The sequence below is a fragment of the Manacus vitellinus genome, unplaced genomic scaffold, assembly GCF_001715985.3.
Source record: "Manacus vitellinus isolate BGI_N305 unplaced genomic scaffold, ASM171598v3 scaffold_19_pilon, whole genome shotgun sequence".
Lineage (NCBI taxonomy): Eukaryota > Metazoa > Chordata > Aves > Passeriformes > Pipridae > Manacus > Manacus vitellinus.
In genome coordinates, this window is record NW_021939395.1 from 11,533,206 (window position 1) to 11,674,953 (window position 141,748).

Sequence of the window (141,748 nt, forward strand, 5' to 3'; positions counted from 1 at the left end):
AAGATCAGGAGACAAAGCCACAGACATGGACAGACAGTGAGTCCAGGGATGCAGCATGCACTGTCGTCCCTCAAGGCATCCCTGTGCAGAATCCTCCTGGCACAGGCACAAAAGATGACCCCTCTGCCTGTGTAGAAACCCATTGTCTGCCCACAGACTGTGTAGTGGTATCCCAAAAAGGAGGTGCTTTTGTTTGTTGGGTCTTTTTCCCCTTGCTTGACAGGAAAGCAGCCTGAAAATACTGTTGAGAAATGACAGTTTGTGAAGCAGCTCTGGAATCATCCTGCAGGGTGCTGGTGCTGTCCAGGCTGCAGCAGGCTGGCAGCCTGCTCTGATTCCAGGCAGATTTCCCACACTGACAGGCTGTAGGGCACAAAACAACCTTGTAATAGTGACTAATGAGAACTGCTGCCTGTCTCCATGAAGAAACGCTTGAGAAGGGAGGGGTTTCAGGGAAATAAGAGCCTTCTCCATTGCCCCTCCTTGCCTGGGAAAAATGCTTTCTGTGGCTTTGCAAACTGGGGAGTGCAGGAACCCAGAGCCAGGTTTATTCCCCTGTGCACATCCACTCGCCTCGTCTCTCTTACAGACAGCTGCAGCATGCACAGAAATTTGCTTTAATGCAGACTGAAAACTCGAGGATTTCCTGGCCCAATTCTGGCTTTTATGCTTATGAAGACAGGCACAAGCTTCCTCACATGCAGCAGAGCATCAGGAGCTGAAGCTGTGGCAGTCCCGCCCGTGCCTCTGACTTTGTTTATGTCAATAAGAGCAGGAATGTTGCACATCTCTGTAGGCACAACCAAAGGAAAAAATTAGTGTCTCTAGTCTCTCTGGCTCAGTTTGAGCGGTTCTGGGATTGTGTTCTGAATCTTTTTTAGCAATCTTGAAAGGAGGGAGAGAAATCTGTAATTAAATCAATACATATGTAAACGAGCATCTGCCACAGAACCAGTTCTACTTCTTTGTGTTAAACATGTATTTCTGTTGACTCGTTATTTGTGACATATTCTTTGTTTATAAGGGTATCATTAAACTGGATTTTGGCTTGATTTAAGCAATTAAATGAGTCAAATCATTCTACGCATTTGCAGGATTTTTTAAGCTGTTATGTTGGCTCTTGATGTGTGTTTTGAGGCTGCCTGGTGGCCGACAGCTGCTTTGATGATTTATGATTATTCAGAAGTAGTTTTGGGTAAATCGTTCAGGTAATAAACAACCAGTATTCAGGTTTTCACTGACCAAATGTTATTGGATGTGAAACTATGAGCCCTTCTCTCGAACCTGCACTTGGATCTGAGTTTTTTTTCTGGGCTTTTCTAAGAGCCCTTCTGAAGCAATGGCTTCAGTCACTTCAGTCTAACTCCTTGGTGGCTCTAAAATCAAGTATTTCTATTTTAGCCATCTAGTATACAGGAAAATACTGGGAGCCTGAAGTCCTTATGGTATGAAAGAAGATACTGTTATTGCCCATGTAGGAAACTTCTTACATTTCCTGAATGCTCAGTGCTGCCATGTAAATGAATATCCATGGATAATGATGACCCATTATTCTTTGTTTCTTTTCAGGGCCTGGTTCAGAGCTTGGACCTCTCTAAATCTCTCTTCAAAAAATTAAACATATTTCCTAGCTGATCTCTTTGGAAAAATAACAGTAGTGGTGATTGTGCTGTCTGTCATCACTCATTCTGCAGTGACCTTGCAGGGTGTGCTGGGCTTGTGTGTTGGAGTTGGGTATTGCTGGTGGGTGCCAGGGTCAGAGGATGAGCATCTCTTCCTCCTGAGAATACTTGTTTCTTCCTAAATTAGGAAGTCCAGCTGTGTCAGTGTGGCTCAGTCAGGACGGACACTTGATCTCACCTGTGTGTTTTCTGCAGCAGGTTATCATGTGCACAGTCAGTCCCCAGTGTCATTGGATCATGCAAATGCTGCATCTCTCATCCCTTTACAGGGTATTTCTTTTTATCTCCTGCCTTGTGTTACTTCCACCACTGTGATGGAAGGAGAATGGGAACAGTCAAACCAGCAAATCCAAACCTCTGGCTGTTCCTGCACATTCCAGCACTCGGCAGTTCTCGGTGCTGTCAGTGGCACTTTGTGTGCCTGAGGGTGTGCAATGTGTTTGCACAGATGCCACTGTGTTTGCCTCTGGTTTGTGGGTGCACTCATCGTGCTGCTGGTGCTTGTGAGAGATACATGGTGCAGCTCCCGGGTGACAGATGCCATGTCATGATGCTGGTACAGTAATTCCAGGAGGCCCCATCAGGACAAGGCTCATCTGCTGTGGAGATGCCCAGAATGAAAAGATGCTCAGTGATCCTAAAGATTTTGATGTTTGTCACACTCTGCTGCTGCAGTCTTTGAACAGTACATTTGCTGTATAAACAGCAAAAGACCTAAAAATAAGAAATGTATTGAGACAAGGAATACAAATACTACCCTTTTTCCTGTTTATAAAAAGGAAGACATTTGGAAAAGCCACCTGCAATGCCCAGTGGAAGAGGGTTAATGCAAAGCTCATGTCTGCTCCAGTTCTCTTCATGTGCCTTAGTCCTCAAAATGTGACAGTAACAGAATGCAGGGAAACCAGATCCTCTTCCAAAGGGCCTGGCTCCAACAGCTACCGCTGCTTCCTGGGGAGCCACACTGTGTCCCAGAGCTGCTGTCAAACAGTGCCATCTGGGAAGCAAACTTCCCACTGGGTTTAGCTTGAAGAACTGCCACGTAACTGCATTGCATCAGTAAAGCTGGTGAATTCCCACTGCTAAGGAAATAGAAACTGTAGAGCAGCTCGGTGAGCATCAGACAAGGTGGAACAAGGGAAAACAAGTGTTTCTGTCACAATGTGTGACCAAACTGTGGTGCTGCCAGCTGAGGGATGCTGTGGTGGACAGCAGGAAGCACAGGTCTCTCCTAAACGCAGCCCTCTGGATGCAACCCCCAGTGCAGGAATTTGCAAACAAACTTTGATGGGCACAAGGTAGATCCTTAATTTCCTTGGTTGTCAGCTACTATTGGGGATGGGCACTGGACCTTTGATCTTAATGTAGGATGGTTTTTATGCCTTGAGACTCCTGAGCTCCAGCTGGGCTGGGCTGGAATCATAATCCAGCCCTTGACCTGTGTGATGGTGTGTGCTGAGCATCATGCAACCTCATCCTGCATCCTCTAACACTGTGTTTGTGCAGACCAAAACCACTGGGCAATGTGCTACCAATCCAGGTGAGACCTTCTGCCACCAGCACACCCTGCAGGGACACAGCAATTCAGGACTCACATCTGCTGAGTGCTTCCTTGGCCACAATTTTGTCCCAGAGCTGCTGAGTGCTGGGGTTTGGTGTTCACCAAGGCTGTACACTGGGCTGATGTACGAAACGCTCAAGGGCTCCTCATTAGTTTTGTATGTTCATATCCCCAGGACAGCTATGTAATTTCAAGAGCATTTCATTTCCCATGCAGAGCTCTGGCCTTTTTCCTACCTGAGGCATAATTTTATGAATGACTCGCTGGCACTTCACCACCCAGCAGAAGCCACCATGCAGCAAAGTGTTGTAGTGGTGGCTGTTAGGGAAGAAATTTCCTCCTTCTGGATGGAGGAGAAAGTTGACCCATCCTGTGAACGTGTTATCCACAGGCTGGGAGGAGGACATGGGAGCAGAGGTTTCAAATGCCCTGCGATCCTCCAGGGAATGTTGCTGCTCCTGTGCTGTGCAGGGAGGGGAAGGCATGGCCCCACTGTGCAAAGGGGTTGTAAATTGTGCTTCTTCACAAGTCTGGAGAGGGTTTTGGTAAATCTACTTAGAGGAAGGGGGGATTACCCACCCTCTCCTCTGCTGGATGCCATGTGTGATAGTGCTTTTGGCCATGACCAAAGAGAGCCTGGAGAACCTGGTCTGGATTTTGGCAGGGACAGTGCTTGGCAGCTCCAGAAATGAGCTAAAAGGACATAGTTTGTCTAAGAGATGCCCACCCATTGTCTGCTGTTAATCAGATCTGTCCTTTCCATATGGTTCTTTCTGGGCACGATGAACCTCAAACTCCATGTTCCTGGGAGATACCTATCCATCCTTGCCATGCAGGGGAGAAAACTTGCTTTACATCTTCTCCCTTTGATCTCAGATATGTGAAACATGGTGATATGAGAGCTCTGGGTTTGTACCAAAATAATTCCAGGATTATTTGAAGACCGAGACTAATTCTTAGAGACCTGAATCATATGCTTCTACCCTTTAAGACAAGCTTAGTGGGTTTTCTGACTGTTGGTGACCAAGAGGTCATTTCTACCACCAAGCTCTCCTGAGGCTGTTTTCAACAGCAGCCAGTGCCCGGAAAATGAACCTGGTAAACATTAGAAGGAGATTGTGTAATTGCCTGGTTTTGTGGTTCGTGATAGTTTTGCATGGGTGGGCTCTGTGGTGTGAACCTACTTTCAGTTTTATTGATCTTCTTGCCCTGCAAAGCTAAAAAAACCCCATCTGAGCCTTCTTTTCAAAGAGCCTGAAGACCACCCCAGAGGCTGCACACTCTGCTATTTTGAAGGGAATTGGGGGAAATTTTCCTTCCTGCATCAAATCTAGGCTGTCACTTAGAGACTGTCTCTGCATCATGTGTCACTGCCATGGAGCTTCACGGACTGGGGGCTGGTTAGTAGGGACAGGAGATGGGTGCCTGTGGCAGCACTGACACTCACCATTTCACTGTGTAATTATTATCTATAGTGATTCAGCTCAGTTCTTTAAGAATTAGGGTGAATTCCTGGGTCAGGGAGTCAGGAGGGGCAGTGATGTTCCTCAGGAGCTGCATTGCCTGGTAGGAGGTGAATGGGGCTGTTGGAGGGCTGGAACCTTGTGGTGGGTTGAACTTGACTGCCAGATGCCCACTCAGCTGTTCTCTCAACAAAACAGGGGAAGAAGGTAAGATGAAAAAGCTTTGAGATAAGGGATCACTCAGCAATTACCACCTTGAGAGACAATTCACTCTGAAAAAGTTATATTGCTCTGCAGATTAGAGCTGGCATAATGATTTTTTTTTCTATATCCACTCAATCTGTTTTGGGCATCTCTAGGTCTTCACCCTTCCTAGCAACAGAGATGCCTCATTTCACCAGTGATGAAATTGAGACCAGCTGACTTTCTAAGGTATCATAAGCAGTTGGACACAGGCAGCAAGAGAAAACAAGTATCCTACCTTCCAGATCTCTCCATCTATATGCCCAGGTGGCAAAGGCCCACGTGATCCACATCCTGACTAGCTCATGGCCTGTAATGGGGTGTAAGGAGGCTGATGCTGAGGGAACACACTGGAATGTGCTCTGGGTTTGCTTTCCCTTCTCTCAAACCACTGAGCCCAGTTTCTGTAACTGTTTCCCCAACTGACTTGTCATGGGGATGACAACACTCACTGTTTCTGTGGGTAGCTTTTCTTGTGGCTCAGCAAAATGGTGATAGTTTCTTGACTGTTGTGCGTTCATCTTCCACACCCTGAATACTGGGGGGAAATAGTCCTTTTTTTCTGTCCTTAGAGTTAGTGTCAGTAGGGTGTTTTCCCTGAACAGGTTGTTTGGGGTTTCCCTTTCACTGTGTTTTGCAGCAACTGGCCATTCCAGCTTGCAAGCCTCCCTGATTGCATCACATGCATGTAATACTTCACTTCAGGTGTGCAGGGGGGTTTTAGACCAAAGATTTTCCACTGTAAAGTAAAAGTTGCTTTTCTGCTAAAAGGGAATTACAACCTCTGGCATTTGGTCACTCATTCAAGTGAGTGAGGAGAAATGTGTCCAGCAGACTGGGCATACGAGGAGCTGCTCTGGAAAGAAAAAGTGTGCCCTGAACAGCATCTGTGTGTCCCCAGGCCAGCTCTCATCAACCTAAGTAATGGTGTGATGGGTTCCAACAGGATGTGGAGATGGGCTGGATGGTACTCTGGATGAGCCTGGGCACCAGCAAAGAAGCTGAAATCCCATGCTCTGCAATTTGATGTGCTAATGTGTCCCTCAGTCCCGTAATTTGCACTCACCCATGAGGCACATAGCTCTGTGCCTGGTTTATTATACATGAGATACGTTTGGACAAATCTTCTCCATGAGAAACTTGTTTCTCTGGTGTGACTGGATCCTGGGGGAGCTGCATCTGGAAAATCATCCTAATTTTTGTTTTTCAGCCCCATCATCCCTTAAAACTGAGTGCTTGAACAAGCCATGTTTTCTGTAGCTTTACAGCATTTTCTCCACACCTTATGGGAAACCTCTGGGAAGGATGAAGCAGCTGACACACTCAGTGTGCTTCCCAGGGGGTTCCAGCCCAGCACAGCCTGAGCATGGTGGGAGAGGGGCCAGGGCTGGGTGTGGGGCTCCCAGCAGGGCAGCGACTCTGCCAGAGCTGCCTGCGTGCCTCCCTGGCCCCTGTGGTAAAGGTGAGATGAGCTGACGTCTCTCAGCCTCTGTAAACAGGCTGCAAGCTCCGAGAAGCACCGTGTGTCTGCTGGTAAGAGTGACTTGTACCCAGAAACTGCAACAGAGTCACTCCCAGCATCAGCAGGAACAGGAACCAGGGCTGCTGCATCTTCTGATATCGCGTTCCTGGAAGGATGGGACATGTCCTGCCTCTGTGTCGGGCTGCGATTCACCCAGGCTGGAGCAACTTCTTGGAAATGCCACTCCTCCAGGCTAAAAGGGGCAGAGGGGAATGCTGAACCAGCATATCCAATGCCATACCATCACCAGGTACTAAGAATGGACATTTCTATTGACCTCAGGCTCATCTTTAAGCTTGCAGCACCCTTTACAGACAGGACAATTAGTACAGACAGCTCAGAGGGTGTTTGCAGACCTACATCTCTTTGGGCAGTGACCAAAAAAAGTTCAAAGTGGGGCTGTGTTGGTAAAAAGGAAAAAACTCCCTTGGGAAAATAAAGTATTGGTAGGACAGCTCATTTACACAATTACCATGGCTTTAATTTTCTCATTGTTTTGAAAGAGAAACATCTTAAAGGCCTCATGTCAGTCCTTCTGGTCACACTATCCAACTGCAGCACTGCCATGGGGAGTCTCCATCCTCCATCTGGTGAATACCTGGAGTGCTACAGATGCTGACCTCAGGCCTGGAGATACAAGCTTGACATTTACCATCCTGCTGCCATCATTTTCCTCTGCAGAAGCCCCTGAGCTGCTGAGACCTTTGGTGTGGAGGTGGGATTTTGGGGCTGAGGCTGTGGTGCTTTCTCAGCAGTGTGGTACCTTGGCCCAGTGGCCACTCCAACCTTGGAGCTCCTGCACCCCCGTGCTCTGGGACACTGCTGTGGAGGAAATCAAAAGAGAAAATGAATTTCTGGTGTTTCATACACCCACTTATCACACATAGCTGCCTCTGCACTGCTTAGGCATGAACTGAGACTGGGATGCCAGTGATGTCCTTGTCCTTATGGCTGGGAGTCTTTCCAGATCTCTGTAGCCAAAACTTTGCTTTGCAGTGCTGGAAATCAGTGGCCTCAGTGGCCAGAATTTAATCCGGGAAATACCTTCCCACACTGGCAGGATGGTTTCCAGAGCACCAGGGAAGTTGTTCTATTTCCACTTGTAAATGTCTTGTTTCCTTTTTATTTCACTTAATGAGGCAACACTGAGCTGATCGTGCTGCTCAGGTTTCTGTGCTCAGCCCACAGACAGGAGTTCCTACAAAAGGGGTGACATCCCTTCCTGCCTGGGGGTTGTCTCTGCCCCAGTGGCCATCAGCAAAAACTGCTGAGCGAGGTCAGAGCTCAGCCCAGACCCAGGCTTTGTACCCCCTCTGGTCATGGTTTGGGGACTGCCAGGCTGGCTTGGAGCTGTCACCTGCTCTTCCCCACTGCCACATGCCAAGCCAGACCTGGGCTCTGCACCAGCCCTGCTCCCATGGGGTGTGGGGAAAGCAGTGGTGGACCTTGACAGGACACTTGCCAGCCATGAGGTGCTGCTTCCTTGAAAAGGAAACCTGCCTCTAAGATCTGCTCAGAGGGAGAAGTTCCTGAAACATCAGTGCTTCATGGAAGCCAGACTTACTTTCTTCTTTAAGCTGGTCTTGTCCATGGCCTGAGCACTGAGAACGTTGTTATGTCAAGAGCAGCTTTTGTAGCTCTACTTTGCTCTTCTCCCCACAAAGCCCTTTGCTCTGCAGCCTGAGCTGTGCCCACGTCTCTGGGGCACAGGGCAGGCAAGGCAGGACATGTGCTTGGCTGCAGGGCTCCTCTGGCATCGCCTGTGTCATCATGTCCCAGCATGGAGACCCTTCATTTTTAACAACTTTCCAGGTGTCTGTGTGAGGCGGGGATGGAAGGATGGACAGGGCAGGGAGAGGAGACCGAGGAGTCAGTAGATGGCAGAGTTGGTTTAGCGTTTGCTCTCCTGTGCCTCCCACAGGTTCACAGGGAATTTATGATGGATTTGTTATCAAGATGACACCCCAAAGCTGGGTCTGTTGTAGCGTGGCCTAGGAGCAAGCTGGGGCTGGGGTTGGGGCAAGCATTCCCACCACTGCGCTGCAGCAGCAGCAGGGCTGGCAGCATGCAGGGAGAGGGCTCCTCATGATACCAACATGCCCTGCTCAGAGCATCATGGCAAGGAGAAGGGGCTGTGGGATAGCACTGCAGTGTCTGTCACACACCATGGAAGGCGATGCTGATCTGTCTTTGCATCACTTCCCAAGAGATTCAAGATTGGTTTCACTGCCTCTGACTGTGTGTGCACTGCCCTGGTTGGGCTCCCAGAGTGAGCATGGCTGCATGTGCACCTAAGCACAGCTTCCTCCTGCCTTCTCCATGGGGAGAGTTATTCCCGGGTAGGGGCTGAGGATTTCCTCCCCAAAGCCCTCAGGTCAGAGAAGTGTTCCCTGTCTGCCCTTTGCCCCTTTGGCTGCTCACCCTGGCTGGCTCATCTCTTGCCACTGACAGCAGTGTCATTCTCTCTTGCTCCCCTTGGGACTGTGTGTGACCCCAGTGGGATCCTAGTGATCATGAGGGATGAGCACAGCCTCCCAGGGGATTCGGAGATCAGTGGGGAGAGGGGACAAATGACAGCAAAGGTTGAAAGAGCCACAGAGGTGATTCTCGTAGTGGTGAAGAAAGCCCTGTGATGAGAGCCTTATGGAGCAAGAGGTGCAAAAGGTTTTGGAAAAGATGAGTAATTTGCATTAATATTGCCTTGGCAGGGGGATTGTGGTGTAATGAAGGAGAGAAATGGGGAAGATTGAATTAGTGGCTGCCAAATCTGCCTTGGGAGATTGCCCATCTCTTGATAATTTCCAATCAGGATCCAGATGATTAACTGCAGGATGTGTCAGTGCCCAGTGGGATAACCAGGCATAGCCAGCCTGGGGCTCAGCCAGTGCAAGGGCTCACTGCAAGCCTCCAGCTACAGAGGGAGGGAAAGGAGGGAAAGGCTGAGCAGGACAGCAGCTGATCCAGGTTGTGTCTCACCCACATCCCACGACAGAACCCACACAAAATCCTTGGCATCCCATCCATCTCAGTGCTACACGTGGACTTTGGCCAAGAGCTGTGAAACCCTCCATAGGGCACAATGCCTTGATCCGTGGGCACTGTCCCACCCTGTGGGGCGGTGGGAGCCGAGGGCTGGGTGGCTCTGCTGTGGCAAGGTTGGGTTTGTCCTCGTGGAGCCCAGCGAGTGCTTGGAGCCAGCTGCAGATGCGGCTGCCGCGGACTCAGCTCCGTGCGGGGAGGAATGTCAGCATCCCCCGTCTCCTCCCAAGCCTTTTGTTTTGTTTGTGTGTCCCACACGGATGTGGAAGACGTGGTCCTGTCTGTCTTTTGATCCTGACGGGGCAGGTGGGGAGGAAGGGGCGATGCAAAGTCGACGCTGGGACCCTCCCCACCCACCCATCGCACCGCGCCGTGGGAGGCGGCCGCGGGCATCGGCAGCCCTGCAGCCTCCCGCGGGTTTTGCTTTTCCCCGCTCCTACCCTCTCCTTTCGCAACATGAAAGGGTAGAGCCTCGCCGGGGCGTTTCTCTGAGGCTTTGAAGGGCGCAGCCCCCGCACCCCGTGCCGGGGAGAGCAGCTTTCGGCTGTTGGCCGAGTGCGGGGGGACGCTCGGGATGCTCTGCTCCCTTCCGCCGTGACTCAGGCAGCAGGGGCTTGTTTGGCAGGGCCGGGGCCGTGGGGGCCTCCGCACAGGGCTCTATTTTTAGGAAGTCGGGAGAAGTAGGTGCAGCCTTCACAGCAAGAAGTTTCTAGTGCCATTTGTGGTTCCGCAGCTCCGGTAAAGCTCAGCATCAGCAGTTTGGAGGCCGGGTGCTCTCTGTGGCTCAGAACAGCAAGGCTGGCACTGCCACCCTGATGTGACACGAAAGGCACGTGCCCTTTGAGGCCCTCCATCCTCTGTGGGGTCACTGGGGCTTGTGTTTTTGCTGTTCCCTGCTCCTCATGGGGTGTGCCCGTGGGTCATACAGAAGGCAGGAAGGTGAGGGGGTAAGGAGGGAAGTGGGCACAGATGACAATGACCCTTGGAGCAGGGAGGCTCAGAGGGACAGCAGCACCCCAGTACCATCCCCTGTCCCTCTCCATTGCTCTTTGCTGCTCTAGAGGGTGGCAGAGAAGGGGCAGTTGACTGGAGGGGCAGATGTCCCCTCCTATCTGTGAGAAAAATGCAGTGGAGATGGCACTGTACACCCTGATCTGATCTACCTGCCGGGACCACTTGCGTTTACATCTGCTGGAATTTTGAACTTTTGGTGACCTCCACATGGGTGTCTCTGGCTGAGGGCCCTGGTGAGTGATGGGGCTGCAGCCTGCCCTTGCCACCTTAGTGGCTACAACCACCATCTTCTGCTCTGTTCTTCCACAGAAAGATGTGATTGTCCCAAGTGTTGACATCTTCATCTCTACCTGAGGCTGCTTCTTGCTGCTCTGGTCTCCAAGAACTTTCTTTTATTCACACCAAGGTAGAAAATTAACGGAAACTGCAGCGCAACTTTTCCTTCTCCGGATGCTGGTGATGTTCTCTGTTCTGGCTATGTCTGTCCCCCCTTCCTCTCTGATAACAGGATGATGATGAGAGCTCAGAGGATACAGGAGAGTGAAAAGTCTAAAGAAGTGACAAAGCAAATGGTGGAAAAGCTCATATTTCCCTTTTGCCCATGGCTCTGTGCTGAAGGGACTTAATTTAGGTTTCTCTCATAGATTCCCTTCTGCATCCCTCCCATGGCATCGCAGGCAAACTCCTTTTCTGACTCAGAATAAAATCTTCTTTTTCAATGTATTGTTCTTAGCACTGCACACCACTCAGATTTTGTTAATTGTAAAGAGCATGTGGGGTGAGCAGCACATTTCAAAAAGCTAGTCACAAAACCGCAGCAAGCACACCAAAAGAAAAAATCACTCTCTTACCAGCTTTCACCTTGTTGCCTTCAGAGATGCTCTCAGCCTTTGACAGATCACAGGGACAGGCAACCGGATATTTTCTCAGTAAACAAAACTCAGAGCGCCGAGTACAAGTGGAGACAATTTGCTGATCAGCGGAAATACCACAGCTAGGTCAGTAGGAATGCAAGAGATGGATCACATTTTCCCATTGTCGCACCCGGGGGTTATCTGGCTGGAGGAACTGTGCCAGTCTGGGTTCACGGGTGGATGGGCATGGTTGTGTTCAGAGGGTTTGGGGTGGGAAAAGAAAACCCAGTTGGTTTCTGAGTGGTGGGCTTGTCACCGAGTGAAGGTGTAACTTCATGTTCCCTGGGATTATCCCATGCAGGCAGATTCTTCCTTCTGGTACTGGGTCCTCTCTCCATTGCTCATTGTTCCCCTGGACCATGCCCCTCTTTCTCCAAAGCTGTGTTCCCCCTCTGATATGCTCCCCCACCTTCCTAGAGCAGGTAAACAGTCAGGGATGTGCAACCGTGATGCTGCCTGGCCCTGGCATTGAGGTAACACGGGCTTTGAGGGTTTTGAGTCTTTCCCCCCATCCCTACTATCCATGTGAGGAAGTGAGATGGCAACAGAGCATCTCCCCAAGGCCCAACACCCCCCACACACACACACACCCTGCAACAGTTTTTTCCTCCTGGGCTGCCTGGTTCTGAACAGCAACTGTGACAGAACAACCTGCTGGGGCTCTGCCTCCCACCGAGCTTGGTTGGCACCCCCTGGTCGCTCTGACACTGGCATAGCAGTCACAGCAGTCTGGCTTGAAGGAGCAGGTGGTGCAGGGTGGATGGCTCCCGAGGGCCTCTCCCCGCCAGCCAGGGCAGCAAGGGGCTGGATCACTGACGTGCAGCAATGGTTTCCAGAAGAGGAGCTGCCTCTGATGAACCTCTGCCAGGATCCCCACTGTCACATTTTCCACTTGATCTCTCCCATCAGGGTGCAGGTGACTACAGACTCAGTTTCCTGGTTTGCAGCACAAGCTGGCCAAGCCTCTGGTGATGTTTTGTGCTGGGTACCCAGAACCAGAGTCTTTCCCCATCCTCCTCACCGAACCCATCAGCCCCTCCGAGGATTCTGCCGGCTCCAGCCTCCCCAGCAAGGTGCCTGCAACGGGGCCAGTGACGTGCTTGGGCTTTCTGGCATTACCTACAGGTTCTTCTCCTTTCGGTGAAGCAGTGACAGGTGGCTATCCAGAAATGGCTTTGAAGAGGTTTTGTCTGCTGGGGACAGCCAGGGCTGAGGAGTAGCTGTGCAAAACCTCTCTGCAACACTCAGTGCTGTGGTTTCACATGTTATCGGCTGCCTCTGTCTCAGCACATTCAGGAATGGTATTAAGTGATGATTTCTCATGTCATTTTGTTTCTCATCTAGCAACTTCCCCCAGATGTGTTAAATTCAGAGGAAACTCTGAAGAGCCCTGGAAAGTGCTGGTGAGTGTGATGGGGCTAAGGCACGGGGTGAGGGCTTTGGGGAGCGAGGGCTTCTCCCCACCATGGCCTCATGGGCCTCAGCTGTCTGGGATGTTCTTGGGAATATCCAAATGTCTTTCTGCCCGTGGCAAGCTCACTATGGCAGGGGGTGTGTGCAAGAGCTTGATGTCAGACCAGACTCCTGTGAGGAAGCCAGGGCTGGTCTTTCCAAAGATTATGCCAATTTTAAGATAAAACGGAATAAAAGCTGGCACTTGGCAGTGGTCCCAGGCTGTGTGTGGGCTTGGTCCTTTGCACAGCAGGGCTGCAGGCCCAAGGGACCAGATCCAAAGCCTGGCAGTGCTAAGAAGACCCCCTTTGGGAACACAGCATAGTGCATCCCCAGCACTGTTTGGATCACCTTGCTTCTGCCAGGAGGATGTTCCTGGGGGGGGGTGGGAAGCCCTGGTGAGCTGAACACCAGGGCACCACTTGGATGGTCAGGGTGCATGGGCAGCCCTCAGGGTATGGGTCCCCAGGGCAGGGACTCCAGGAGCCAATCTGTCCTCCAGAAGGCAAAAGTGACCTGCTGAGGTCAAACTCTGATTCAGTTGCAGAGATGTTTGTGCTTTGTTACCAGCTTTTGCATTTGCAGTTCACAGTGCCCTAACCACACAGGGCAGGATGCAGGAGAGAGGGCAGAAAGCAAAAGCAACACTAGACTCAATCCTGCAACGCTCTGAGCAGCCTGAAAGGCACTGTGTGCCCTCCTCTCCTGGGACTGGTGGCGAGCAGCACCTGCTCAGCACCCACTGCCTCGGCAGGATCCAACCCTTTATTTGCTGTGTGCACATCTGATAAGAGCATTGCCTCCAGCATCCCTTCTACACTTTCAAAACAGCTCTACATGATGGCTCGATGATGCCTTCAAACCTCACAGTCCTCCTCCTCTGCACCCCAACAGCCCCCCAGATTTATTCTCTTTATATGGAGAAAAAGAGGTCTGTCCCCTGTTGAAAGCAGTGAGGACCCCTCTGTATTTACCCTAAATTATTTTAGTTACGTGGGGGGGCAGGACCTCACCTCCCTGCTGCCAGCTTGAGAGGGGTAAGGGCATAGAGGGGGCAAGCACTGCCCAAAGTTGGTGGTGATCCTGGAAGGTCAGCAGCTGACAGGAGTGCCTGTCATCTCCAGCAGCACTTTTCATGCCCCGATATGCAGATATAGGTAACATGGATAAGTAGATGCAGGGACTGAGATGGCTGGTGCCTTTGGGTGCAAGGTGAGCACCTCCCAAAGATACTAAGAAAGCTGCTTAAAACTTGTCTCTCCAAATTGATTTGGAGAGGGAGGTTCAAACTTTGGGCTTCAAAGTCCTACTATCTGTTGAGGATCATGAAAGCTGTGCCCACACTAGGGTCACTAGGGTGCCTGTAGAGATGATCCCTCCTCCCAGATCATCCAGCCTCCCCAGGCAGAGACTTCACCCCTGGGGAGCACAAGGGAAGGCAGAAACCAGCACAACCCACCTGCCTCAGCCAAGTGTCTTCACTGCCAAAAATCGTCCTTCTCTTGAAGGAAATGAACAGCAAAAAGCCTTTCTTCCCCTTTTGAGAAACAACCAACTTTCCAAGTGCTTCCTAGCCCCTGGCAGCCCACAGGGCTTCTCAGCAGCTCTCTACCTGTCTTCATTTCTTTGAAGACAACTTGCCACAAAACTTTCATCAGCAACAGGAAAAAAAACCACCAGGGAATAGTTTGGAGTGATTCAAGGGCAAGTGTGAATATACAGAATAAGAACCTCTCTCTGTTTCTTGTAGAACAGTAGGAAAAAGGCATGGAAGTGCAACAGAGAGAAGAAAGTCTAAGCAACCTTTTTTTTTTGTTGTTGTGGGAGATGGTAGTGAACAAACCTACCCACTACGAAGAGGTTTTTCCAGGAAGTGTAGGTTGCCGCAACCTGTATCCCTTGAGCGGCGGGCGCTCGCACAGCAGTTCTCATGCTACTTGCAAGCAGCTCATTTGAAGGAGCCCCAGCCAAGTGCAAGGAGGATGAATGAACCCTACAGCCCTGAGACACCCCGACCCATCAGCAGCACCTCGCCTGGCACCATGAAGATGTTCATGGGCTTCCTCACCGTATTTATTGTCGCACAGATGATCGGGACCGTGCTCTTCTGTTTATATCTTCACATGAAGATGGATAAGGTAAGTGGAGAAAGAAGGTTGCCTGTTTCTGCTGGATTGCTGGCACGGTTTGACTTCAGCTGTGGTGAGGCTGCTCACCAAAAGGATGAACACGGCAGAAGACGATGCTGACCACTGGAGGGATGCAGCAGTAGCATTTATCTCACCCGTGTTCTCATTTCTGCTTTAGTTTGACGTGAAGATGTACACTGGGGAAGGGATCTGTTCCATTTGTTAACAAAAAGAGAATGGATCACTCAAGAAGAGCCATTAAGAGCCACCCTGGCAGCCCATGGCCAGTCCGGGGACGGCAGAGTGTGGTTTAGGTGTTCAAGTGGCTGTTTTAGGCTTGGTGGTGGTTTTTCTGGTTTTGTAGCACTTGGCAAGCACTGTGACACTAATTGTGAAGATGAAAGGTCCAGAAATTAAAATTTTTTTAGAGTTTCATGTATGAATTTTACCAACGTCTCACTTCAGATGATATCTTTTGATTCAGGGAAGAAAAGACTGGACCTTAGTAGTTTGTCATTTTTTGAAGAGACGCGGTATCGGTGATCCTGTCTCATACTTGGGACAATATTTACCAAAAAGTTGGAGTCTGAAAAGCTATTTTTGAGGTTGCCATGATTGCAGCCACACTGCGTAATGCTTAAAATCACCAATCTAAAGCTACTTTCCTCCAAACCAGAAAAGACTACCAGCTAAAGAAATATGTGCCTAAAACCCAGACCAAGTTTTTCTTGCCAGATGCAGCAATAAGGTCGTCATTACTGATTTTTAAATGTATTATCTCAACTTAAATTGAAATTTAAGTGGGTGATTTCTGATCTTCAAGGATGGAGAACAATCCTGAGCTAGAGGATCTTAAAGGGGGTGGCAGGGAACTTTGCTGCACAGAGTTTGCAGCTTGGGGCAAAGGAGTGAGTAGAGGGTCCCCAGCAGAGTGAAATGTGACTGCATGGGGGTCACCACAGAGGATTAGAGGCAGCTGAAATGCAGTCACGGGTGGCAGGAGGATTTCAGCTGCCTTCAGAGCTTGTGGCAGGACTTCAAACCCAACCCTCCACATCCCAGTGCTGCTTGTGCTGAGCGCTCTGCCCAGCCATCTGTCTTCGTGTCCAGCTGCACTTTCTCTTTGCCATTTAGCTGACTGCTAGGTTTAAAAAGAAAAAAAAAAAAGAACAAAACCAGGTATAATTTCACAAATCAGTATTTTGATGCATTTATTTGTTAATTTATTGGTTTCTCATTTTTTTTCAATCTGAAACTCTTGGTGCAATTCAGCCCCAACCCACAAGTAGTTTTGTTTTCTTGGCAGCTCTTTTTAATCAATAAGTGAGTAAAAAAATGTAAAGCCCCCTGTGTGGGCAGGGAAACAAGGGGCTGAGCAAGCAGCCCAGCTGCTGGGGCTGCTGGGGAAGCAGCTGCAAACCCTGAGTCCCTGGGCTTTCCTGAGTTTTCTGTGCCTTTTGGAAAAGGCAGAGAGAGACATTTAAACTCATTATTAAGGTGATCCTGAACAATCATCCTCTCACCCAGCATTGCTGATCAGGATGAGCTCTGTGGGTGCAATTCCCAGAGGAGGTGCAGATGCTGTGTTGGGTGGCTGGTGGGAGCTCTCAGTACCCACAGTTTGTCTGCTCAGCTCATCCCAGTGCTGAACATCTGACCCTGAGCTTCCCAGGCTGTAATTTATCCCTGGCAGGAATACAGCATGGCTCTGCTGGAAGCTGCTGCAGGTTTCCCACTAACATTCCATTCACCCTCTCTTCTCTCCCCTGTTGGCAGATGGAAGAGATGTTGAGCTTAGATGAAGATTACATCTTCCTGAGGAAAGTACAGAAATGTCGGACACCAGAAGGTCAGAAGTCGACATTACTGGACTGTGAACAGATTTTAAAGGGTTTCCAGAATCTCCAGTACAAGGTACGTGCTGCTCTGCGAATAAAGAAAGGGTCTCTGTTTAGGAGTGGCTGTGCTGGCCAAAGCAGGCAGGAAGGGGACATTTCTTCCTTGTTGTCACTGCCTGATGACAGCAATGACCTCAGCTAAACCTTCAGGTTTGCATCAGTGCCTGACTGACTACCAAAATTGTGTCTGAGATGGGCCCTGCTCAGCAGCCCTGAAACCTCCTGCTGTAGGGGCAGGGATGTGCCTGGCAGCACTTAAAGCTCTCTGACATGTTTTTAAATGAAAAGATGTTTGTTTACTTCTTTCTTTTTTTTTTTTTTTTCAAATAGACTTTCGCCTTGACATAATTTTAATTGCATGAAAACTAAGATCATAAACAACCCCCCTGCTGCAAACAATGATGCTAGAGGAGGAAGGGCTCTGTCGTTTTTGACACCTTTGCTAGGAGATGTCAGGGCCAAATAGCACCAACTCGAGCAGTGACCATACAGAAGCTTTCAAAATCATTTATTTGTACATCTTCAAAAAAATATATATGTTTTTACTGTTGTTACAGGATGGAGCCATCGAGGAGCAGCCCAAGTATGACATGCAGAGAGGTGAGTTTCTTGCTGTCACCAGTGCACCCATAGCTTGGTCTGGAAAGGGATTTCCTTCACCCTGCAGCAGCTCAGGGTATGGCATGGAGGCAGGGGACAGATCAGGGTTTGATGCACCCCCATGGGGGTAGGGCTGTGCACAACATGGGGCTGGTGGAGGGGGGCACTGGGCATGGGTGTCTCACCAGGGCAGGCAGTTCTGGGTGGCACAATGGCTGAAGTTGATGAAACTGAACCCAAAACTAAATTCATGGCCTTTCTGCATTGCAGGTCATGAGCACCATGAACATCCCCATTTGACACACAAGAATGAGACATCTGTGGCAGGTGAGGTGTGGGCACATCCAGATCCTGTCCCAGCAGTGGGAAAGGTGGCACTGTCTCCTCCATGGGCTTTATGCCTCAGAGGCAACTGCATGTCTCTGCTGAGTAGAGGCCAGGTCCTGCTTTACTTGGAGCTGGGGTTGGAATCTGGAGACACTGTATCTGAGCTGGAATTGGACTGTAGAGAAACCTAAAAGTGGGAGGTGCTGCAGTCCCTGTAGAGGAGCTGTGCTGCCCCGGGGGGGACAGGGTGCCAAGGCATTAATAACACTGGCCTTTTGGAATTGCAGCAGAGAAGAGGCAGCCAATTGCAGTCCACCTGGCAGTTCGGCAGAGCAACAATGCAGGCTCAGGTAAGACAGACCCGCTCAGACTGACCTTGACCAGGGAGCCAGTGGGACATGGCAGTGTGCATCCCCAGTCCTGCCCCGTGGCTCTCTAGAGGCCAGGGACAAAGCAATTCCAGCATGAAAGTGTGCCCCCAAAGCACAGCAAACCTCCCAGTGCATGTCACCACGTGCTCCTGTGCCACACGGGGTTCACACATCCCGTGCCAACTGTCCTCAGTAGCTGTATATATGTGCCTTCCTAGAAATGCACCACAACAGCCTTATCTTTACAAGTGGTAAAATTTTTCTCATCATATTTAAGGAAAAAAACTTCCCACTTTTCTTTTGTTCTTCAAATTGAGTTTTTTTGACCTCCTGGCCACACCTAGCTGGGGTGGCTGCTGTAGGAGGGCTCTGCTGGCATATTGTATCTGCTGATTTAATCCTCTTCTCACCCGTAGTGGTTGTGGTAGCAATGTGGGCTGGCTGAGGACTTTACAGTCACAAAATAGATCCAAACTGATTTAGGCAAGCTGCACTTGTTCACAGCCATGGCCACGCTAGGTTTGCGAGATCTCCCTGAGTCCATTTGCACTTGTGTGTCCCTCTGTATTGACCATGGGGGCTCTCACTGCTCTGTCCCTCAGCATACCTTTAGCTAAGGGACATCCCTCAAGAGCAAGGATTACCAAAGTGAGTATGAGCTTGCAAGGCCAGTCTCTCCATCTGGCAAAGCTTTCACAATCTGAGCACTTCTGATTTAATTCTGGAGTAACTGACAGCAATCAGCAACTGCTCTTTCCATCTGTGACGCAGCATTTCACCCAGAGCATAGTTTATCTGTGGAAAGCTAAGATAAGATCAAAGAAGTGAGAAACTTGCTGCATTTTAAAACTCCTTGCTCAAGCACTTGTTGAGCCCATAAAGCAAGTTGAAATAGCCCAGAGAGCAGCAGTTGCCTGGTGCTCAGCTCCGTGTGGGCAAATGTCCCTGTGGGATGCTCAGTCTTGGACTATGGGCTATGTGGCTCCCCCAGGATCACCCAGGTCACCCTGCAGCAGGAACTGGGACTCTGGGCTGGGGCAGTTGAACCCATTATTTCCCTTGGAGCCAGGTTGCTCACCCTGGCTGCTCTTGCAGGTGTCTCTGTAGGCTGGGGAAGGCAGAGGTTCAAATTCCCTCCCGGAGGTCAGAGCTGACCTCAGTCCCCATGGTTTCCCAATCTCTTTATTGGCTTACCTGCACCAGCTCTGTGAGCTACCAGGATGACACCAGTAGTGCCCCAAAAGCCATGGCAGCAGCTGGTCTGTGTGAGCCGTGGTCCCGGTGGTGGGAAGCAGAACTCACTGTGCAAAGCCCTTCCAGCTCTGCACCCAGGCAGGGATCAGAATTGTGGGGTGTTCAGTTTTGTGCTTCCTTGGTAAAGTCTTGCCATCTCCAGAGGCCAGGTGGAGGAGGGACTTTGGAGGAAAGGCTGTGTGCCCTGGGATGGGAGGTTCTGAATAATGGAGTTGCAATATGCTTTGGCAGCGCTCTGAGGGCTTGGAGGTTGTATCCCTGAAATCCACGGAGATAGCAACCGTACAGGAGTTGACACAGGAGTGTGTTTGGTCTGTGGTGGTAACCATGTGCAATCCTCCTCCCTAAGCATTTCCACTTGGCCAGATGAAGGAAGCAAAATGCTCCTCCACTTGCATATCAATTCAAGGGTGTCAAGGCCAGTGACCAGCAACATGGGTTAAACCTGCCCTGGCCTTGGGGAAAGGGACCTGCTCCCATGGGCTGGGGTTGGTGTCCTGGGGTGGGAAGGACCCACCCCCACACCCCACAGACAAACAGAGGCTGTGATGCCAGATGTCTGGGGGGGGCCCCGCAAAACCTGGATGTCTCCTTCTCCCAGCTCACCTGCAACACTCTCTCCACAGTGCTACAGTGGCAGGAGACCATGTATGGCCCCACAAACACCTTGATATCCAACCACGAGGGGAAACTGAAGGTGAAGGAAGCAGGGCTCTACTACATCTACTCCCAAGTCAGCTTCTGCACCAAGGAACCATCCTCGGCACCCTTCACCCTCTTTGTTTACTTGCATCTCCCCAAGGAAGAGGACCGGCTCTTGCTGAAGGGACTACAGACACAGGGCACCCAGAGTGACTGCGAACTCCGGTCCATCCGGGTGGGAGGTGTCTTCAAGCTCCGGGAAGATGACATGATTTTTGTCAACGTGACAGACTCCACAAAACTGAACTACAACCATGGCAACAACTACTTTGGCATCTTCAAGCTGTAGTGAGGAACCCGAGCTGGGGTTCCAGCCCAACTTTGTTGAGCAACGTGCCTTTCCCTGTTTCCCTTTATTTATGTTCCTCTGCCTCTTTGTTTTTCTTGTTTCTTAATTTGTATATTTTGTTATTTATTAATGAGGGCCGGGGGGCCCTGAGAACACAAATGGAACAAAGTTTGAGGCTGTTGTTGTTTGCTTTTAGCTTTCTTCTGCCACTGCCAATGATTTGGTACATGCTGGCGCTGCGTGTCTGGGTCCACACACCCCACATTCCTGGCAGGGTCACTGTCCCCGTTATGTCACAAGAGCTTTGTTTAGCAAACTACCATCAACGTTTCTTTCCTAGCAACTGTAGGATGGCTTGGGGCACTTCAGCCAAGCTGTGTTCATGCATATCTCCCGTACCAATCTGCTTACCAAACATCAACGGAAAAACATAAAAAGGCTTAGGAACGTCTTCTCTAAAGGAATCAGTCAGCCCAGCACTGCCCTTACGTTCTAGCTGCTGGTGATGCATCGTTGCCACCCTGTCTGCTGTGTTTTGAGAACCCTCTATTTTCCATCCATGCCTACCTATGAAACTCAACCAGTCTTCCCAGTGTGTCACTGCCTTGGCCGGGTTCATACTTGGTGACAATTGCTCCACGTCAGAGGAGTGATTGGTGGCTGAGGTGGGACTGCTGATTTCAAGGCAGAGTGAGGGTAAGGCACCAGTGGTGCTCTGCTCTCGGTGACCTGAACCTGCTCACCAGACTGTCCTTCCTCCTGCCTCTGCAGGTAGAAAACCCTCTGCCTGTGGACTGTTTCACTCCTCTGTGGAAGGGGCATTGGGCAGTGCCTCAAAATTGGACTTGCATCTTCTCCTGAGACCCCTCCTACCCTAAGAGGAGGACCAGAAAAGCACAAGGGTGGCAGGACCAAGCCCTCTAAGGGGCATGTGCAGAGCATCTTCTGGCTGTCCTCACTGAGGATGTGCCAACAGTGGCACTTTTCCTGAGCTCCAGGAGAGCAGGACCCTGTCTTTGGCAGGGGGTGGGGTACCTGGTGAACGCTGCACACTGGGGTCTTCCAACCCTATTCTGCAGCTTGGCACGTGGGGAAGGTGAGCAGGGCACAAGGATGCTGATGCAGCATTTTATTAAAGTATTTGAAGATTACACAGGTGGCAAGCCCGGGGCATTGTGTTATACTGGTGACACTTGTCAGAGTCACAAAATTTGGAGAGACTCCTAGAAATCAACAGGAAGAGCTTCCAGATTTTGGCAGTCCTTAGGCTTTTCTTCACTCGAGGCTGCAGGTCTAGCCCTAATACAGTGCCTGAGTGCCACCAGTGATGGGATGGATGGGACAGTCTTTGCACAGCTCATTGCAGTGCTGGGTGCCCAGCACAGCCCCTACCATACAGCTCAGAGACAGTCTGGTTTCACTATAATTTAATATGTATTTTTTGACTGTTCTCCAAAACTGCCTAACTTCATCAGGGAGTGGACAACTCTTGTCTGACACCATGCATAAGGAATATTTATTTAACTGAAACGGTCTTACATTTGTAACCAGAGAGAGATTCCATGCTAGGGGACTATGTTGCAGCCTATTTCAATATCCATGGTTTCCCCTTCCCTAGTGTGGGGTTTTGTCCACTGATTACCCAGCTAATACAGTTTATGAATTAAGAGATAGGTGGCCTTGTGTGTTTCAAACGCTGCTCAGCCTTCCCTGTCCCAGGCTGGGATTTCCTGGGGTCCTGCTTGGAGCCTGGGGACTGAGAGTGCAGGGGGGTGGCACTGGAGGCACACTGGGGGGGCACACTGGGGACAGCCAGTCCCAAAAGCCTCCAGGGGCAGCCATCCCACCATGCTCCTTGGGGCATGTTGGGGTGCCAGGGCCAGGTATCACTGGGGACATTTTGGCTGGAGGAGGAAGAAGGGAGCCCCTGCCCTGGGAAGGCAGCAGGGCACTGGAGGTGCAGCACCAGGCATAGCTGTGGAGCAGAGTGGTGGGGAGTAGTTTAACAGGATTGAGGACACCTGACTGGAAGAGGATTATTCCTGCCTGTCCTAAGGTCATGGAGCCTGCACGGATGTCTCTGCTTTGGAGCAGAGGATGGATGCTGCACAAGCTGGGATCCTGTGGCTGCTGTGTGTGGAGCTGGGCAGCTGCTGCCTCCCCCAGCCTCCTGCAGTGTTGAGGGTCTGACCACATTCCTGCTGCTGCTGAAACACAGCCAGGTAGTGCTGGCATGGCTTGAGAGCCCCAAACCTCCACAGGGGAGGTGGAGTTGCTTGGTCACGGTGGGAGTGTGTGTGGGAGCCACAGGAGAATCCAAAGACAGTGCAAACTGGCGTGGTCTGAGACAGAAAAAGCTGGGAGTGAGCAGATGGGGAGGGGAGGGCCATGAGGAGCATGTGTGTGGCCAAAAACCTTCAGGAGCAGGAAAACTGTTCATCATGAGCCAGGAGAAACTGTGATCAGTGCACAGCCTTGGAGCCCCTGCAGCCCCCAGACTCAGTGGCTAGGGGCACCTGCTGGAGACTTTGGGCTGGGCTGTGATCCCCAGCCCAAATCACTGACAGGGGATCCAAGAGCTGCAAATCACATGGTTGGGGGACACAATTAAAGAGGGGACAAAAAGCAGGCATAAAACAAGTCCGTAAATTCTGCAGCAAGAGCAGCAGGTGCCACCTACCCTGCCCGTGGGCTGCCTGCCTGACCCTGGCCCCTGCCCATGCCGCTGCTTTTCCCAGGGCTTTTGTTTCTTGCTTCTGTTTCTTTGCTTGCCAAAAATAGCCTGTGGGATTCAGATGTGAGGTAGTGTGTGGGAGGGGAGGAGATTCGATTGCTGCCATCCAGCTGTGCCCTTCTCCCGGGTGGTTTGTTCTCCTCCACTGCCCTGCCTGGTGCTGTAGCGGGCACAGGTTTCCTCTCCCCATGGAAAGTTTGAAGGTTGTCGATACACTGACTGTTCCCTTGACGTCGGGCCTCTATGTCAGTCCTTGGGCTGTGGATTTTACGGTTTCCAAACTGCTTTTGAGTAAAGAAGGGGAAGAGAGGATGATGATTATGTGGGACACATCAGCAGGACCGGCACAGGGGGTGATAGATGAGCAGTGGCAGGAGTAAGCAGCAGCACAGTCATCTGCTGAGAGAGGTGCTTACATGGCTGAAGACACACTGAACTTGCTGGAAATACATATACATATACTGAGTTTTGTACTAGAAAGAAGATTTTGGGCTTTCTTTCTTCAAAAAAGATTTGTATGTGATTTTGCAAGCAGGGTCTCTCCAACTTGGGCCACTGAGCTCAGAGCTGACAGGCAGCAGGAACTGAAGGATGCCTGTCCAGGGCTCTTGGGTCTGGATGTGGTCCTGCTCTGCCTCTGCAACAATTCTCCCGAGTGCCACTTGGGTTCAAGTGGGCTATCTTGCAGAATCCTACAACAGTTTGAGTTGGACAGGATCTTAAGGATCATCTACTTCCAACCCCCTTGCATGGGCAGGGACACCTTTCACTAGACCATGTTACCCCAAGCTTCATCCAACCTGGCCTTGAACACTTCCAGGGATGGAGCATTCACAGCTTCTCTGGGCAACCTGTGCCTCACCATCCTCACAGTAAAGAATTTCTTCCTAATATCCCATCTAAACCTGCCCTCCATCAGTTTCAGACTTGGGTGTTTTTCCATGATGCACGCAAGGCCAGTATTTCTTTTTTTTCCATGTTCTATTTTCCACTCCAAGTGCTGTTTGGAGAGGAAGAGCAGGGTCCGGTCCTCTTGCTCTCAATCCTTGCGCTTTGGCTGCATGCTGAGAGTGTGGCATGTCTCTACCAAAGAGTTAAAAAAAAACCCAGTGTGCAGGAGAGTCTTGTCCAAGTGGTAGACCAAAGGAAATCCTGTCACCACACCTAATCCCCAGAAAAGAACACACTAAACTAAAAAAAAAAATAAATAATCTCAAACAGGCAGGAAGTCACTTATCTACAGCAGCTGGCTGGTGCAGCAGAGAGCAGCCTGTTCTCCATAAAGCATCCCTGTGAGCAGAGTGCATGCAGGGCCTGAGGGATGAAAGTGTATCTTCTTCCCCTGGGAGCAGGCGCCCTTCCCTGCTGCAGGTCTGGGTGATGGTGGGAATAAACAGCCCAAGTGCCAGCATCACCCTTTGCTCCTGTATCCCTACCAGCATCCAGTAAATCAGAGGCAGGACGATGCAGCCACGGGCATTTTGAGCAAATCAGCAATGCCCAGAGCAAGTCCTGGTTTTGCTTTTGCAATGGAAACAAAGGAAGCAGCACCGAGGGCTAAGAAGAGACTTTTATCCTTCTTTATTTGTTGAAAATGTCAATTAAAAAACTGTTCAAAATAAAAACATGTTAGAAAAGTTGAACTTGCATAAGTAGTTACAGTAAATAAACCTACATGACAAAGATAAACTGGAAGGCAGCTGACACAACATCCATCTAAAGACAGACTCACTGGAACCTATTTACAAAGCACTGTAAACAAAGTAAATATGGAAACATTGCTGTCCATCCGGCATGGCTTCTTTTCCTTTTTATTTTCTTGTCTTTTTTTGGCTTCTAGCTCTTGACAAAACGCTTGATCCAAAAAGTCCCAGTGTGCCCTCCATCACATTACATCTCACAAACATGCATATGTACACAGCACGGGTTTCAACTAAACCTGGGGGCAGTGAGGACACATTTCTACCCTCTCCTCGGAGTGTGAAGGGTCCTTGGTTTGCTTCCTTGCACTGGCTGCATGTTGCAAGCCCAGTTCCCAGCCCAGCTTTGGGCAGGCAGCAGGACCAGATAGTGCTGAGGTGTCTGGGCATGGCATCCCAGGGCAGCAGAATGTGCAGCAAAGGTCCTTTTCCTGGAAAACGATTAACAGGAACACTAGGGTTCAACTGCTGACCAAACCACTCAACTGTGTGCCTGGGTGGGGATGTGGGAAGCTGCCATCCAGCTGGGATGCTCTGGGCATGGCAAATGTAGCCAGACCTCTGTTTTGTCCTAGAAACAGCTTAAAGAGCGTTTCTTATTACACTCCTTATGATCTTCTTGAGTCTATTTCTCCCTAAACACCATTTGCTATGTCCTGGTTGAATTTTAATGGCAAGGAGGGAGTTGTAATTATTGCCTCTGTTATGTCCTTCATGACCAACGTAACGGTGTGACTGTAATGATCTGTGGTGCCTTTGCACACCCTGGGACCATGCTGCCCTGTGAGATAAATAAGACTTATCATTAACTTTAACAGAAGGTTATTTTTATAATGCTGTTAAGGAAGGAAGGAAAACATCAGTTCTAAACTAGGGTATAACACCAAATAAGATGAAGATAGCTGATACATATGCATGTTGCCTGTGTGCTGTGTTCGAGGAGCTGTGCAGGGATCTGGAAGGGTGTTGCACATCCTTTTCCCAGAAGCGTTCCAGCTCTTGTCAAAGCATAAATACCTTTCCTATTCCAAGAGAAAGTTCCTTTTCTCTAGCAGAAAGCCCCTTTGGGGTGATGGGGGGAGAAGTGGCCATTGGCTACATTCCCAGCCTTTGGGAAGGAGTGATGGAGAGACTAACATGGGCAGGAGGGAGCAGGAACCAGCACATTTGGGGTTGTTTTGTTGTTGTCAAGCAGTGTTTACATTTCATACAGAGAAAAGCACGTCCTGCAAGGGGAAGCGCAGCAAAACTATAATCTCCTAGGATACCTGGACACTCAATGTGAAAACAAAGCAGGGGGGTAGGAGTTTTAGGTCATGCATAAGAAACGGGATGGGGGGCAGAACAGCGGTTACCTGTTGTGCTAATCACGAGCTGTAAGGAGGCAGCACTGTGCAACACACCTTCCCATGCGCTCTGACAGGTGCTCCAGGTCTGACCTCCCCAGGGAGTTCAAATGTCTTCATGTTAATTGCACATTTTAATCAGTATCAAGGCCACACAGGAACCACAGTATTGCTGGGCTCTAGTTCGCTACAGTCAACTAATGGGGAAAAAGAAGGTGAATGGGAAAAGCTTCCCCAGTTGTGATTATCTGAAAAGAGGAGCATGGTGCTTTTTGGTTTCTGCTCAATGCCACCTCAATAATGTTTTCATTCAATAAATAGGTACCGGTGCTTTTGAAAAGAATGAAAACATTAAAAAGTGCCTAAGCTTCCTCTAGGAAACTGCTGCCCAAGCCTTTGTGAGTAGTAATCATCAGCAGAGTTTGTATTTGCTCCCAGTAGCAGGTACAATGAGGTATTAGTTGCTGCAGATGAATTGTGAATCATGGACCGCTTGCTTACTGGTTTACTTGTGATCGATTGTTTCTGCTTTATTTCCTTACTGGATGGAAGAAAAACTATTTTTTTTCTCTATGACTTTTTTTTTTTTTTTTTTTTGGTAACAAAATTCCCCAAACCAACAAAATAAGGAGCAAGAAGAGGCAAAGGATCCAGTTCCGCTTCCCAAAAAACACCTGAGGTCACACACCACTGCCAGCAGCTTCTCCCCGAATTCAGGCGATCAGGGACGACTTGCGCCCCGTGTCCTCCCTGCCACACTCGTCTGTCTGCTTCAGCAGCCTTCTAACCAGCTTCTCCAAGTCCTTCCTGGATTTTAGCTCTTCCTCCAAACACTGTTTCATCCTTTTGTTCTCCTGCAAGGTGAGAAATAAAGGAATAAAGACACAGTTAATGCCCAGGCACTTGATGCAATGAGGTACTTCCACGTGCCTGCTGCCTGGTGCCTCAGAGGTGATGAAATATCAGGGACATTTGGTAGGAGCTTCTGAGGATGAGAATATAAGTGGACTGGACCACAATTAACCCAAACAGATCCTTACTACCTCACAGACCTGCAAAAAAGTCTCCTGACTTTAATCAGGAAGAAACATCCTCCCTAGAAATGTAATTTCAGCCTGGGTTGAAGAACTCTCTTCTCCTGGGGTGGTTTCTCCCACCTCCAGGCTTGGTGCTGGAGGGTGGAGGACATATTTTCTCTGAGTCTATAAGAACTGGTATCCACCAGACCCCTATATGGACAGTCAAGTTGAAAGAGCTTTTAGAATAGGGGGAAAGTTTCATGTTACCACAAGAGCAGCTACTCCTTCCCTCCTGTGGTTTTTGGTGCTCAAGTAATTGCATGGAGAATGAGAGGAAACGGCCAGGGGAGATTTAGATTGGATATTAGGAAAAATTTCTTCACAGAAAGGGTTGTCAAGCACTGGAACAGGGAAGTGGTGGAGTCACCATTCCTGGAGTTGTTCACAGAATGTGTGGATGTGGCACTTGTGAACATGGTTTAGTGGTGAACGTGGTTCTGTGTTGACAGTTGCACTAAATGATCCTCGAGGTCTTTTAAAGCCTTGAAGACTCTATGATTCTGTGATTGAAGGAGCTAAATCAGAAGAAAACTAATGTTCATTCAGGGAGCTGCAGGGTGGGACCAGCATCGGCAGGATTTTTCCTGGGCACCGACCAGTCAAGGATGACCCAGCACAGCCTGACTGGCTTTTGCTCAACTCCCAGCACAAACAATCCCACTCAAATTACCTGCTTTAGCTCTTTGACTTCATCTTTCAGTGCATAAACTGTGTCAACAAGGCTCCTGAAAAAAAATTAAAAAAAAAAAAAAAGAAGAAGAGTTGGTGTGCAGGAAAACAGTGACAGCACAGGAGCTGTCATGACCCAGGCACTGACTGGGAAGGTGCTTCCAGCTTCTGCTTCACAAGCATCAGGTTGCTGCCTGTAAAGGGACTCTGGAAACACAGCCCAGGAGCATTGATAGGCCACTGGTCCAAAACTCAGGGCTCTCTTCTCAAACTTCAATACCTTGTTCTGCTGTCTTTAAGTTATTAACAATGGTCTGTGGCTTTGGCTTCCTTGTTTATGCTACAGCAATAAATAACAATGTCTTTAATCATGGAAATGCCTGAGAATCTTTTGTAAAGCAGCTTGATTCCTTGAGGTTATGCTGCAAAAAACCAAACATGAAAGGAATGCACCATCTGGGTTGGAAAGGGAGCAGATCAACACAGTCACCCAGATGCAGAAGCTCTGGAACAGGCTGGGAGCACTCACAGGCAGGGTGCCAGGCAGGCTCCCCCGGGGCAGCAGCAGCCCAGCATGTCAGTAGTTAAAAAAAAAAAGTCACTTGTTTGGTTCTGTCCTCCCTGACCCCATTAGTGACATCCGGATAAGCCATAAACTGGGGATCCAGACTCCCAGAGGGAGTATCCATAGGGATACAGCCAGGTCAGGGCAGTTGGGAAGGCAGCTCTGCCCTTAAAAGGGACAAAACAGCAACTGAAATTGCCCAGTGGTTCTTTGCCAGAACTAAGGCAGCAGTCAGTGACACCAGCCCTGCTCCTCTGTGGGGACACAGAAGGAGAGGGCATTGGTTTTCAGTGCCTTTCCGAAAAGTGACGTGGGGATCTGCAGGTGGAGGGCAACCACACTTACTTTTCCTCTGTGACTGTCTGGCCATTGCTTCGTGTTTCCTCTATGATGATTTTCTCTTCCTCAGGAAGAAGGACTTGGGGGATGGAGTCTTTACGGGAGCCTGTGTACAAGAATTGTTCATCAGGAAGAAAAAGGGGGAAATTTCCCTGGTGCCCACCCTGCTCTGGAGACAGGAGCCCTCCTTCTCCCTGCTCCGCTGTGAGCCTGGGGCAGCCTGGAGACATCAGCTCCCTGCCATGGCTAAGTGCAGGCTTGTACATCCCCGAGCTACAGCAGCAAGTGGAAAGTTTTCAAGAGTGCTCAATGCATCTAAAGTTACATCATGACTTATAAATGAAACCATTCGATTAGGGGCAAGAGCTCCCAGAAGAACTGTGGCCTCCCTTTTTTAAATGTACCATTATTTGACAGGTCAGTGATTTAATTTGACATCTCGGCAGCAATGATAAATAGTTATATTTCCAGAGTTGAAGATGTTAGGTTCTTATGAAGCTGCTTGTTCTTAAACATGCAGCTGATTGAGAGATAATATTCATGCTTCCTTTCTAAAGCTATAAGCAACCTGAGATTACCATCAGGTAATCACTGGTGAAATAGCAGTGTCTCATCTGCCCTCCTACCTGCTTCTTCTCTGTGTTTAGAAGAAAAACAATGGCAACTAAACCACCAGGCAGATAAAGCTCCCTTATCTCGAAGACTGAGCACCACACAGTTTCCTAGCATGAGACTCATTGCTGTATGATGCAACATCTGTTTTTTCCCAGAGGGGTTATCAGTGTTGTGGGCAGAGTATGAACTAAATAATCTGGTTGTGTGCCCACCTGAGCTGAGAGCTTGCTGGAAGCCTGCCCCAGTACAGTATGCCTCGATCACCTTCAGGATCTGAGCATCTTCCTCCAGCGCAGCAGTACCTGTAAAACAGTGCAAACAACAGCTCGCACAAAAACCAAGGTGCTCTGGCCTCATCTCTCCCAGCCTTTGCTCCCAAGCCCTTTAAGAGAAGATTGTGTTGTTTCCGTGGCTGACACTCTATCTGGGACTTTGTTCAATTCTCTTTTGAGGTCCTTTGCATTTTTGGGCCTGTGTGGCTTTGAGCACCATGACTAACTGGTATGAAAACACACTTCTGGCTGCTCATTTCATCAAAACCCAGGGGGTGATGCCTGACTTTGGGTGCAGGCAGTGCTGGGAGATGGGCAGGCAAAGCAGTCCTGGTATGGGGGCTCTGGTACATCAGCAACAGAGCAGGACTTGGAAACACAAAGACTTAATTTCCAGCTCCCTCTCAGTGCTGTTTTTCGAGGGAGAGCTGCACACTGCAGCTTGACCATGGCCTGGGGGCCCATGGCCCTTCATGTAAAGCCCCAGAGGAATGTCCCAAGTGGGCTTCAGGGAGCTGTCAGGACATCCCTCTTTGCAGGTGAACACCCTGGCAGGATTTGGGTTTTTTTTGTTCCCTGATTCCCCATGTAAACTATTCTAGGACTTGCTGGCGTGGCCAGGTTTGCCCCAGCTCTTAGACATATTTTGGCCACTCCTGATGTGCAGTTTTACTACAGTTTTTAACTACCTGGGAGAAGTTCTCTGGCTTCATACCCAGAACAAGACCACCCACAACCTGTGACCTTCTGGTAGCAATCACAAGGAGGGTGGTGGCATGTGTAGCAGTCATAACTGGGAGGGGAGGAGGGGATCTGTCAGAGGCTGAGGACCAGTGCACCTCCAGAAGCCTCCCCTGCTCAGCAGCATGTGGGCTCATCACAATGAGAGCACCCTGCCTGTAAAGAAAGGGTGTCCTCAAAGTCCCATGGAGATCACTGAAAACACAGAAACCTCCAGAGATAAAAGAAAAATAGAATCACAGAATGATTTGGGTTGGAAGGGACCTTAAAGATCATTCAGTCTGAACCCCTGCCATGGGCAGGGTCACCTTCCACTAGATCAGGTTGCTCCAAGCCCCGTCCAACCTGGCCTTAAACACTGCCAGGCATGGGGCAACCACAGCTTTTCTGGGCAACACTTACTTTTCCGAATAACAAACTCTTCATCAGATGGCTTTCTTTCAGTTTTCCTTTTTGGAAGAAACTTCTTCATTGTTTTTGGGCTTTTGCTGGAATCCTACAGAGAAACAGACACTTGTGTGTACCCAGACCCACAGGCAGCTCGGACAGCGGAGCAGCGCAGCCGGTGCAGTTATCTCTGTTACACACAACGTGTTAGAGAACTACAAAGCAGACAACGATAAAGTCGGGGAAAATGATGGGGTTTGCCTTTCCTGTGTGCCAGTTGTGACCCACTGCTTCCTGGAACAGCAGTGGGAATTGTACCTGCAGGGTTGGGCCAGGACAGGCTCCTCTAGCAAATTCAACCCGTGTCTAAAATCCTTTAGCCAAAGAATTCAAATACATACTAAGCACTTTTAGTCTGCTTACCAACTCTGTGGTCTGTGCTAGAAAACCCCAAAGTATTGTTTATTCCATTGACTTGATTTCTAATATAAGAGTAGGCAAATAACACTGTTTCTAAATGCCCACAATTTGTTTGAGATTATAAATCCCCCACACACATACACAGAGAACGCACAAACACACACAAAGTTAGTGTTTGCTATGACTCCACAAGTAAGAAACACAAGCTTTTATCTCCTTCACTTTCACAAGTCTTGCTGATTTGGAGAGAATTAGTGTATTAGTAGGTTACATGCAATAGGGTTTAAAGCAGGAGAAGAGGCATGCCAGGAAGTTTAAGTACCATAATACTAAATCCTTCTTGAGAGTTATCTCAAAATATATTTGCCAGTTGCTACTGACTCTCACAATAACTTACTGATACAGCCAGGCAAAATTAGGGTCATGCAAGCATAAGAAGCATGAACAGGAACGAGCATTCTTTGCCACGATAAGCCAAAGAGATGTATCTACCCTTACCTTTAAGATATAAGACATCCTCTACAATGAATATGCAAAGAAAGAGAAGATGAGTGTGAGAGACTGATGATTTTATTGACCAAGTCCATTAAATTCACAATTCTAAAACACATTTAAATGTTAGTCTTGCGATTAATGCGGCAAACCCTCCGTGTACTGGTTTTAGAGCACTATCAACATGCAAAGGAGCACGGTGTCATGCAAAACTGAAAAAAATTACATGTGAAACGCATGGTAAGTGGGCATTAATACACTCTAAACACATAGAGAACATGCCTCCTGTTAGTAGTGGGTGTCTGTGGATGTTGGTTGCCTAAAATGATGCTTACAAATGCCAGACCCCTGTGTGTCTGGCTCCATCCAAGCCCTGGGGAGCAGCTCGGGGTCTGGCCCCGTGCTCAACACCAGTCCTGCTGGCCTCAACCCCAGCCAGGATGGCAGGATGCTCTGCCCACCCTGGTGACAGCCTCCCAGGACTGCATCTTCTCAAAGGGGACCTGCCAGCCTCGCTGGAGAACTGACTACATCAGGCATCAGCGCTGCAGCATCTCCCTGCTCTGCTGGAAGGATGGGGAGCTCCCTACACACCTTGTGGAGGGTCCCATCCCTGGGATGTTCTGTCCAGGGAGCCACACAGCTCTCCTGCAGGTCTGATCAGCAAAATCCTGAAGTTATAAATCTTTCACTTAATGCAAAGCAGCCAGTTTAAAAAAAAAAAAAGAAGTGGTAGAAGAAATGATTGGTAAATCTTTTTTCCTTTGCTAACTTGAATCCATACGCATTGTTTTACCCACAGAACTTACCTGTTCTGTTATTTCAAATGATTACTGGAAACAGAACAGGAAAAATGACCCAATTTCAATGGAAATAACAAGAGTGAGGTGCAGTACGCAAGCAGGGTCTGGGGTTTCCTGAGCACAGCAAGGTATGAGGAAATGCACAAGACTGTGCCATCCCATCCTACACTACCAGAAGCCAATTAAAGTAACATGGATGTCTGAAAATCTCTAACCTTTTAATCAAACTCTCCCACTCACTTCCCTGCAAATAATCTTTAAGTTTGTATTTCTTTATTTTATCTTCATTATAGGAAGGTGACTTGCATGGAGTTGTTTGCATAGTTTATTTTGTGTCCTACTTTAAATTAAAAAAAAAAATAAAATACAGTGGAATAGGGATTCCCCTTAGTGATTGAGCACCCCAGAGGGAGGGACGAGGCAGATGAGGATCTGCTTGGGAAAACAGAACTTATTTCCCACTTGTCATCACAGACTCATGTCCACGAGTCCCTCCCCTGAGAAGGGGGTTCAGATTGGACTGACTGGGTACCAGGCTGTGCCTGCCCAGATCTGCTGGACATGTTGGCCTTTGGTTCTCCACCAACTGGCCAGCACAGCCTGTTCCCATGAAAATGATATTTTTGGTCCTTTGACAACTCACAGGATACCATCCAGCATTCCGCCCCCAGGGGCTCCCCGCCTGCTCGGCCTCTATGGCAAAAACCTCTCCCCTGGTTTCCACACAGAGAGTTTAACTCCTGCTATGTGTGGCAGGGGACAAGAAACTGCAAAGGACTGTAGTATTAATCATATCACTCAATCTGTGGTTTTTCACACAGAAAAATTTCTCCTCTACCTCAAGCCTCTTCATATATTTTAATTCACCACACAAGCAAGAAACGGTTTAGTCTCTGTTTGGGACTTGGACCATGCAAAGACTACAGGTCATTTTCAGTCCTCTCAGTTGGTATTTGAACAATTTAATTCCCAAACTGAAATGCGTTCCTTTACAAATTTTAAGAAATAAAATGCAACAAAATATGATGAGGCTACCTAAAATCTCTGCCTGAATCAGTGGACCCACAGCCCCCTGGCTACTGGGCTTTCCACCCCTGAGTGCTGGTGGGGTGAGGGGGTCCAAGACCCCCTCCCCATCCCCATCCCCACTGGGAGCACGGGCAGTGACACTCCCAGGGTTGCTGTACCAAGAAAGGCAGCTGACTCAGATCCAGAGTGCTCACTCAGTACGGGGAACATTACCCAAGTTACTGGTGAGTAATCCCAAAAGTTTAACATGAGGTAGGGAAGAAGAGCACCACATTTGTGGTGTGGGGTGAGAATCAGAGCTGGGCTGTATTTTGGGTTTCCCCACACCTCCTCTGAGCTCCGAGGCTTGGGGTTCCTGCAGGGGAAGTGATCCCTCAGGCTGCTGCCTCCCAGCAGGGCATCGCTGTGTAAAACATCGGGTGGGTGGTGAAGGAGGGTCAAGGCCCATGGCTGCTGCAGAGAGCCTTGTTCCAGCCACCAAAACAAGGTGAAAGACACAAGAAACATGAGCAGGCCTTTTGCCTCTTCCTCTTGGTGCAGCTTTGCTTCTCAGTCCTGCAATGCTGAGCCACTGGTACGGCTAGAGCTGGAACACATCCCGGCAGGGAGCCAGCTCCTGACCCACAGCTCAGATCAAGGCAGGAGGAGGAGAGGAGACAGCTCCACCATGGCATTGCCAAAGGACAGCGCTTGATGGGACACCCTGCTGCAGGATTGGTGACATCCAGCAGCTGAGGGCACTGGCTACAGCAGCCAACAGCAAACATCCAACCTGCAAACACACGTGCTCATGAGTCCCTTGTAGCACAAAGCCCAGTGCAGCAACCAGCATCCATCGCAGGACTGGGGTCAAACCTGGCAGTCATTTCTCCCAACATCCCCAAGAACCCATACTTCTGTGCCCTCGCTGTGGCATAAGAAAACTGGACACAAGCTCTAGGGATTGTGTGAAATCAGGGTCCTGCACAGGCAGGTGAGATGATTACCTCTTTGTAACTCAATGCTGCTGACGGTCTGAGCGGAGGAGCAGGACGGAGGCAGCTCAAACTCCAGGGCTTGAGGATCTTGGGCGGTTCCAGAGGTCCACGGATCTGCCCAGCTGAACTAAATGTCTGAGAAAATAGATGAGAAGCAAACAAAGACTGTTCACCACCAAACAATGTAGAGAAGCAGAGCGGAATGGACAAGCATCCACTGTGAACTCTGAGATGTCTAAGTTGCAACAAAAATAGGGCAGGATACATGTAAAATGGTACAAGGGTGACATGGTTACAAACAAAACTGCAGGATGTGTCTTACAGCTGTGATGCTACCTCAGTATCAGAGTGCATTGCTGAAACAGAGAGCTCAGCCTGCACTGAGGAGCCTGGGCAGCGGAGAGGGCGGGGAGGTGACACTCACCGAATGAGGGCTCCAGGACTGCGTCTTGGAGACGGTGCTGCACGTCCCTTTGGTCAGCCTCTGCAGGTGCTCAAGCCATTCGTGCAAGTCCTGGCTGGTGCTGCAGGACACAGTGATCCGCTCTGTCATGTTCCCTGGGGCAGAGGGTTAAATAACTGACTTTATCAAAGGGTAGAGACCCAGGAGGAAACACGGGGTGAGATCAGCTCAGTGCAGCAGCAAGCGGCTCCTCAGTTTGCTCAGCCCAGTGGCTGCAAAAAGGCCAGGGCAAAGACAGAAACATAGAATCATAGAAATATTAAGGTTGGAAAAGACCTCTAAGATCATTGAGTCTAACCATTAACCCAGCACTGCCAGGTCCACCACTACATTGTGTCCCTAAGCACCACATCTACAGTGATGATGTGACTGCCCATCCTGCTCCAGGCAACCACTGAAAGCCAGAGTGAGAACTGCACAGAAAGGCTAAGGGAACTGGTGAGATGAATGTTTGAGAATTACTTTATGTTGAAAGTAAGCAAACATGACATTTCCCTGATTAACAGAACAGCACAGACAGCTGATTAACGTAACAGACAGCTGCACTGCAGCCCAGGCACTGAGCATGAATGACTGTGTATAGGAGCAAGATACACTGAAGAGTAAAAATGAGGAAAACTAGGAAAGCTTCCTGATGATCAGAGCTGCTAATCTGTCAATAAATGAGGTGCTCAGAGCTGCACAGGACCAATGCTGGACACAGATGGGCACACAGCCCAGAGCAGTGCTACTGGGGTGGGGCATTTGTCCCATACAAAACCCTCCAGTCTCCAGAAGCAGCCAGAGGCAGAGCGCAAGGGCACTGGGAGGAGGTTGCTCAGAAACTCAGACAACACATGGTAAAAGAGCAAGAAGAAGAGCATGATTCAGGAAGGAGGACCAGTACTTCCAGTGGCGACTGTTGTTTGGACTGGGAGGACGGCTCCAGGCAGGGGCCCTACTGACCTGCAATTTCAAACATGTGCTCGTTCCCTTCAGCATCTTCCAGCTTTGTCAGCGTCATTCCTGTCAAAGGCAGCTTTCCCTGGGAGAATTGAAGAGGAGTCAGTGTCTGCATCTGCTTCCCAGCAGGTGTTGTTCTGCTTGTTCCTGCTGATTCCTTTCTCTTTGGGAATCGCCATTTAAAACTAATTTGTGAAGCCTCAGACTGCAGGAAGAGTCTCCTTTAATGTATGGATCTAGATTTCCCCGCACAACTAGGTCAAACCCCGGAGATGCGGCTTCCATGACAACTGAGTCATCCCGGCTCATCTGCCGCCCTTTCCCTTCACTCAGAGCAAACCTTTTTTACAGTTAAGTCAAAAGGATCAACTTCCCCTGGTTTTTCTGAAAGCCTTCCCTGTCCCTCTGATTTGCATGCTGAACTGCCTGCTCACCTTACTCCCACTAGTGGGTCAAGTCAGAAAACCCAGCGAAATCCTTCCCAAATCTTTCCCATCTCCCTTTCTGTGACAAATGACACATCGACACAAGAACAGCCTTTTCCTGACAGTATTGATGTTTTCAGACAGCTGGAGAAAAGCCAAGCTCCCAACAGCCTGATTCCAGCCATTCAAATGGTAAAACATGAGAAATGTAGTTTTGGGGTACCTCATGGAGTGGAAACTTTGGGCTCTTTACAGGAAGCTTTATAGTAGTGAAATATTCACTAAGAGTTGGATGGCTGGTTGTGTGGACAGCTGGATCAGGACACTTTGCATTCACAACAGCACAGAGGACAACATGCGGGTTGTTTTTTCCTAATTTCACAGCATTCACTTACCAAATGCTGCTTAACCACTTGGCAGGACAAAGGCACTGAAAGTCCCCATGGTAAAACCAAGCCCTGGTTCCCAGCATTTGCATCACAACAGAGAGTTTGAAGGATGCAGAGGATTTGAATTTGATAAGAGCTATCTGATTTCCTTTTTTTTACACCAAATGCCTTGCAACTTCAAATTAAGCATGCCTACCTGATAGATGAACCCACTCATCCGTGGGCTTGCAGACAGCATCAGCAAAACGTTGGAAAACAACAAGAAATACCGCTCTTCTTTCTCCTGCAGGGATAAGAATTTAGGTTAGTCCAGTCTGCAATGCATCACAAGCACCTGCCTCCAGCAAACTGAACCTGTTGCAGCTGGAATCCCAGCCTGTCAGATCACCCCCAAACCAATTATTTGGGCTTTTTTTCTTTACAGCATCTTATTTCTGTACTAGTTTTTCCTGCATTAGATTTTTGTCTGCATCCTGCTAATCCCCTTCCCATCATTGCAGAGCATCTCAGAAGACCTTATGTCTCCCAGCATCTCACATCCCAAACCTGTATTACAGGTCTTCCCAGGGAAAAGGTGCTACATCAAGAAATTCAGTGATAACAGGCACTTTCCCACACCAAACATGCAGCAAGCACTGCTTTAACACCACTGGTGAAGGTGGTGGCAAGCACTGGTGCGACACATTGGGATCAGTAGCACAGGAATCCCTTCAGTTAGTTCCAAAGCACATTCAGTTCTGGACTGGGATGTCACAGCAGCCACTGTGCTGTGCACAGGACGCTTTCAAGTCACTCTCCTTTCTCAGAATAAGTCATGGGGGAGAAAGAGGGAAATTAATGTGCTTTATGACACTGAGATCCTTTTTTTGCTTCAAAAGTGCGACACTAAAGGCCTGAAGCTAAGCTCCCAGGGTGTCTGACTCACTCCAGAGATGTGCACAGTCCCATTGCACAGCTCTTCCCCAGGCAAAATTATTTATCACCATTATTTGTCAGCAGTTTCCTGGCCTGGAGTGAGAGGAGCTGTTGCCCCACATCACTGATCCTGAGAGCAAGGGGGTATTTGGACACAATGCCTTTAGTCAGGAGAAGGACCTGGCTTCACTCACCTCACTTCCTCCACACTGCACCATAACCTGGGACATGTAGATGATGTTTCCCATTGTTTTTATGTCCTCTCCTTCCCAGCGCTGGATGGATTCAGAAAGGATCTGCAGCTCGAGTTGTTTCCTCTTCCTCAGCTCCTGGCACTGTGACTGGGAATCACGGCAGAGCCTCATTAGCTGAAGGGCAGGCACAAACCCAAACCACTCCAGTTTCACCAGCAACACTCCCACAGCCCTGTGGGCTCAGGGCTGGTCATGTCAGGGATCAGGAAAGCCTCTTTTGGCCCTATTACACAAAGTTTGTTAAAAAATCACACCCTAGTGATTTATGAAGTAATGACTATATTCAAATGTCAAAGAAATTGCAAACTGCACTGAGTAAACTTTTCTTTCCAAACCAGCCCTACCTATGAGAGTACAGGGTCACATTTTCCAAACCAAGACAGCTGCAGAGTTAAATGTCTCTAATTTTGCTACTGCTTAGAGAGATTTTGCCCATTTTGTCCAAACAGCAGAGCTGTATTTGCAGCAATGCAAAGTCCCCAAGAATCAGATGGGTGGATATTTTCTAACCAAAATCTGCAAGCCCAAAAGCAGGACTTGGTGGTGCTGTAGAGTCGCACAAAAATAATCTACTGAAAGTGCTGTAATTGAAAAGACCACACCAATGCTCTGCAGCTGGGGACTGGAGGAGCTCCACGGAGTGGCCAGTCCCCCAGCAGCTCTCAGCAAGCAGAGGACAATGCTGGCTGAACAAAGACAGTCCTGCAAATCCAAGCAAAACTTCCTTTAACTGACCACTCTGCCAACAGGGAAAATTGCTGCAAAGCTAAAACTAGGCTCAGTTTTCCCCAGCTGATTGTTTTTTTCCAAACCCCTTTTTCTGACAGAGGTTTTCCTCCTTTCCACCTTAGTTTCATACAAACTCTTTGACTATCCAGGTCTTCGAAGAGAGAGGCTGCACTGGGTCTGTTCTGGAAACACACGCATTTGAACCAAACTGTGGGGGCTTCCTCCGGTTTTACAACTGTTGCATGTTTTGATGGTGTCCCAAGTGTCCCAGTCCAATGTTCCCAGGATGCAAATCCAAATAAAAGCCACAGCAGTTCGTTTCAGGGGCACCACTGTGAATCACAGTGGCTCTCTGGTCCCTCCCTGCCCATGCCTGGGAGCCTCCCTGGTCCTGTAACAGGACCACGTGTCCATGGCAAGGGGCATCTCTGGCTGTGTAACCTCAAATCCGCACTGAACCTCTTTAGCTGTGTCATAACGACATTAAATTACTCATCACCCAAGAACACATTTCAAGTAAACCCGTTCATCGCTTACGAGATTTCCTAAAGATTAATGACACCTTGTAATTTAACTGAGTTATTCCCCTGTTAGCTACCAGAATAAATGGAAAGGGAGATGAGTTTTTCTAGGTAAATGCAACATGATCGCCCTTTCCTGTTTTCTATGAACTTTCTCCTCTCCATTTTTCATCTGCACTGCTAAACACTGAAAAATGGCATCTGCTGTGCTAAGGAAGGAAGTTGGACCACATCTGGAGTGGTTATAGTGAAAGGCAGTGGCTAGAAAGCTTTAGAGAGAGACTAAAGCTTTTTTAATAACCGAAAAAAGCTTTTCCGGGTAAAACCTTTGTGCACATGGATGGCTTTCCCCCCTCTGTTTCATCTCAGTGCAGCAGGACTTTGAGGGGTGCAGGTAACACAGCTCACAGAAATAGGTTTGTCATCTCTGACTCATCCCTGTGCTCTGTTCCCCACCAAGGGCCCTGGCACCCAGAGCCACAAATTACCTGCAATGTGGTCAAAGTATCCCAGTGCCCGTGAGCAAACCTCAACAAAACCAAGAGTTACTCAATGGGCTCAGGGGGGAATTTCCCGCTGCACCAGCAGTTGAGTCAGTCACAGCCGTGTTAACCTTTCCCAGCTCACCTCAATGAGCAAGGGGTGGTCCAGTTTCAGGTGGAAAATGATTAGGGAATGGAGGTAAAAGGAGATGAAAGGGACCCTGCTGCCACCATTGCCCACACGTGGCTTTCAGCAGTGGAGAAGAAAGTCAAAGATTTGCCATCTCTGCTCTGGGACCACGGAGCCAGAGTGCAATTGCCAAAACAAACATCCAGAGGAGCAGCTCTAGGCTTGAAAGCTGAAATTAGTATTCTTTATAACCCATCTTTTCCATTCCAAAAGACCTTTCTTTCTAATGAGGAGACAAATGTCAGGCTTGACTCACTCTTTGTGAAATGCAGCCCTGAAATGGAGCGCTCTATTTTAAGAATTGCCACCTACCACAAGGGACTTGAAGGATGTGACAGCTTTCAAAACCTCTTCATGATCTGGATGCGCCTCCTAGTGAAGGGAGAGAAAATACCTCAGCCAGCAGCAGCAGCAGGACCCACTCTGAGCATCAACCCACCCTGAGCAGCACCACTGTCCCAGAACACCAGGGCTGTGGGGCTCAGGGTGCAGGCAGCACAGGCTGCAGGAGGGGGCCACAATCCCCCAAGTACCTTCCCCACCATCCACTTCAAAGTGACATGGCTGAAAGTAGCTATGCAATTCAGCAATACCAATTTAATGAGTGTAAAGTGGTCAGGGCAAGAGCAGATATTATTTTACTCATAGCAAATTTGACTTGGAAAGAAAATCAATGAAAACGGGCAGAGGTGCAGGGTGGATTTGTGGTTTCACCTTCAGAAAGAAAACCTTGGTGTGCAAGGTATTCCAGCCACTGCCCCATCAAGGGTGGAAATCCATGAGCATCAACAGGAGCTTCACCACCAGGTTTAAGGGAGGGCATGTTTGAGCAGAGAGCTCAGGAAGGGGAAGTGCAGGATGCTGTCCTTTGTCTCTGACCAGGAGAGACAGATGTCCAGGGCCCTGTATTCTAAGCTCCTCACCACCCAGTTCTCATGTCAAGCAAATCCTAAGGTATCTAGGTTGTGATGGAGCAGTCCCTGCAGCCTGGAATTGCTCAGCCTGGAACGTGGGACAGGGGTTGCCCTGAGTGTACCTGCCCCATCACCAGCTGTGCAGCAGTGCAGGGAATGCTGTGGTACAGTACATCCACACTGCATACATCTATACTGCATTCATCCATGCTCTTCCCACGGCATCACAGCTTAAACCTCAGCCCTACTGATTCATGCAACAAAACTCCCACACTCATCTTAGAAACTAAGAGAAACAGGTGATGTGTGTGTCCCCAAATCCACTGCTTATTCCCACACAGCATCCTGCAAAGAGCACACCGTCCCTGCACGGGCATGGTGGCTGCAGCTCAGCTAAGCCAGGTGAGAGTGGGACAGGTAGGTCTGTGTGTGCCTACCCTGCAGGCTCTCATGGCCTCTCCTATGCAGAAATACCCCTGGCTCAAGCACAAAGGTTTTAATCCTTTGGCTGGGTTGTGGATTTGAACGGTCACGGATAAGTGTGCTGAGTAATTAGCTGGTAATTAAAACTGCAAGAGGGGGAAAAGTAAACCTGGTTAAAAATAGACTGTTACTTCTGTTTTCTTCACCCCCTTGCACCACCCCTGAGATCTGGAGAGCTCCAGCAGCAGAGATCTCTACATTCCCCGGGGGAAGAAATGTCCTGAAGCCAACCTGCCACTTGCCAAGGAAGTCTCTGTGCCCCTCGGCTGCTCTCCCTGCTCCCAGGACTCGCTCCTCCGCCCCCGTGTCTGTGCTGGTTGCCAGATGCACGTCTGTCTGTGCAGCTCTGCCTCCACCCAGGAGCACAAGCCTGAGGCGAGGGGTAGGAATGCGCCTGTGAGCCGCAGGAACGAGTGGCCAGGCTTAGGAATCTCATCAAACGATAATAAAACCCCTGATTTATTACCCGCTGTGCAAACAAATACCAGCTGTAGCCCAGCCCTGAACTCTGCTTTTACTTGGGCTGGAAATGGCCCATCTTTGAGGAAGGGCTGAGGTGAAGAGCAGGCAATGCCTTCCCACAACATCCCCTGACTCCTCCCTCCACCGCTTTCCCACTTCTAACCTGAAAGGTGGATAATGTCCCGGGGAAGTGGGACATCTCCTTGGAGAGGTGGTAAGCACTTTTAGCCACATGGTGCTTAAATACCAAAGGGCAGATGTGCCTCTTGCAGCTCAGGGGGCTGCTCTGGCAGCACCAAGGGGCAGAGTCTGCCCAGCAGCCCCACATCCCACCTACCTCCATGTGCCGCTCCAGCTCCTGCAGAAGTGTCACGTATTTATCCAGCCTCAGGAAGGGTTTGCTGAGGCTCGTGGTTAGGATGAGAATGCCTGGGTTGGCCGCTCCCTGGCCCTCCATGAACTTCTCCAGCTCATCACTATAAATAGAGACAACAACAACGACAAAGACGAGGAGGGCTCGCACCACTGAGGGCTGTGTTCTGCTGCCTCCCACGCTCTCTCCTGATGGCCAGGGCTCTGCTCTGAGCTGTGCCTTTTTAAGGGCAGCCCAGCCTCCCCTTTGAGTACCCCCCATCAACCCAGCAGGGCAGGCAGAGAGCTGTGAGCTTCCAGCCAAGCAAGACCCTGCTCCCCAGGGATGCAGGGGAGGATGCTGTGTGGCTGCAGGTGTTGGAATGCACAGTCCCTGGGATACATCGGTGCCAGCAGCTGGTCCCTAGGCACAGTGAGATGGCACAGGGCCAGGTGTCTGGTGGACAGTGTGGACTGCAGAGGCTGGTGCTGTGCTGGAGGATGCTGCAATAATATGCTGGAACCCTGCTGGGAGCCATAATGCAGGTGTTAGCACATCCATTGCTCCAGAAAACATGGCTTGTGTGTGTCAGCACATTTGCTAAAGCTGATTCTTTGACTGATTTAAGAAAAGGGGTCAGACTGAAGAACTACATGAATGAGTCATTTACTGGAGCCAGGCTTTTTGTTACGCTGAATTAAAGCTGGATTTCACCACCTAAGTTCCCATCACAGAATGGGAAGACTTAAAACAGTATGGATGGGATCCTGGCTTTCTCCTTGCTGCAGGCAGGACAGCTAAACTGCACTAGGCATGACACAGTCGTAGCCTTTTGGTTTGGCACATCACACAAATTTGAGTGTCTACTCAAGTGGGAGAAAGATGCTGTTAAAGTGATCTACCAATGACCCTGCATATCAACCATTTGGTTTAAGAGCAATTAATAAACTGGGTAACTCTGGGTGACTCAATGACCACCCTCCTTCTGCAATAAAGTGCCCCTCACTGTGGTGCCACAGAGGAGCACCCTCCCACCTGCAAGTGTGTGAGCAGGTGGGAGGAAACAGCATGTGGAGGAGCAGGTCTGAAACAGCATCTCAGTCCTTCAGCAAGTAACAATCACAGGAGATGCTACTGCCAGGGCTGGGGTTGCCTGTTTTACCTAAGGTAGGATCCTGTATGTGCAGACAGGACCAGCCCTGAACACAAGTGGCAATGAGCTGTCTCCATGCTGGAGCTGAAAGGCTTTGCTGAAGAGCCCAAAGCCCCAGCAGTTTTCCCAACAGCAGGATCCCATGTTATCCCCTTGCCCTGTTGTCAAAACACATCTCAACATCCGTGGCAGGCCAAGTATCAATAAGAAAAGTAACTTTTTAAAGGAGGGATTTCAGTCTGAAGCTCCTCCTCCACCACTCACCTGTGCTGGGTGAGCACGTTGACGGCCGACGGGTGGTTCGCGCAGTACGTCAGGTACAGGGAGCGGAACTGGGGCATCAGGTTGGTGAAACAGCCTCCCACACGCTGCTGGTTCTCGGGGAGCCTACAGACACCAACACACTGCCACACTGAGCCTCTTGATCTGCACCCTGCAGCTATGGCAACCTCAGGGACCTGCCCAGGAACCACCCGCTGCATGGGGACATTCCCAGGGCACTGCAGAACCCAGTAAAATACCCACACCTGCCTCTTGGGGAGGAGGGAAAAGGAGACCCTCAGATGGGTCTGGGTTTCTGTGGTACAGACAGTGAGAATCACAACCCGTTATCAGCCTGGGGCAAGGTGTGACCCAGCCTGACCTGTGCCACCAGCAGAGCTGCAGCTGGGATGCTGCAGCCCATTGTGTCTGATGAGGATGTGCTGGAAAGAACTGGGGGCAATGTAGGGATGGTCCCACTCTCTGGGCTGCCCGTGAATATGACAGAGGAGATGAAGAGAGAAAGAGAAGCCACAGCCTGAATATATTTCTAGTATTCAGTTTTTTCTCTGTCTCGTTTCAGCCCTTCCAAAAGACAGGCTGGGCTAAGGCTAAACATGTCTGTCAGCTCCCCTGCAGGAAATTAGCACCTCTAATAATTTGCTCTTTGCTTCCTGGCAATTCCCATCTTCATGTCTGCCAGATCTCCCACCCTGCATGTGCTTGCATCTTTTGTGTCAGGTCTAGTGACATTCTCATTCAGCAGATGCCTTAGCATTAAAAATGTCAGAGTTCCTTCTACCTTCCCTCCTGCCAAAGCATTACCTGCCACCTTTCTTCAATCCTGTTATTTTCTTCTATATTTAAGAAGTCTAAGACAGCACCCAGGAGGAAGATTAATGAACATGTCTCTCTATTATTTTTAGCTGCAGTTTAATAGCTTAACAACCTCAGTGCTATGGCAGGAACTTACTTTGCAACTTCTTCCAAGGCTTGGTTCAGCGTTTGCTGGAATGCAGAGATTTCTTCCATGTTTCCCAGCAATGCTGCAATGTCCACGGCGCTGAGCCTGTGAGAGTCAAATCACCAGTCAGCATCAGAGATGTTGCTCTCAGGAGCACCCCCTTCATATTTGTAAGTGGTCCTTCCAAAAAGACCCAAGAATTTCTCTTTCCCCAGATATAGGACACGGGAAAACACAAAATTCATGATCTGTGAGCTACAGACCACAGACTCCTGGAGAAGATGTCTGCTGCCACAGATTATCTTAATTGGATTTTAATCACTTAATCACACTAATCTTCTCAGACGTTTAGCTGTCTAATAGGCACAGACAGATGGGATTTCAGCCAGGGGTGGGGAGGGCTGTGTGTGCACAGACACAGAGACAGCTTTGTCTTCAGGGATTCATTCTGTGGGTTTCCCTATGGGAGGAGGGTCCTATACAGCAGCACCTCAGGTAGGGACTGCTTTGTTCCTCGAGTGAGGTTGGATTTTTCCTAGCCAAAGCTAATGTATTTGCTTCTGTAATCCTCAAAGCCATCCTCATAGTCACCCTCATACCACCCTCATTTAGGCCATTTGCTGCCTACAAGGCTGAGAGCATGAGAAATTTTCCCACATGAAGACTTGGGGAAGGCAGAAGTGATTTAAATACAGAGGCCTTAGGACACCACTCTCCCATCTCCCCAGACTGGATGATGTCTAAACACCAGCTCTCCACCCGTGATGCCCCAAGGCTGCCCAGTCCTCCCGCAGGGCACTCAGCTGGAGGGACCCCAGCCCCAGACACAGCCAGGGACAGGGTCACCAGACGGCACCACTGGGAAGAGACAACTGTAAAGCTGAAGCAGCGAGCAGGAGGTGAAGTCAACTGCACTGGGTCTTCTATGCAAGGTGAAACTATCAAGAGACCTGCTGACAGGCAGCAGTGTGCTGGATGGAAGACACGCGGCCTTATTTCCGCGGGTAAGCCTGGACAAACCCCCCAGTCAGCCCAGTGTTGCTCAGGCCACAGGGGATGGCAGCGTGTTCTTCTCAAGTACAGAGGTACTTAGTGCCAGTGGCTGCACAGACAGGGACACAGGGGAGCCGCTTTTTGCTGAGCAGCACTTTGGATTCCGCGAGAGGCAATCTAACCACAGAGGATACCTGTCGTCAGGCATGAAATGAAGGGATGACTGGGGCTGAGAAGTCACAACAAGGCAAATGACAAGGGGAGAAGCCATGCAAGGCACGCTGCCAGGGAACACACATGCTGGGACAGGCACACATGAGCTTGCAGATGGGTGGGAACAGCCAGCCCTCTCCCAGATGGAAATGCCCGTTTCTAACATAGCCCAGTGTCTGCGTGACCACTGAGGGATGGGAAAGAGCAGAAACCTGCAGAACCATGGGCGGGTTTTCTGGTTCACAGAGAAGTTGTGAAGCTTTGTAACAGCAGCAATAACAGTCCCTAAACATTCAAAGGCAGGAAAGTAATGAACTATGATGGATTTTACGGTGTTCTCTCCATCTCAGATGCCCTTATATCTTACTTATCATAAGACTGGAGGGGTCTTAAGTAAGTTCCCAGAAGTGACTGTAGTTCCTTCGCATAATCTCGTTCTGTTTCCAGAATATTTTGCAACACCTAGGGTGAGAGACAGAGCACTGAGTAGATCTTTGTACTAGAGACTAGTCAAAGGAACATGACATCAGCTTCCAAATGTGGAAGTGCAGGGAAGTGTATTTTAAGTCCAGAAATTACACTTGTTAATGCAGAACCCAGAATGCTCAGCAAAGTCCTGGTGGGCTAATTTTGGGATTTTACTTTGCAAACTCGGTAAGGCCTGGAAAGCAGGTGTTAAAGGCTGCTCCTTCTTCTCTGGTAAAGCATGAGGACAATGTCAGGTCCAACCTGAGTTTAGTATCTGACCCTCAAGAGACTCATGACCTGGCCCTGCACGCACAACTGGCTGCCAAGGTGTGCAAACAAACAACCTGTGCATGCACTCTGGGAGCACTGTTTGCACCAAGGCAGCACAATTTAAATGCAGGAGTGGCTGCACCAAGGATGGCTCCTGTGGCAGCTCAAGCCAGGGCACAGCTCACTTGCCACTTCAGGGATATGCCGAGTTGGGTTTGCTCCTGCTAATCCACCTCAGCAGCCAATTCACCCCCAGCTTCATGGCAGGAAAACCCAGTGCCTGCACCCTCCCAGTCAGCACTCCAGTTTCTCAGTGTGGATGAGCTTTGGAGACAGTGGAGGTGGTTCCCAGCTCTCTGGACATACTGTTACTGCTTTGCTTTGCTTGAAATATATTTAGACATGCTGATGAGCATGATTTAGCTCCAGCACTGAGAGCCAGGGATGCTCACATGCAGGCATCTTCACTCTCTTACACCACAGGGTTTACTCCAGCCTGGACACAGGGGGAAGGCACCTGCCCCACCTTTACCAGACCTCCTCACTCTGGCAGCAAGATGTAGAGGAGGTGATGTTTCCCCAGCCCTTCTATAGCCACAGTTCATGGCCTGGCAGGCTGTGAACCTGCTCCAAAGCTGAGCAAGTTACAACCAGGCTGTGAGCTGCAGTGGCTGCCTGTTCTCCAAGGGCTGCAGCTGCTGGCAGAGGCACAGGGCAGGCAGCTCGGGGTGTAACATCTCCAGCCAAACCCAAGAAAGGGATCAGAGCCATAATTTGGCTTGCTTACACCATGACACTATCTCCCCATCTTTATCAACGGGAGATAGTCCCAGTCCATGGTAAGGACTGGACCAAAGACATTGTGCCTTGTTCCCCCACACTGATCTCAAAGCTGCCACCTCTGCTGAACTATCTCAGTCACCCACTTCAAGTCTCTCCTTTTGACATCTTGCAGAAACTTACATTTGTGGTTTATTGTCTCGACAGCCTTGAATCAAGGGAATGGAAACAGCTGCATTTAAACACAGAGTCACATCCCCGATTGTTACAAATTGCTTCAATGATTTTTAAGGGAAGAAGCCAGTTCAGAAGATTAATAACATGCTACTTATTAAAATGTATGATCAGCACTTTAAAACTTACCACAGGGTAATAATTCTTTGTCAGCTGAGTGCTTTCGAGTCCTTTTAATGCTTTGGGAGAGAGTGGTTTATCTGTACAAAAAAAAATACATCAATAAATTACAATGCACAGCTCTCATTATTCCAGGAGGAAAAGACACTGCCACATCATGTCCAGCAGACAGAACTTCATCCCTGTGAACACAAAACTTCAATTGCAGAGTTTGTTTCCCTGCTTCATAAAAGCTAGGATCAAACCAGAGGCATGCATGACGCTGACAGGGGCTGAGCGAGTCACACCAGAAGCTCTGTGCAGCCTCTGCCAACCAACTTACAGGTTTGCTCCAAAATCCCTGGCAGCAGCCCAGTGTCTGGCACTGTTTGGAACTACAGCGTGACTTCACCTGGCCCACAAAATTTGGGTTTTAAAACTGTGTGTCTGTAAGAAACGACGGTAACCGTGCTTTGTTCCAGGTGATTCACAAGGCACTTGAAGCCAACCCCGATCAATATGCTGAACTGTGATCGCTGCAGTCACTGGTGATGCAAAATCCTTCTCTGAATGAAGGTAGATTTCAATGAAAAGCTCCCACAAACCTGGAAGTCAATTCTCAATTGGCATTTGCTAAATCCCTGTGGATGCTTCCAGCACGGTATGTGCGCACGCACACACACACACACACACACACACACACACACACACACACACACAAGTCCCTGCTCTGTTTTTCCTTCACTAGAGAAGCCCATTCCCTGCCAGCAGCATAGTTTTCCCAGCTCTCCCAGAACCACAGTGGCACCATTATCCCCTCTGGACTAGGCTGTCCAGGTTAGGCAAGGCTGCCCAGCCCTGGCCACGCTGCACACCTCCTACTGAAACCCCTCTGTGCCCTGCAGAGCAGCCAGGCTCTCCTGTCTCCCTGCACTCACTCACAGAAGGCAATTACTTTCACACCGATAGCAGGGGAGAAGCTTGATATTGATAAATTTAGCCCCTGGAAGCTGCAGCTTGATGTACTGTCTAATTATTGCTCTTGTAGTGCTTCCTGTCACTTCCAGCCAGGAGCTCCGTGCCTCATCTAGAGACTCAGAGGAGCTTTCCTCCACACAGATAGCTAATTCCACCCAAAGGGCACATTTAGGACACAGTGGAGGTACAGATACTGCTGAAAAACAAGTAACTCCATTTAGAGTGATAAGTCTCACACTGTGGAGGTGAGGAAAGCAGCTCCCCCCCCCGGCAGTGCTCCTGGGGACGGTTCACTGATAAGTCTCTGCATATATCACTTGGAATATGGCCACATTTCCTGAGCATGCAGACACCAGGGGAATGAACCCTCCTTCCATGTGAAATGGATGCTGGAGAGAGGATTTGGAGAGAAAAGCTCTGTAGATGTAAAAATCTGATGGGCTCTCACATCAGGATCTGTGGGAGACTTGCCCTTCAGTGAGGTGCTGTTATTTCATGCAGCTCCCATCTGATTTTCCCCATAGGACTGAAGTTTGCTTTCCTTTGTTTAAAACATCTCTCTTCTCCCTTCACTAAGTTAATTAGCAATTCCTGGGTTGTGCCAGACAAGCCTTCAATCCCTGCTGCAACGTCCTGCTCTAGCTCAGACATCATTTCCCAGAGGGAAACAATGGAAGATGAGATAGTCTAACAATGATTTTTTCATTTAGAATTAAACAAAAACTGACCTAATTCTGAGCACTCAATCATTAATTTTTTTCTTCCCTCCTTTGTTTGTTTTTTTTTTTTTTTTTTTTTTTTTGCAAGTGTGGGAGCAAGGATGTCTAATGGGGGCTGCACATTTTGCAGTTCTTTGCAGACCACTGCTGGCATCTCAGTGTTTGAGGTCAGGGCTGACCCTGAACCATAAAACCAGCACCAAGCACACAACTGGTCTCTGTCCAGGGTAAGTCCTCAAGGCACATTAAAGAATTAAGTTGCTTTTTGTAAAAAAACAGTTTACTGTCACACCATGGTCTCTGAAGAACAACAGGCTGAGCTACTTGAATGGATGTGTAACACCACGGGGCACTTGGCCAAGGTCTTCATGTCATCCCCCCCCCTGCCTGGGTATGATCACATCCCAGAAAATGTTAAGGACACTCAAGACAAAGCTCAATAAAGGCAGATGTCATCAGATGGATCGTACCCTCCCTATTCCTTTCTCAGTATCGCAGCAGAAGAGGCATCAGGGGCAAAATGTACCCTGAGGAATCAGCCACCACTATGGACAAAACCAGGCACTGTTCCCTGTGGCCATGCAGTTTTTGTTGGATTGCACACCACAATGGTGAGCATCCCTTCCAGTGCTGCCAGAAATGGCAGGATCAAACACAAACACATCGCCTGACCGAGGTCTCTAACAAAATGCTAATTCTGTGCTCAGACACTGGAACGACCTGACAGCTCCTCAGAACAAAGGGGAACCAAGCAACTGGTCAGCCTCATCCTCTGGCAACATCCCTGCTTCCGTGCTGATGGGGCTTGGGGGAGCAGCAGAAAGGCACGATGCACTGGGAAGAGGCTGAAGCAGCTCTCAAACAACTCATCCAAAAGGCTTTACCCTTCCGGCCTCATTCATCCTTCCATTAGCCCGGCTGCTGTAAGAACACAAATGGTCCTTAATAAATAGCAGCAATTTCCCAAAGGCACAAGGGTCCTCACTGCATTATACTGCTGTCATTCAATCAGCCCTTGAAAGCAATTTGCTTACCGGTGGATTTGATTTCTCTGACGTAGTTGCTTGGGAACCAGCCTGTTTTTCCATTCAAGGTCCCTTCCCACCAGCCCCCTTCTTCAACCCGGGTGACATAAATAATGTCTCCTTTGTTAACGGAGAGTTCATCCTCATTGGTCTGCTTAAAATTGAACCTGGCCTTTACCACCAGCTGATGACTGCCATTCTCGGTCATCTCCTAAGGAGAGAAGCATGGAAAAACATCAGTAAATCCTCCAAAAAGGCAGAAACCACTAGGACAAGCCATTGTTCTTCTTTGTTGTGACAGCTGTTTTTTCAGTATTGCTCTGTATAACAAGCAATAATGTCTTGCTGTTGTGTAAACACTCCCTCCAGAGGACCACAAGGTCCCTCCCAAGCATTAATTTAGTTTCCCAGTTCAATGGATGGCAGATAAGAATCGCTCTCCTCATGTCACACAGAGGAGCACTGTGGTTTGGAGAAGCTGCAAGACTCCCTCCAGCCGAGGCAGCAAAGCCGTGATGGAGATCAGGGGAGAAAAAGCTCCTCTGCTGTTCTTGACCCAGAGGTACCACTCATACCCCTCTACTCCCACAGCCATCAACCCCATAATCAGATGTTAAACAAGGGATACCACAGGCTTGGATTGCCTCCGTAACACCCTCGCTGACTGTGAAGTTGTGCCGTTGGACTCAGTCTGGGGGTCTCCAGCCGCGGAGCTACGAGACGACAGATGTGAACATGGCCCTTTGGGTGGCTGATCTGGTGAAAAGAAACAACATCTGAGTTTTACCCAACTGTCCACCACCCCTCCACATCACAGCAAAGCAAAGAGTAAAGCCTGTAAAGAAAACAACAGGGTACAACAGCTGAAAGAGCAAGACGGTATCTCCAGCGTGGGTACTGCCAGTCAACAGCAAGGATGTTCTTCTGGGTTGGGATAACCCTTCCATCAGGGAAGAAGTTGAATTCCATCCTGAGACACTCCTAGGTTGTGCCAGCCACACATCCAATTGCAGGTTTTCTTTTAAATCCCCCTTAAAACTGTAGAAAAGTAGAATAATACTCAGCCCAATGATGCCCAACTGGGAATGTTTCTGGGATCCAAGTAAGCACTGTTGAAGGTGTGTCACAGTTTAGCTCTCAAGTGCTCTTAGGTCACCTCTGCAGCTGCAGCGTGGGCTGTCCCACTGAGTGGGGAAGAATGCTGAACAGCTGGTCAACACAATCGCTTCTCTATTTAGAGGAGTCCTTCTGGGTTCATTATCCAGCTGAAACAGCCTAGGCACTATTTTGATTACTGTTCATGGACTGTTGCCATTAGCCATGTGAGAGAGTGATTCAAGCCACACTGAGGAAGGACAGGAGTGTCACCCCCAGGAGATGGACAGCCCATGGAAAGGCTCAGATTATCCCAGCAGCTCTTGGAGTTGCCTCCTTCACACACTCAAAGCTCCTTGCTTTGCAAACCAGTCTCCAGGCTTGCTCCTGCCCCCACCTGCCTGATGCTGGAGGCAATGCTGCTGCTCTGACACATCTGTTTTTATGATTAGTGATTTGTTTCTATATTAATACATGAAAAGTCGCCAGAGGGTAAAAAATTTCCTGGTCACAACTATGCAGAGGCTGAGTCAGTGTCCTTTGTCACTAAGAGAAGTTTCAGCTCCTGCAGGACCTGGCAGTGCTCAACCCCAGACTCCTGCTTGATGCTGCAGAGGGGTAAAACCATGGCATTCAAGCCACCCAGTAATTTCCAGTACTTCTCTGCTACTGTACCCCACACCACACTGTGGGACACGACTCAGATCACCTTCTTTCTATGTGCTGTGGTGGTCAAAAAATGCAACAGCAGATATTAGCATTCCAGTAAACTGTGAAGGACTTTTAAGATGCGCCTTATAGCTTTGCTTCAGATTTTAAAACATTTCTGTGTTCCAGAGCTGCTGGTTTCCACCTGCAGTGTGGACCTACCATGTCCATGGACCTCAAAAGCAGGACAGACAAAAGCAGTCTGCAGGAATCACTGTGCTGGGTGTGCAAATCCCTGGGTCACGTTTGGAGCTCTTCCTTGAAAATGCTGCAAGAGGAGAGGGTGATCCAGCCACCAAGTGTGCACAGGAATAAGAAAACATAAACTCTAAGGCTGCTGTTCCCCCATTCTCCTCCTGTCTGAATGTCAACATGGAAAACTCATTCCGAAGGGGAAGTTTGGTGGGAGTTACAGGAACTCAGCTGGGCTTTTATTCTCCCCAGAGGATTTTTGTTTCAATAGGAAAACACCTCATCCTTAGACTGGACCTGGAGCAACACAAACTGTGAGCTCTTGGGGAAAGGACTTGCTTTGTCTCTCTCCAACCCCTTGCACAGTGGGGACCAGGTCTGTGACTATGACTTCCAGGTGCTGCTGCCTTACAACCCCCAGCCATGCCATACCCACACTCCAGTCTGCCCAGTCCGTGCTCTAGCGATGGACAACATCCATGATAAATCCTGTGTGCTGTCAGTGAGTCAGTTTTCTCTTTTGCCCTGCTCGTTACACAACTGCCTTATGACCACATGGTGAATTCCCAACTCCCTGGGCTGCAGCAACAGCAAAACCCCTCCACATGGAAAACCCACTTTGCCAACAGAGTGGGTTTTTCTCTCTGAAGCATCCCGGGATTTGAGCAGGAGTGGTTTTGGCTGCTCCTGGCGACTCACTGGCCAGAGGGGTGGCTGGCTGCCAGCCTGAGATGTTCTTCCCCTGATTCCTTCTGGAAAGGGAGGGCGTAAACCACAAGTCCAGACTTCGCTTGTTCAAGTCATCAGCCACAGTCCCACGGAAATGACTCGGTTACTGTAGATTTTATGCTTCTCCCTGCCCCTCCCAATCTTCCAAAGCTTTTATAAATATCTGCAGCAACCTAGAAACAAATGTAAAACTGACTTTGACAGTTTGGCAGGGAAGTGTATCATTTATATTGCATCATGACAGTGTCCTATTTTATGCCTGGTCCAGCTTGGAACGCTGCTGCCATATGTTGCTTAAACTATGGTTAAAATAGCTGGGTTTTCTGCTCACATTCCTACACTACTTTTGGCAGATGAGCCTTGTCTGATCCAGCACAGCTGGTTTTCCTCCCCTGCCCTCTCTTGCAGATAAAAGCATCAAGCTCTGTATTGCTGTGTTTTGATGGACAGCTGCTGAACTACGAGTTTATCGGCTACAAACGATGCCTCCAGTTATTTGCATAACAAGATCCACGAACACACAAGGATTTGGACTTCAAATGGATGCTCAGAAACACATTCCCACGGCGTTTCCTTAGCTGACACCTACTCCCCTCTGCCTCTGACGAGGGTGTTGGGATGCAGCAGCGCTGCGAGTGCCGGGATGTGCAGGCATGCCAGAGCCTTGGCCATGGCAGGAACTGCAGTAGCCAGCACCAGGCTTGTCCTGATGCTCCATTCAGCCCTTGGCCTCTGACGAGACGGACAAACCGGACCATCTGCAGTGGCGGTTTGTAGGACACAGACTCCTGCTCCTCAGGAACTCGGCCAAGCCACCAGAAAGCAAACGTTTTAGACATGTATTTATTTTACCCTGTACTTTTCCCAAGGGTGCTCTCTGCCTGAGCAGCTAATTATATCGCAGGCATTGCGCTTTTTAACATTTCGACAGAGAAAGCATATGTTCAAACAGATGTTTGCCATGAAACCAGGAGAATCCCAGCTTCCCTGTAACCCTGTCAGTAACATATGACTGGAACTATTTCCTAGAAGCCCTGCCTTGGGCTGAGTTGGGACATGGGGGGCTGCAGAAATGCAGCTGGGGCTGCAAATAAGGGGACTTTCTGAGAATGGCACAGTGGCCTTGCCATCCCATCAGCACACACCCATCACACCCCTCTGGTCCAGCAACAGGCAAGCACAGAGGCAGGAAAGCTTCTCATTCTCTTTGCTTTCAGAATAATAAAGCAACTGTCGATCACAACAGCAGCACTTGCAAAGGTTGCTCCCGGTCGAGGTAACCTACATTTTATATCCCCATCACACTGAACTGCAAGAGCTTCCACACAGGGTCACAGGGTGCTGTGGGAAATGGAGCGGTGGGAGGCTGTGAGAGATGCTGAGGCTGGGAGGAGATGATGTGCTGAGGCCAGATTACCATTCCCAGACTTCTAGGGAATGAGCCGTGGGCAGAGCCGAGTGCTGGCTGCAGAATGGCAGCCTAAGAACCTGAATTTCTTCAGAGCAGCATTACACACACTTATCTGTGTGTACAAGTCATATGTGTGTGTGTACATATAAATACTACTATTATTATACATTATATATTATTACTATACACATATTATTACCTATGTTGATGTACAATACATGCATGATAGTTTATACAATAGTTTATATAATGTATAAATATAGTATTTTTATATATATGATTTTATAAAGCCTTGCATCAGAACAGAAAAGAGGAAAAAAGCAGGAGAGGGTCTACTCCCAGCAAAGAGTTTGTTTCACTGAACACCTGAGCAGTTTCTGTACTAGCAAAAAAGAATCCAAAAGCAAAAACTCACTTGAAAGAGAAGTAAAATAAGAGAGCAAAACAAACCAAAAGTAGTCAAAATGCAGTAAGCAAAGAGGAAAACCTTCCCATGAGAGGAAAATAATGATTTTGAATTCTCCTCTCTTAAATCACCTAAAATGGGACCTGCAACAGGGAAACTGAACTCTTCTCCTAGGGCTGGACTTCAGTGGGTGTGCAGGACTCTGTCCCAGTCCACCTGTATGACAGGGGGCTATAAATGCTTTCCACCTTCATGCAGATCTGTTCCTCATCCCCTCAGAATGAAGGTATTTTCACCTCTTCCCCAGAGCAGCACACTGCCATTGTCCCCCCCACTGAACTTCTCCTTTCACAGCCTGTGTGACTGAGTATCAGTTTAAAGCAGCCTGCAGGGAACAGCTACACATCTGGGATGGAAACAAGATCAGCTGATTTGTTTTGCTTCAGCAGCCTACTCCTGCTCCCAGGGATGCAGGACAAGCTATCAGCTTGATTTCCAGATCCAGGAGCCTACTCTATGGAACCCGGGAGAGGAGAGAGAGAAAAACATCAATACAATTGACTGAGCAACTGGCAACAACGTTTGTTTTGACATTCAGTAAAGATATTATGCAGATGGAGCTGTTTTTCTCTTCGGCTTTAAAACACACTATTTAAAATCTGATATTTGCATTTTGGGAGGTGCATGCTCATTTACATTGAGGCTCCCTTACAATGACCTACTTTGAAGTCCCTTAATACTGTCAAAACTGAGCAGAGGTCCCGCAGTGCAAAGTGATAATCGAGCTCTGCAGAGTGCACACAGCACCTGTGAAACACCACATTTAAACACAGAGTTGGTAGAAGCATGAAATGCCAATCCCACCATCCACCATCAGGCATCAGTGCTGGCAGAACAATTTGCCAAGAAATCATCATAAACTAGGAATTAGCAAAAAAATAAAAACCAGCCCTGCACACACACGAGAAAGAATTTGAAAGGATGACAGAAAAAAAACCCTTTTCTCTTACCTTCAGTAGCTTTATTTATAGCTGTTAATGTGCTCAGGACCTTGGAGAACTGGTCTCCGGTGTACAAGTCATGTGGATCAAACACCTGTGAAAGAGGAACTTGGTCAGTTGAGCCCAAAACATCTCACTCTGGCTGCCTGAGCCACCCACGCTGCTGGAGGATGACAGTGAAGATTAGGCAGCCCGTGTGTCTCTGCAGGGAAAGGGTGATTATTCAGGGCTGACAAGTCCCATTTCCTTTACAGCCAGAGAATTCCTGGGGCATCGCTGCGTGGGAAGGGCAGGGGGACCCGGCAGCATTCGGAGTATAATGCCAGGGACAGGGAAGGAAGGAACTGGTGCTGTCTGCAGAGCAGGGACTCCTCTGACAATCACCGAGAAGGTTATTGCTGGCCTTGGGGGAAGGAAAGATTTTGTTGCTATTTTTGTTATCGAAAGCTGAAGAGATTGAGGCTGTACATACAGATCTATGTATAAACACACACATATTTTCCACAGTAGGATTAACACACAATTTTCTGCTACTGCAATATGGCATATATAGAACATTTACACATTTCTACAGGAAGCCAAAACCAGCTATTTTATATACAAAAATTCCACCCTAAATAATTTGGTGTTGCTAAGCTTCAAAGCAAAACAGAAATACAGAGTTATCAAGGGCTTATTTTCCATGACTGATAGCCTGGACCTAGTACACTGAGCCCTTCAGAAATCACCACCAGCACAGTGAGGGGCATCCCGAGTTTCCAAAACACTGCAATCCCCTCTAACACCTGAGAAATGCCCTCAACTTCACGCAGACTGTACAAATCCTACCATTAAGGAAGCAAATATAAGAGATACAAAAAGTCCCTGTTAATGGTACCACCATAGCACCATCTGCTAATCCCCAAATACATGTTGTCTTGCAGATGGAGACCACAGATACACAAATCCAATGAACACGGAAGATGATTTTAAAGCTGTCCTGGCAGACACCATCTAATTAGAAACATTTCCAATGCACTAAAGAGTGTATCCTGCTAAATAAGGACACAAGTCTTAATTACCTTTAGGGTAATTCAAACTGCCCTTTAAAATGGCCCTTTCTTGCTTTCCACATATAGCTTCTTGAGTACGCTTGTCATATTTCAAACAGGAAAGGGACTGGCCTCTTCCACAGCCCTGGATGCTCACGGCATCTCCTCCTCTCGACAGACACACCAGTGCAGCACCAAAGTCCAACTCAGGCAGCACAAACACTGCTCTTTGTTGAGAATATATTCTAAAATTGAGTCAGCCACTCAACACCAGGAAGAAGCCTTTACCCAGAAGAAATTCAATCCACGCTCAGAGGGGGAACAACCTTGTGTCACCACAAACATTAATACCAGTAGCTCCGCAGCTTCGACCATGTCCACTGCTCTGCACACTTTGGGGACACCCCCACCTACCTTGGGCTGGTTTTAAGCTGATCTGTCACCTGCACTTGCTTGGGTTTGCTCCTTTGGACCACGCAGACCCCATCCCCTCTGCCAGCTGGTGCGTGAACTAGTTTTGCTGCCCTGCAATTGCAGGCAGTGCTATCTGAGCATCGCCTCCAGCCCTGAGCAGCAACAAATGTTTGTGTCGCCACGGAAAGGGAGACGGTAATGGAGTGCCCCGGCGTGCACTGACCCGGCTGGCAGCTGCTGGAGGATGCGATGTTACAGTTGCACAGGAGGAAAGTAAACAGCCGGGGTGGGATGTTTGCGTGCATCTCTCTGGTGTGTCATTTTCTCAGTCATACCCTTTTTCTTCCACTTCGGTAATTCCAGAAAAACAAGTCCTGCCTTGAATGAAGGGCTTTTTTTTTTTTTTCCTAAGGACCAAAGTAGTACAATACATCCTGAATCCTTCACTGCACAGAATAATGCTGTAAGTTCAGAGTCATCAGGCTGACAAAGTCCACGGAGAAACGGTGGGGAGAAGGATATGCAAAAAATTCGAGAACAAAAGCAAGCAAAAACATGGAGAAACTGTCTGGAACAGCTACTGTGTAACAAAGACAATGTGGAAAACTCTTCTGGATCAGCTACTGTAATGTAAATATATTCTACAGCTTGTTCACAAATAAATTCAGTGTACAGAAAGGTCCTCATTTACGAGCTAAAAATTACTTTTTCCAGCAAAATCCATCCATAATTCCATTCCTAACTAAAAGACAAGCTGCACCTACAAGAGAAATAAAGGGAGAAAAGCCTTTTTTTGCTTTTAACTCATGGAAGATCTGGTGGATGTAAGTAAAACCGCGTTTAAATCTACGTCTGTCATCTGAAGATCTCCATTAAAATGCGTTCCCGACTTTCAGAATCCCAGACCGCAGCTCCCCTCGGTGAAACGCTCCGGCTGCTCCGTCGGGAATCGCACCGGGAGAGGGAAGCCCTGCACTGCCGCACCGCCAGCGCTCCGCCAAAGGCAGCGGCGGGGCGACAGGCGCCGTGCTCCGCGACCAGTAACAATCACCCCATCGGGAAAGGGCAGAAAAACCAACCCGCCGGCAGCCAGCAAATTACAGCACCCAAAATCCCGGTCTCGCATGGGAGTGCATAAAAGTTCGGGAAGCCGGCTGTTTTTCGAGCCCGAGCCTCACACAGTCAGACAAAACCCGGCAAACCGCATCTGGTGCCAGCCCGGAGCCCGCACGACTCCCCGGCGGGAGGAGCCGGACCGAGCCGAGCCTCGTCCCAGCCCCTCCGGCGCCGGCAGCGGCGCTCGGGCTGCCGCTGGCCCCGGCTGCTCCCGACAACCTTGCCCGTGCGTTCCGCGAGCCGGAGCTCCCCGCGTCACCGCCCCGAGGAGCCAGCACCCACGGCACGGGGAATCGGCACGGCACGACCACGAACGGCACGCAGGACGTAACCGCTGCTGTCCCCCCGATCGCCGGAGCAGGAGCCCCGGCGCCGGCACCGCGCTGCCTTCACCCCCTCCAGCCGCGACACCCGCGGGATAACACCTTCCTGGAGCTGCCCGGGACACCCCGGGCTGAGCCCCCGCCCGACGGACGCGCTCGTACTCACGGCGCGGGGCCGGCGGGCGCGCAGCCCGGGCATGGCCGCGGCGGCCTGCTGACGCAGCGCTGCGCTCTGACCCGACCATCGCGGCGGGGAAGGAAGGAAGAAACGGAAGGCGAAGTACAGCAAGGCCGCCGCCCCGCTCCCCCCGCTCCCGGGCGATCGGACCCGCGGGCCCTGCGCCGCAGCTCCCTCCCGCCGCGGCGGGAGAGGGAGAAACAGAGCAAAGGCGAAAGATGGGAAGGGAAGAAGGGAAAGGCCGGGGAAAGGGAAAAGAGAAAGGGTAAAAGTAAATCAGGGAAGAGAAGAGAGGGGGAAAGGGGGAGGGATAGGAGAAGAGTGGATTAGGAAAGAGGAGTAAGATAAAAGAAAGAAAAGGAAGTGATAAAAAGGAGACGAAAAAGGAGAGGAGAGAGGAGAAAACGGAAGGAGGAAAGGAAAAAAGAAAGGGAAAAGCAGAAAGGGGGGAAGAAAGGGAAAACAGGGAAAAAAGGAAAGGAAAAGGAAAATTAAAAAGGACAGGGAAAATGAGGGGGAAAGGATGGGACAAGGAAAGAATATCCAGGCTATTGAAACAGTAATTGCAGCAGGTTTGCAGCACTGGGAAAAGAAAAGCTGCAGAAGGGCCCATGGATGAGGCACCGTTCAGTTTGAGGCAGTGAATGCTCGGAGACGGCATGTCCTCGCCACGGCGCCTCTGCTGCCTGTGCCCATCTGTTTGGGGAACATTCTCCTGCAGGGAACATGAAAATCCCCAGACGCCTCAGCACACCAGCGGGCTGCAGCATGAACAGGGAATGGAGCACTGCACTGACATCCCTGGTGAAGCCTGGCCATAGATCCCAACTCCATGCAGGGACACGGGGGTCAGGGACACACCCCACACCTGGACCTGGGGGTCTCTGGGACATTGGGTCACTCTGAGAGTTCAGACAGACCCATTTCCCAGTGCTTGTGCTGGTCGCTGCTGGCCAGGAGCTCTCACTTCTGATGTTATCCACCTGGGAAAGGTAATGCTGCTTTGGAGTGAAGCCAAAGGACAGCAGGTTTTTGGGAGAGCATGGATGGATGGGGAGCCAAGAGGGTGATGACTTTTTATCTGCTCTCCCACACCCTCAGTCCAGGTACTCAGTTTGGTGAAGGTTGCAAGCACCTCCAAGAGCAGAAATAGCCTCTGTGCTGCCCACGAAGGCAACAACCCACTGCAGGCTCTATGATTGTTTGGGCCAGGTTTAATCCAGCTATTGATTTATCAGGCAGATACCATTCTTAGCTCACAAAATTCAGCACCTTGCCAGAAGTTTTGTGGTGTTAGCAATAAAATTCTGCTGCTGAATGAAGATCTTGTGCTTCTTCAGCAGCAAATGATGCTTAGCTACTGAGCTGCTGTTACATGCACGCTGATGTCAAGAGCAAAAGCAAACAGTTCTCATTTGTGTCCTCAAGAAAAAGCTAGGCCAGGAGCTTTCTATGATTTTTCTCTTTCCTCGTGATCTTTTCCCTGTCTTCTACACTAGACTCCACGTGGTCATCAGGACAGAATCTTTTGCCTTCCGCTTTTCACCTCAACCCACTTGCATCCAGTTGGCACTGCCTGAGCAGTACTCACTGGACTAGCTCTTGAGTCAGATACACAGCTCAGAGGTTGAAGCCAAAGTGTAAATTAAACACAGATTATCTGCACTGTTCCTCAGTCCAAACCATGGAAGAATCCTTTAAGGACATTTAAACTCCAGAGAGGTGCCCATGTGCTTTGCCTAGTCTTCTGGCTCAGCAGAGCTGGATTAACAGACATTCTCATAATTTAGATTAAATTCTAGCACTGAAAAGCAGTTGAAAAATTTTGGACACGATTTCATTGTGTCATCTCATTACAGCACTTGCCTGGTTAGAAGAAGGTGGTGATTCCCCTGCTTGCCTTCTCTTTTAGGACTAACACAAGTGAAACAGCAAATGTTTGGAGGCTTGGGCTGGAGTGAAGCTAAGGAGAGTTTGGTTATTTACACCCTGCCACGAGTTGGATTCTTCCAGCTCACACCACCAGCCTGTAGAACTCCTTCAACTTAATGGAGCCAACTCAAAACAGGAAGGTCACACAGTGTCCTTCTTCCCCTATGTCCAAGTGTCCACTATGTCCAAATGTTTCACTGCTCCTGTAAAACGGGCGAAGTTGCTGTTTGCCTCTCTGTGTCTTTCTTCCACTTCCTAAGATTGAGTTACCAGGACAACAAAGAAGGGTGGGAGGGAAGTGCATATGTGTACCTCTTTGCATTCCCTCCTACTGGAAGAGACTGGCAAGCAGTATCTGTTCAGTGGAAGGTGAGACTTGGGTTTCAACTAAAAACTGCTGAAAACCTTACTTTCCACACTGACCACCTTCCCTGCATGCCAGCAATGCCCAGTGAAGTGGTGTGTATTCAGTTCCAAACAACAAAAAAATAAAAGTTGAAGGCAGAGCATGAAGGTAGCCACTGCTTTGGCAAAGTACAATAAAGCCACGGGATGATAGGATGGGATGCTAATATCATGTTTGAGATTCCCCAGGATGAGGCTGTTCTGTATAAGTCAGCATCCAGGGGAGAAGTTGTGAGTTCTCAGTTTCCTCAGAACATCCTCTTTTGCTCACATCTGCAACAGGAACAGAATCTTTGACCTTAACATGCACTTGTCAGTCTCAAGAGAGGAGAAGTGGCTCAGGTCCAGTCCCAGGCTACTTCTTCATATCTGAGGAGTGAGAGTTTCCTATGGTATTTGGAGAGGGGCAGAACTGGAGAGAATCAGCAGGGTTTTATTGTCAAATCCAAGGTTTGGGTAAGCAGCAGGATGGCTGTCAGGGAATTCGAATGTATTAAGCCAAGATCTTTCCTGATGTTACTCTTTTCTCAGGCTAGGTTGCTGGAGCAGAAATGATTCCCTATCTTATGCTCATCATCCTTAGATGTAATACCCAATCTCTGCAACTTCAGTGCTGATAGATCTTGGAAGCAGAAGGTTCCCTGCCTGTTCTGATACTCCAGACTTGCTTCCAGAGTAAATGTGCTGCAGAGAACCCCCCTCTGAAGGGCAGTGGCCCTTCCCAAGGCAAACTAGGGATCAGGCATGAGGGAGGAACACCTGTAGGTATCCTGCTTAGAGGCCCCTTGCCAAGGGGGTCCAAACAGGGCAGCTTTTAGAAGGAACAGATGGCGGAGGGTTTTCCTGTCTCCTCCTGCTTTGCCTGCAGAGGACTCAGAAAACCTGGCAATACAGAAGAGTCAGAAGGAAGCATAAGCACTCTGCCTGTGCCATGTCTTGCCCACCATCTCAGCTGTCCTACCTCAAGCCTTCCTCTGCCTGAGGCTACAGAGAGGAGCCAGGAAAAAGCAAAATTCCTGTCTTCACTTGGCATTCTAATATGACAGTATTTTGGGGGGGGGAAGATGAAATTGTTTTCATTTCACTGCAAAATTTAAACTTGAGCTCGAGAGATTTGAGCTTTTATTCAGTTTTTGAGGTTTCCTCTGACAGCAAACAAGACAGGGGCAACCACATGAGTGTGAAGGAAAAACTCACTAATGGCTCAGAATATTTCAAAGATGAAGTAGGTTATAAATCAGAAGAAAAAAAGAAGTCAGAAACCTTTAATTTATTAAAGCCAAGGAAGAAAATGCATGTGGAGGATCAGAGCAACACCTAGAGCTGGACACATAATGCTGCTAGTTCTGTGTATCTGAAAATTGTGGAGTGTAAGTGCAATATTGCAAAATGGACTCTCAAAACTATGAGATGTTACAGCACAGCAGTTGAGGACTGTTCCCTTGTCCTGTGTTTTAGCTCTTTAAAATTCCTTTTTTAAAAATATTTTCCACCACAGCCATTTTATGATTAGTTTGCAAATAGAAAAATAAACTCTCAGAAAAATGGAGGAAATCACATGGTCAATACCAGAGGACTGGCAACAACTGATTTTGGATGTGATAGGCCTTCAGGGATTCTATATATATCTGCACTTAAAACTGGGCTGCTGCAGCAGGCTCGAGAAATGCATTACTGGGAAACAACAGGCTAGGGAGACACTCCTGGAATGAGCACATTCCCATGCTGGTTAGCTAAAAACCTCTGAAGAGAAGAAAGGCTCTTTGCTTTAGACCTTCAAAGAAAAAATGCAGGAACAGAGCTACTGTGGGATGGACTTTTCTCACAGTGGTGCATGAGTATTCTGTGTAATGCCCAAGGATGCTGTCCCTGCTTCTGGCAGAATTTGTATTCAGAATATAGTTTTTCCCACAACCTTGAGCATATTTCACACAAGATGATTCTTAGTTACAGGTTTCTTTTTTACTGCAGGAATTTAAGTGTGATACAAAAGTCTTTAAATTTCAAGTCTATAGGCAAACAGTAAAAAATTTGATGGCAAAATTAGCTGAACTCTGAAGTGATTCATGTAGACTGATCTTGCAAACACGAGCTGTGCTTAAGCATAAGAATCAGCATAGACAGGATTAGGAATAGCCATTGAAAAGGTGTCTTTTCATTTCGTTAGGACTGTTTTTACGTGTAAGGAACAATTTATTATGTGTTTGGCAGAATCTCACACAACAGTTGCAAGGGGATGAAAAAATACTGCAGTATTGAGTATTTCACCCTTCTATTAAAGCAAGGCTAAAATCTGCAATTCCTTCCCTCTAATAATGAAAAAAACCCTACATAAAGAGGTCCAGGTTTAAGTCTGTTTAGACAGACCTCCTGTTATTGCTGCATGTATGTCTGCTTGAGCATTTAGGTTTGTCTCAAAAGACAAGAAGGAATCTGTTAAGCTCAATGAACTCTGTTTCCAAATTCTCCAAACAGAATATTAAACTACCCATGCTTTGATTTACATTATTAATACAAAAGATGAGGAATGGATACTGACTTAGTCCCTCTGATATCTGGCTCCCTTTCCCAAGGCTGATCAAACAGTCAAGACAACAGAAGAAAGGACCCAAGCTGACTTACCTCCACTTTCAGGAGTGCGCAGCCTTTCAAGAACTCTTGAATATTACTGATGCAATCTGCTTCATTTTTAGGCTCCAGGCAATACTAAAGAAAGAAAACCCACTGAGCTCATTGCATTACCTCCCGTGTCGCCTGTGTGGAGAGGGCCTGCATGAATATTGACATGTGCGTTTTATACTGAATTAGGGAAGCTTCTTCAGGGGGCGGGAGGGGGTGGCAGGCAAGCTGTCGAAGCAGGAAGAAAGCCACTGGAGGAAGTGATGAATACATCGAAATGGTCGGCATCTTGTTTTAAATCTCAACATATGACAGTGCCCTGAAGTGACAGTGGGAAATTGATGACCTTTAACAACACACTGCCCCAAACCATCACGTGTAAACAAAAGATAAGGGGCTGGCAAAACTGATCTTTGCATAATTTAATAAAGGCTCCTGTTTTATAGGGTGGATAACCTGTTGTGGTGGTGTTTTTTTAAATGAAACAGCTTCTCTTTTGTGTTGCCAGTTCCTATCTGTCATTGGACTCCTTTCCTTTTTTTCTCCTGCAGTTTCTTATCATGCTTTTGGACTGCAAATACACACCTCATGAAACTGTAACAGGAGGCACTCACATGGCTTCAGTACCAATGGATTTGCTGGCTTTGGGACAGATCAAACAGCCCGGATGCAAGGGTTATTGTTTATTCCTGCCCTAATCTGCTTCTCCAGTGTATTTCCTGACTAACAAAGCATTTTGCAGTAAGACTTCTGAAAGAGTGAATATATTTACAGTCAAAATTAACGATATTTACGTAAATACAGACAAACTGCATATCCTTCTATTCAAAGCCAAGATATTCTGATCTCTGGTAGGTCCAGTATTTCCTGCCACTGAACGAACACGTGTAACCTGGCCAAGTGCAACCTCATGGGGTTTTTTTTCTGGACGTAGAGACAAAATCAAAGAACTAAATCTACAATCACACTTTACTGTGTTAGAAACTTAAATGTAAAACATTTATCCCCCGTGAAGCTCCTCTCACCAAAGGAAACCAGACCCGAAATGCCCAGGGCAGTGTTTCTCTGAGCAGGGCTCTGTCTCAGGGCAGTGAAATGCATTGGAAAGCATTACCTTTTCTGCAGATCCCGGAAGAAGTCGGTTAATGAGTTTACAAAGCACCGTTCCATCTTTCAGAGAAGTTTTCAGGAACTCCTCTGGATCATCTACTATTTTCTTGGGGGAATTTAAGACTCCCAATGAAATAAGCCACGTTACAGTTTGTTCTTCTGGGTTCATGGTGGAGAGTTGTGCCGCTGGCGCCGTCCTGTGCAGCAGCGCGCTGGAACCCACATCCGTGATTGCATCTTCCTGCCTCTGCTGCTGCTTGCACAGCTCAAGTGTGAAACTATTTTTTTTTTTTTTGGCTCAGCACAGAAACTCACCAAATCTTAGGAACCAGTGGTTCCTCTAAGGTAAGAAACTCTTTTAAAAATAAAATAGTTCTCTGCACTCTGTTAAGAGACAGAGCAAGTAGATTTTTAACTACATTTTCAACATTATTGAGAAGTATTTCATGTGAAATACTTATTGCACCAAAAATATCTCATCTAGTGATGTGGCAGCTGGCACCTATCACCTGGTAAACTTGGTCTGAACTTGGGGTTATTACCCAAAGCAGTTTTGTCAATACTGTAAATAATGAGGTATTCATTGTTAAACCTGAATTCACAGTAATGATTATTTGAAGGAATGTCACACTAACCTTAAATAAACATTTTCAATTTTATGTGGCAGCCCTAGTTATTAAAATTGCCTTTTACAATAATTTTTGATTATCTGGTTTTTAAATTCTGATAATGCACTTTATACACAAATAATGTTTTTTTCAACTATTGTGTACAAGTGCACAGATAATACAAAATGGTTTTCTTGGAAGATTTTAATCTCTCATAACATCTGGACAACTTCAAAAAGATCAGAAATTTAAGTGATCCAAAGCTGAGAATGAAACTTCCCAACTATTTCACTTGTCCTATTAGGATGTCCCTTTCCACCAGCTCTTCAGGATCCATTGCAGGCAGTACCATCAGTTTTCCACCCTGCTCGGGGCAGTACTAACCATCACTACTTATCACAGCAATTCAGAACAGTCCAGTCATCTCAACTGTCCTTTCACCACAACAGATGGAAAATGAAGCAATTCTGCTGACGATGCCAAAGAAGTTGGAACATCATGGATTGAAGCAATCCAACAGGAACAAATTATCCTGGAGACCAGAATTTCTTGGTGACAATGTTCTGAGCCAATTCCTCACCCTGTTACTTGAACAAACTGTTTTCAAGGCATCAGCGTTCCCAAATTGTTTAGGCCTGTGATTTAAAGGGTAGGGAGAAACAGAAGAGCAAAAGGATAAACTGTACACCATGAATGTGCATGGATTTGTGTCTCTGCTTTCCAGGTGTTATGATTGGTACTGGGACCTACCTAAGGGCCATTTTTAACAGCCACCAGTAAATCAGAACTGCCCTTTCAGAGTTAGACACACCTCTGACCTTTTCTAGGACTTGGGGATGAATTCCAGTTCTCCATTGTGTGGAAATACTCGTTAGCACAAGGCTGCAGCCAGCACAGCATGAACAGTAACACTGGATGTGGCTCATCACAACTCACTGCTCTCTCCTGAGGCACATCTACAACTATCAGTGTGTGCAAAACATTCCAAAATTATGACTAATTGCAACTTTAGTTGTTTTTTCTTTTTCCAGTTCTGATGAGCACTACTGTTTTCAATGTTTTAGCGTTTTGCAAAATGGAGACATACAGTTTCGGTTTTCATAGTTTCTTTTTCCAAATCCGTAGTAGACAAGGTAACTGCTAACGCTCACTGAGCAGCTGGGGACAAGCATTTTGATATGGAAGACACTTCAATCACCTCATCAGAACACAGCAGCTTCTTATGTAAAGAGCAAGAGAGATACTTCCAACACTCAGAAAACTGCACACCGGGTTCATACCTGAACACCCAAGTACCTCACCCACCCCTCCTCTAAAGCAAACCTTTTGTGTTGATGGGCAGGTTTAGTCTCAAGACTGTTTCACATTCAGCTATCGCAGATGTTAGTGGTTGCAACCACAATTAAATGAAAATACTTCCCACACCTTGAACACTAACCAACTGCTTAAAAGACCTGCAGACAGGCATATTCAGACAGCCCCAAAATTTATGGGGTTTGTGATTAGCCACCTGAAGACCAACCTTCCATCTTCTATAAAGAACTCATCTAAATACATTGCAGCTTGTTCACCGACTTCCACAATGAAATTAATTGTGGCAAACCCAGAGTATGAAGGTAAAGCGACTCGGGAAGGAACAGTGCCTGGTCTGGTCTTTGGGAAGGCTTCAACTTTGGTTATTTGCTGACAGGGACAAATCAGTGAATTGTCAATCATCTCTTGCAAAGTCAACTTAGTTATGTAATTTGCAGCCTGATTTACACCAGTGATGACTAAACAGCACAGTTATTTATAAGGCAAAAATAAAAGGGGGCATGTGTCCTATAGCCAATTACCAAGCAACTCTGACAGCTCACACATCAGAACAGCACAGCAACGGGACCAAGTTAAGAACAACAGTCACACATTCAGAACCCATTTTGAGGGGTTCTCCTCAAAGTCACTCACGTTTATGTAATTCCCCCTTTTTTCCCAGCACAGAGAGAAAACGCCCAGCACAAAGACCATCACTGGAGTTATCTGTGTGCAGCACAATCTACTGATACATCTCAACTCGTGGCTTTCAGTGATAAAGTTTGACATGCATCACTAATTTAAATCAGGGGCACATCCTCATTATTTAGCATTTGAAGCAGGTATTATTTTTTTTACGATAGCTGCCATGTTGGCATTACATTTTACATAGGATGATCCACCTCAGCATAAACAACAGCATCCAGACTATAAGCTACTGCTGAAATAAGAGTCTCTTAACAGTACAGCATGTTATTCTTTCTTGCAGAAAAGACACAGAGACCACTTTAGAGCAATAATCCTCCAAGATGGAACCCTCAGAATCTTTTCCACCATAAGTCTCTGAGCAATACATATTTTTTTTTTTTTTTACTTTAGCAAAAAAAGCAAAACTGATGCTGGGGTTTTTTTAAAACAGTAAATTTATTAGCCCTGGCAAGTACTGCAATTCTACCCATCTCCCACGTACTTGCAGACTTATTCCTAGAATCTGCAGCCCATAACTGAAGTATAAAGTGATATCCTCATCCCAAAACCCAAAGACTTAGATCTGTAGACAACATATGCATGCTTTTTCTTCTTTAGCTACACGTTATGAACTGAGTATTTCTTAAATGAGATCACTTCATGTCTATCATGAAAGTCAGTATAAACTTTATTATCAGTGATTGTTTTAAGTACTTCAGTCGATCTGAAGTTAAGAGTTTTCTACGTGAAGCACCAGTGCCTGAGCATTCTTCTCACATACACTGGCACATCAACATGTATCCAAGATAAAAACACATCAAAACCTAGGCAAAGTTTTGAAGAAAGCACCTACTTGCAAGGGATGCAGTGCTGTCTGGAGTACATACACCACACTAATTATTCTGGGGATTTATCACTAACATTGCCTCAGTACATCAACACTTCCTTCCTCTCATCTAGAAGGCCTGGACAGAACTGTTAATGTAATAATATAGAACTTCTAATGGTTTCTTGGTGAAGAAGCACTTGTAACACTTTAGTCCTCTGTGTTTTAGAGGACCAAGACTAATTTCTGTACAGCTTGCTCTTTTTTCAGCATTACATGGCAAGCACACGTGTGAAGGGAACCCGAGTACGTCTCTGCTGCAGAACATACTGCCGTGTGTGCGCTGACCAGCCCGTGGGCTCCCTCTGGACTCTGGGATGATGTCAGCTATGGCACACAGCAGTTGGCTTCCACCAGAATTTTTCTGTATATCCAAGAGATTAGTAGTGCTACTTTCAAAGGCAACTCCTGAATGCTAACACAACCCTCTAGAACCAATGGTGGGCAACACCACACTCAAAATCCAGGCTGTAGCAGTTGTGTTTTGTTATCCTTCCATTTTCCAACGCATATCCACTGCTGCACTGCCACCTTCTAGTCAGCGTAACTGAAAAAAGGAAACACAAGTTAGTCTCCTCTTGAGAGGCCAGGAGACAAAAAAGCTAAATCATTTTTAAATTATTTTTATATACACAATGAATTCATTTGGTTTGTATTCTATCTGTCCCAAGAATATGAAAGTACATCAACAGCCATCTCACACCTACAGTTTTAAACCATTCCAGAGATGCCTGAAGTCTAATACAATCCAAAGACCTCTGCAGAGATCAATTCCTGATCCAAAATTATACTCAGTATAACTGCTCACCCTGCACATTTAACCAGACTGATTAAATATCTATACTGACACCTCTTATTAAAAATTCATATTTTCATGGTCTGCTCTTGCAAAAATTCATAGACTAAGTACTCTCTGCATATGATTTGAAGTGCATTTGTAAATGTTTTTGCTCAGCTGCACTTAAATGGGACCCCTTTTTGCAGATGAGAAGTCTCTCACTGCCATTCCTGACTGGTCAGCTTATAAAGCCTACTTAAACCTCCCCCTGTAAACTTCAAACAGAAGTTAAAAATATTAATTAGACATGAAGATGTTCCATCCAAACCTACAAACACAATCTTTCTTCCAGCTACTACACTGCTGTAATATTTACCTTATGCACTGGCACAGGCACCACTCATCTCTGCCATCATCACAAATGAACCAGCATTATTCCAGTGGTATCTTCTGGAAGTTATCACCCTGCAACTAAGAGAAGATATAATAAACTGAGAAAAATACATTTTACAGTACATGTCAACATATAATGTTTCCCCCCATTTCAAAAGATGACAAAAGTTTGGGTTTGCAGATTAGTCTGTTGCAAGTTTTACTACTTCTTTCTTTAAGTGGTGGAAGGTTCACTGGCTTGGAATGGACTGGGATGGTTTAGAGATAAGTTGCATGGCTTATGGATTCTCACTCCTTTTCAGTGGTGCACTGCCATGTTAAATCCATAAGTTGAATGACAAAATTTACTGAGGACTAAACAGTAGTACAAAGGTTTTGGGTTTGTGGTTTGGTGGTTTGTTTTTTTTTTTTAGTTGGAGGTCTTCATGTTTACTATAGTCAAGAGCATCTTTTGAACTTCATGGCTTTACCAGAGCCATAACAACTTGCCACAGGTTCTGCCACATGTACTGGGTATCCCTGCCACACAGTGTCAAACTAAACAGAGTCAGGCATCCAACTAAATGTCAAGTTTGCAATGGCTTGATTCAAACTCCCACTAGTCAAGCTGGTTGTCAATCTAAACCAATTTCTGATTTCACAAGGCTTTAATTTTGCTAGAATACTGTATATGCAGCCTCTTTAAGCATCTTCACTGAAACATACTGGGCACAAAATACCCCCTCCCAACCCTACGTGGCAATATTCTTTCTACAGTGAGCTGCATTACACCTTTAGTTTCAAAATTGGTGCCATAAATGCTTTTATCCAAGAAGAAATGTTGAATTTGGAGAATTTCTAACGCACTGGAGCATTTTTTTTTAAATCTAGACAGCACTTCCACTGCCATGACATGCAGCTTGTCTTACTGTACTAGAGGAAGGTAAATTGGTTTAATTTTGACTTAGACTGAAAAACTAGTTTGCTTTGCTTACCATCTTTGCTGTTTCACAGGCATTTGATGCTTTAAATCAGCTGTGGAATGCTGAAAGATTCACTTGTTTTTAGGAAGCCATAAGCCTTTGAGAAGTTGGAGAGAAAGACTTCTTTGCTTATCTTATTTTCTCCTTTGGAATCAAAGATGTTCCTTTAAAAGTGAAACACTACAGAGTTGCAAAAATTTGAAACAGTATGAGTAAGCATCGTTTTGCAGCTTCTTTGATGGAATTGGTCAATGGTTTGTGGGGTTTGTTTGTTTTTTAAACAGTAGTCTGTAGCTGACTTACATGTACATGACTTATTTGGAAGGGAGATCTTTTTAAACTCCCTATGAAACAGGAGGAAGGCAGAAAATAGTATTATCCACTTGCTTTTTCAGATTAACTGAATGAAATCCTCTTTTCCTTTACACAAGGATCTGAAGGCATTTAGTACTGGGAACACTGTGACTTCAAATTCTAGGCACAACTGAGCTTTGTGTGGAATCATCCCCACCACCCTCCAAATCACAAGCAATACTTTCAGAATGAGATGCTGAATATGTAGAACAATCCATCTCCATGTCAGATGGCTGGATGTTGTGTGGAAGATCTTAAAACTGCTTTTTCCATTCATGACGAAAATCAGATGGGAAGTGTGGCATTTCAGGGAAACTTTACTTTGAAAATTACAACACTAGTACACAGCTCAAGTTTATACATTTAACATCTGCTTTCTGAAAGAAATGTTAACAATTTTGAAATGAAATTAAACATTGTTTGAACTTTGCTTCACAAAAGCATAAAGTCATGGAGGGGAAAACTTAACAGGCAACAATAAAAAAAGGTTAAAAACAACTTTTCGTTTTAGTAGTCCTCTGGTAGTAAAGATAGAACAACTTCCACGTTTGAGAAGTAATCTGTCTTGGTCCAAAAGTTTAAGAGTGTTTTTAGTATCTGCTTCTGCCTCCACCCCTATCGGATCTGCTTCCGCCACGGCCACCGCCTCTGGGTGCTCCGCGGCTTGAACTACTGTAAGAATCTCGAGGAGGTGGGTAGCCCCTTTCCATGGAGGGGGGGAGACCCCTGTCTTGTCTTCCGACACGATCACGGCCACTTGAGTAGACATCACTTCTGCTGCTTGAGTAACTTTCTCGGCTTCCATATCCATCTCGTGTGCTGCCGTAATCATCATACCGACTGCTTCCACCATATGATGGCGGGGGCCCTCGTGCAGGTGGAGCACTACGTGAGTTACCTGCAGGGTCAATGGTCAGGTAATACGGCAACACCATGAGTTATATAGAACAATTTCAATCTGAATTTACAGAACTGCTGTATTTAAATGTTTACTGCTACTCTTTTGTATGTATTGAGATGTTCTTAATAGAATCTGCCACATTAATGGTACTTAAAGTGGGGACTGCATATCAGGCAGTGAGTGGATTTAAAGATTCTGAAGGAATGAAGACGGTGTTTGTTTATTCAGGCAGGCTCTTTACTGGGATTTCCAGAACAGCTTGTTATTTTAGAGAAGAAACTCAGCCATATTTTCCAGAGACAGTTGTAATTCTGAACTGTAGACTTTGCTTCTTTAGCTTATAGCTTATTTAACAAGATGATCAAATGATAACCAACAACTGCACTTTCACTGTAGGGGAAAAAAAGTGTGCCACTTCCCCCTAAAGCAAGCAACCTAGTAAAAATCAGATTTTATGACACCTGTACAATTACATGATCCTCAAAATGGATTCTTACCATAACTCTCATATGAATCTCTGTAGGAGCCTCCACTTGGATGATCCGAGTAGTCTCTGTCACGTCCACCACCGTATCCATCACGATCGCTATAGGAGGAAAGACTACTAAGACTTAGTACAGATCAGTAACAAAACAGTAAGAATAAAGTGACAAGGAGAAAAATCCAACAGTAGGTACCTATATCCCCTGGAGGGGTATTCATCACGTGAACTGGAATGACCATAGTCACGATAAGCATAGTCTCGTGGAGGTGGCGCGTAGTCCCGTGTGTCCCTAGAACTGGGGTAATCTCTGCTTGAATAACTACAAAGAACAAGAACTGACACATTAGCCATGTCACATTGCAAAAGATCAGGAATCAACGTTCTTCTCTGAATAAAAGAAAACCACCCCACCAAAAATAGGAAAAGAATTTACCCATCTTTAGTGCTATAGCCATCATCTCTTGGAGACATGTAGACATCTCTCCGTGATGGCATTGGTTCTCTGCGTGGAGGACCACCATAACCATCTCTTCCACGTGACACAGGAGCTGAAGAGAAGCAGTCCAGATCTTTAAACTTAATTAGCATTTAGTCAGACAAGAGACTCTTGGCAAGTATTAGTAGATTGTTTAGAGCAATTTAAAAGTATCTCTGTAGCCCACATCACAGCACTTTACATTTCTGCTTGTACAGTTTAAAATCAGCACTAAAAGGAGCATACTCAAATCACACCAAGTTGTTCCCAACAGGTACAAAATTATATTGGTATGAAATGAACTAAAAATTAGAAAAATATACCAATCCCACTGTAGGCTGAAGTTAGAATCAATGATTTGCATCAGCTTCTGAAGGAAAACTAGTGCTACAGCTGACCAAGCAACTAATTAAGTCAAAGTCCTTACCTCTTCCTCCCATGCTGCTGCTACGCACTGGTCCCGAAGGTGCCGATCTTTTAGGTGGAGGGCCTCCACTTCGTGGAGGTGGACCTCTCTTCATGGGAAGTGGCCCTCGAGAAGACCCTAGAGGAATAAGCCATGAACCAACTTATTATTTCTGTGATACTCAACTGCATGACCCTAAAGCCTGAACTACAGTAACCTAAGTGCCATTATTACCACTATGTGACCAACAGTAAACCGCTAAAAGTAGATCTCTCAAAGCCTTGTCTTCTAGCCCATACTAAATGCTACTGGCAGAATTGAGAGTCAAGCTTTCCACAGCCTAACTCCTGTCAAGAAATTGTCTTTTAGAACTTATCCAAAAGTCACAGGGTGTGACAGAAGGGGAAAAAAGACAGTTGATATCTGTAATCAGTCACAGCTTAAATACTCAACAAGTTACTGTTCTCAGAAGACAAGAGCCACCTGGGAAGATGTACTAGGTAAGAGCCTACAGAGAGGGAACAGAGGCACTACCGAGTCTGTAGAACGTACTACACAGACTCTGCAAGAGAGAAGTTTCACTATTTCCAGGGTTTTTTTCTGCATTACAGTTTTTACTGTTATACCTCAGGCGCTGCTTGCTTGTTCTTAGAGAGCTTTGTTTTGATACTGAAGTCTGAATCGATAGCTATATCTTAAGGAATATCCAGTATCAAGTAATGTACTATTGTTCCACTTCAGAAAGCTTCAACTCAACACACTATTTTGTAACAACAAACAAGGCTTAGCTGCCCTAACTCCCAATATGATTTAGAATGATCAGCCCTAGAATTTTCTAAGTTCAGTCCTCTTGCTAGTAAGAACAAAAGACAGTTCCCTTTCCCTGGTGGAAGAGAATCACTTTTTCAACTTGAATACCAGAAAGCTTCCTTTCTCATGTGCAAGGCAGGAGTTTTGTTTTTCTTTCATAGGCAAAAGTCAAGTGGAGTGTTAGTTGTAGAAAGGAATCTTCATATTTGAAAGCCTTTTCTTAAGGTGTACTTGCCTAATCAAAAATTTTACTAAACTGCTGAAATCATATTTCATCATTTTAATAAAGAACAAGGAGTGCACTATTTGGCTGTTTGACTTTTTTTTTTCCAGTAGGATTATTGTCATCTTCCAATGGGATTGTCTTGTATGTTGTCCAAGTATATAATGAGAGAGGTCAATACATACCCAAGTGACTCCCTCTTGAAGGTGGTCCTCTCGCGCCACTTCCGCCTCTTCCGCCTCTAAGGCCCCTGGGAGGACCTCTGCTTCGGGGAGGGGGTGGCGGCCCACGCCTACCACCACTCTCAAAGGATGGCTTGGTTGCTTGTTCCACTTTAATTGCTTTCCCATCTAATGACTAAAGAAGAAGCTGCTTTACTTACTGCTCAGTCATGTTTGTATTTCTTAAATCAAGCCCCTCTTGCTTCACTATTATAGGGCTTCCATTTTATAAGTTAGAGCAACTCTAGAACTGATTTCAGTCTTCAGTATTAGTACTCAGCAGCATGTTGGGCCTAATTTCAATTTCTACAGTACTTCATTCTTGTTGTATTGATGAAAAAAAAATACAGAGCAGCATCAGAAAGGACTTTCAGTGAAAACACAAGTGTCCAATGATTACGGCAGCCCCACGTCATTTATTCTGTAAACGAAACATGATATATGATCTACAATTTACTTTCAATTGCCACGTACTTTCGTATCAAACTAGGACTGCACCAGTAGTTACAGGATTAAGCTGACCGTAACTTAGCTTCAGTTGGGATTTCTGGCAATGGGGAGGCCGTTTAGTACATTTTCTTGATGTCCTGATAACACGGTGATCACTGACGCATTTAGAAGTAATTTCAGCATCTACACAGCAGACTGAGTATGACAATTCACCCCTTCTTTCTAGTGTTTCAAGTTGGGTTTTCAAACAAGGTGACTGTCACAATTTTACTCTATTACTTGCTTTCCATGTGGTTGGGGTACTTTTGTTTGTGGGTTCTGTTGTGTGGTTGGAGGGCTTTTTTGTAGGACAAAAATGGGAGCTTTTTCTGGAATACAGATCTGCAATAACAGGACATCTGCAGCCTGCTGTTATACCTCGAAGGTGAGCAGGTGGTAACATATGTTGAGTAACTCAATTAATTTCTGTATAATCTTTCAGGCACCACATGTTTGGCAATTATGGTAGAAGTAAGATCACAAGCTCTGCTAAAATTAGGTTACTGCACACCTATCCTGGCAAACGTGGTTTATTTGCCCCTTTTAGCAGTTAAATATTTAACTCTGCCTTAAAAACTAATTAATTATCAGGCAGAAAGTTTTGTTTATTGCACTTCTTTGCTGCAATAAATTAACACAAAGAAATGCTAGTAGTGTCTTAATCTGCACTGATAGTATTTTATTGAAGCACAATATCTTTTTTTGTTCTCCACCAAAATCTAGCCCTCTCTGAAACCATCCACTGTAGTAGCTCATGTATTTTGCCACCACATGTAGTCGTAGCTACTGTTTGAAAAATCTGTGTATATGCACACAGGTCCAACTTGATCCATTTGAGGGAAAAAAATAAGGAATACTAGCAAAATCATATTGGTCCTGTCTTTGACTTAATGAAAATATTTTACTTACAGAAGGTTCCTCAAAAAGCCTTTTGGCATGGCAAGCTGAAACATTTCAGCAGTATTAGTACCTCTAATCACTGGAACTTATCAGTTTGTATCATATTGTTTTGCCATCATAATTCATACTGAGAGATGTCTCATCGTTCAGGATGAGACAGGAACAGTGGGCTTGAAGCCTTAAGCTTTGCCATCATGTCCACTGCCATCCTCAATGTCATAGCACATTCTTGACAGCTTATTTGAAGTTTAGAAAGCAAACACCATCCCCTTCTGCTAGCATGGGTTCTGAAAACCTGCATGCTAGGTTCGAGTTCTTTTTTTTTTTTATGTAGGAGGTACAGTTTTACTTATTTCTCCTCCTATTCTCTTCTGCCTTGCACTTATGCATCTGACTTAGGCAAAAGATAGGTTTCTTTGCAGACTGCTTTACACAAGCAGTTTTAAAAGGTATGCCTTAGGTCCAGAAAGACCTTTCATTAGGTCCAAGAATAATTTTTCTGTTAACCAGAAGTTGTCAAAGTTTGTCCTATTTTAAAGCAGAGGGGACAACATTTTACAGGTTCTTAGCTCAAAGGCAAAAGGTCTTATCTCACCAAACAGATAAAACACAGTCCATCTCAAAATATGGGATTTTTTTCAATGAGCTGAAAGCAACAGCTGTCAACATGAACACTTATTAATTCCTGTTTAGAACCCTCATTCAGAGTGTTACAGTAGCATTTTTAGTATCATATGAGCACCAGAAAGTTGAGTCACCTTGGTGCTAAAACACATGAAAAATAATTTAAGATACAAATCATTTAAGGACAGTAATAGATTGGCAATCAAAATCTCCTATATGTGGCATGAACAATCTGTACAGCTTTGTAAGGTGAGCCAGGGAACCTTAACCAAACACAATTAGAGAACTGTCCTGTAAACTGTTCCACATTCCAACAGAAAAGATGAATGAAATTTGTAAAATTTTGGCAGTGGGGCAGAAATCAAAGTATTTCCAAAAATTTGGATGAAACTGGACCTAACACCACACAGGGCTTTCTTTCCTCTCCAATGGATCATTTCATTGTGATGCTGCAGTGACTCCACCATTTCCACATGTTCCTTGATGCCACAGAGTGGGTTTCCTTTCACCATATATATTCAAGAACTGAAGATCATCTCTTATCAGGCTAAGCTTCTACATTGTAAATCACTTCTTCTCCAAAGGAAAAGGAAAGTCTGTCCAATTAAAGGAAGACAACCTTCTGTAGTGCTGAGTACACGTTACACTGTTTGGACTGCAGTATTTGCTTCCATCCTTTTAACAAGACCAGCTGGCTTGACAGGTCTGCACTAGAATTAAGTCTTTGGCTTGTCCTGCAGCTTTCCCTTAAGGTCATATCCTCTCTTTACTTATCCATTTCTTCCTAAGGATTTAAAATCAGAAGACTGTGAGGAACAGCCTACTGCACCGAATGACTTGGGAGTATCCAGCACACTTGTGTCCAGGTAAGCACATGCATTTCGTGACATCAGGATGCAGACTGCCACGAATTAAGCTTCTTCTTAAAGAAGGCAGATAATCTGCTGTGATAAAGTACTTGTAGATTTCTTCTGTGCTGCTCAGACATGCTAACATTGATCCAATTCTGCAGACAAAGTAGTTGAAGTGAAAAATCTCCATCACACCTCCAAAATAATTCCACTGATCTTTTTCAGCAGGACTGAAATGAATTCTCGACAAGCAAGCTTTGACTAGTCTATGCTTGTCCCAATTGGGAATGAAACACAATCTCCTTCCTTTCCCCCCACCCGGATAGGTGCAAAATGCTGCCTATACAATTTTCATGAACACTTGCAAAGTAAAAAAAAAATCAAATGCCAATTCACTCTTGCAGAATCTATTGAGTCAGTCTCTTCGATTGGCTACAACTTTGAATTCCCCTGGGATGACAGATTGAGTACGCAGAACGCTTTCCCCAGGCTGGACAGGTCATCTAATTCCTTATAGACTGCTTGAACTGCAGTCTGCACAGGGCTTCTACTGCTGCTTCTTAAGTGCCTGAAATCCTCAAGACTGTTCCAATCCATCCTTTCCAAATGACCAGAAAAACTTCAAGTTGTGATGTATGACAATGATCTCTTCCCACAGCAGGCCTCAAACACTACTCCTCCTCAAACTTTGAATGCAGAGTCTTTTTAGATTACAAGCAGTATCTGTTGTCCAGAAGGCTTTCTGAAGATGAGTGTGAGAGACGGAGAGACCACCTCATGAACATCTTTCATATCCATGGCCAAAGCAAGCCGGACCAGGGGACATTCTAGGCCACATGCCAATTGAGAATGTTTTTTCATACATTATTTGCTGTTCAAACTTCATGCAGATGAAGATACTTCTAGATTTATAGTGTTGAAAACAAAACCACAAGAACCATGATCCACCAGGCAGTCCTTTGCAGCATTTCTTGACAGTGATGCAGATGGTGCGTTCCAGAACAAGCAGACATTACCTCAGCCACAAACACTGTCTCATTTAGCTACTTTGCTAAGCATTACTTCCCCGAATGTTTCCAACGTGACCAAACACATGGCACAACATTCAAGAGGTAGAACAGTTGGTGATTATTTTCAAAGGGATTTTCATTTGCAAGCTGCACTCCACAGACACTTAGGATTAGTGACTGAATTCCTTTCAGTCTGACAATTACCTATTGGTGCTTGAAGTTACCTTACGTGAGGATTCGGGGTAATAACTATTTCAGAGGAAATTAAGTGTCTGAACACAGCAGTAAACAAGTCTTGAGAATTGCAGCAAAGTACATGACGGAGAAATAAATTCAATAAAAGGAGCACCTTTAAGGATGTTTAGAAAGAACATTATCTGAATTTGTTACTCTCTGCCTTGACAAAAACTACTAACTTGTTTAAAAAGGAAGCAAGTCTTTAAGGAAAGTAACACTGTCATGAGGTTGTCCTAAAGCACCCAGAAACACCAGTACATGGAGCAGAAAGCCTGCTATAACTCAAACCAAAGAAATTTTACTATTTGTGTTCACCATGAACACTACAAGCTCATTTTCTTATTCTTAAAGTTGCTTTACTTACTGACTTCAGTAACAGACATTTTTCTTTCACTTCAATGTCTTATGCTAACCAGACAAACAGATATCAAAATCCCAAGAGTTATTTAATCATAATCAGTCGAGGCTTGTTCACCTTACATGAATGTCATCTCAAGAGACATTGCTGAGAAGGCCAATGCAGTCAGACCTCAACACAACCATTCAGATTACGCATGGAGGACCAGAGTCTGAAATTCAAATGAACTAAGATGCCTTTCACTGCCTGAAGAGACAGCACCTCTATGAAGATAAGGAGCTGATGACCTTCAAGTTGCCAGCTTACATCTACCTTTTCAAGCACATGCCACAACAGACACCGATCATAGCAGCCTACAATTCTTTGACAAACTATCCTGGTATTGATCTCAGAACTTTTGCTCCAAATTCCTGTATTTTTAAAAACATTACATGTACATTACGCTTTTCCTTCCTTTTAAAGTCATAACATTGCATTTTAGGGTGTAAACAAACAAATACAGCTGCTGGCTAACTGCAAAGCTCTTTCCCATTAACTGGAAAGATGCCCCTCACATGTGCCAAGCAGACTGATGATGCATCTCACAAATCCAGGTTATCCACAGAATACCAGAGAGTTCATCAATGCTCCAGCACAGCAGAAGTCATATTCAACCCATGTTAAGGGAACAATTAACAGTTTTCAGGTAAGTCACTTCCCTGAAGCGTATTTTACAAAGTACTGCATTAAAGTATGATTTAAAACAAACAAACAAACATTAGAAACACACAAAAATGGAGAGCTGACTACTAAAAAGCCCTCCATCAGGGACTAAAACCAATAAACAGTGTAACTGACAGCTAGTCACTTTCTACTGTCAAAGCCATGACCAGGAGAAAGTAATTCCAGCATCATGGAGACTGGGACAATTTGCTAAATGTGACATTCTGACTTGTCTCCAAGATCTCTAATCCATTGTTTTTCCAGCTTTTATTACAACTTAATTTACCCGAAAGATTTATCCTGATGGACAGTAGCAACAGCAACGTGTTATTGTAAAAGGTCTTAATTCCTACCTTTCCATTCATATCTCTGGCAGCATCTTTTGCATCTGCTGGACTCTCAAATGTGACAAAGGCAAATCCTCTGGACTTGTTGGTTTCCCGATCTTTCATCAAAAGGACTGCAGAAAGAAAATCACGTTACCCTTTCCCAGAACTAGGCAGGAACATTTCAGCTTTATTTAATTTTTTAAGCTCAGAACTTCTTAGAGGACATGTAAGCGCCATCATTTCAGATGATCAACGCCAAAAAAAGTCATCACAGCTGTGCTGTTGTTCATTTTTATTATCTTAGTAAAAAATTTCTCTTTACCTTCCACAATGCGTCCATATTTGCCAAATACAGCCTCGAGGGCTTTCTCATTAGTTTCTGTGTTCAAGCCCCCAATGAACAGCTTCCCAGGACGATCTGCTTCAACCATTTTGATGCCGTAAATGACCTATTAAAAGAGTAATGCTGTTATTAACAAAACATCAGACTGCAACAGAGGCTTCCATGCAACTTCATGGAATATAAGTGACTTTTTTCCTCAAAAGTACAAGCAGATTTCCTTGAAGGAAATGCTAATTAAGAAGTATGACATATAAAGTACATGAGAAAAATTTAATTTTTTTCTGAAAGTAGTATTGCCCTCAGTTACTTCTTTACATTATACGGTGTCTTTCAAAAATATACAGTTAACTTTGAAAAGTGGAACAAAGTAGTGTTAAGATCAAGCAATATTGGTGAATATGAAAACTCTTTCAGAGGTGCTGTTCTTTTTACCCTTGATGTCAATCCTACCACTCCTTTCCTTTAAATCTCATCGTGGATTTTTCAAGAAATTTACTTAATCTGTCCAAGTAATATTAAATTATTAACTTTTAAAGGCATCTTGGGCCAGTATTCCCAAATGAAGCCCATTCTTTGTATTATTTCAAGTATTTCGAGCCAAGGTCCGGGCCTACACAATGTATGAGCCTGAACAGACACCAGACGACCACTGCAGTTCTACACAGTAATGCCACGGCTAAACCAAGGCGGGGGCGGGAGGGCTTAAAAAAAAAAAAAAAAAAAAAAAAAAAAAAAAAACGAGCGAAGACAAAGCCCAAGCTCTCATTGCCTGCAGGGCGCCCGGCGCCTGTGGACCAGCGCGCTGCCCCGCTTGGCTCCAGGCCGATGGAAGGGAAAGCCCCCGGCACAGGCGCAAGGGAGCGCGGACAAAGCGCTGCCGGAGAGCGGGCGGCCGCGGGGGCCGGCCGGGCCGCACGGGGCCCGTTGGGGCCGCGCTCCGGACACGGGCCCGGGGGCCGCCGGACCTCCGCGGCTCGGGCACCGCCACAAAATGGCGGCCGCGTTGGCAGCAGCTTCTCTCCCTCCCCGCGCCGGCGGCCGCCTCGGCGCTTTACCCACCCCACGGCTCGGCCCCGGCCCGAGTCACTGGCCCCGCGATCCCGCCGTCCCCCACTCGCCCTCCCCGGGGATGCGGAGGGACCCCCGACACCTAAAAATGGCGGCCGCCCGCGCCTCACGCCGCCGAGACCCCCCTCTCCCGCCGCCGCCGCGCGGACCCGCCGCCCCACGCGGGGCCGGGTGAGCAGACAAACGGCCCGGCCGCGCCCCTCCGTCCCGCAGCGAGCGGGCGCGCGCACGCGGCTCGCCTCCACCGGAACCGGGCCTCTCCCCAGCGGTCGCAATGGCCCGCAGGTGCCGCCCGCCAGAGCCCCAGAGCCGCCCAGCCCGTACTCACCTCCACCCGCGCCGGCTGCTGCGCAATGGAGGCGAACGAAAGGCGCTGCGGCCCTTTAAGCCGATGACGTTCCCCGCCCGAAGCCCCGATGCCGCGGCGCCGGGCCCGCAGGGGCCGCGCGCGGCAGCGGGGCCGGGGCTGGGTAGGCCGGAGAGGGGAGCTGAGGGGGGATCTCATCAATGCATGGGAATATCGCCAAGAGGATGGTGACAGACTCTTCTTAGTGGTGCCCAGCGGCAGGATGAGGAATCGTAAACTAAAACACAAGTTTCACCTCAACATGAGGAAGAACCACTGAGAGTGGCAGAGCACTGGAACAAGCTGCCCAGGGAGGGCATGGAGTCTCCCTCTCTGGAGGGGTTCCAAACTCACCTGGACACGTTACTGTGTCACCTGCTCCAGGTGACCCTGCCTTGGCAGGGGTGTTGAACTGGAGGATCTCCAGAGGTCCCTTCCAACCTCAATGATTCTGTGATTCTGTGAAGGAGCGGATCTGTCACTGCTTTGGAAGCAAAATCACTCACAGTACTGTCAGAAGTGTCTGTGCAGGAGCTTAACCCAGTTCAGCTGAAACAGCCTTAAAGGCATTTTTAATTAGTTTGATCAATACGTGTCCATGTCAGTACCCCTTCCTTGGAGACTTACAGCAAACCAAACCAAGTGTGGTTTAAAATGAAATGTGTTTGTTGATAGCACAAAGTTTTGCACTGGTTCAACTAACTCCAGTTTTAAATTATTTATACCTGAAGTTCAGTTGTGGAGATTTTCTTTGGATGGCTAAACCTGATAGCAGAAAAGTTAGGGGGAAATACATGCCTGCAAAAATTGGCTAAATTTTCATAATATGAACTTGTAGATTATCTAAACATATTAATAGTTATCAAGGCCTGTTTTCTTGGTCACCCAATCTAATCAACACCCAGTCTTTTAAGTTCTCCCTTGCATGTTCTCTAGACGTTTATTTCTGGGATGTGCCACAGGGTCTGTGCATCCCACAAACACTGCCCAGTGCTGTTACAGTCACAGAGCTGCATAATTGCTCCATCCTGATAACAGAACATCAGACTCTATTCCTATCTTCAGTTTTTCAGTCTCTTCTGTCAGCTACTGATATTCAGCTGCTCTTTGTGTTAGGGAAAGCAGGAAGCAACATCATTTCAGACTCGCTCATAGTTGTGTTGAGAACACAAAGGAAGGGAGCTCTCAAACACTGCTCTAGACTGCAGTACATTCTTGAAGATGATCTCCTTTCCAGCGTGGATGTTCAGAGTTTCTGGATACTGTTACTGTGCATGGGAAAAGGGAAAGATGACCTTCGTAATGAAGTGGGCGAGCACTGCCCGTGATATCAATGCAGTTGCTGAAGAATGGCATTGCCAGATTCTCATCCAATTATCATATGAAAAAAAGCTTCAAATTCTAGTTTCAATACAAAAGAATTTAAACTTCAGAGGCTCCCTGGGATGCATAGTGAAAACTAAAGCGAATTGTTAGTCCTGTAAGAAACATGGTAAAAAAGGTCTCTATGTCTGTGTGGTCTCTGTGTGCTTCTCTGACCCACAGTGTATCTGCTGACTGCCTCACAAGTAATTGGAAAGATAAACATGTGCAAACTAAAGTCTGTTTCTCCTTCTATGAGTACAAGAGTAAAATATTTGGTGATTCCAGGCTTCATTTTATTAACATTCTGTACAGGTAGCTCGTGTGTTAACACGTACTGTACATGTAGCTCGGTGGGATCAGCATGAACATAATTATGTTTGAAACAGCATTTGAACATTACTGCTGTAATTGTATCAGGGCCTAATTCTTCTGTCCTTTGTCCTAAGAGATATCTTCATCAGGATTTTCATCAAAACCTAGGTGCATCCTCAGTGCAAACTGGAACAGAATTTTACCATGTCTCCCTGCATAGAGCATGTGTAGTCTCACTCCAAATTCAGTGATACAGATCTTTTCCTAGAGGATTAGAGGATACATAACTCTTTAACTCTTACAATTCTTCCCCCTCCTTTCCTTTTTTTTTTATTCCCATAAATTGATTTTTTGTAGAGGAACTACAGAAATCATCAGAGAGCAAACTGCAGTCTGAAAGGAAACTAATCCCTCTTTAGTAAGAAGGTCAAGGCTGAAGAGCTATGACAGTTTCTTTTGCAAGTGATTTCTCAACTTTGAATTTTCTAATACGAAATTAAGGTAGTAATATGAGGTCCTAATACTGGCCCCTATGGAATGGGAAATGGACTCGGATGGGACAACTGGGGAGACAGAGACTGGGAAAATTCCACCAACCTTTACACAGAGGACAGCTGCTCTCTAACTAGCACAGATATACTTGCCCATGCATCATCACAGCTTAGGAAGTTTTCCTTACATTTTCCAAAGCAGAAAAAGTGCAGTTAAGTATGTTACTTATGTAACCCTAAAAATGAGCCCACTAGATGGGAGGGGTGGACAACAATCCACGAGGGTAGCATTTGCTGGATTTTCATGGTAGCTTTTGACTAAAATGTCACTTTCTCAAATGAATCCTAGGATGTTTAACAATGTGGTTGATTTTAAATTACAAACTTTTTCATGCAGAGGACAATATTTTGGATTTCCCTTGTAGCATGCTGCGTATTATCATCAAACATTGGCCTTTTACCAAGTTCATCATACTTGTGGTTTAAAATGGATAAAGGATTTAGGAGAGCTGGGGGATGGGGACTAATGAATACATAAATAATCTGATCACACAGGGCTCACTCAGAACGAATGAAAAAGGAAATGTAATTCCCTTGAGATATAGTCAAAAACTAATAACTGAAAAGATCAGTTATTTTGCAGGCATTGTCAGTTGATAGTTATTTATAGAAATTCAGCAAAAGTGAGAAAACGCAGACTAGAGTGGATGAGAGCAGCACAAAATAATTGTTTCTGGCACTGACTTTCTCAGCCATTTCTAAACTGGAACTCCCTTATGTACTCCTCCCAAATCATCTGTTTGGGATCTCATTGTGGCCCCTTTCAGTTCATCAGTATGAGGTGGATCACAAGTCCCTAAGACATAGCTGGAGCTGCCTGAAATGACAACACAAATTTTCCAGGCTCATCTGGAAAGGCACAAGATCATCTTGTTCCAAACCGGCTGCCACGGGCAGGGACACCTTCCACTAGACCAGGATGCTCAGAGGGCCGTCCAACCCGGCCTTGAACATTTCCAGGGATAGGACATCCACGGCCTCTCTAAGCAACCTGTGCCAGGGCCTCACCACTCTGACCGTCAGGAATTTCTCCCGATATCCCCCCTAACCGTGCTCTCTGCCAGTTTAAAGCCGCTCCCCGCTTGCCCTGTCACTCCCGAACCTCGGGGTGCCCTTCCCCAAGATGGCGCCCCAGCGCCTCCCGCCCTCACGCGCAGGCGCCGCGCGCCCCGACCCGGCCGTGACGCGGCCGCTCCCGCCTCCGCCTGGGCTGGGGCCGCCTCCGCCTGGCGCTGCCGGGGCTGCAGCCGCCTCATGGTGCCTTGGCCCCTCCAGGCTGCAAGATGAGGCTCTTGGCTGCCGCGCTCTTAACGGTGGCGCCGCTCTGCGCCGCCTTCTACCTGCCCGGGCTAGCGCCCGTCAGCTTCTGCGAGGAGGGCGAGGAGACCGAGAGCTGCAAGGTGAGAGCTCTCACGGGCGGGCCCGGCGCGGGCGGTCCCTCCTCGGCACCCGCTCGGGGCTTCCGCGGCCAGGGGGGACCGCCGGGTGTCCCCCACCCCGCTGCTGGACGCCCCGGGCGTCCTCCCGCAGGGACAACCTTTGCTCCGGGAAGCCAGACATCCCCAGCGCGTATTTCCTTGGTTCTCTTTCTCCCGCTGAACTTCCCGGGAGGATCCTTGGTTCCTTGTTCCTGGAGTGGCCGGGGCCTGTCAGGAGCCAGGGGTAACTCCGCTGCGGGATAGCAGCACTTGCCACTAAGCGAAGCGTTTCGAATCAGCCACGCGTTTGTTTCTGAAAGTCTGCGTTTTCATACTTTTTCTTGTTTCCTGTTTCAGTCGCTAATTGAGCTCTTCGTGAACAGGCTGGACTCGGTTGAATCAGTTCTGCCATACGAATATGATGCGTAAGTACACTACAGCAGGCTTCCAGGAGCGTTTGGAAAGGCTGTTTTCTGTTCTCGGCTCCTGATACCGTACAGGTGTCAGTATTTTGGCTGTAGGGATGGAAGAGTAAATCCAGGTCTCAGCGGCAGGAATGAAGTACAAGAGAGTGGGAGGGATGAAGGCCACACCTGTGCCACCTGACCATCCTCTGGTGTTGTTAAAACAAGGCTGCAGGGTTTCTCATGGGTGCATTCTTTTGAGCTGAGTACAGGATTTAATGTTGGCAGTTTAATATATTTGAAAGTTCTTCCTGTTATGCAAATCTAAGGAGCTTTGAGTTTCTTTTTTCTGGTAACTAAAGCCCAGAGACTAGTCACTGTTAGTTCTCATTTTTACACCAAAGCTTTGTAGCTAATTCCTGGTTTGTTGTTTTGTTTTGGGTTTTTTTTTATTCTTGTCTGTGAAAATTGTTACCTGCTTTTGCATGTATTTATAGGCCTACAAAGCAGTGATACACATGATTTGCAGTCTTGCTGTTGGGCACACAGGAAAGAGAAACTTGCAGGTTGTTGTAGATCTTACCTTGTGCAGTGCAAGACCAGAGATTAGCTCAAAAAGCCCACAGTGTCTCTATTTACATTAAACTTCAGGAAAGCCTGTGAATTTAGGACCACTTATTGAGAAAAAGTACTTATGCACCGAAGATAAGTGTGGGTTTGTTTGTTGTTTTTGTTTCTCCACAACCTACTGCTACCTCTGTTTAATGGCAATCCAGATATTTGGCATAATTTAAATACTGAAAACATCTTTCTCATATTCAGCAGTTTTGGGCTGCATGTAATTGAAAAGAATTTGTGAATGACGTTTGACAGGTGATCTCAAAGAAGGCATCTCCCTTCTTTGAAACGTTTCACTTTAAATACGAGTTGTAAAGACTCCTTTAAAAGGGGTGTCATTTTTCAGAAACTTTTTTTTTGCAAGAGAAATGAATAGTCCATAGCACAACCTCTTTTTTTTCCACCAATATGAAATATTCTATTATTTGTTTAAATTGCTATTTGAAAAGGGTGTGTGGACTGAACATCATGTATTTTGTTAAAGATACTCCAACTATGAAATATCTTGGTTGAAGTTGATCTTAAAATAGATGCCAGATTTCTTTGCAAAGCCACTAAGATTTTTTACTAGCAGTGGATGAACTGTCAAAAGAATCATGAAAACTGCTATGTTAAGGACATAACTTAAGAATTTGCTTTAGGCTGATATTTACAATTATATGTCAATAAGAAATAAAGGTAACTTTTTCTGCTTTTTTTCCAGTTTTGACTTCTGCCAAGATAAGGAAGAGAAAAGACCCTCAGAAAATCTTGGACAAGTGCTTTTTGGGGAGAGAATAGCATCATCTCCATATAAGGTTATTTTATCCCTTGCAGTTGATCCTATTTAAATTTGATAGCTGTCATTCTGATGGCTGTAATCCATAGACATAGCTCAAGATTGATGACTGTGTAATTATTTTTGTTTATATTTTTAATATAAGTTTTACAGTGTTTATGTAATAAAAACAAAAGTCCTCCCAGCCCAGAGGCATCTTGGGGTGGTTAATTAAAGTTGGGAAACTGAGCCAGTAATCATCCTTCTTTCCTATTGCTCTGTGGTAGAGAAGTCCAGAAACTGTATCTTAGGCAGTTATTTAATAGCTGGATTGTGGTGTGTTACATGATCTGAAATCATTAGTTCATTGAGTGTAATATTGGAGGCTATAAAGTGGTGATTCAGCAACTGTTTTGTATGTGTGATAGTACTATTGTGCAACTTCCAGAGTAGGAAGGGGAAGTCAAGTTGGGGCTCACTTGCAGCTTTTTCCTGCTTGGACACACTTATCATCTGTTGCCTAAAACCAAATTCTTCATTTTTGATGCATATCACTTGAAATCTTCTGTAAAATGAGTGTATGCAAATACTTTGTAGGTTAAGTATGTGATATTTTTCTGTCTCATGCCCTGCATTAGCAATGATTAAATGTAGCATCTCCAAAAAGCTCCACTATCAACTTGAGACAGCTATTAGCAATAGAGGAGCTGTGGTCAAACAGTGGCTCTTAATGTTTGAAAGCTGGGTACTGTTCAAGTGCAGTTGAGACTGGGATTTGCCAGTGAAGCTGAAAACTGGGCTATGTTTGTGTGTGATGGTTGCTAGATGCTCCAAATCCCTGTGAGGAAGAAGAGACAGCAGTTTCTGAGTCTGCTGCTGCTCAGTCATTAGGGACCTGGTCACATCTTCTCATCAGTCTGCTAAGCAGGTGATGCTCCCTCCCTTGTGTAAACTGCTCCTGGAAGTCTCCTTTGATTCTCTGAGCTAATATAATTTTAAGTTTTATGGCTGCTGGTCACAGGAATCTTAAATATGTAGCATGATGGATCATTTGGACTGGATACCTATTGAATGGGTTAGTATTATAACAATTACTTGTTTGAAATGGCTGCACACTACAGCAATTAGGAAATGCTGTTCCTCGTTAGCACTCATTAGGCCTTGATACCTTTACAATTTTCAGTTGTGTTTTAAGTATGTTTGCTCAGTAGCAGGTAAATCCTGACTGCTTTAGAAGTTGAGATGCAAATGCCTGCATGTTTGTGTTAGGTGGTGTCTGTGCTTGAAGCTTAGATGTTGTGCAACTTTCTGAATTTTTGGCAGCCTTGTCTGCTAACTTAGTCATGGGGAAAACCAGCTAAAATTAATGTGAAATGTTCAAAAAGGATGTAGGAAAAGTCTGGTTTAGCAGATGATGAAATTACCAAAATAAAACAAACTGGTAAAAGAAAAAAGCAATAACTTTTCTACTAATTTTACATTTTCAGTCCTCAGGGTTTATCCAAACGTAGTTTATCTGGACTATTGAAGAGATTTTTAGCAATGTAAAATGGGATTGCTGCTGCTGGATATATGTAAATCTTGACATTGAAGTTAAAGGCATTGTATGGGACTTTGATAGTCAGGAAGTGAAGCAACTAAAAAAAAAAAAAACAGCTTTACCTGAAAAAAATACTCTAAAATACTTTTGAAGCAAAACTGAAATGACTCTTTTTGTGTGCTTTTTTTAACAGTTCACTTTTAAAAAGCAAGAAACATGCAAGAAAGTTTGTACAAGGTCATATGATCCAGGAAACAGTGCTGATAAAAGCAAACTGGCTTTTTTGAAGAAAGGAATGCAGTTGAATTATCAGCATCACTGGTAAGCTGAGATGTGTCCTTGAGGTTGTTTTTTTTTTCTGCTTTTTGACGTTGTTATCTATGTTCTAAGTTGTTGCTTTCTTCCTTCTGTGTGATAGTTGTCCTCTGCTATGCATCTTGTGGGCACTGGTGAAAACTGTGCGTTACATGAATGTGAAATGTCAGTGGGAAAGCAGGTGCATCCCTTTCTGAGGACGTGTTCTTTGATGATTTCTGTCTAGGATTATCGATAACATGCCTGTAACGTGGTGCTATGATGTGGAAGATGGACAAAAATACTGTAATCCAGGATTTCCAATAGGATGTTTTGTTACTCCAGATGGTAGAGTTAAAGATGCTTGTGTTATAAATGTAAGTGATGGAACTTTTCTTGTTAGTATAGATGTGGCTTAATTTGTGGTTTTATTTTTAAGCTTTCTTTTCCTGAGAAAGAACAGGTATGTTTGTAAACATGGTTAGTGTTAATGTGGGCATTGACAGTGCTGAGTGCTGCTGCTGTATGCTGTGTCTCACTGATACAATTGTCCAAATAAAGTGTATATCTAGGTCTTTTGACCTATTTATGTTTTATAACTGGTGTGGGTGTTTAAAAGCCTTATAAAATTGTGGATTTGTTTTGAAATTTCATGTGTATACATCCTTGCACCTATTCATTCTTTGTCCATGTCAGTGTGCAAGACCTTCTTTTAATCACTTTCAGATGGAAGCTTTCTAGTGAAGACCTAGAAATGAGCACTGTGTTCTAGTTGCAGAAGTTAAGTCTAGCGCAGTTTACAAGTTAAATGTGTCAGGGTTTTCCCAGATGGCTGGAAGATAACAAACACAGCTGTGACAGGGAAAATTATATTGACAACAATTGGAAATGTGTCAGTCATCCTGGGAGTTCTGTGGTGAACTAGTACAGTTACAGATAATAGTGATACAGTTTTATCTGTCCTGGAGGAAGGGACCACACTCCTCAGGGAGGAGGGAGCTCTCTGTGACTCTGTTCTGCCACATCTTGCTGCTTGTGTGCAGTGCAGTCAGTTCATTTGTGTGCAGCAGGTCTGACGCTGCTTTGAAGTGTTGCATTTATCATGCATGCTCAGTGTACTCTGTCTGCAGTCACCTTCCAACTCAGTTACTCCTCAGGCTCCCCAGGCTCTTGAAAGTGATCTGTGGATTGAATAACCTGTTCCAATTTGGTGTTTAACTTCATTATTTTGCATGTAAGGTGTGTGTTAAATTGATACTGGTGTATGTTCTGTTGGGAGCTGTCTGTTACACAGAAAGCAAAGTCAGCAACGTGGATGAAAAGCTGATTTTTTTTTTTTTACTGGGAGGCCTTCATACATTGGTATCAGTGACTGAATTTCCTAGAGAGAGCCTATGGAGCTTTTAATGGGTATCCATGAAGTGCTGTGCAAATTGTGTGTGCTGGCAGTGGTGTGGGGGCTCTGCCAGGGTACCCAGTGTCAATTTAGTCTGTGAATTCTAATTCCAGTGGGAATGTTGCATGGCGTAGTGCCAGAGGGATGGCTGGCCCATGGGCAAATGAGAAGGTAGCACCATGACTGTCATCTCTGGGATTTATACTTTTACAAGTATACCCAAATACCTGTTCCCACAGACATCTCTTTAAAATGGGACCAGGAAAGGGGTTGTTAACATGCAGTGGCACAGCTGCAGTTCATCCTTGCAGTTATGCAGCTGCTGAGCTACATTATTACTTCAACTGCTGCTTTGGAAATGGAGGATACAGAGACCTAAAGATGGGGTTATAGAATGACATGGGGATGATTCCAGTCTTCTCCCAATGAGAATCTTGATCGCAGTGAAAGAAGAAGAATCCAGATAAATTTAATGCAAGACACCTTCATATTTTGCTGCTAGTGGGCAAAGAATGGAATTTGTATGCCAATTGGAAAATGGCTGATATACACAATAAATATAGGAATTTTTTTACTTGGAAACTCAGCTAGCAGTCTGTCATCCTGGTCCTCTAATTCAAATTAAAGTTTTTTTTAAACAGTGACAGAACTGAGGAGAAAAGAAAATCCAAGGCAACTTAATTGACTCTGGTATCACCTCATATTTCTGAATTCTGAAAGCACAGGGATGACAAAGTAGAAAAGCTGCTGAAGGTGAAGGGTAGTTTTTTGAAGCAGAACATGGTTTGTAAGCTTTGGTAGCTGGAACGGAGGTGTAGAAATGGTGAATCTGAATATTTGTACCTTTGGCAGCTTTTTTGGTAAAGACATTTAAATTTTAGTAGTAACACAGATGTGATAGTTTCTTGTGTGGGCTTTTATTTATAGAACTCAGTATCATATATAGAAAAATATATAAATATTTTATACAGATATATTAATGTTGAAGTGTTTCCTTCATCCAGCATCAGTCTCATTTTAAAGTTCTTGACTGCTTGTGCCCTCTCCTGTTGGAGAAGTTTCTCAATCTCTTGGTAATGTTTTGTAGTCAGAGTTTAACAAGAAGAACACTTTCTACCTCTTCAACCACGTTGACATAACAATCATGTACCACAGCGGGAAGGATGAAAACTGGCCTGGTGCAAGACTGGTGATGGCGAGGCTGAAGCCACAAAGGTAACTGTGCATTAAAGCAGCAGCTTCTGCTACTCAGGAGTCCTGACAGCCCTTCCAAACTTAGGGATGATATTTGGTGTTAATAAGTTTTGAGGAAGTTGTTATTCTGACTTCTGGTAAAGCTTTCCTTATGCTTCTTCATATCTGGAACTGTAGTTACAAGGACACTTACACAACTGTAAATGCCATTTAACTTTGTTTTTAAAATGTTCCCTAAAGTCCCTCCTGATGGAAAAGCTGCTTATGCAGACTCTTAGAACCTGACACAAACAATAGTCTTGTTCATATGTTGGTTGATTTGTGTCTGAGTGTGCATGTTTTCAGATACACTGAGAAACATCCTTTAACTGAATAAGTTTCCCATGTTGTGTCTGTTATGTGTCTCCCAAATGTACTCTGTGTGAATGTACAGTATTTGTGTACAGTACAGGTGTACCTTTTCCTGTGTAAGTTTGGATACTGAGGTATGGGTGAAATACCAAATTTATACTGGTGTTCAGAACAGCAAATGATGACAACTAATATCCTAAGAAGACTAACTGATTTTCTTAAACAGAAGTTTAATGGTTTCTGCATTGACCAGAAAGGAGGTGCAACAACTTAGAGATCAGGAACAGACTGAAGCAATTACTTTGGCCTCTAGTCAGTCTGTTCATGCACAGTTCATACTTCCCTGCATTTGAAAACTGCAATCCAGTTACAAAATTTCAAAGTAGGTTGATTTTTTTTTTTAGCTAAGCTATTCCCTCTTTTCCACAGAGGTTAAATACACTCTTAAATTATGCTACCAGAGTTTCTCAGTCATACAGATGTGTGGTACAGCGTGACTCAGATTCACTTGTCTTTTCTGTTGTTGTGGTATTGTGTGTTTTTAGTGAATTATAATTGCTATACAGGTTTATTCCTTCCATTTACATTTGCTCTGAGGTGGTGGCAAGAGGAGTCTACCAGCCTTCTACATTTTTTATTAAAGCTTTATCAGTTGCATCCTAAATGGGGAGGTGAAAGTAGCTGATCTTTGAGGTCCCTTCCAACCCAAACCATTCTGTGATTCTGTGAGTGATTGAAAAAAGTGAGCATTTGCCTTTTCCCTGGCAGTGCAGACCACAAGGGGGCACAATTAGGTTGCACATAACCTTAATTTTGTCGTTCTCTGTCCTGGTGTTTTATTTGGTGCTTTGCTTCAACCTTGAAGCTCTCCTGATGGGGCAATATTTGTGGTTAGAGGACCCTAACCTTGCATGGAAGTTTTTATTATCTTTTGGCTTGGCTTAGTTGTGGACATATAATAATGTATGGTAGAATTGTTAATCTAAATTGGGTAAATACAACTTGCCCAAGAGGGTATGAGAGGAAAGCTATTTTCCACTGTTAGAGGGGGTTTACAGGAGTGAATTCAAGAAAACCTTCAGGTTTCTTAGCCTTTGTGCTTCTATAGCTGCAGTGTTTCTCAAGTACTGCAGAGAAGGTGTTTCATATTTGAACTTTTAAACCCAAATCCACCAAAATAAAATAAACCCCCTTCTCCCTGTGAAACTTGAGAGGTGAGAAGCTGTGGGAGATTGAGAGATTCTCAGCCTTCCTGGCTGACAAGCACACGCTGAGGTTGAGTTGCCAATAATGCAGTCTTGTTAAAATGAGCAAGGGGGGTATGATGGCAGAGAAGGGATATTTTGTGTTGAAACCATCTTTCCAGGAAAAGATCCCCAGACTTTGCAGCCCACCATTTTATCTTAGGACCAGGATTCATTCTGATCATGGCAGAAAAGGGGACAGGGTGGAACCTCATCTTGTGACCTTTAGAGGTCAGCGGTTCTCGTCCCCCACATGTTTAGCAAACAACTTTACCTGTAACCTCAAATTGCATAGGATGGTATATGCAATTTATTTAACTTTTTTCCCCATTAGCTACAAACATACAGATGAAAACAACTTAAGTTGTGAAGGTCCACCTATGGAGATTCCTGGAGAATTCACCAATAAACTGAATTTGATCTACACTTACTCTGTGACATTTGAAGTAAGTATTGAGTCTGTTACATGAATATGTATTTCCCCAAAAGAATGAAATCAAAGGAATTGAATAATTTGCTAATAGCTGTAACTGGATTAGAGCAGTGTAAATTCCACGAGGATGGTCTTGTGAAGTATTTTTCTTAAATTCTTAGTAGGTTTTCCATCACTGTAGTTTAAGTGATGCTTTGAATGTATAAATAACGACTTTGTCCTCCTCCCCCTGTTTTATTACTAATAGAAAGGTTGAATTGAATAAGATTGAATAAGTGCAAGTGTTATCTTCCTTGAGGTAAACTCTGCTTTCAGAGTTTAGTCAGGGTGCTGAGAGTCTCCTGTTAAAGAACAGTTTGTATTATATGTTGGGGGACACTTTTGTGTTAAATGTTGATTGTAAAGCTTTTTTTCTTCTAGTGAAGTTGAAAGGTTTGTCTTATTTTGTGTTGCTTTTATTTTGTTCACAAGGGTTTTTTTGGAGTAGGCAGCCATTTATCTTTTAAAATTAATACTCTGATGATTACCAACACTCTAATGCTTTATTCAGCCTGCAATGACTTAGACAGGAGGAAATTACTTTCTGGCAAATGGGTGTTTACCCCAGCATGGAAAGTGAACCTTCTCTGGGGGTGACAGTAATTTGATTCAAGGTACTTCAGACCTTGGTACCTTGGTTCCAGTCTGTCCTGAAAGCGTGGTGGTTTCTCTGATGTCAGATGCCAATCTTAGAGGATTTGGCTCGAGACCACCAGCTTGTTTTGTACAGGCAGTCAGGCAGCCATTGCAGGGTAACAGCTTTCATCCTACCAAATTGAATTTGATTTGAACCAATGACCTTGAGGTGCAAGACTCCATATCCTGTTACTTTTCCCTTGAGACACCCAATCCTCCTTAGACTCTCTTAATTTTCCTACATGAATGAGCCTTCTGTCATTAACATTTGTGTTTAAATCTTGATGGTAAACTGCAGTTTAGAATTTCAGTGTGAACTTTGTCTGGTTAGTCACGCAATGTGTTGGGTGTTTGGGTACCTACTCCCTCCTTCTCCATGGAGCAGGTAGAGCTCAGATCCCGTGAGTTTAGATGCTTCCAGCAGATGGCACTTCAAAACTGCTTATTCTGTCTGTTATCCCTTAGCCTTGATTTGAAATAATACCTCACGGTTTACTTTTTATTAGTGGTTTCAGAATAACTTAAAAGGGAGTGTTTATCAGCAAGAAGTGTTTTTAAATAGGAGAACATTAGTTTCAGTCAGCCTGAATACATAAAGCAGTTAAATATGTAACTGTTTTGTGGTCCTTTCCAATTCGGCAGCTGACTTCTGGTGAGGCAGTGGTGGTGTCTGCTTTAATTAGTTGAAATGGGCAAGGTATGTAGCTCTGTGTATGTGAAAAGTATACATCAGCATGGGTCTAATGTTTAGTACACAGGTGCACAAAAATGTAAACATGTAACAAACTTCAGCACCACGCTTCTGAAACCCTGGATCAAGTAGCCCTGAACTACTGATCTTCTGCTGATTGGGCTGACAAAGAGCAACTTAGGGCAATTTTGGCCACCTTGTTGTGTTGGTGCAGTTCTTCATTGTCATGTTCTTGATCCAGAACTTAAAAATTCTAAGCTGGTGATACAGTCTAAATTTTGAGAATGAACTGTACCAATTTACCACCTGGTAAATACATGAAAAATTCTGCAGAATATTATGCCAGTCAAGGGATGAAATTTGGTAGCAGGACAGAAGGTGTGTATGTCCCATGAGACCAACTGTGGAGGACAAGGCTTGTGGGTCAGAAAGAGTCCTCACTTGTGCAGCTTTCGTGTAAATTTTAGAGAAGGGAGACAGAAGAGAATAAAAGCATCTTTTAGGGTGAAACTTCTTAAATCCATCACAGCACTATCTGGAAATGAAAGTTGTCTCCCATGACTCAGAGTGGAAAATAATCTGTATCAGCCTGTGTTATGGCAGAGTGAAGAAGCCTGTGCTAAATGCATTGAATGTGATGAGAAAGAAAAAGTTCCAGGGAAAACTAGAAATATGTTTATGGAGTATGTTTGACAAAGCTGAAGTTTCAAGATCAGTGTGCTGTACTGAGGGAATCTTGTAGTAATGGCATGATAGTTTTTCAGCCTGTATTTGGGATCTGCAGGCAGCTACATCCTGAATCATAGAAAGATGAGGCTTAGTGAAGCCTCAGTTGAAGGTAGAAGACATGAATAGGGAATTTCAATAACCAAGGTACTCTTTTAGAGGCTTAAGAGGTGAATTAATGCAAGAGGGAGGTCTAACATCCAGGGTTGATACCAAGCTTAGATATGAATGCTGACTGGAAGGTTTATGGGAAAGATTTGATGTGCTTATTCCTTCTTGGAGACTGCAATGAACTTGTACTTCTTTCTATTAATTGCTGTTTCATTTCTTTGTAGGAAAAGAATAATATTAAGTGGGCTTCCAGGTGGGACTACATTTTGGAGTCCATGCCTCATACAAACATCCAGTGGTTTAGGTAAGATCTGCATTTTTTGGGGGGTGAAGTCTTGCTGGGGAGCACAGAGATTTCTTAGTAGTGCTTCTAGGGATTTATAGATATATAAAATGTCTGCTGTGGTAGAACAAAGTCTGTAAGTTTTTAGGCAAGAAAACTTTTTTGTTTTCATATGTGAAGTAAATTTCCGTCTCTTGGGAGCAACTGTCATGTTGAATTTTGTAAAAGGATTGCATCATTATTGTCCAAAGGGAAAGCAGCTTCCAGTGTTTTACTCTTATCACCTCCATTCTGGAGAACTTTTGCTCCTTTGCAGTGTTCTTATTGTCACTGTCTGGGTTTCTCTGACTGACAAGTGAGAGGTACATAAGTGTAGTGTGTGTTTTGTACTCAGCTGCTGCTTACAGTAAAAAAGGAGGTCTTTTTTTATGAGTAAAAGATGTATGTGAAAAGCTCTTTCTTATTTCCCTCCTTACCATGCAAAAGTAAGCACATAATTCGTGTTGAAGTGTTAATATTTTGCAATGAAAGTGTTTGAAAAGGCTAATCTGATTAAATTGATCTCTACAAAATATTAAATGGCATGATGTCAATTTAATTGGTTGATAGATACAAAATCTACGTGACAGTCTGCTTTAAGAGCTGTAGCTGTTTCACCAGGGAAATTACTTCTGAGGTATATAAGGAGGAAAACAGAGAAAAGCAATATGTAACTGTCTTGAGAATTAGCAGTGTATCATGAAATACTGTTCTTCTCACTTCACCTAAGAAATCATATAGGTACACAACTGAGAACAGTTTCTCTTCTCTGGGTGGGAAAACATTGAAAGGTCTGAATATCTAAGACGTTTCATCAGACTTGAGCTGTACATTTGGTGTCAACTGAGTGCATGTCCTGAAACCTGAATAACTGGATTGAAAGTTTGACTTTTTCTTTATTTACAGTATAATGAATTCCCTCGTAATTGTTCTCTTCTTATCTGGCATGGTGGCTATGATCATTCTGAGGACTCTTCATAAAGATATTGCAAGATACAACCAGATTGACTCTTCAGTGAGTAAAATTTACAGCTTTTACATGAGCACATTGCTCTGGTGATAGTGATGTCTATCAATTAGTTTTGAGTACATCTAGAGAGATGTGTAACTATGATGAATTTAAAACATGCTAACATCTCTGGGGGTTAAAAGTAACTGTATTGCTATTTCTTCTTTTCTAACAGCAGGAATACATGGTCAGATGTGAAGATCTTACTTTTCTAGCATCACTGGATGAACTTGTAATATGCAAGGACAGGCTTCAGATTTTAGAAGTATGTGGAGTGATTCACAGATACTTTTTGATAGTAAACAAACTTGTATTTGAAATGCAAGTCCCTTTGTTCCCAAGGAAAGCCTGGGTTTTAATAAATACTTTATTAATAATTTAATAATACTTTATTATGTACACCAACAGCCACAAGACACAGTGATGGCATTAAAAAGTGTTTTGGCATTGGCTCACCATCAAGACATGGCAATTTCTCCTGAGTCCTGTAGTTGCATTATGGAGTCAGTCAGGACATGCAGCAGGTGGTATGGCACACACCTCAGCAACCAGTGTGTTCTTTATGGAATCACCATCCTTGGAGACAGTGAAGAGCCATTTGGACATGGTGCTGGCTAACCTGCTTCAGGTGACCCTGCTTGTGCAGGACAAGCTGAACTCCAGAGGTCCCTTCCAGCATCAGCCATAAGTGTGTCAATGCAGCCCTGCTTTAAGTCATGTTAGGTGGCCTTAGCAAAGACCTGGTAATCACTGTGTCAAACTGAGTCTGGTTTGTCTGACTTAATGAGGTGGCTGAAACCTTTTGCCATCTGACTGAACCTGTTGTGAGTTCGTTTGAAATATGTACTCCTTAAAATGGGAAAGGGGCAGGTTCCTTTAGTGGAAGAGAATGTAGCTGGTTGTGAGTTAAAAATACTTGACCTAGTAGGCTCAGAGTAATTTTTACTCAGCCTTTCACTCATTCTCATTGGTAAAAGAGATATCTGCAACCTAAGCATGAGAAGTAACATCAGATGCTACAAAGGCTTGAATTTTCACTGCTGTTCTGTCTATCTGGTTTAAGAAATACTTCAAAATGCACAAAAAATTTTCATATTGATACTAAAACATCTGAAAATACTTTTATTCTTCTTTGTGATTTTGATATTAAATATCTTTTGTTAATGCAAATCCAGACAGTAATTTAAGTTGAAAAATTTTCCCACATCCTTTAACTGATTATTTCTATGAGGTTCTCAATTAAATTATGTTCATTATCTTATCCTGTGTTCTCTTTATTAGTTGATAATTTTTAATGTAATAAAGAGCAAGACTTGTAGAAGTTTGATTAGTTTTTATGGATAACAGCAGGGATAGGTGTGACTTTCAGAAAACCACACTTTTTATTTTCTTGCCAGGTGTGAGAGACTTAAGGATCTGTTTCAATTCAAGGAACTTATTTAAAAAGGTGTGAAATATTTGTGCAGAAGAGGAGCTGGGCTGAGGAATCTGCAGTGAAGCAAATTAGTATCTCACACTTAGGGGATGCTGGTGACTGCACTTGAAAAGAAATCGATGCAGGAGCCAGTGGATTTGGTCCTAATATGTGCATTTAATGTTCAGCTAATGCCAGCTGGCTTTAGTGTGTTGTGGATTTAGTGAGACAAACAGTAATGAAGTGTTTAGAAATCACTAGATTGCTCTGAGGGTCTAGTGACTAAGAGAGGATTCCAGAACTGAAGAGAACTCATGTCAGTGTGTTTTCAACAGTGAGAGCTGGTTTTTTCCAAATCTCTTTGGTAATGACTACTTGAGTGTAGGGGACTTCAACCTGTTAGAATGTTCTGAGAACTAAGCTAAATTAATGGATAAGATGAGGATTACTGCACTTCTAAAAAATTTAAGAGTAATTTTCCTCAAATACTCTTTGAAACTCTAAAGTGTAGCATGCTACTTGGTTTAGCTGTCCAGTTCTTATCCTTCTCTTGAACATAAAGGTTAGCAATATAAAACACTGCTGAATTTTTTAAAACAGAATACTCTGACTCACAACTAACTGGCCTGTAATGAAAGAGTTTTATTAAAAACTGAGCTTTGAGATGAACACTGTGGCCCATAGCCCAATATGGGGGTCTCAATCTGCCAAACTTGGTTTCTCTTTATTTTTCATAAACCAAGATAAATTCTAGTAAGCAGAGGTATCATTGTGGGGAAGTCAAAGACAATCTTCCAGCAAAAATAAATGTTACATAATCTGTTGCAGTTCAAGATGCTCTGTGTCATTTGCCAGTGTCATCTGCATTCTTTCTTACCCTGCTTTTTTGCATGCTGTAATTCTAGTGGTAAGCAGTCCTTTGACCTGAACTCAGTATTCTTGGGTTGAATGAAACCTGTAGCTTTTAATTTTATGAGGAGGAGAGTGGTCTTGTGGTCGTGTGTTGGGTTTGGTTGGTTTATTGTGTGAGGGGCAGTGTCTGTTTTGAGTGACTCTATTGAAGAGCCTTGTTCTTCAGCAGTGGTTCCTTAGGATCCCCCCTGCCCATGCCATCCATCTTTTCACCTCTGGGAGTGGGACAGAGTGTTGGTATTTGTCCCTCATGGTTCCAGGGAGCAAACTTTCTTTTGTAGTACAGAGAGAGTTTCATTCTTTCCCAGTATTGTCATTGAGACTGATGTGCTTTGAAATGGAAGCAGAAAAAGATAAATGCTTGAACTAGATTGAAGTTGAATTAAATGGAATGCTTTGTTTTAGTTTAAATTTAGAATGATGTTCTGTGGTTTGGCTAATTACATTTGGTTTTTTCTTGCTTTAAGAGATGAGGATTTTCTTGATAAATCCTGCCTTTTTCACTGAACCATTAGGGGGTTATGAAATCAATGAGTGATGAATCAGATGCAATTAGTCTGGCTTTGGATCTTAACTGGAAGTTAATCAAACTTTAAATATGTATTTTGCATCTTGTTTGTGTTAATTCACTACTGCATTATGTATCTTTGCTAAAGACTTTGTTGATTTTATACAGGAAGATGCCCAAGAGGAATTTGGCTGGAAGCTGGTTCATGGAGATGTGTTTAGACCTCCAAGGAAGGGAATGTTACTCTCTGTCTTTTTGGGCCAAGGAACGCAAATTTTCATTATGACATTTATTACTTTATGTAAGTAACTTCATTAAGGTGATGTGTTTGTAGTGTGATAGTGATAAGAAAGATGCAATATTATTAAACAAATGACAGAAGCCTTTAAGTCCTTCCTTTAGTAAAATAAAATATTAATGCAGTTTCATAACACTAATCTGGATAGCTTCAGTAATGCTGTTGTGTTGTCATTGAAAACATTGTGCTATCTGGGCTAATTCAGATTCTTCATGAGTACAGAAATCAAACTTCCTTCTTACAAGTTTCTTTTTAAAAAGCAGAAACAATTTGTCATGCTGTAAATTATGTAAGGGTCCAGTAATGCAAGTTCAAAGACATGTAATCAAAGCTTTAATGTTCTGGGAACACTTTCTATCCAGTATGTTTGATATGACAATCTGCAGCCGTGCAGAAATAAGAGCCAGAGTGCACACCAATGAAATGGTGCTGACACAACATTGAGATAATGAGAACCTACCTCAGACAACTATAAATGCATATGATGATGTCATCTGTCACAAGATGGTGTTTTCTTATCTGTTATCTGTAAAGTTTATGACCATTCCTTTTCTTACTATCTAATTGATGTAGAAGGTACACTGATACTACACGAGAAGCATTTTTCAAATTTTGTTCTCCAAGTTTGATTCAGTTTTTTGATCTTTCATAGAGGAGCTGCTTTTTTTTCTATTTATTACATGATGCTTTAAGATTAGTAGAATTTTCTTGATAGGCTTGTCTTTCAGTGTTGGTCACAACTCTGTATCTTAGTTAACTGCGATAGTTTCCTGTGCAACCAGTGTAGCATAGAAAGAAATGGTGGTGAGAGAAAGTCCTTTATAAAACCAACTGTACACTGGAGATTACTGACAAACTCCTTTTTTGCAAGTATCTGTAGGGTGATCTCTACAATTGGTTCACACTCAGGCAGCCTTCTGTGATTAAAGAGGCTAATTTTCAGGATAGAGTGTTCTTAAGTAAAACATCATGGTGGATGGTGGCATTTTACTTTTCAGCCTTTTGGCTTTGAGAAATTTTCTTCTTAAGAGGTGAGGTGGAAAGAATGCTTTTGAATGAAACAGTGCTGTTAGAGGTATGGTCAAGCTTATGCACACAGTCTTCATTTAAATGTCTGGTAGTGAAAAGGATAAACCTTCACAGTGATTTGTTACAGGGGGATTTTGACATGTGTCCACAAATAACTAAATCTTTTTGTCTCTCCAGTCCTGGCTTGCCTTGGTTTTCTTTCCCCTGCCAACCGTGGTGCTTTGATGACCTGTGCTGTTGTATTGTGGGTCTTGCTGGGAACTCCAGCTGGTTACGTGTCTGCTAGAATGTACAAGAGTAAGTATGTGCATTTATTTAATGTGACACAACATGTTAAATCCAGAATTGCTGGGCTCAATATAAACCTCAGATGGGAGCTGGTGTCTCAGACAACAAATCTGCTTCTTGCTGCCATTCTGTAAAACAGTTGGAAAAAGTCTTGAACTTGTTTTTACTTTTTCCCCTCAGCATTCAGAGGTGAGAAGTGGAAGACAAACGTCTTGCTTACAGCTCTACTTTGCCCTGGGTTAGTATTGTTTCCCCTTGTGGGAAGGAGTTGGGGAAAAAAAAGTGAATTGTTATGAAGCCTGTTTGTGTAATTTTGTTTATGGTTCTCCAAACTGCTGTTCCCTTTCTGTACTGCCTATGTGTGAATATGAAGAAAAGAGAATTCTGAGGAGTTGGAGCCTGGTACTCTAGAACACAGGTTCTTAGCATCTTGTTTTGTAGTCAGCTGTGGGGGTAGGAGGAATGATGCAAGGTAGTGTCACAGCCTTTGAGAGTCACTGCACCAGAACATTAGACACAGTGATGGGGTAATTCCAGTCTGGTACCATAGCACTTGGTATGTTCCAGGTAATTCTGGTTGTCGTCTTCATACATAAATGTAGGTAATGTCCAGTTCCTTGGTTTCAGCTTTGGGTACTGCCAAATGTCCTTGGCAAAAGTGGAGGAAAAGATTATAAATTTCATAAGGTATTTCTTCCTCCAAAAAACCCCAGAATGAATAAAACATGGCTTGGTTTCAAGTAAAGTAGAATTTCATCAAATGAAAGGTAATGTCTTCGATAACAGCCGAGTGTAGTATTTCTATAGAAATCTTACTTCTAAACAAAATGTGCTTCAGTTTCCCTGCTGTCATTTAGGTATTATCAGGAGAGAGAAGAAAATATATATCGATGGGAAAAAATATTGTGCTGGTCATGTAAACTCCCAAATAAATTGAGTTTCACAGAGGAAGTGAAATGACTGGGGCTGGTAGAATAGGAACAGATGTCCTGATTATGCTATGCTAGTTCAGTGAATTTGCATAATATCATAAACAGCCCAAGGTCTTTTTAGTCTCAGTAGACTGATGGGAGTTCCTATTTGCAGTATTTTTTTCTAACTTTGGAGGGGGTAAGTGGGGTCTGTGTTACGAGCTTGGCTGGATGATAAAGATGAGCAAGACTTCTAAAATAGATTTGATTTCTATTTTTTGTTCAACAAGATGCTTACAGCAGGGGTCGCTTGGGTGTGCTTATTGAACAGGTCTGTTCCCCCAAACTGTTTTGGCAAGTCTCAGGCCTCTCCTAGGGAAAAAAAGGAGGCTGTCTATTTCTATTGCTCTAATCCTCCTCCCTTCCTTTTTAAATTTCAGTGGAGGATGCATGTTCACTTCAGGGCAGTTTAAATTCTTCCTCTGGAGCACCTTTTTAACAAAACCCAGACAATGGTGCACTTTGCAGGGGCCCTTCCTGAGGCTCAATTTTCTGTGGTGCATCCTTGAATCTATGAATAATGGCAATTCAAACAAGCTTTTATTTTATAGGGGGCTCTTTTGCAGTACATTTTGCTTTGTTCTCAGATTGGGATGTTTGGAATCTTCATCATATGTTTCAGAGTTGTTTTCTAGTGTTTTCCTAGGATGTTTAGAAAATGAGGCAGATGTGCTTAACAGGGGAGGAAAGAACAGGTCTGGAGACATGTCATGACTGAAGCAGTGTCTATTTAAATTCTCCAAAGGTGTGGGCTCCTTAATATGTGTAAGTCCATGCTTATACAAAGGTTTCTGTGTAGGGCAGAGCCCTCTCTAATCCCCCCTTTCCACTTGTGACACAACCTGCAGCAGCACATACATCTATTGTGAGAGTGACATGTGACTGCCTAAATATGAGATTTTGATATCACTGTATTTATTCAGAAGGAATTTACTATTTACAAAGGACCTAAATAGAGAAAATATGTCTGGTAAGAATAGGAAAGGTGGTTCAGATAAGAGGGGGTTTTATTTATTTATTTTATTTATTTTCCATTTTTTTATAGATTTTTGCAGTGGAATATTTCTGTTACTTTTTGATTTTGTGTGCAGAGTCTATTTAAATATTGGCTTTGCCATAGATACCTGTATTACAAGCAGACATTTTTACTTCAACTGCACTGTTGGTGAAAGGAATTAGGACTGTTGGGGGATTGGAAAATTGCTAGAAGCTACATTTTTCTTGTGCAGACTTTCAACTGGTTTATGTTTTTTAATACTAACTGATACATATATTCTTTTCCTGAATATTTTAATATCTTTTCTGATCTTTCAGGATTGTCTTTGCTGATTTCTTCATTATGAATCTCATTCTGTGGGTGAAAGGATCCTCAGCTGCCATCCCTTTTGGCACTTTGGTTGCTATCCTAGCTATGTGGTTTGGAATTTCAGTCCCACTAACCTTCGTTGGTGCCTATTTTGGCTTCAAAGAGAAGGTAGGGGTCCAAGTACAGATCTGAAATACACCTGTCCTCTGTAGTTGAGCCACTGAATCTCTAAGCATACAGGAACTGGTCAAATTGAGGCATCTATGGCCCAGTGATTGTAAAATGATGTTTCACTTGGTGATGATTTTAAAATCAAGTATATGCTTGTAATGTCACACTAATTTTTTTTTCCTGTCCATTCACTAGAATCAGAATTTCACAGTGCTCTTGGAGGTCTTGCATGCTTTTTTTGCTGCAGCAATACCTCAGTAGTTTCATTTTTGAAATACTACTTCAGAAGGGCTTCAGTCTGTACTTCACTAGTTTGAGGTAACGCCAGACAACTCAGAAAAAGGTGGTGGTGTTGGATTTTTTTAATTTTAATTAAGGACTGAACAGATTTATTTCCTTCATGTTCTGACTTGCTTACTGGCCAATAGTTGGAATCTCTAAAGCACACGTGTTTTTTCCTAACGACAGGCATCACATTTGTAGGTTTTTTTCATTTGAAAACTTGTGATGGCTTATGAATGAAAATACAGCTGTGTTTATCAAATCTTTAGATGCCAATATTTGGGAAAAGTAATGTTATTTATGGTGTAACAATGTATCATTTGTTCGTGTTGGTTTTCTCTGCAGCCTATTGAACACCCCGTGCGTACCAACCAGATTCCTCGGCAAATCCCGGAGCAGTCCTTTTTCACAAAGCCATTGCCTGGTATCATCATGGGCGGTATCTTGCCCTTTGGCTGTATTTTTATTCAACTGTTTTTCATTCTGAATAGCATTTGGTGAGCATCACTATTTTTTTTTCCCTCTGGTTTGATGATACACACAGTGAGTTTGGACATCCTGGACCAATTAGTCCAAGGAATAGTCCAGTTCTAAAAGTTTTGATCATCATGCAGACTTCTGTGGAATTTCTGGAATCTGTATATTTACTTCTGTGCTTAGACCTTATGAAACTAGTTCTTTTTAATGGCAACTGCAAAGTGTGATGTTAGAATCCTGTTGCCTTGTTTTATCTTCCTGGTTCAAACAGCACAAGTGTGGTTTCGTAATGTTGTGGTTAGGTAGAGCCTAATCCACTGTGTAACTATATTATGATTTATGAAACTAATACAATCTAGCAGGTTCAGCTGTTAGATCAGAATTGGGTCAAGATCTTGGGATTCCATGTTCTGCAAAACAAAAACTCTGCTCTCCAGGAACCATCCACTCCACTCCAAAATCTTGTCAAAACCTAATCAAGCAGGTGCATGAAAAATTAAACCAGTGCAATCTTTCAAACTTTCACAGTGTGAAACATGAAATGTCAGTACATTGTTCTTCAATGGAAAATATTGTCCTGAAGGTGCCAGGTTTTCATATGGTGTCCTCTGTTTATGTCAAGAGATCTTACAGAACAGTTTTCCAAACCAGCTCTAAATGCAAATATATTAGTTTAGCTTTTCATATTTGTCCTCAACAAAAATAGAAACGTGTAATATAGCTGTGCTGAAAAATGTAATCAGGTGACAAACAGGTATACTCTAGACTTTTGTAGCTGAAATTAGCAAGTTCCCAAATTGTTTCTCATTATTTATCCTACAGAAGGGAAGTATGGAGGGAATGTGCAACTAATACTCCCTCTGTCTAATCCTGTACTGCAGTAATGGTCACCTTCACCCAAGAAAGTTAATTTGGTTATTTCCCTTATCCCTTACCAGATTAAAAATAAATTAACATATTTCCCTCATGTTTATTTTTGTGAGTGATTTTGTATTTGGTTAGCACTGGAATTGGAGCCAGACTTGGCCTGGGGATAGGCTGGGAGGGGAGGAACATCTGATTGGATGTAGTGATGAGATGCAGAGACACCTGGAAAGTTTAGCTGCAGTAGGAGGAAGGAAGTGGGTACTGGAACTAGGGAAGAGTACAGGTGATGCAGGAGTCAGGGAGGCTAAAGGTCCTCCTAACAAAGAGACCTGAAGTGATAAACATCTCTGGTGGAAATTGTCCTTAACTCCTTTTCTGTGAAAGATAGACGCTGATTTCAGGGGAAGTATAATTGAAGACTTGCTTTGTAGAGCAGAGGTTTTATAACTGTTACCTTAAATAGATGTGTATTTACTGAGTACATGTGGGTAAAGAAAACTTTTTATGAATTAGTCAATAAAGTTACCCTAATGGTGTGGGTTTTTTGTGTTTGGATTTTTTAGGGGTTTTGGTTACCTTAGCATCTGGCAATGTGACACTGTCAATTAACTCAGAACTTCAACCAAAAATGGGACTCTTGTTTTCCTTTGTTTTTCATTTTAGGTCTCATCAGATGTATTACATGTTTGGATTCCTGTTCCTAGTTTTTATAATTCTTCTAATTACGTGTTCAGAAGCTACAGTTTTGCTGTGCTACTTCCATCTGTGTGCAGAGGTAAAAGTTACAGTTTTGCTGTAGATGCCACTTGTAGCTGGGAGATGTTAGAGGTGAGGTATTCACATGTACTGTGAAGTGCTGGACACTGAATGGATTGCACTGTCAGCCTTGACATGCCTGTCTTAGCCACTCTTCTGAAATGTGCTTTTTGCTTCAAAATCCACCACTGGCAACAGATAAGCAAAAATAAACAGGCTTGATCTTAGAATAATTTCATGTTCATAGTGGAAGCAATCAGGTGACTTGTAGGAAAAAAAAGTACCTAGGTGCTATGTAGGAATCTTTTTTAAGATAAATTTTGCAGAATCAAATGTGTTTCAGAAGACAATGTTATTTTTTAACCAGCTTATTTATATTTTGTTTTCTATGTGGTGACTGGTTTATTGTTTCTTTCAGGATTATCACTGGTGGTGGAGGTCGTTCTTGACCAGCAGCTTTACAGCAGTTTATCTCTTTATCTATGCAGTTCATTACTTCTTCTCCAAACTCCAGATAACAGGAACTGCCAGCACCATTTTATACTTTGGTTACACAATGATCATGGTCTTGATTTTTTTCCTTTTCACAGGTAAGTATGGTGTTCAGTCTAAAGCGAATGCGGGGGGTTCTGCTTTTGAAATGAGCAGCATTGGGTGAAATTTAGACTCTCTGAACCATTAGATACAATCTGTGACTCTTTAGGCAGTGTTACTTTTATGGTTTGTGACACCACACATCACAGGAAGGTACTCTTTATGGTTTTTTCCTAACTTGAAATTACATTTATTTATAGCATAATTAATTTTCCTTTATTGAATATTATATTAGCAATGAGTTCAAACCATTATATTTTTCAAAGGGCTGTTCTTGTTCACTTTGATATCAAGTGTTAACTTGATTTTGGATTTCGTAATTGGTTCTAGAAGTTGTGTAGTTAAAGATAATTGCGCTCTGCATATGGCGGATAAAGAATGTTTTCAGCTTTCACTCTCAGCAAGTGAAGGAGGCTGGTGCTGGGGAAAAAGTGGAGTTTGAGAAGAGAAAGTTTTAGTATTGTTAGAAGTGGCCTCACCTGCTCACTAAGCACCACTTCTTAATGGCAGGAATTTACCTTAACTGGAGGAACCTGTTTGAAATAGGGCTCTCCAGTTTTAATTGTCCAACTTCTCTGCTGTTACTCGTGCAGGCTATGTGTCTTCTACAGAATTACTCACTCTAACATAATCACTTGACTGAAACTATAATTTCGAGGTTGATTTGATGAGAAATCTGTGCCAGATTTACCATGTGTTAGAGGAAATTAGAAGCTCTTTGAAGGGTACTGGCCCTTAAAAATAGCCAGGAGCATTTTATCTTGGTGTTCATCGTACTGCTGCTGTTGTATATGTAGATTTAACACATGAAGTCAGATCTTTTAGGTATCACTGCTTGGCATGAAGTACAGCAGTGGCAGAACTAGAGAAAATTCTGGTTCATATATGACTGGTTGTTCGTAAAACCAACCTTTGTAGTCACTCCAAAGACTTGTGATAGAGGATTTCACTGTGGCTGTCACGATGGTTTGTATTGTTACTTCTTAACTACTTCTGACTGATTGTTGAAACCTGTTGTAATTGCTTTGTGTTCACTTTATGAAATGCATCCCTTAACTCAGTTAAATGCAGTTAAAAAAGAGTGGCTAAAATAGGTAATGAAGGTAAGTCTTAGCTTCAGACCAAGTCAGTGCAGCAGTGAGAAAAATCTCTTTCATCTTTATTTTTTCTAATGCTGGTTGACACGGGAAGAAAAAAGCACTGTTCATGATAAACACTGAAGAAAATTACTGTATGTGTTTGAACAAAGCAGTTACTCTGTAGAAATTGTATCTAATAACATTAACTGGCACTTACTGATAGGTTTTTATTTGTTATTTAGATATGTGTCTCTTCAAAAGAAAGCCAAAAGGAGTTTTTAAAAGAAGTGGGTGGGGAAAAAAGGGGAGGATTTAATTATTCTATTTTTTAATTATTAGAAGACAAACATAGAAGTTGGCATATTGCCATTTAAAGCCCTGCCTAAATCCTGGTGAAACAAACAAGCTCCAGATGTCTTCTACAATATATCTCTATCTATATGAAAAGAAAAAAAAACAACCCTCAAACTATAGTCTAAAATGTTTTAATTACTTTTAAACTAAAGCAATATGTTAATATGTGTCTGGATTTTAGCATAGGTTAGTTGCTATCCTGCCAATTTCAATTTCACTTACAAGATGCAAATTGGTAGAATTAAAAATATCCCTTTCATATATAAAATGATAATTGAAATTGTCGTGGCAGCAGCTGAAATGGCATTAAAAGCTTCAGATGTGCTGATCCTGGAGTTCTTGATGTGGAGGCCAGTGAGGCCCCAGAAGTACAATAATAAACTGTGCTGCAGTGTCTTCTTTTTATTTTGAAATAAACCCACAATAGTGCTGGCTATGCTGCATTTGTAGTTCATGAGGAAAGCTACTACACAGTCCCTTTTTTTTAACATTTAATAGAACAGCTAGTCACTAGAAAGGTAATGGGTATAACAGACATGGAGTGTATAATAAACCCTTGATAATGTAAAATGTTGTGATAAAATTTTCCATATTTAGTTTGATGATAGATTTTTGGATCTGAAATGCAAGCTATTCTAGACAGATGGTACAAGCAAAAGACAGCTCCCTTTGCTTTGTTTTGTAAAATATTCCTTAATAGCCCTTGCTTTAGAAAATAAGGGTTCAGTCCCTCATGAGTTTCTAGAGGTGAAGGAGTTTGCTAATGTAATTTTACACACTGTTTGCATTAATAGAGTTCCCAAAATGGGACCTTCATCTGTTCCACTTAAGTTAGCACTAGGTATTTTGATTTTCTCTCTTCTTGCCTGTTAGGTCTCAGCAACTGTGACAGAAGTATAAAGGGCAGTGTTAATACCTCCTCGGTGGCAGCATGTTGTGTTACCCTGGGCATTACAAAAGAGATCATAGTGAATAAGTAAATAGGAACTGAGTGCTTGTATGGCAACAACGACAATAATACAATCTGACCAGTGAAATCTAATAATTAGTGTGCACCCCCAAACCAGACAATTTTGTTTTAATGTACAAAGTGCAGCTAATCTTTCAAGAAATAATAAGGGTGGGTGGATGGGGATGGCTACATGATTACATGCATTTTATTCTCAGAGACGAAAAAATGCTGAACATAGTCAAAGCATGTTGCTTTACAGTGACCTCTATTTTTGAACATCATTTTCACTTGTGAGTTAATGCCATTTTCAAAATTGAGTTTTGATCTTCTGGGTAGATTGTGTTTAGAATCCGAGATTCTGAAGCACCCACCACTGAGCAGTGATTGAAACCAGTATGATACAGAGAGCTTTTAAGGTACATAAGAAGTATCAGCAAAGTGCAGAGTGCTTTTCTGTTTGCTTTCTTACAATCTGCTCGTGCTTTGAATTCTTTTTTCTTCATTAAACAATAAAGCTAGAAGGGATGAGTAGAGCAGAAGAGTCTGCTTAATGTATTTTGACATTATTCTGTGCAATAATCCTTGGTTTTAATTTTGAATTTAAACTATGTTTACTAATACCTTTCCCTTACCCAGTCAGATGCCAGCTTTCTGTGTGTAACATCATCTTTCTGTGTATCAGAAAGTGGTAGTGTGTATGTTGTCTATAAACCTGAGGACAAAAAGATCAAAAAACAGCTGAGCTGTTTTATACTAAGTATAAATGGATTTTTGGACATATTTGGCTTCTTGGCTAGAGAAATTGCTTGAGACATCTTCACAACTGTGTTCCTGAATTTTAAATAGCTCCTGCAAAAGATCTTTTAGCATTACCTCCCTAGGATGATCAGTGGTGTTGGGCAGGCTGCTCTGCACTGAGATAGCATCAGTTTCCTAGAGTAGTAGGGATTATTTGAAAAGGCAGAATCTTAAAACGTGCAGGTCACCCACTTAGGGAAAAATAAAGGTCTACCCCACAACAGTAAGTTCTTCAGTGCAGGCCACCAGGTGCTCTTTCATTCAGTTTAAGCTGGTGAGTGTTTAGGATTTGTTAAAATAAACATGAGCCAAGAAACTAATTTGTTATATTGGATTAAACCAAACAAACAGATTTTATAGGCTCATTAGAGGAATTGGTGTCAGGCTTGGTGCTGGGTCATTTCATAGAAATGTGCATCTGAAAGCTGTAAAAACTTTGCAGTGAAGCGGAGTTTAGACCAAGCAGAAAATAATTTTAGAAGTCTCAACTCTTTCAGCCAGTGGTGTCTTTGTATTTATTTGCTTGTGGGGTTGGGGTTTTTTTGTGAGTTTTTGTTTGTTTGTTTGGGTTTTTGTTGGGGTCTTTGTTGTTATTGGGGGAGAGGTTTGAGTACTTAGTGATAGAAATTTTTTTACAGCTTTAACAAAAACACCTTTTGGGTATCTGTCTTCTGTCATGTTGTGTTCACTGATGTCTGTCAGAGAGGCTGGGAGCTGCAGAGGTGGCTCCTTGTTGACAGTGCTTCAAAACTTGGATTTCAGTTTGAATGTGTTTTGAAAGAGACAAATAAAAGCAAGATCCTAAGGTGGCTCTTATCTAAAGCTTACCTAAATAGTCCTCCCGTTCTAATGAGAGGCTCATTTTAATACAGGATGATTCTAATTTCAGTGCAAGATGTGCTTAGAAAAATGCTAAAGACTGAAGAGCTGAGAGTGCTCTTCAAGAAAATACGTTTCAAGTCACGCTACATGAGCTGGCAAGCTTGGATTTTAACCAGTGCAACTACTAATGGCAGTTGTATTGGGTAGAGGTGCACGTGTAGGAACTGATCCTGCATTTAACTGTGTTTTAATATTGGCCTTAGTCAAGATAGTTAAAAAGAGGAATCTGGGAACCTGTTACACTTGTAAGCACAAGCCTAAAGATGTAGTATAAAGTGGTTTCCCACATAAAGTGCTAAAATCTGGAGCAAGTGACAGATTTGTGAAATGGGCTAAACATAGAAAGCATTCTGGCTAGAATTTTCAAACAAACCACACTAGTTCAGAGCTGTTTTTCTTCCCCAGTTATTACTCCTTTGCAGATCACTTTGATTGGGGTGTGTACTCCAGTATAGAAAATCTGAAGGTTTTTGACTGCATTACCTTTTGCGGGCCCTGTAGTGGTTCATGGAATCAAAAGCACCCCGAGGTCTGAGGTGGAAAACACTGAATTTCAGTGGAACCAGGCACTGTGCTGTTTATGTTCTTAATAAAAGCAAAAGTTAAGCTTTTCATTTCACTACATAAGCAATCATGTAGGTAAAGCAGCTGTACAGGGAAACCTTATAAATAATGTTCCCTTAGCTTACATTCATATCTATCCATAATAGTGATTTTGTAATAGCAACACGATTCTGTGGTGACCTGAGCCTTAGGAAGCATCTAGTCTGTTTGGCCCATGTTATTTTAAAACTAAAAAAAAGATTAAGTTTCTAGTCTATAGAGCTATACATGTCTGGAGTTTGTAGGTTATATTTGTTCATGTGAGGGAAGAAGAAATTACAATGCTGGTAAGCCCCAATTATTGATGTGGAGGTAACAACTGAAGGAATCTGCACACCAGAGAAGGTTCTGGCCACATAAGGCTGTATCTTGGTCAAGTGTGTTGCTTTTCTCTCCCAAGTTCATGATTCAAATCTGGTACATTGGCAAAATTTCTGATAAAGTTTAAAAAAGGAGCATGGGGTAGTCAGTCTTTGATTTGCTAAACAGGCTTTTTTTAGGAGGGGAAGTTGAAAATCAATGTTACTGAAACCTGTGAAGATCTGTTTATAGATGAAATGCTTGTTCACAGTGTGAAGTCTTCAAGTTCAGTTATGACTGAGGCAATGTTTTGTAGAAGACTGATGTATTATAAAGATTCAGACTAACAAGGATTGGAGGAAAATACTGTGGATTTAGAGTGTGCTCCCATATTAAGTTGTGGCATGCTCACAGAACTGTGGTAACTCATTCCTGTGTTAGTTGTACATTTTTGTTATGATACTACACTTTTGTTCTAGAACAGCAGATAAATTTTTAAGTTATCTCATCTGTCAAATATTTGGAAGAAACATTGCTTTCAAAACCATAAAAAGCTTTGAGTGGGCTATATTATAGAAACAACTAGAAAGCAAATGCTGAGAACCATTATTAGGAAAAAATCATGAGAGTAAGGCTTAGAGTAACAATGCTGATGTTGGAGTATTTGACACAGTAGGAAGGAGTGAGAATTGACCATGAACTGCAAAGACTTACTGATGTCAAGCCTACAAAGGAATTATATTCCTTTTGTGGTTGGTGTCTGATCTCCTATCAACAGCCATAAATCTGTTATCTCTTACTGTTTCAGAGGATGATAACTGCAAACTTGGAGAGAAAGGGTAATCTGTGCTATATAATAGTAGGCTGTCAAAAAGCCTTTAACTGCAAATATACATGGTAGCACGAAGAATGTAAGAATTGGCATGTAGATAATAAGCTTCTCAAGATGGGTTTCTCACTTGGGAAATGTGTGGATGTGGTCTGAAAGAAATGCAACTGATGTAAAAAACCACAAATGCTTAATAAAAACCCATCTAGTTAGTGAATCAGTCACAATTAAATGGTGAAAAAAACCTGGAACAGACAGAAAAGGGTGAATGTAAAACTGGAGGAGCTGAGTGTGTGATCTTGGCTGCAGTGTAGCTGGTAAGGGCTATCACAGGGCTGGCATGTGGCTCTGTCCTTGAGAGGGAATTCACCTGGAAGTCAGACCTTCATTTTTTCTAGCTGTTAAGGCTTGCCATCTCTGTGGCAGTTGACCCCTAGGTAAAGGTGTGAGGAACAGTGCATCACTTTCCTTAGAGGCTGAAGACTAAATAAAGTGACTGGGTCTCTGTCTCCTTGCATATGAAGTTCTTAAAGTAATTTAAAAATAAATGTGATGGATGATGTTCTTGCACTTACTCCGTAATAATGACTGTAGGTGAAAACCACAGGCTTGTTCATTAGTTAAAGACAGAAAATTGGTCTGTACTAATCTCACACAGTGTTTTGGTTTGTCCCTGTTAGTCTCACTTGCTGCTTGCTCCCAACTGCTGTGGCACTCAGAGCATTGTTTTAGCAAAAGGAGGTAACAGTATATACAGAGGAAGAAGTTCTCTGTTCTTGAGTGTAAATAGAGCACGATGAATATAAAACTGGGCCAGGTGAATTTTTCCAAGGCTTTGTTACGTGTCATAATTCACGGGTGGCAGTGAAGTGTCATAGACTCAAAAACCCAGGTAGGGGCTGACTGTGTGTAAAAGTCAGTGTCTTAACAGGTACCTGTGTGTCTGCTGGTGGTGGTGGCATCACATTTAGTGGTTTAAATGGATGCCAGCAGCCTGGTCCTAAAAGTCATCTTTGCTTTAAATAAATAACTTAGGGGGATGAATGTGTGTTGTTAAATTTAAGAAGTGCTGTTATTCTGGGTAGTTAGCTGGATTACAATGTTATATTCTGTCCTACTGGGAAGTACTTGTTAGATTTCTCTCTCAGAACAAACTGTAAAATAAACTAACCTTTTTCACTTTCATTTTAGGGACTATTGGATTTTTTGCCTGCTTCTGGTTTGTAAGTAAGATTTACAGTGTTGTGAAAGTGGACTGAAAAGCTTCAAAGTGTCTTTTGAACATATCTCCCTTGCTGTTTGATAATTTTTACCATGTATTGAAAACCATCCTGTGTAATTATTCTAATTTGTAAAAGCTGAAGACCAGACTACAGCATAAAATACGGATTTTAATGGAAGGAAATGGCACCATTGCCATTTTGATAAAAACAAAAATGTTGGTATACTCATTGAACATGTTCATTGTAATAATTCAGAAATTATATCCAGAATTTGATTTAGGACAAATAAAAATTCTGTGAACTGGTTTATTTGAAAAATGTGTGCAGTCCTCCAGCTGAATTTTCTTGTGATTTGGGGGGGGGTTTTGTTACCTCTTTTGGTTACCATTTATATACCATTAAAGCATAGGACTGTCAAGTAAATCTATATAAAATGTGAATTTTTTTAACTTAACTATGATTGTACATATTATCCTGCACCTTCTTTACAACTAGGTATCTTCTTACAAATGTACATGCATTTAGTTTAAGGTTGACTTTATTAAAAATATCGACACTGGTTTTTGTTCAAATAAAACTGCACAACTCTGTCTGACTTGTTTCCTTTCTTGTTAATTAGGCCTTCACTTCTTGGACACAGATCACATTAGTTTGACCAGTTGATACTTCTTGAGATGTGTATTGTTTATAAGCAGTTTGACCATGGTTTTGGCTGCAGATTGTCTGTGCAAGCAGGACTGGTGGGTCACTTGAATCCATGGCTGGAGGATGGGCAGGGGCCTCTGAACTTACTCAGCTTTGTGGTTACTCTACTTTCCCCAAAATATTTTTTGCTGGACAAACCATCATTTTCTGTCAAAGATCAAACCCTGTTTCCTTCTTTTAGCCCTCTGAAACATCCATCTCCTTGTTCTTCATCCTGTGAAGATTGATGCAGCTTGTTGGGAAGTTTAGCTGTGAATCTGATGGGTTTGGGGAATGGGCGTTTCATAAAGGTGAAGCCTTTTTCCTGCTCTGCAGAGCTTGTGCTTAAGTGCTGGATTACATGAGATGGAGTATCTTAATAGCCTCTTCAGCTTTAGAATTGCAGGGATTCTTCTCTCAGGAATGTCAAGGCTTTAAAGAGGCTCCCCAAAATCTCGAATTGCACTTGAAGCTGAGCAGAGAGTCAGTGCAGACACATAATTCCAATGGCTGTGTCACGGATGCCGTTGGAGATGAGTAGGGGGATGTTCACTCGGATTAATGGGTGAGAGACTTGAAGCTTATTAACTGGCATATGGAAACATTCATTGCTGGAAGCTGCTTTGCACCATCTAAGCCTACAGTTTAACAGGACCCAGAATGACTCTGTATCTCTTCATAGTCATATAAATACCAGGTAATTGTAGTTAAATGTTTAATACCCTTTCCAAAATGTAATCTTTGGTATGAGGACTTCAGGTTTCCCCTCTGTGTAGTTATTCCTTCCAGGTTACTGAACTGTTGGGACAGATCACCTAAGCTGGGATGAGTACCAAGCCACATCTTTTGAGCAGTGCCTGTGGCATAAAAGTGAGGCTTTAGGCAATTTAATAAAAGAGAACCAAGCATTGGTGTACCAGGAGGAGCTGGTACAGTAGTTTCCAGTGAGGTTCAGGTGTGCTCTTGATGGCAGCTTGACCTTGCAAATATTTTCCCCTCCTACCAACAGAATCTCCATTTCCCTTCTGTTCTCCCAGAGGTGGGAAACAACAGAGTTGCCATTAGAGAAATCAGCTTGCGGTTGGTTATGAGCTGGTTTAAGAGCACCAGTCACTCTATTAGAGGTTTCATGCTCTTGAAATTGGTGCTGCTGTGTTTATAAAGGTCCTTCCTTATAAATCTTATATTTAAAGTTTGGGGAGATTTTATTGAATACTTAAAAAAATAAATTGTTACATGAAGCTGCTTTTTAATTTTTCATGTTCAAAGGGAAATGAATTCATGAGAGAATTGGAGCTACAGTTGCCATAAACTCCCAGCAGGATATTTTGCCTGATTAATAAATATGCATTTCACAAGAGGCAAAGTAAAATGGGTTGTAAAATTGTATTTATGGTGCTTTTACTGTTACTGCTAGTGAGCTAAAAAGTAGAAAGTGGGTTTAAGAGGTTTCTGAAGCTTGCTAGTAGTCCAGAGTCAAAGCCATGAAGTAAAATTTGGCTGTCAAGCTTTTAGCAGAGAACTTTTGTGTGTGTGTGTAATAGGCCCTATTTGTGTAAACCTGGCATAATTCATTGTTTTAACATTGTTTTCTGATATCTTTTGACCAAGGAAAACCTGCCAACTCTCTTTTGGCTTGGTAGTAATAGAGAAAGCCCCTAGGCTGTAAGTTAAATACAGATGGTTCTGAGCACTTACCAGTTGAAAGGTGGTGTAAGCCCTAACCAGAAAGTAGTAGACAAACTTCTTAATTTTAATTTTATTGAGCACAGGATGAGCATTCTCAGCACCTTTGGGAGGTTTTTAACTATGAGTAAAGGTCTTGTCCACTCTGTTGAGAGTGATGGGTTTTGAAGATTAAATGGTCATTATGGGGACATGAATGTTCTAAGTACATGGATTATCAGTAAGTGGTGCCTTGATACCTAATCTGTTTTATATTAATTTATGAATAATAGTTGTCACATGGAAATAACCATTATTTATCTATTCTTGTGAGAACAGGCTTAGTAAAGATACTTGTTGCAGATACTTGAGCCTTCCTTCTCTCTCTAAAAAAGAAAAAAATTGGGCTAAGTTTCACCTTCTCTGAAGTGTGTGTATAGACATCTACACTGCATTTTTGTGATGCTTCCAGTAATAGATGAGGTAAAACATCTCCCGTGTGAGACTCTCTGGAAATAACCACCCAAATCCAGCAGACTTTGTAGAATGTCACGTTTGTCATATTTTAAGTGAAACTTGACAAGTTACAACAGAACCTCAAAGGCAGGAGGGATTTCTGTGCTGATGTTTTACATTTCATTCCACTTGCTTGATCAGTGTTGAACAGATAGAGCCTCATCGTCATTCCCGAGTGGAAGTGCCAAGAACATGGAGATGTGCAGCGAGGAGGTGCAGTGTGTGTGTGGGATCCACGCCCACACCTGTGGGAACCTCCTGGAGGACTGGGAATGGTGCTGCTCTGCGGGAGCTGGGAACACGTGGCACATTCCTGACGAGCTGTGATGGAGGGATGTTTGATGAACAGCAATAAACTCGTCTACAGTGGCTTGCTTGATGTTCCTTGTACCAGTTGTGCTTTTGTGTTTGGTAACACATTCCCAGTTCACATTTAAAATCTGTCTCCTAGTTAAGTTATGCTGATAGCTTGACTATTTACAGAGATCTGTTGCAAAGGATGGTGAGAGAGGAAATCTAAATCAAATTCAGATGCAGTTAAATGCTGGTGTAGACGTGGGATTGCTTCTGGGACCTGTGAGATCTTGAACAACACTCACCACCTGAAGATCCAGCAGTGAAAATCACACATGAATTTAAATAAAAAAAAAAAAGAATGTTAAGTGTTTTGCATTGTAAGATTTGGGACCAAGGTCTGTGACTGCTGAAGTGAATGGGAAAAGTTTTCTCATGTCAGTCACAAGCCATAAGAAAAGGATGATTCTTGGATGTGTGGTGTCCTCTGTAGTCTTTCACCAGACGTCCCACTGTCCAGTCCCATTCCCATGAGCTGTATCACCAAAACCAATTAATATGGCATTAAAGTTCAGTATGGGGGTGTTGCTGTTTCTCTGATGACTGTGATATCACTTTGCATTTTCACTTGCAAACAGGACTGAAATCACTGCATTTCTACAGAACAACTCCTGCTGCTTCCAGGCTTAAGAATGGAGAGATGAAGCTGCTGTGCTCTTCAACTGCAATTGTAACTTTAATTCAACTGAACTTAGATTTAAATCTTAAAAACAGTGTCTGCTAAATTCATGTTGTGGAACTGAGTGATTTCAATATTCCTATTTTTTTATTAAATATGATCTGACCACTAATCATTATTTTTAGAAAATATGTTTTGGGCAGTGTGGGTGACTTTGAGTTCTGTGGCCTCAATTTTCCCTTTCTCTTTCATGCCTGGGGACACCACTTTGCCCTGAGCAGAGCTCCTTTTGCCAGAAACATGTGAAAAAGAGGGTCTGACCTCATTTCCCAGAGCTTTCCAGTGCACTGCTGCAGGAACTGAGCCCAGAACAGATCCTGGGGGGCACAGCCCTTGCTGCAGGTGTCTGAGGGACCGTGTACATGAGAAGCAATCAAACTGTTTTAGCCTCTTCATTGAGACCAAAGACACGATTTGCCCACAGTGTGATTTAGTTGTGGAGGACAGTCAGTTTTATGGCAAAGACTGGGTGGGAAAGGGCTTAACAACAGCCTAGGCTTTCCCTAAGATAATAAGCAGCAATGCAACTCTCCTGGAGACATGGTTCATCCTTCTTAGTATGGCTTCTTTGCACCCGGGTGGGATGTCTTTGACTTTGCTGGGATAAAAGCAGGAGGGATTTCTTTCATGTTCTGTTGAGAGATGCTGCAAGCCTGTACCCAAAACTTCAGGTCAGGGTCACCATCTATTTTGGCATCCAAAGTAGCTGTGGTTCAGGAGTTCACAGTTTGGCACTTCATCCTCCTAATCTCGGTGCCTCTGAGTTACAGCCTGCACACACTAATTAACTTTGCTCATACAAACTGGGAGCCCTCAGACTTTCTGTGAAGTTATTAGTGCCAGGGTTTTTATAGATAACATTAGCGTCTGCAGAATTTACCCAAGGTAATTTATGTTGTATTTGCAACTTGGGGAAAGCTCTTAGATGTCTGACATCATAAAACAGTAAAACTGGGAGATTTATTACAGGGACAGAGAGAACAGGGCCCTTGAGCTGCTTTGTTAATCATAAAATGTCGAGTTAATCAGACATGCACATGTGCCTCCCATATTTCCTGGTTTTGTTTCCCTCCTGTGCTGCTCCTTGACAATCTCTGTAGTAGATGAAAAGTCCTGGGAGCCCTGGCAGAAGTCCTTTGGACTCCACAGGATGAGAATTACATTTGTATGTTCAGGGGTTGCTTATCTCCCTCTATTAATAGAGAAGAAACATATGCAACTGAGCTCTCCATGAGGCTGAAACTTCTCCTGGAGAAGGGCAATACAGGAAATCCCAGGAGCACAGCTGGGGAGTGGGTTGAGAGCTGATGCTCCTGGACTGCATTGGAGCTCTCAGTGAGATGTCAGCACCTCAAAAACACTCATCCCAAAGGACAGTGAACTGCAAGGAAAAAGATATACAGTAAAGAAACCTCACTTTTTAGAAAGGGAACAGGAATGGCTGTGCAGGGAAAGCTGGAGCTTGGTGGTTCACAAAAACCCCAGCAGGTGGGAGCATTGGGGCATCATGGCCAGAGCCTGGTCAGCAGAAGGGAGCTGGGGAGGACAGCTCAGAGCTGGGTGTCCTGGCTGTCTTAAATTTACTCAGTAAGACACTCTCTGCCTGGAAAGCTTTTCCCATTGCTGACCTGAAATCCCTGTGACTGCCACAGCCCTGCCTCATGGGTTTTCTGCAATACTGATCTGAGTGATATCTGGGTATTTTATAATGGTTTGCAGGGAAACACTGTCACCTCGGAGGTGCTGTGACCAGCAGAGAGAATGGTTTTCCCAAACTCTGCAGAAGCTGCAGCTGCACTTGGCTCGGCTCATCCAGCAGATGCTGCTCATGCCTTTACATTCACAGGTGCTCACTTTGTACAGCCTGGACGTGCTCTCGAGGTTAAACTTAATCCAGATTAGGAGACAAGCCATCAGATTGGAAGGGGCCAATATGTGGTTTTCCCTGCAGGTTAGCATGGGGTACTTTTCCCAGCAAATTTCCTGCAGTTGCTGGCCCTGGGTGTCTCAGGATGATCTCCATTTGCCTGCTATAGCTACTGTTTCTTGGTCTGCCTTCTATTTGCCATGAACTTGTGAGGTGCGGCAAGTAGATGTTTTCTGATGCTTCCAGGCAGCAGCAGGAGAGACCCTCTGGGTTTCTCAGTGGCAGTGGTCTGTGAGCAGAAAGAGAACTACTGTTAGCATTGCAAGGGTCCTGGGATGTTCAAGCAGGGTGAAATGGGTACGTGTGGCCAGGCATCCCTCTGGGAGCAGTGCAGATGGGAAGTGGGGTCACACATCTGACTGTGAGTCCTCAGGATCCACACAGCCTCAGCTGGCTTCCAGCTTTCTCCTGTCTCTCCAAACACCTCCTTTGGAAGCTGCATCATCGAGGAAGCTTTGGTTAAGAAGGAGAGGGAAAGAAGGCAGATGCTTTATCTGAAACAGCTGCCTGTCATCCTCTGTGTGCTACAGGGTGAGCTTGTGCTCTGGGGAGTCTTGTGGGAATTAGGGAAGCTGAAGCAGAGGTAGAGTAAAAGCAGGTAAAATGGTCTAGCACATGTCTCAGGGGGCTGTGTGGGCAGCCTTGTGCAGGGCAGGCTGGGGGAGCTGTGCTGCTCCAGCCTCCGAGTGGGAAAGCAGAGAACTGGGGGAACTGGTGGTGATTGTGCAGCTGAGGGTGGTTAAGCAGCACAGCCCATAAGACCCTTTAACTTTCCAGGGTCGTTAGGGCTTTCAGGTGTGGTGAGGAGGGGCATTAAGCAGCAAAGCCCATAAGACCCTTTAACTTTCCAGGGTTGTTAGGGCTTTCAGGTGTGGTGAGGAGGGGTGTTTGGGAAGGCTATGTGTACTGGGCTGTTGGCTGGAGCTTCTGCTGGTCCTCGATCCCAAACTGCCGAACAAGTGAGTTAAACAAACCACAGTTATTGAACTTCCCCTCTCTGAGGGTTGGGGGGGAAGGAGTGTTTGTGGCAGTAATTGATATTGCAGTAAGTGATATTGCCTTGGGGTAGAGGTTTTCTGGGCAGAAGTGGGCTATGTGATCATCTGGGAGGTGGGAGCTGGTTTCTGAGGCTCCCTTGGAGCATGGAGTGTCTCTGGACAGGACAGTGGCTGTGCTGTGGTGTGTCCCAGCTGGGTGTTCCATAGGCTGTGATGTCACTGTCACAGCAAGCTGTTACAGACTGGGTCCCTCCAAAGGAGCTGGCAAATACATGCTGTCTGGAAAACAGCAAGACCCTGGTGCTGCAGGACCCTGAAGTGGGGTAACAACTTCTGCTGTGCTTAACAGAGACCAAATGATTTCATGGTGAAGTGTCCAAACAGGGAAGTTTAAAGCAAGGCATGAAACCCTGTCAGTGTCCCTCATCAGCTGGTTTTTTCTGTTTGGGTGCCTTGGGTATAAAACCAGGAGGATGGCACCTGTCCCATGGCTGCAGTGTTTGCCCCTCAGAGGTAGCTGGATGTTGCACTTGGTGCCAGGCTGGAATTGCCCAGGAGAGGCTACTGGGGCATGTGTTCTGTTTATCTTCTCTCCTGTCACCTTGTGGCCTGTGCTGTGTCTGGGGAAGACACGTCTGTATTGTGTTTGGGGCTGGACTTTGTGAAAGGGCTGTGGGCACAGAGAACTCCTGCAGACCCTGTAGGACAGTGTTGTGTTGGGTGATGTAGGGAGGAAGATGTCTTTTACCTCCCAAATTTGTGACTCAGCCCCAAACCAGCCTGACTAGAGGTGTCCAGGCTTCAGAAACAAGCTCCCTGTGTACAAAAATCGCACGTCAGTGCTGATCCACTTACCCAGCTCCTTGAGATCTTGCCACAGGGAGCGTGGAACCAGGCTTCTTTGCCTTTTCACCTCCCTCTTATTCCAGCTCTGAATGGCTCCCAAGTTTCCTCCCGTTCTTTCCCTTAATGAGTTGTGCTGCACTGGGACAGACGTCTTGGCTGAGAATGTCTAATTGCTGGAGTAAGGATCAAACACCCATTAGAGTGTTTGCTACTAATTAATTATTGCTTGTCACAGCTGGGAAGTGGAAGGGCTCCACTGCAGTGTAACAGGCTTACTGGAGCTAAATAAGTCCCTGTTATTTACCTGAAGGCTGGTGGTTACTCACTGCTTATAGTGCTGCTCTTCTGGGTACCTGGGGAGGCCTGAGCCTGTGTCATAGTCTTCCTTTTTTCCCTGGTTGGTTGGGTTTGTTTTTGTTTTTTTTTTTTGCAAAGTCTTGGTGTTGCTTGCTCATCCTGACTGTTTTTAGTTGGTTTAAAAATGGATGGTGTCTCCCTTACTAATCAAACCTTGCTGTGTAGGATACCTCAAAGAACTAATTAACCTGCCAGACTGCTCAACAACATTGCAAAGAGATTTCTTGTAACTAAATACAGGACATATCTGCTGGCTAGTTTGCTCAGTTTTAATTTAGAAAAGGTGGAAAGCTGGTGGGGAGAAGAGGAGAAATCTGTGCATCCAACAGGAGGACTGATGGTTGACAACCAAGCAGTGGTGATTTATGGCTGGGTAATTTTCCAGCTGCCATAGTTTGTGTTAGCTCAAATGAGAATTGATGGCAGTTTGAGTTAATAACCGATGCTGTGAGGGCCTGGCACATGGTAGCTTTGATCTCCTCTGCCACAGGAGCAGACACTTCTCAAACCACCCAGGCTTGGCTGCAAAACCCAGAGGAGTGGGAGGGCTCCAGCTGTGTGGAGGGATGGGTGACTGGGAGAAAGGGAGGAAAGTGTGAGTGGATCCAGACAAGACTCCAGCTCATGCAAACACATCAGTGTGTGGTCCCCAAACTGGGTGTTGCACTGTCTGTAAGGTGTTACTGTTTTCTCACTGAAGTAATTTTCAGTTTTAGCACCGATAAACAGAGAGGTTTATTCCAATGTTGTTTGTTTTCAATAATTAAGAGGGCAAATAAGACAATTTCTGGGAAAGTGCATTTCTTATAGCATAAACAGTCTTTGTTTTGAGATTTTCCCATGTCAGAGTTCTTCAGTGGCTCTCATTAGGAAATACAACTCATGCCAGCCTTTGACAAGTGTCAGTGAGAGGAGTGTAGCCTAGCAGGAAGAGCCTAAAATATTTCAGTATAAATTATTTACCTCAAAAGTTTACTCTCTGAATGTTTCTTGCCACGGTACCTGACTAATTACCATGTAATCAAAGGAGTGTGCAAACCTGTAAGCCGTGGTGTTTGGAGTGGCTTGACAGATAAGCCTTTCTGACAGGAATAGCTGTAACTTGCTATTATCAGTCTGGTTCACTTTTGAATTTTGAATTACTTTTTTTTAAAAAACCAATAGTTGGTTTTATGTAAACTGCTCAGAGATTAGGAGTTGATTTCAAAGATCATCCTCTATAAAGTCCCTTGATCATATTTTATGGTTCTTCTGACTCACGGGTGTAATCTTATATCCCTGGGATATTCATGACATGCTCATCTAATTCCCCATGGTTGCTAATCTCACTTCTGTACCTTAAAAAAAAAATACTAAAATATCTTTAAAGCAGGACTGGTAAAAAGGCAACTTTTACAGCCAATCTTCAGCTCCAATTGCTCCTGCTGGGGAAGTCATAATGATGAATTTGTGACATAATTTCTGTGGCAACATGCTGGGATTTCATAAATGGGGATGGTGATTATAGAGCAGGATCAGGTGAAGCTGGATTGTGATGGAAAAAGCCCCAATTCAAATGCAAATTGTTCAATAATGGCATAGGGGATACCAGAAATTACTGGCAATTTATTTTATTTGGGTTAAGCTTCTCATTCAGTCTTCTGCAGTTGTAAAGTCACTCTTTTAAGGATGTGAGCAAAAGAAATGGCTGGAAAACATATTTTTCTCCTCTCAAGAGAACAAAATTGTCCTAATTTAATAATAATTAATCAGTTAGTGTAATTAATAAGGATGTTCTCTATTTCTATGATTTCTCCCATTCAAGACTCTCCAAGTACTTCACAAACCCTAATTGATTCCACCTTACTACTCCCTGTAGCAGGACCACATAATTTCCCTCATTTTCTGGAGACAGGGAGGTGTGTGTGCCGGGCAAATTGATTTAACCAGGTTAAATGATTTGCCCAAGGCCAGACAAGGAGCTGAAGTCAGGACAGATCTGCGTTTCAGAGATCAGCCTCTACCCAGTTGGATTTTGTCTATGGGACAATGGGTGCAGCTCTTGCAAGGCCATGCAAGTGGTGGCCGTGCAGTTGCAGCCTCTGAATAAATCTGGAGGATTTCTGGTGTGTAGTACGTGGAGCTGGGAATAAGAACAAGTCCCATGGGCACACATCAGCAATGAAACCAGCCAAATTGGCTTTTCATTAGTTATTCTCACTGAAATTGGAAGCAACTCGGTTTGTTTTTTGGATTTTCTCTCCCCCCACTTTTTTTTTCCCTTTCTTTTTTTTTTCTTCCAAATCACTTGGAATTTAAACTCTTTAGCTGAGGATTAAACTAATTGCTTCTGCAAAATGCTGTTCCCACACCATCTAGTGTACATCTGTTAACTGGGGAGGGATAACTGAACCAGCTGCCAGATGGTCTCTTGGATTTGGGTGGCTGGGAGCCAGGGAGCTGCCAGTTGGCGGTTTGTGGGGTTCTAGCAAAGAAGTCACGCTACGTGCACATTCCCCTCGGTTACTCTTCTCTGCCTTAATGAAGATACTGACTAATGCAATAAAGCAGCCATTAGCCCCCTCCCTGCACTCCCTCCTCCCCAAAAGGGGTGAGTTTATAAGCCTGATTTGTCTGACTGAGGCAGGCTTTTCCAGGAGCTCGGGTTCTCCGCACGCTATGTGTGCAAAGGCACTTTCTCAGGTACACCAGGTATTCAGTCCCGGGCCTGCCAGCTGCCTCTTTCCATGCCACAGTGGAAAGATGCTCTTGCCACAAAACTGCTGTTTGAAAGGGGGTTTTACCTTGATAGGTAGAAACCCAAAAAATCATTGCTTAGCCTTGAATATTGAATGACACATCTATAATACACATCACACTGACCATTTTAAAAACTTCACCCTGAGGGCTGGATGCTGTGCTTTATCTTTTAAAAGCATGTAATATTTAGCTGTGCTTGGAGGAGGACATAGCCCTGCTCTGCTGAAAAGAAATGTTATGTTGTCGTCTGAAGAGACTGTTCATAGTAGGGTAACACTGGTGCCCTTGGCCACAGCTCAGAACATCTTTCCCAGGACTGGGACAGAGCTTGGGATTCCCAGAGGTGACAGTTTGGTGGTGTATTTTGCATGGGACTGCTGCAGTGGGACAGCCATGGCATCCAGAACCCAGTCCAGGCACAGCCATGGCATCCAGAACCCCACCTGGGCATGGACTTTGCTCTGTTTCTGAACATTCAGAGGTAGACAGGGATGGGAATTCTATCTGATAGGTGCTGCAGTCACTCCCAGGTGTGGAACAGCCCCAGTCTGAAGCACTTTGGAGTGGGAAGGGGCACCCTATGCTGCAGGTGCAATACAGAGGAGGCAGAGAGCAGCACCCTGAGCTGGTGGCCAGCTTGGACTGAATTCCACTTAGACTTTGTGCCAGGGAGGTTTCCTCTTTAGGACACATGTCTTTGCCTGATCTCCATGAAAAGCCAAAGCTGCCTGCTGGGGTAGTAAAGGACAGAGCTGGGGGCAAATCCAGTTTTACAGTGATGTTTTCCTTTTGGCAAAGTGTGTATTTACTGAGAAATATTAGGCTTATGTGACTTACACTGAGCACTGCAGTGTACTCAGCTAAATCCCCTGCAGTGTAAGTACTCCCCAAGCCACGATGCCATTACCTTCCTACCTTGGCTGATGAATCCTACCCTCTGCCATATCCTGTGCACTTTTCTACTTAGGAGGCTGGGCCATTTGGCTCCATTAATGGTGGGTTTAGATGCATTGGGAAGCAATTGCCGGTGCTTTGAGAGGTGAATTTATTTTTTCTCAAAAGGAGTTTGGCAGGGGGCAGAAGTGGTGTGTGCCCTCAGGGCTGGTCAAAAGCAGTTTGCAAACCTCTCCAGGGTGGAGTGGATCCCCTGGCATTGCAAAGCAGTGACTGTTTCCCTGCGTGGTCTGTGCCCACGGGGAGAGCTGAGAACGTTGTCTGTGGGGAGCTGGAGCTGCCCTGGGCACGTGGGGGGCACAAAGCCCTTTGCTTTGCGTTGGAGAGATGCTTGGCCGAGCTGTGCACAACCTTTGTCGGGGCCATGCCCATGTGGGTGTGGCATCACTTAGTGAACGTTTGCACAGCTCCCGGTGGAAGCAGGGCTGGGATCTGTGAGGCACCCTGTGTGGGCATGTGAAACAGTCCTGATGCTGTGGAACTTTCTCCCAGCTTGCTGTAGAGCCCTGGGCATGCTGCTGGCGAGCCCCTGACTGTGCCTCTGGTGCAGCATGTGAGCACAGGGCGGGCAGGGGCTGTGTGTGATGGGAACAGCACAGGGCTATATACGGGGATGTCTGTGCTGCTGTTTAGACCCACATCCTGGAGGAACAGGACATTCCCTGCCAAGTACCATTTTCTGGGGGAATGACACCCTGTCCTGAGGGCAGGAGCAGGCAGCTGCCTGGGCCAGAGACTCAGGATATGTGGGGCATCTATGCCTTTTCCTTTGGGTCCAGCTTTGGTGTGAAAGTTCTTCTAGAAAAATACACCTGAACACTTGGGGTTTGGGCAGAGACCTGGGCAGGAGCAAGGAAGGGAGGAAAGGGGTCTGTGATAGATATTTGTTATCAGCTGGGGGTGTTCTTGCTCCCTTCGAGCTCCTTCATCTGCCCCAACCCTGGGAGTGCCACAAAGCTGGTTTATGGATGCAACCATCACGGTGTCCATGTGTCACTGTTGTCTGTTGAGTGCTGCAGCTCTCCTGGGACCACATCAGACTATGTCAGACCTGCTCACAGCCCTCCTGCTGAGCCCCATGTTGCCCGTTTGGCTTTGTGCCTGCTTGGCTTTTCAAGTACTTGCAGCGCTGAGGGAGGACAAAATGTGCATGTGGCACTGGAGGAAGGAGATGAACGGAGATTTGGGCTCAGAGGGGAGTTTTGTCTGCTGTCTACACGCAAGGATGCGGTTAAGACCTTGTCTGAAATTCCCAAGGAATATAAAGTAGAAAATAGCATGGTTTTGTGGGAGTGGAGAAAGTAAAGCAAAACATCCTGAACAGGATCCATCAAGAATACAGTGCTGCTGCTTGGATGCTCAAAGGCCAGGGACCAGAGGCTGTCCTTGGAGCAGTATTAGATATATTACCCAGTGCAGATACAGGGATGTATATGTTCCATTAGTGCAATCACACTCTGCCCATCCCTGAGAAGGGAGCTGGTGCATCCCTGTCATTTGGAGCCACTTCTTGGAAATAGAAGATGAAATGTGGTGCAAACCTTTATGTCTGTTTTTAAGGATGAATCAAAGAGATAAAGGTAAACCGAGATGCTGAGAAGGTGCACATATGGAAGAAGCTCCTTTATTGAAATTACAGGCACACAAATCCAGAAAAGCCTCGTGGGTTAGGTCTAGGTGCTGATTTTGGTAAGCTTCTTAATTGGCATGATCCCTCCTTGCCCGGGTTGTGGGGAAACTGACCTTCAGGAACCCGGGTTGGGGATGAGCGTGGCAATCCCTAGGGCTGTGTGGTGGCATGCCAGGGGCCCTGCAGGAGAGTGAAGGAAATGGTCAAGGGCAGATAACAAACCCAAACTCCCCAGAGTCTCAATTTCCCAAGATAGTGCTGAGCTGTGATGCTTAGAGAGGGCCCTTTGAAAATGACTGGCAGTGAAACATTAGCTTCGGTTTCTGTACCCATCCACTGCGTTTTTAGCAGGGTAGCTGTTTAACCTGGTCCAGCAGCTCAGTTTATTGCAGCCCTTGAGTAGAAGGGATCCTTGAGGGCTGCAAAAGCCATGGGCAGCTTGGAAACACCATCCTGGCTTCAGGATGGCGTGTGGCTTTGCAGGGAGCCATCCTGCTGCGCGGGGCTGCGTCATGTCTTCGCACATCCAAGTCATTAACGTGTGAGGAAATCTGGGAGATCATCATTCACAACTCCGTGTCTCTCTCATAATGGCCTTGATTTCTCCAAGCTCATTTGGAACGTGATTGGGGGTCGGATGGGAAACGAAGGGAGATCAGAGTCAGCCTGAGGGAAGCTCCCATTTATGTGCATTTCTCTCTTCAAGAAGAGTTCTCCAGCATGTGCAGCAGAAAGAGGTCTGGGCAAAGAACGCACCCTCAAAGCAATTCCAGTTCTGCCTTGGGGATGTGCCTTGCATTTCACACAAACTGAACTGGGTCCAATATGCTCTGCATGTTAGATCATGGCTCCGTGAGCACGTTCATATGCGAGACTAGCATTAGTAGGCACTCGTGCTTCAATTTATGCTAAAAGCCAACAGATGGAGAAAGTAAATGCCAGGAAACCAGGCCCCGATCAGGTGGCTTGAGCTGTGCTCATACTGTATTTAGACAATAGGCTGTATTGCATACTTGGAGTCTGATCTTGTGAAAATGAAACCCTGCTGGTGCTAACCCACAGAGGCTTTGCACACTGGGAAAATGGCCAAATTCCTCTGGAAAATGGTGAACCTCCAGCTGGGGGAATTAATGAAAATTCACTTTTGCCAAAAAGCAGAATTTCATCTTTTTGCACGACAAAGATTGGCTCTTGCTGATGGAGATTCCCCCTCTCCTGCCACCCCATCTCACTCACATGCAGGAGGGAACATGTGGCAGTCAAATACCCAAAACTGCTGCAGGAAACACAAGTAATTCGTTCCTTGTATCTGTAAGGGCTAAGGTGAGAAGTCAGGGCTTTAGGCTGCAGCAGCAATGGGTAGGCTTCATCCTCTGAAACCCCTCCTAGATACAAAGAGTCACCAGGGATGTGATTGCCCAGGGCATCTGGGGCTCTGTGGGATGTGAGAACAGCATGGTATGTTTGCAGCCATGCAGGCTTATACAGTCTATCTTGAAGTGGGGGCATGGATGAGGGCATCTCTTCTAGCTCCATTTCCTATGATTTCTGGCACCTGCTCCTCAAGCTCAATATTGGGCTACTTGGTCTCAGCTGCTGGAGAAAGTTGCACAGCTCTGCTGCTTGCAGAACTGGTCTTGTCCTGGAGTTTCCTTGCTTTTCAGAAAGCTTCATAATGATTTGGCTGCTATCAGTCGAATCTGGCTTTGCTGGAATGCTTCCTTAAGTGAGACTAGGCTTTTCCTCTTTGTACCACATGTGTGAGTGAGCTCCCAAAAATCCCCTGCTCTGCCCTATCCCATTGCCCAGGCTGGCTTCAAGGAGACCAAATTCATTGTGCATGAGGCAAGGTCTCTAGAGGCCAACAGCTCCTCAATCCTCCGTGGTTCAAGACTTGCAGAGAAATTTAACCTAATTAACTTTCCCAGGCCACTCTTCTCAAGTTTTCTTCTCTAACTTCCAACACCTGGTTTCTGAGGTGGGTGTGCAGTTCCCCTCCACTAGCTCAGCTCTTCTCCACCCCTGGGGGATCTCTGCTGGTAGTGCAGGCAGAGGTAACCAAGGACCTCAGATGGGCACCAATCCAGGCACTGTTTTAGTTTTTAAAGTGTGGTACAGAGCATTTCAAGAATTTTGCTCTTCTAGCAGGGCTGTCCGCCTGTTTCTGAGCAGTGCTTTTTTAAAGCTCTGATTTTCTTCAGTAGCTCAGTGGTTAAGTTCCTTCACAGTATCTCTTAGTCAAACTGCCTGACAATTACAACTGGACAAAGTGAGGACAGTTTATCTACAAATACAATAATTATATGCAGAAGAAAAATAATTCAGCATGTTGCTGTGCTGTATCTTGCTGCCCTGATTAAGGAGGGCAGGCAGCAGAATGACCTGGAGGATGGGGTGCTGCTGTACTGGGGTGGAGGGCTCCTTTGAAATCCAGCCTTTGACCTTGACCCACTGGATTTTAGCTTATCCTGGGGAAAAGAGGGAAGTTCAGGATCTTTACTTATTTCTAATGTGAAAGGGAACACAATGATCTGGGATCACTGACCACATATCATTTCAACGACCTTCGAGAGGTTGCATTTAGGGAAATCTGCCTAACTTTGAAAAAAAACACCAGTATCTGGCCCTAAACTTACAGCCTCCTTGAGCAATGTTGCTGAGCTCCCTGAAAAATAACCTGCAGACAGATTTCTTTGCTTTAGGGAAAGGCACACTGCAGTGCTGTTGTAGCTGGTACGTGGATTTGTTGCCCTAGTGCAGGTGTGTAGCCATCAGCCTTTCCTTGCATGGCTCCAGCAGGTTGAGTTTGCCCAGCTACACGTTTTTTGCTCACTGTAATATAAGTTTGTCAGCTCGTCTTTAAAGCTTAAGGATGGGGACTTCTGGCAAGGGATGGAAATGAGTTTTTGGAGCCTGGTGCTGCTGGCATGCAGAGAAATTGAGTGTGGGTGCAACACTCTTGGAGGGTCAGGGTGGCCAGGTGGGAACTCCCTGCATTGTCCCCCTCTGTATGGAAAAGCTTCCCTGCTGCTGCCCCAAGTGGAGGTGCAGCACCTTGCCCTGGGGCTCCCTTGCAGATCCCTGGGCACTGAGAGCTTTGCTGGGGTCACAGCCGACCCTGGCTCCAGCTGCCCACTCCCCAGGGCCGGGCACCCCACTTCCAGCTGAAACACTGGCCTTGGGAACTGCCTTGCTGGATTTAACAAATATGGGCTGTAGGGAGAAATGAGAACTTCTTTAACCACCTGGGAGAGATTTGGGTCGTGCTTATGACTTGAATGTTTACTTGATGAGGAGTGAATTGCTGCAGTCCCCTCGCAGCCCTTGGGAACCACTTGTGAAATGAATAGCAATTGTTCTCTGCTCAATTAGTCATATATAAGCAAATGCCTCGTGGTGGCCGTCCCCAGAATGGTGCATAATTGATGCATTTCACTGATGGTTACACCAGAAGGATCTCACTTTCTTTGCATGGCAAAGGAGGGGAAAAGGTACAATACTGGTGGAGTTGTCCTCGGCCTCTCGAGAGGGAGTGTGCAGTGGCTGTATGGGATGCTATTGAGCCCAGCCCGGTGCTCTTGAAACATATTGAGCTTATTAGAAGTGCATGTTGACTCTGGGACTTCAGTATGACTGCGTGGCAAAACAGTTAGGCCAAGGAATATGTGATAATGTTTTTTATAAATGTGATAATTAGATAAAAGAAGGGGGAGTTGGAGTTTAGACTCGAAGACACTAATTAAATTCACATTGACAAATCAACATATTGGTCTCATATGGATTAAAGCAACTTCTTTTGTTTAGATTACACTAATTAAATTCACACATTTTGCCAATTCATAACAGTTACCTTGAAACGCAGAAGACTAAAGCAAAGCTTCAACATGCGTGTCAGTGAACGTGCTGAAGTCAGAACATTTTTGCAGAGCAAATTGCTGAGGATTTTAAGAAATTTTGGGGCTAGCATTTGTGAGATTTTTATACCCTCACAGCCGAACGCTGTCAGAATGATGCATGCTCTTACTTAAATGCTGAGTGCTTAACTGCAGTTTTAAATTATGCTCAGTGATGAGGTAATAAAGTATTTCAGTAAATATGTCTCAGAGGAGAACTTGGGAAGGAAAGAAACACATCTATTCCCAGTAGCCAGTCTGTTCAGGTCAGTATTTAAAAACCATAGGTCACACGCCAGAGAATTATGAGCTGCTGCTGGCAATATTTTTGGAAGTTAGGACTTCATAAATATATCAAGTACTTGACTCAGGGCTGCCCCACAGCAGCCACCACTGAGCCAAAGCCAGGGGATGGGGGTTTTGAAAATTAAACTAATATTTGCGTTCAGCAGTGAGTTTCTATTGGGTTAAATCTTAAAAACCTGAGCTCACTGATGTGCAGGTCATCCAGAAATGGGAGGGGTGGTGTCAAACTGGGCACACCCTGTGCTGGGCTGCTGGGGGCCCTGCTCCTGCAGGGCAGGTAGGTGCCTTGGGAAGATGGTTTTTAGGGTTGCAGGCTGCAGCTCCAGCTTCCCCTGGCTGGAGAGGACGCCAGCAGCATTGCAGGGTTGTGTTTTGCACTGTACAGTCCGGACAAAGCCTGTCTTTCATCTTTAAAGGACCCCAAAATCCCAGCATAAGCGTTACTGCCTCATCTCCAAAGCCTTAGGTGTGAGGCCCCGCAATAATCCTGAGTCATCACCATCTCGCCATTAGTGAATATTCTATTTTCTGTCAGTAAACACAATTTAACCACTTAACAGTTAAGCTTCTTAAGATTCATAGCTGATGAGGGAGCAATTAGGACAGGATTTTAATGAATACACACAAACTGGGGGGTTCCTGCTGGGGGAAAGGAGAGGTTCGAGCTCATCTAGAAAAGCGTTCAGGCACATGGCAGTAAAATGCACTTAAACAGGGACTCTTTACTTTAGGGCTAATTATACTAATTTTTGCCACGTTATCTGTTTAAAATCTGCCTGTCAAATGGGCAGCTGGACCCGAAACCCTCTGAACTGGGGAGGTTTCTACTGCAATTTGTGGCGTGCTATTGCAATAATTTACTTTACTTCCCTGATTAGAGGAAACTTGCTATCCGTGTTCCTCCCGGAAGGCTGGATAGTTACAGAGTTTGATCACAAGTGCAAGGAAAGTTTTGGGGCTTTATTTTTAAGGTTGCACTTTAAATGTAAGCGTTTCCAGCTGCAGGTGGAAGGTGAGCCTGTGTGGGGCAGTGGGAAAGCCAAAGGAAAGGGCTCTGTGAGGAGTGGGGGGCTGTGAGGGGCAACCGCACTTTTCATCAGTGGTTTTTAATCTCTGCTGTGGTGATTTTTTAATTTTATTTTTTTTTTTAATCAAAGCACTGAGATACTGATGGATGGAGAGTGCTATATAAATGCAAATTTCATTCACTGTCTGCTGTCAGCTGGGGCGCAGGTGAATCGCAGTTCCCAGGCGCGGGAGCAGTGCGGGAGTGTTGGAATGAATGAGCATCGTGGGGGATAAAATCAGCACCTCTGGGGCTCTGCTCTCCCTGTTCTTGTTTAAATAGCCCTGGGGACAGCTGGGCAAAGGCATGTGCCCAGGTGTGGCACTGTGCCCCTGGAGCCCTCCCAGCTCTGGTGTGGGTCACATCCACAGGAATGCCTGCAGAAGGGAAAGGGGATGGCACAGTGACTTTGACCTTGAGGGCCCACTGGAGTCCAACACATAACAGCTACAAGTCCTTGTCACCTTCAGACTTCTTTACAGATGTTAATTAATTAATCCCACCTAATTTGACCTGTTTGTCAGTGACTTGCCCTTGATCATCACCAGCCACATTTAAGAGTGCTTGGCTGCTTCCACCTATGTAAAGTGAGGGCCAGCAGCAGTCAGGGCTGGTTGCTGGGAATTGTCTGATAGCAGTCTTTATTTTGGGAGAAAACATTAGTTTACTGCAATGTAGGGTTTCTGTCACTGGTATTTGCCCAAGGTGGGATTTCTGGGTTGCTCCTGCCCTGCAGCTGGGACGACTGTGCTGGCACGGGGGCAGAGGCATGGAGGTGGCACTGGGTTCCTGATTTGGACCAAGTCCCTGCACGCAGCTCTCGGGTTTTCTGGGGCGGGTGAAAGTTTCTGTTTGAGCACTGAAAGCTCCTTAAAGCTTTGTCTCTGTGCACCGCGGGGGCTGCCGCCGGAGCTGCAGTTCTTGCGTAGCTCTGCTGGTGACAGTGTCGACTGAGTAAAAACCCACCGCGGCTCTCGAGGGTGGCGGAACGCTGAGTGCCTCTGTCCCAGCCCTGCTGGGATGTCGGGATACAGCTGTGTCCCTGGGGCGTGCGTGGCTGTGGACAGAGGAATGGCAAGGGGAGTGCCTGGGCTGTGGGGTTAAGAGAGCAGGTTGAATTCGGGATGGGAGGAAGCAGGTGAGGAGGAAGGGTAAAGTGTAGGAGATTCAGCTAAGTTTTAGCTAACTATCCAGATGCTAGATTTGCTCCAGCTAGGTGAAACTCAGCCTGATACCACTGTGGCTAGTTTAAAAATGCCCATTGTCCTGGAGGATGGGACCTCAGGTCCTTAGCCTGTATCCAGCGAGGTCCCTTGGGAGCTGGGCTGGTTCCCTCTGAGTGCAGGGATTTTTGTGAGGCTGCACTGACCAACCACCCTGAGATGGTCATGTGAAATTGGAGGTGGCAACTGGCCAAGGCAGCTGCAGATCTGGAACCTTCCAAACTCTGGACAATAGGAATGCATTTTTGTTTTTTCTTTTGGATCACAGTGGATACAGAGCCCTGTACAGAACAAGGTACTCGGGTGGGTCTGCACCTTTCCCAGGGCTTGCTGTGCCTGTGTACCTTGGCAGTGTAATTACATCTTGCAGAGGATCTGTCAGCTGCCATGTCCCCAGTCTGCAGACACTCTGTAGGAGACAGCCCACCATGGGAGAAACAAGCTGGGCTTTTACTCCAATGGTGACCAGTGTCCCTGGAAGGAGAAATGCTCAGCTCTGTGTAAGGTGCATCAGAAAATTGCATAATAAGTGAAGTCAAGTGGAAACTTGGATTGGAAGGGATTAGTTGATGAAATAAATAATTGCATACTGCCAGTTTTCCTTCATGTGAGGGTAATGAGTGTGTAATTCAGGTAATGAGCAGAAGCCAAGGGCCCACCCTGCCCACGGGTGGGCTGCAAGAGCAGAGGCCTCCCTGGGACACAGTCTGACCCTGGTGCAATCACTGATGTCACACGGTGCTTCCAGTCCTCTGGAAAATCAGCTATTCTTAACTGTAGCCTGTCCCATCCTATGGCAAGTGCCCCATCCTGCTGGTCACTCCTTCACTTTAAAAATCAAGAGCACCCACTGTCAGACATGAGGATGATGGGCCTCATTGCACCTCCAACCTCTGCTGCCCTTGGTGAACAGCTCATACATTGCAGGCACCCTCAGCTGGCACCTGTGGTGTCCCCAGACTGTGTGGGTGCCAGGGATGCCACACAAGTCCCTGCTGATGAAGAGGGGCTGGGTGTGCTTACATGCACAGCTCATTTTCCCCCAGGCTTTTTAGCTGCAATATGGCTCTACAGATAAGTTTTCCTACCCTAGAGGAGCTTGGCAGGTATCTCAGATGTCTTTTGGGCAACATAGCAATTCTCTGTTTTCGATATTTGCAAGCTTCCAACCCCAAAGCTGTCCTTTCTATTTCAGAACAAGCTATGCTCTGGAAAAAAAAAAGAGACCAACAGAATAATTTGTTTAAGACTCAGATTCATAGCAGCAAGTAAGATATAATTGTACCCTTTGATCTTCAAAGATATCATCCAGTGTCTGCTGAAGTCAGTGAAAGCCACTCTGTTTGACTTCAATGAACATTTATAATATACAACTCAGAAATATCCTTCCATTTTATCTATACATGTCTGATGCCTCTCTGGTGAAAATAAACTTCAGTGTGTAAGTTTGGGTGTTTTAACATAATTTTATGTGGCATGAAAGTGTTTCGTATTTGAACATGAAAGGGATAAAATTTGTTTGCCCTGAAAAACACAACTGCTATTAAAGAAACGTGTGGCATCAAGCCCACATCACCTAATAGGAGTTTATACAACACTTGTAGCTGCATCAGCATTGCTGAAACAAGTGCTCAGTTGCTAATGAGCTGCCAGCCAAGCAGCAGTGCTGCCATCTGAAAACCTTTCTGGTCCTTGGCATCTGCCTGTATGAAAGATCTATGATATATAAGCCCAGAAAAATATCTTCATTATGTCAGATTAATTCTGCACATGGTCCAGTGTTTTAGCCTACTGTAAAACTGGAACTATCTCTATGTAAATGCACTAAATAATTATCTGAGATTTGCCTCGATGTGGGGGTTTGGCATTTTCCATTGTCTTCTTCATCCCTACATCCATCCTCAGCAGCAAGTGTTACAGACTAGTCCGGAGGGGAAGGTTTAGTACCATGAGGAATTTGTAATAGAAATCAAATATTAGTACAAGCAAGATGATATCTTGCCCAAATGAGACTTGATTACATTATTAATCTTGATAGTTATACATGATTTTGCATGCATGTGATTTGAATACTGGATTAAAAAGCCAGGGGATGAGCCACTGAGACGATTTGCTTTCTTGGGAGATCCAGGCAGAAAGGTGCATTTACCACTGAGTAAAATTTTCATGGGCTCTGGTGTAAGTTTGGAGGATTTCATCCTGCTTGGATGCTGATGGAGGCCTTTCCCTGCAGGAATCCTGGACCAGAGCTACCCATCATTGAGGCCACACGCAGCAAAGCAATTCAGCACGTGCTTGAGCAGCCCAGTCACTGAGGGGAACTCTCTGGTGCAGTTCAGCACGTGCTTGTGCTTTTGATAAACAGGAATGGTTTCAATGACACATTAATGATTACCAGCATTGTGGTCTCAGTACATGTTCTTCAAACATGTCATCACCTAATGGGATATTCCCTTTTGAGCACAGCCATCGCTGTGGTGTGTCTCATCTCTTGCTTCCAGCCCAGCTTCTGCTCCATCCTCGTTGCCATTATTGTTTGTACATCTTTGTACACCCCTTTCCATCTCATGGTGTTTTCAGTCAGGGGAGCACCAGGCTGTGGTCTCACTCCTGGGGTGATGCATCCCATGGGGCTGGTGCTGTGGGAAGGTGCCCTCACCAGAGTCAGGCTCTGCAAGCTCAGCCAGGGGCTCCCCTGGCACTGGAACCTGGAGCATCTCTGGCCACGGAATGGTCTGTAAATATATATTAAGGATCTTGTAGACTAGATCTCAAACACTTCAAAGACCAAATATTTCACATTTGGAGTGTTTGACATCTGATTTATTTTTTTGTAACAGACTTTTTGTTCCCTAATTTTTGTATGAACTACTTGTAATGGGAGGGGCGGGGTGTGATAACTCAGTGGTTGATCCTTATATTTACTTTTCAGTAGGATTGCTCTAGTTCTCCCACCTGCTTTTTGAAGGCTGCTCATAGGGTGTGCAGTTCAGCAAAGCAGAATGTTGCAAGAAATGATAATTTTTTTCTGTAAAAATCTCTGAAACTGCATTTTGAGTGCTGATTTATTTATTTATTTTAATTACACAGGATAGTTGCCATTCCTCCTTGTACTCTAGAGACTGTTAGGAATCTGGTGTGATAGAGAAACAGCCACTAGAGAGTCTTTGGAAAAGTAAAGACATGCCTGTGTTCGGTGTGTAGGAGTCATGTATAATAGAGAATAATCTGCTGTTGGAATGGGAATTACTGGCATTTCTAAAGAGATTGAAGTTTTGGACCATGTAGAGGGAAGAGCAAGTTGTGATCATAATCACTAGCTTTGAATTTTGCTTTTCAGGCACTTTAGGTTTGGGGTGGAATGGTATTAACACAACCATGTCCCTGTATGGGATGTGATGCAGCAACGCTTCCAAGAGCTGAGCCTGAGGCTTTCCATGGGATCATACTTAATAAGGCAATGGCAAGCAATTATTTTAATTTTGATTTAAATCCCTGAGAGTTATTCCACTGTTTCCCTACTCCTTAAGACCGAAGCCCACCTCAGGGCAGCCCACAGTGATCCTGGCCCTTTGACAGCTCCTTCTTTGGTGACAGGCACTGCACATGTGTTTTCCCCAGCAGAAAGATGCAGGCAGGAGAGGGGATGTAAAAAGTTCAGGACATAAAGCTAGTGAGAAACCACAAGCACAGGTGATACTGCAGGTAGCAATGGAGTATGCACAGCTGAGTGGGTTGGATTTGGTGCTTGTGGATAGTTTTGTGATTGGTGTTTCATTCTTGCTGGTTTCAGAGGAATTATTCTGGGTGAGGGATTGTTATCATTTAAAATATAAACTGAGGTGAGGGCAAGGAGAAGAGGATGGAGTAGCAGGCACTGAGGGGAAAGTGCTCTCCATGGTATGGGAGATTAAGGGGGCAAGGAGAGGAGCCTGTGTGGATGGAGTGCCTTGCAAAGTTTAGGTGCCAGCATGGACATGAGATGTTCTTATGTTAGGAGAAACCTTGGGAACCAGGTACAGCCATGGTGAGAGATGGGCACTGTGATGGAGGCCTGGCCTGTTGGTGTCTCTGGTGCTGTGTGCCAGCATCAGTTCATGCCACAGAAACCTAACCCAGCATCGCAACCGGAGAGTGTAAATGCCACTGTGTTCCCAGGAATGTTTTGGAGCTCGTGCCGTTAAAGATTACCAGATACAGCTGGGATCAACTGGCCATAGCTCAATTTTAATGGTGCAACAGTGACAACCAGTGGCCAGCTGGGCTAATCCGGGACAAGTGCCATCCCTCCAAACCAGAGCTGGGTGCTCTGGGGCTTTTGGCTCCCGAAGGGACTGTACTCACACTGTAGCTCTGCTCAAGTGGTGGGAGATACCCCACCAGAGAGGCTTCTGAGAGTGGCAGTCTTTGATATTTCCATCTTCAGGGTCACGATCCCAAATTGCTAATGGGTGAAATGTTAGCATAGCAGTTTGGGGCTGAATTTCTGGTACCGGCTACTCAGCTGCTGGAACAAATTTTAGGACAATGTTTGATGTAAATGATTGGATAGGGCAGAGCACGGGTGAGAGAAGGGCTTGGGCTAAGCCTCTGATGGTGCAATTTTACATTTGGAGTTGTGCTTTTCCTTCAAAACCTTTATTTCCATGTTGCATCCTTGTGTGTTGCAAATGGACGTGACCTCAGATGCAGCACAAAGAGTACATGGTTGAGCATCTGATGTAAGACTTTGTTTTTCCCTCCTCTTAGCCTCAAAAAAATCACTTAGACCCCAAAGTGCTTGTGTTGTTCTTTGTGTGCAGAGGACCCCATTGTTGGCCAAACACTTTTATTGTGGGAAAAGCAGAAATCCCACAACGTGCCTCCACCTGGACACTGTTGTATCCCACTCACAGCATCCCAAGGACTCAGTGCTGTGACTATCACACCATCTTACTGCAGTCCTTCCCCTCCCAAGAGAAGTTTGGGGCTGTGAGGGAGCTGGCAGGGCTTAAGGTCCTCCTGCTCTACATCTGCCATCTGTTTTGGGCAGGCCTTGGTCCCTTTCCCAGGGAGGTGGCAGCATCCCTTCCCGGGGCCACCACAGGGCAGGCACATGGGGGAGGGCAGCCTTTGCTTCTCCCCTGCACGTTTGGCAGTTCAAAGGCTGCTGCTCCTCATCGCTGCTCTCAAATCAGTGGATGACACCGATGTGAATATCTGGTTATAGCACAGAGGGAACTGCGGCTTCGTAACGTGGGTTTGAACAGCTCAAGGATTGCCAGTAAGGTGCCATTTGCAAGACCTGGATTGATTTTTTTGAGAATTTAGGATGAAGGTAAGCCCCTTGTGAGCTGGCACATGCGGCCCAAGGGTATTAACCCCTCTTGTGTGGTGGCCGGTGCTGGACCAAGCTGCCCCATGGGCATCTGTGATGCCCCTGAGACACCAGGAACCACCTCGGGCCTTGGTGGGAAAATTCTGCTGAAAACCAAAAAACTCTAGGGAAAATTATTTGATCTTTCTTGTTTCAATGCAAATATGCTGTGTGTCTCAGTTTGGGGCTTCTTGGGTGAGTTGCAGCTACCAGTGGGGTGGTGCCGCTGTCAAACTGCAGTGTGGGCCAGCCTAACCAAGAATAACTCATTTGATTGAAGTTTGCAGCTTGTAAGATCCTAAATTCTTTCCTCGTTAGCTACTTTGACCTCTGGGGCCATTTGAAACAATTCTGTTACGCGCGTTCTGGATTTTTAAAATTTAATAATTGATTTAAAAGTCCAAGAGTTTGGGGAATAAGAGCGCCCGCGCACGACCCTGGGCTGTTCCCTGGCGGGGAGAGCCCAGGCAGAGCCCGGCCAAGAGCGCGATGGGGACGCAGAGCCGGGATGGGGCCGGGGAGCCGGGATGGAGCCAATGACCCGGCAGCGATCGCGGTCCTCTGCTCCGGGGTGCCCTGGGTAGGACCCGGCTCTCCTCCTGCGCCTTGTTTCTCTGACCAGATTGGGCTAAAAGTAAAAAGTAAAACAGGAGGTGAAACCCCTTACTTCTGTTTGTTAATCTTTCTTCTTCTATCTTTCTTTCTCTTTTCTTTTTTTCCCCCCCTTTTCTTTCTTTCTTTTCTTTTTTTTTTTTTTTTTTTTTTTTTTTTTATTAGCAGGGCTCCTTTTTTCTCTCTCTTTTGCCTCAATAGAAAGAAAAAAAGTTTTGTCAGCACTCCTGTTTCTTTTGTTGTTTTCTTTTTCTCAGAAGTCTTTTCTGCTTTTATCCTAATCCCAGGCATGCATGAGGGAACAGTTGTGCTCTGTTGTTTGTCTGTTCTGGTAGTTTTGAACCAGTAGGGCTCCCGCTTTGTTCTCTTTATTTTCTGAACACAGAAAGGTAAAAGAGTAGGAATAGTGATTGAAACTCTTAAGAAGAGAAACCTTCGATATTTATTTAGATTTAATTCATTTTTTGCCATGTTGGTAATAATTAAGGGATGATGACAAATTAAAAAAAAAAAAGGGAAAAAAAAAAGAATGGAAAGGAAAGAAACCTCTTTTCCCTCCTCTGAGATCAGCATTTTGCTACCCCCAGAGCATTTTTAACTTGTACCCCTCGAGACGCTGTGTTTTTAACTGTGTTGTCCAATTTATTCACTCTCTGGAACAAGACAACAATTTAACATATGCCAGGGTTGTGGGTTTTTTCCCTGCACATGGAATTTCTCCTTTGTAGAGCTGGCTTTATGATTTGAAAAGCAGCGTTAGGCTGGTTTACCTGATGCGATGTCAGCCTGATTTTTCAAGTCAGGTCTGGGTTATAAGCCTTATATTTATGGCTTTACATACGCTCTGGTGCTTCTCATTTTTTGGGGGAGCATGTTGTAGAACTGTCACTAAAGCTTTTTTGTGATTTTGTGGGTATTTCTTTACTAGTTGGGCATACTGGCTGATAAATTGCCTGAAATGTTTTAACAAATTAAACTAAAACTAAGCACAGATCCATCTGTTTCTGTTTCATCCCTGCAAAACAAACCTTTTATGATTTTGGTATCCAACATGTGCTTGTTCTCTGTTGCCATGGAGATGCTGTAGGCCCGAAATTTTTTTTTTTCTTTCACAGGCTCTTACGATGAAGTTTTTTTTGAGAACTGTTTTGATTAATTTTTCCTCCACTTCAACTTCTCTCTCACTTAAACTGTTTTCCCCTTTTGTTTCCCACTTGATTTATGGCAGGTCACTGTCATTTAAATAGATGCGCGTTTTGAAATTCCTTCTTTCTGTTCGAATGCAAAGAAAAAAAAAAGATAAAAAAAAAAAATAACCCATGCAAGTCATGCTCAAAGACTTGGTTATTGTTGCTTGTTGGATTTCTGCTCTCTGTGGTTGTCGGGCCTAATTCAAAGTAATTCAGGCTACTCAGTGGGGGCAGTGCATAGCTCCACAGGAAATTATGATAGCAAAAGTCTTCCTGTAGAGCTCTACACTTGGCACTACAAAGTGCCTCGGGCTGCAGTTACCTGAATAGGGTTGAATTAGACCAGACAACCGCATCATCCCACTTCTTAATCTATTAGAGCGATATACAAGTGGCAATTGTTGATTGCAAAAATGGGATTAAGAGGCTCTTCAAGTGAATTGATTTTCTTGTGAGAACAAAAAGAGGAAAGAGAAGGCTCGTTTGAATCACACAGCCAGAAAGTTCGTGAATGGGTTCCACTCCAAATGTTAGAATTAAAGCGACCAGTATTTCCCCATGGAGCACGCAGGTGAGAGGAATAAAGTGCTGAAAAATAGAAAATTATGTCTAAAACTTAAAGTTTGCGGTGCTGTCACCAAATCTCAGCTCTCCCCCCGCCACCCCTCCCTCTCTGCTCCCAGCAACAACAACAAATCCTTGTTTCAGCCAAAGACTTTGTTGCTCTTCATCAGC

General features: G+C 45.1%; 4 protein-coding genes and 1 non-coding gene across 10 annotated transcripts; 2 read left to right on the plus strand and 3 right to left on the minus strand.

Annotated features, from left to right (window-relative positions):
• Positions 1 to 14,818: 14,818 nt before the first annotated feature.
• Positions 14,819 to 20,550, plus strand: CD40LG (CD40 ligand). Its single transcript, XM_008930725.3, has 6 exons — positions 14,819 to 15,028; positions 16,796 to 16,933; positions 17,475 to 17,517; positions 17,788 to 17,844; positions 18,132 to 18,194; positions 20,096 to 20,550. Exons 1-6 carry the CDS (start codon positions 14,873 to 14,875, stop codon positions 20,458 to 20,460), a joined length of 822 nt encoding a protein of 273 aa, XP_008928973.1. The 5' UTR covers positions 14,819 to 14,872; the 3' UTR covers positions 20,461 to 20,550.
• A 4,206-nt stretch (positions 20,551 to 24,756) lies between these two features.
• Positions 24,757 to 65,160, minus strand: ARHGEF6 (Rac/Cdc42 guanine nucleotide exchange factor 6). 3 transcript variants are annotated; one of them, XM_008930726.2, is made up of 22 exons: positions 64,981 to 65,160; positions 63,870 to 63,953; positions 55,858 to 55,942; positions 50,935 to 51,062; positions 50,316 to 50,517; positions 47,615 to 47,685; positions 46,101 to 46,195; positions 44,537 to 44,632; positions 43,567 to 43,689; positions 42,135 to 42,273; positions 40,251 to 40,310; positions 37,957 to 38,103; positions 37,044 to 37,130; positions 36,037 to 36,115; positions 35,053 to 35,186; positions 34,638 to 34,763; positions 31,826 to 31,846; positions 30,923 to 31,016; positions 29,720 to 29,809; positions 28,899 to 28,998; positions 27,990 to 28,044; positions 24,757 to 27,094 (listed from the first exon to the last, which is right to left on the minus strand). In XM_008930726.2, exons 1-22 carry the CDS (start codon positions 65,143 to 65,145, stop codon positions 26,954 to 26,956), a joined length of 2,322 nt encoding a protein of 773 aa, XP_008928974.1. In that variant the 5' UTR covers positions 65,146 to 65,160; the 3' UTR covers positions 24,757 to 26,953. The 3 variants fall into 3 exon arrangements, with proteins under 3 accessions (XP_008928974.1, XP_017926279.1, XP_017926281.1); XM_018070790.1 differs by lacking the exon at positions 31,826 to 31,846; XM_018070792.1 differs by lacking the exons at positions 63,870 to 63,953; positions 64,981 to 65,160 and adding an exon at positions 57,517 to 57,534.
• Positions 65,161 to 68,234: 3,074 nt separating this feature from the next.
• On the minus strand, positions 68,235 to 81,717 carry RBMX (RNA binding motif protein X-linked). 4 transcript variants are annotated; one of them, XM_029959083.1, is made up of 11 exons: positions 81,697 to 81,717; positions 80,280 to 80,406; positions 79,982 to 80,088; positions 74,422 to 74,593; positions 73,225 to 73,341; positions 72,756 to 72,870; positions 72,516 to 72,641; positions 72,336 to 72,424; positions 70,596 to 71,835; positions 69,605 to 69,699; positions 68,235 to 68,997 (listed from the first exon to the last, which is right to left on the minus strand). In XM_029959083.1, exons 2-9 carry the CDS (start codon positions 80,386 to 80,388, stop codon positions 71,528 to 71,530), a joined length of 1,143 nt encoding a protein of 380 aa, XP_029814943.1. In that variant the 5' UTR covers positions 80,389 to 80,406; positions 81,697 to 81,717; the 3' UTR covers positions 68,235 to 68,997; positions 69,605 to 69,699; positions 70,596 to 71,527. The 4 variants fall into 4 exon arrangements, with proteins under 4 accessions (XP_029814943.1, XP_029814942.1, XP_029814941.1 ...); XM_029959082.1 differs by having other exon boundaries at positions 72,336 to 72,439; XM_029959081.1 differs by having other exon boundaries at positions 72,756 to 72,891.
• LOC112841023 lies at positions 80,159 to 80,232 on the minus strand. The gene has a single exon (XR_003212668.1). It is a non-coding gene; the product is annotated as a small nucleolar RNA SNORD61 (small nucleolar RNA).
• Positions 81,718 to 85,156: 3,439 nt separating the features above from the next.
• LOC103763944 (transmembrane 9 superfamily member 2-like) lies at positions 85,157 to 114,610 on the plus strand. The gene is made up of 17 exons (XM_018070761.2): positions 85,157 to 85,342; positions 85,718 to 85,785; positions 87,086 to 87,179; positions 88,873 to 89,000; positions 89,221 to 89,350; positions 91,457 to 91,584; positions 93,493 to 93,604; positions 96,019 to 96,098; positions 97,023 to 97,131; positions 100,128 to 100,260; positions 101,464 to 101,583; positions 101,755 to 101,812; positions 103,860 to 104,019; positions 104,650 to 104,801; positions 106,312 to 106,423; positions 106,823 to 106,994; positions 113,987 to 114,610. Exons 1-17 carry the CDS (start codon positions 85,226 to 85,228, stop codon positions 114,052 to 114,054), a joined length of 1,941 nt encoding a protein of 646 aa, XP_017926250.1. The 5' UTR covers positions 85,157 to 85,225; the 3' UTR covers positions 114,055 to 114,610.
• The last annotated feature ends 27,138 nt before the right edge of the window (positions 114,611 to 141,748 follow it).

Excerpts from the sequence above, each read along its gene's own strand:
- ARHGEF6 (XM_008930726.2), bottom strand. The coding sequence starts at position 65,145 with ATGAACCCAGAAGAACAAACTGTAACGTGGCTTATTTCATTGGGAGTC. Across the intron at positions 40,311-42,134 it reads AGCTGGAGCGGCACATGGAG|GAGGCGCATCCAGATCATGA; the intron begins GTAGGTGGGATG and ends TCCCTTCACTAG. Across the intron at positions 37,131-37,956 it reads TGCAGTGTGGAGGAAGTGAG|GAGAAAGAAGAGCGGTATTT; the intron begins GTGAGTGAAGCC and ends TTATCCCTGCAG.
- RBMX (XM_029959080.1), bottom strand. The coding sequence starts at position 80,388 with ATGGTTGAAGCAGATCGTCCTGGGAAGCTGTTCATTGGGGGCTTGAAC. Across the intron at positions 74,594-79,981 it reads CCAGAGATATGAATGGAAAG|TCATTAGATGGGAAAGCAAT; the intron begins GTAGGAATTAAG and ends CTTCTTCTTTAG. Across the intron at positions 72,892-73,224 it reads CAGCAGCATGGGAGGAAGAG|ATCTGGACTGCTTCTCTTCA; the intron begins GTAAGGACTTTG and ends TTAAGTTTAAAG.
- CD40LG (XM_008930725.3), top strand. The coding sequence starts at position 14,873 with ATGAATGAACCCTACAGCCCTGAGACACCCCGACCCATCAGCAGCACC. Across the intron at positions 16,934-17,474 it reads TCCAGAATCTCCAGTACAAG|GATGGAGCCATCGAGGAGCA; the intron begins GTACGTGCTGCT and ends CTGTTGTTACAG. Across the intron at positions 18,195-20,095 it reads GAGCAACAATGCAGGCTCAG|TGCTACAGTGGCAGGAGACC; the intron begins GTAAGACAGACC and ends CTCTCTCCACAG.
- LOC103763944 (XM_018070761.2), top strand. The coding sequence starts at position 85,226 with ATGAGGCTCTTGGCTGCCGCGCTCTTAACGGTGGCGCCGCTCTGCGCC. Across the intron at positions 89,351-91,456 it reads AAGATGCTTGTGTTATAAAT|TCAGAGTTTAACAAGAAGAA; the intron begins GTAAGTGATGGA and ends AATGTTTTGTAG. Across the intron at positions 104,020-104,649 it reads ATTTTGGCTTCAAAGAGAAG|CCTATTGAACACCCCGTGCG; the intron begins GTAGGGGTCCAA and ends TTTTCTCTGCAG.